Source organism: Cervus elaphus, chromosome 8, assembly GCF_910594005.1.
Source record: "Cervus elaphus chromosome 8, mCerEla1.1, whole genome shotgun sequence".
NCBI classification, from domain to species: Eukaryota; Metazoa; Chordata; class Mammalia; order Artiodactyla; family Cervidae; genus Cervus; species Cervus elaphus.
In genome coordinates this window covers 13985583-14127200 of record NC_057822.1, presented here as the reverse complement: position 1 = coordinate 14127200, position 141618 = coordinate 13985583, and the positions used below count along the sequence as shown (strand labels likewise).

Here is a 141618-nt window from a genome sequence, read left to right as displayed (position 1 = left end):
GAGTTATCAGGCAGTGTGAAAAGTGCTTAATCATAGAGGACTATACCAAGGGCTGCTGGAATGCACAGGAAGAAGTGACTGGCCAACTGCCAACATAAATGAGGGAAGGTGAGATTTGGGTGAAAGTTGCCAGATGAAGTGGGGGCAGGGCATTTTTAATGTTGGGAGTTCAGAGTTGGGTCCTGTGCCTCATATCCCTACTCCATGATCTGTAATTTAGATCTCTAACCCAAACTTCTGTGTTCCAAATCCAGATAGCCAATTGCATCCCTTTTACATCCCCCTATTGATGTCCAGAGACCCATCAAACTCACCATGTCCCCAGTAGAACTCAAACTTGCAGCACTAGCAATGCTGCTTCAGGGCTCAGATGACTTGAGAAACTAACTCCTTCAATTAGACCCAGGCCTCCTCCAACACATGAGAGCATCATGTGCCAGCAACACTTAAGGAGGAATCCACTTCCAGGGCCAGGCTGCTTGTTAGCCTCACTCTAGTCCAGGGGTGCTCTTAGCATTCCTACAGAAGGCACCTTTCCTGGGGGCAGTGGGCAGGGGGTCAGAGTGGGGCTGACATGCCCGATGACTTGGTCCCACCGCTTAGTCTGACTGTCACTTGTGAAAAGTCCCTAGAAGTGTCCCCAAGATACTTGAAGGGAACTTCATAGGGGCAAGAACAGGAACTTGGAATGATTAGTGTTCATATGGCTGGCTTTGTTTGAGTTCACAGGGTTATGAGACCTGTGTAATATTTGGATTATAATAATTTTTTACAGCTGTCCCCCTTATGTGCAGGAACTATTTCTGTGTTTATATATTGACAGAGGCTGGAACAGAACAGGCATTTGATAAATGTGTATTGCTAAACTCTCTTTCTCCCCGTTGCCTTCACCACCAGCCTGCTTCTCCTCCCAAGTTCCCTGTCTTAGGGACTGGCACCCCCAACTCACCACACAGCCAGAAATCTGGGAGTTATCTTTAACTTCTCTCTATTGCCTCACTGCTCTATGCCCACCCTATGCAATCCATGCCTGAACCTTTTTGTTGTTTACTTCATAAATATTGCCTCTCTGTGTTTCTCTGTCTCCACTATCTGTGTCTCCATCTTAGGTGCCATGATGCCTCACCTGAACTTCTGCAGCCTCTGAGCTGGTCCCCAACTTCTCCTTTTGCTCCTACCCCTCTTCTCTATTTCTCTACCCAGAAGCCAGCGTAGTGTTTTCCAAATGCAAATCTGATCATGTCTGTCTGTCTGTCTCACACACATATAAACGTCCTTAGTTAAACCTCTTCAGTGGCTTGCCACTGTCCTTAGAATAAAGACCAGGACCCTTACCCTTACCACATCTGATCCAGCCCTGCCTGGCTTTTCTGCTTCATCTCATGCCATTCTTCTCCTCAGTTCCTGCGCTTGGCAACCCGGCCCTTTTTCAGTTCCTCAAACAAGTCAGACTCAGGCCTCCCCCAGTCTGCACACTTTCTGGTTCCTTCGTCTAAACTCCAAATATGTCTTCCCTCCCCTCACTCAAGTTCCCCTGACTCCGCCTCTTTTCGTTGTTGTTGTTGTTTAGTCACTTAGTCACGTCCAACTCTTTGTGACCCCAAAGGCTGTAGCCCGCCAGGCTCCTCTGTCCATGGGATTTCACAGGCAAGAATACTGGAGTAGGTTGCCATTTCCTTCTCCAGGAGATCTTCCCGACCCAGGGATTAAACCTGCGGCTCCTGCTTGGCAGAAGGATTCTTTACCCCTGAGCCACCAGGGAAGCTAATTCCTATCTGTCCTTCAGAATTATGAAAAATGTCATTTCTTCAGAGAAGCCTTTCCAGATCCCCAGGGTCAATCAGCTTAGCTTTCACTGTTACATGTTCTCAGGGCTTCATTCCTAACTCTTACCACATTTTAAATTTACTTCTTCATGTGATTACTTGAGTAACATCTACCTCTGCCGGTTGAATGTAAGCCCTATGGGGGAAGGAGGTTTGTCTGTGGTGCTTACAGTTATGTCCCCAGCAACTGGCACATAGTGGATTGGCTGAGTTGGCTGATCAACAAAGAGTGGTTGGCTCAGTGACTGAAGAAATAGGAACAGCACATACAGAGATATGAAAGCATTACAAAGCTTGGCATGGGGCCCTGGAATGGCAAGTCACATGGTATGATCTAGACTGGGGTCTGAGGGAGGTGCATGGAAACTGGCAGGAGATGTTTTAGGCCCAAAAATTAGTCCATGTCTTGATGTTCAAGTAAGGAAATAGAATGTCCATGGGGAGCATCAGGGTCAGATCGTCAGAGATGAAGAGCAGAGAAGAAAACCAGTGGTTTACAAGCCATATTTGGCCTGTGCATATATTTTAATTGGCTTGCCTAACTTAAAAATAGCAAATAGGAGGGGGAAAAGTAGAAGCAATGACAAATTTGATTTTCTTGGGCTCGAAAGGCACTGCGGACATGACTGCAGCTATGAGATTAAAAGACACTTGTTCCTTGGAAGGAAAGCTATTACAAACCTAGACAGTGCGTTAAGAAGCAGAGACATCACTTTGTCAGTGAAGGTTTGTATAGTCAAAGCTATGGTTTTTCCAGTAGTCATATACAAATGTGAGAGTTAGATCATAAAGAAGGCTGATAGCCCAAGAATTGATGTTTTCAAATTGTGGTGCTGGAGAAGACTCTTGAGAGTCCCTTGGACTGCAAGCTGATCAAACCAGTCAATTCTAAAAGAAATGAACCCTGAATATTCATTGGAAGGACTGATGCTGGAGCTTCTAATACTTTGGCCACCTGATGCAAAGAGCTAAATCATTGGAAAAGACCCTGGTGCTGGGAATCATTGAAGACAAAAGGAAAAGAGAACAGCAGAGGATGAGATGGTTAGATAGCATCCCTGACTTAATGCACATGAATCTGAGCAAACTCCAGGAGACAGTGGAGGACAGAGAAGCCTGGCTTGCTACAGTGCATGGGAGTCACAAAGAGTTAGATGTGACTTAAAAACTGAATGACAACAACTTAAAAAAATTTCTCAAAACATCAGCTGTTCTAGGAACAATAGGTTTGTACTCCTGCAAGCAATAATTAGTTTCCACCTTCAAAGGGCATTGCCTCTAACTCCCTGGGCCATTTTCTACCAGCCTGACTCTCTAAGCATTTGAGTTGTGACCCAGTTTTAGAGGGATCATTCCAGTAGGGGAATGGAAGAGGAGGTTGGAGAGGGTGGAGAGTGGGTGGGGGAGGGCAATGGCAGTGGGAGGAACCCAGGGAGTGGAGGGAGTTAATGTTCAACTTGGAGACACCAAAGTCAAAGGGGCCCTACATCTGGACTCAGTCAGTTGAACTCAGGCTTAGGATTGGGGAGGGGAATAAGCTTCAGATCCTAGGGCCCTCCTTCCGCCATTAGAAGCTTTGTTTGGATTAAGTGTACATTAGTGTTAGTCACTCTGTCATGATTCTGCAATCCCATGGACAGTATCCCACCAGGCTCCTCTGTCCATGGAATTCTCCAGGCAAGAATACTGGAGTGGGTTGCTACTCCCTTCTCCAGGTAATCTTCCTAACCCAGGGATCAAACCCGGGTCACTGCATTGCAGATTCTTTACCAACTGAACCACCAGCAAAGCCCTTTGTTTAGATTCAGTTCAGTTCAGTTCAGTTCAGTCACTCAGTCATGTCCGACTCTTTGCAACCCCATGGACTGCAGCACATCAGGCTTCCCTGTCCATAACCAACTCCTGGAGCTTACTCAACCTCATGCCCATTGAGCTGGTGATGCCATCCAACCATCTCATCCTCTGTTGTCCCCTTCTCCTCCTGCCTTCAATTATTCCCAGCATCAGGGTCTTTTCAAATGAGTCAGTTCTTCCCATCAGGTGGCCAAAGTATTGGAGTTTCAGCTTCAGCATCAGTCCTTCCAATGAATATTCAGGACTGATTTCCTCTAGGATGGACTAGTTGTATCTCCTTGCTGTCCAAGAGACTCTCAAGGGTCTTCTCCAACACTTCAGTTCAAAAGCATCAATTCTTCAGCGCTCAGCTTTCTTTCTTTCTTTTTTTTTTTCAGCTTTCTTTATAGTCCAACTCTCACATCCATACATGACTACTGGAAAAAACAAAGCTTGAACTAGACAAACCTTTGTTGGCAAATTAATGTCTCTGCTTTTTAATATGCTGTCTAGGTTGGTCATAACTTTTCTTTGAAGGAGCAAGTGTCTTTTAATTTCACAGCTGCAATCACCATCTGCAGTGATTTTGGAGCCCCCAAAAATAAAATCTGTCACTGCTTCCGTTGTTTCCCCATCTATTTGCCATGAAGTGATGGGACCAGATGCCATGATCTTAGTTTTCTGAATGTTGAGTTTTAAGCCAACCTTTTCACTCTCCTCTTTCACTTTCATTAAGAGACTCTTTAGTTCTTCGTTTTCTGCCATAAGGGTGGTGTCATCTGCATATTTGAGGTTATTGGTTTTTCTCCCGGCAATCTTGATTCCAGCTTGTGCTTCATCTAGCCCAGCATTTCTCATGATGTACTCTGCATACAAGTTAAATAAGCAGGGTGACAATACACAGCCTTGACATACTCCTTTTCCTGTTTGGAATCAGTCTGTTGTTCCATGTCCAGTTCTAACTGTTGCTTCTTGATTTGCACACAGGTTTCTCAGGAGACAGATCAGGTGGTCTGGTATTCCCATCTCTTTAAGAATTTCCCACAGTTTGTTGTGGTCCACACAGTCAAAAGCTTTGGATTAAAGAGAAGATAAAAACAAAACAGGAAATCCACTGTGATCCTGGCTGATATGAGAGTAAGTGAATGGATACTGGAGTTTTAACAAGATAAAAACTGCCTTCTTCTGAGCCTGCCTTTGCCCTCTCCGCATCTCAGAGAGATACAAGATAGACAAGACCATGGTCTTTAGTACAGAGGAGATTGACAGTCTTGTTGGGGTGGAAGATATTTAAACAGTTAAATAGTGCTAGGTAATAGAGAAGCATTCATTCATTCAGCAAACATATTGTGAATCCCTATTGTGTGCCAGATACTGCGCTAGGTGTTGGGAATACAGTCTTGAAGAAAACAGACATGGCCTCTGCCCTCATATAGTTTATACCTAGGTGGTGTGGGAGATCAGAGGATGATGGAAAATTAGTTCTGAAGGATGCAACTCTCATATGCAAACATTTGGGCTAGGCCTGGAAGGAATAATAAAATTTTGCTGGGACTTGGATGGAACATGGAAAGTCCATTCTAGTCGGAAAGAAGAACAGGAGGAGCTGGTGAGACTGCGTGAGATTTCTGTGTGAAACAGAAGGGTTAGGTTGGAGTGATTTTTATGAAAGAGAAGAAAGCAAATTGTTTAGACTACAGGTTGTTTTTTAATCTAAATACCACTGGGTTCTTTTCTAGAACCTGAATGCTTTAAAATGGAACTACTTCAAAATAACTAAAACAAGAAACGATTCCAGAGGTGAAAACATCGTTGTTCCATTATATGAGGTTTCACTGTAAAATAATCATTTTAAATCAGCATAACAGTCTAGAAATTACCCATTGAAATCAGAGGCTTTTGATTCCTCTTTTCAAATTGCCTTCAGAGCCTACAGCCCATTCTTCTGACTATTATCAAAGGTGAAAATTTTGTTCTTGTTGTTGCTTATGTATTTACTGTTGACTTTTTGAATTAACACACATTCAATTTATGCAGTAATGTGAATAGCAGTTAACATCGAAGTTGACAAGTTTTTATGCTTGAGGGTGAATTTAATTTTGAGAAACAAATAATTCAGAGCCGAAGTTAGCAAATAAGATAGAAATCAAGTTGGGATAAAGATTTCGAATAAAGAATTCAGTATGACTACAGAGTAGTGAATCTGATTTACTTGTGTAACTTTTAAAGTAATCCTCAAACACTTTTGACAGATGATAACACTGTCAGAAGAAGGGGAGACACACTCATCCAAAGCATCTATTTCAAGAACAGCACTTGATAGACAGGGTCCCTGGTTTTGTGCTTCTTTCTAAATAGGGGAGATGGGTAATCACCAAGTAAACTAACAAGGCTGAAATAAGTTTTAGAAAGACAAGAAAGCAAGATACTGTGATTGAGTGACTGGGATGGGGGTGGAGGGCTGGATATTTTTGGTGGGATTGTCCTGGAAGACCCCTCTGAGGGAGAAGAAGCTAGTCATGGCCAGTGTTGAGGGAAGAACACTCTGGGAAAAAAAAGGACCAGCAAGTGCAGTGCCCCTGAAGCAGTAACTGGTTGAGTGAATTCTAGGAACAGAAAAGGACCAAATGGTTGGAAAGTAAGTGAGCACAGCGGGTAGCTATAAGAGTGAAGTGGATGAGGTAGGAAGGATTAGAATCCAGCACAGCCATGCAAGTTGCAGTAAGGCGTTTTCTCTGGCTTGTATTCTTCTAGCACAGAGACCAATAAAATGGCTATTACAGTCAATATTCAATACATTTTTGATTATTTAGTACAGAAATTAGCTTGTGTTTTATTGTTATTGATTTTTCGTCCAGCTTTATTGAGATAAAACTGACACACGACACTGTATAAGTTTAAGGTGGACAGCATAATGATTTGACTGACAGGTAATGATTGTCACAGTCAGTTTAGTAAACATCGTCTCACAGATATAAAATTAAAGAAATAGAAAAAGGTTTTTCCTTACAATGAGAATTCAGGATTTACTCTTAAGAACTTTCATATATAACATACAGTAGTGTTAATTATACTAATAATGTCGTGCATTATATCCCTAGTACTTTCAGTTCAGTTCAGTTGCTCAGTCATGTCCGACTCTTTGTGACCCTATGGACTGCAGCACACCAGGCTTCCCTGTCCATCACCAGCTCCCAGAGCTTGCTCAAACTCATGTCGATTGAGTTGGTGATGCTGTCCAATCATCTCATCTTCTGTCATCTCCTTCTCCCGCCTTCAGTCTTTCCCAGGATCAGGGTCTTTTCTAATGAGTCAGTTCTTCGCATCAGGTGGCCAAAGTATTGTAGCTTCAGCTTCAACATCAGTCCTTCCAGTGACAATTCAGGACTGATTTCCTTTAGGATGGACCGGTTTGGTCTCCTGCCAGTCCAAGGGACTCTTGAGAGTCTTTTCCAATACCCCAGTTCAAAAGCATCAATTCTTCGGTACTCAGCTTTCTTTATGGTCCAACTCTCACATCCATACATGACTGCTGGAAAAAGCATAGCTTTGACTAGACAGACTTTTGTCAATAAAGTAATGTCTCTGCTTTTTAATATGCTCTCTAGGTTTATCATAGCTTTTCTTCCAAGGAGCAAACATCTTTTAATTTCATGGCTGCAGTCACCACCTGCAGTAATTTTGGAGCCTAAGGAAATAAAGTCTGTTACTGTTTCCATTATTTCCCTATCTATTTGCCATGAAGAGATGGGACCGGATGCCATGATCTTTAATCTTTTGAATGTTGAGTTTTAAGCCAACTTTTTCACTCTCCCCTTTCACCTTCATCGAAAGGCTCTTTCTGTTCACTTTCTGCCATGAGGGTGGTGTCATCTGCATATCTGAGGTTATTGATGTTTTTCTCAGCAATCTTGATTCCAGCTTGTGCTTCTCCAGCCCAGCGTTTCTCATGATGTACTCTGCATATAAGTTAAATAAGCAGGATGACAATATACAGCCTTGACGTACTCCTTTGCCAATTTGGAACCAGTCTGTTGTTCCATGTCCAGTTCTAACTGTTGCTTCTTGACCTGCATATAGATTTCTCAGGAGGCAGGTCAGGTGGTCTGGTATTCCCATCTCTTTAAGAATTTTCCACAGTTTATTGTGATCCACACAGTCAAAGGCTTTAGCATAGTCAATGAAGCAGGTGTTTTTCTGGAATTCTCTTGTTTTTTCTATGATCCAGTGGATGTTGGCAATTTGATCTCTGGTTCCTCTGTCTTTTCTAAATCCAGCTTGAACATCTGGAAGTTTTCACTTCATGTAGTGTTGAAGCCTGGCTTGGAGAATTTTGAGTATTACTTTGCTAGTGTGTGAAATGAGTGCAATTGTGTGGTAGTTTGAAGATTCTTTGGCATTGCCTTTATTTGGGATTGGAATGAAAAGTGACTTTTTCCAGTACCGTGACCACTGCTGAGTTTTCCAAATTTGCTGGCATATCCCTGGTACTTGTTTATCTTATAACTGGAAGTTTGTACCTTTTGACCACCTTCTCCAATTCCCCCTCCCCCAATTCCTTGCCTTTGGTAACCACAAATCTGATCTCTTTTTCTATGAGTTTGTTTTTGAAATATAATTGACCTACAACCCTATGCTAGTTACTGTTATACAACATAGTTATTTGATATTTCTATATATTTAAAAATGGTCATGTAGGTCTAGTTATGATATGTCACCATCCAGAGATACTACAGAGTTATTGACTATATTCCTTACAGTGTACAGTTTATAACTATGACTCATTTATTTTGCAACTGAAAGTTTGTGCCTCTTAATCTTCCTTACTTTTTCTTTCCTCCCTCTATTCCCCCTTCCCCTCTGGCAACCACCTATTCGTACTCTGTATCTCTAACTCATTTCTGTTTTGTTATGTTTCTTTGTTTTTTACATTCCACATCTAAGTGAAATCATACAGTTTTTGTCTTTCTCTGACTTATTTTACTTAGCATAATAATATCCTTTAGGTCAATCCATGTTGTCAAAATGGCAAGATTTCATTTTTTTTTATAGCTGAGTAATATTCCACTGTGGTGCTTCCCAAATAGCGCTAGTGGTAAAGAACCCGCCTGCCAATGCAGAAGACGTAAGGGATGTGGGTTTGGTCCCTGGATGGGGAAGATTCCCTGGAGGAGGGCCTGGAAAACCCACTCTGGTATTCTTGCCTGGAGAATCCCATGAACAGAGAAGCCTGGCAGGTTACAGTCCATAAGGTCACTCAGAGTAGGACACGACTGACTTCAGTCATGTGACTTAGCTGGCACACAATATTCCATTGTATATCTTTACCACATATTCTTTATCCATTCATCTATTGATGGGCACTTAGATTGCTTCCATATCTTGGCTATTGTAAATAATGCTGCAATGAACATAAGGGGTGCATAGTTATTTTCTAATTAATGTTTTTGTATTCTTCAGATAAATACCCAGGAGTGCAATCACTGGATCATATGGTAGTTCTTTTAATTTTTATGAGGAATCTCCATACTGTTTCCATAGTGACTGTACCAATTTATACTTTTTAATGTTGAATTGTATGATTTCTTTGTATATTTTGGCTATTAACCCCTTATCAGATCTGTCATTTGCAATTATCTTTTCCCATTCGGTAGGTGATCTTTTCATTTTGTTGGTCATTTCCTTTACTATGCAGAAGCCTTTTAGTTTGATGTAGTCCCATTTGTTTATTTTTGCTGTAGTTTCCCTTACCTGAGGACACATAGCCAAAAAATTATTGCTGAGAACAGTGTCAAACAACTTACTGCCTATGTTCTGTTCTATAAGTTTTATGGTTTCATGTCTTACATTTAAGTCTTTAATCCATTTTGAATTTATTTTGTGCATGGTGTGAGACAGAAGTCTTCTTTCATTCTTTTTCATATAGGTGTCCAGTTTGCCCAATACCATTGAAGAGGCTTCTTTTCCCCATTGTATATTCTTTCCTCCCTTGTAATAGATTACCTGTTCATATAATTAATGCATGGGTTCACTTCTGGGCTCCCTATTCTGTTCCACTGATATATGTATGTGTATTTGTGCCAGTATCATACTGTTTTTTTTTTATTACTGTAGCTTTATAGTATAGTGAAGTCAGGGTCAATAAATAGTTCTTGGGCATCTCCTATGTGCCAGGAACTGTGCATGTTGCTAGGGACATAATAGTAATAAGATGTGGGTTGCTGTCTTCAGGTTGCCAAAACAGTGGGGGACACGGACAAATAAACTGGCAGTGGCTTATCAGTATAGTATCAGTAAATGCTGGAATGGGGTAAGGTGCAAGGTGCTGTGAGAGTACAGAGGAGAGGCGCTGGTCTGAGGGGTTAAGGAATGCTTCTTAGAAGAGGTGTCATTTAAGCTGAATTTGAAGGGTCTCAAGAATTAGCCATGGGAAGGGTTGGAGAAGAACATCCCAGGGCTTGAGGGAGTGTAGAAGGGAGCAAATTATTGGTGAATTTGAGGAGTTTAGAATGACTGGGTCTTAGAGGTATGCATCTTGTAAAAAAAGAAATCGTCTTTAAGTTTTGTATTTTTTAAAATGTAAATCTTTTGAGTTTGTATAGGAGAGACTTCTTCAGCAGCAGGATGACATGGTTCAGGGGCTGGCCAGCCCTCAACTGCTTCTCTCCCCAGTATCCTCAAATCAGTCTTGATAATAATCTGCTGAGCTGTATTATACTCAGTGTTGAAAAGCACAAAGCATCCTGGTATTATACTCAGTGTTGAAAAACACAGAACACAAAGCACATTGAACACCTCTGCTCTCCCCTAACTAGATAAAGAGGAACAGAGGAGGGAAAAATCATTACTCTCTGAATAATGGAAAAGACCTACCTTCAAAATTGCCTGAGACCACTTAAATCCTACCATCTGTGAGGTCATAGCCCGGGGGTGCAGTGTGGTAGAGACTTAGGGCCTACTTTAAGCTTTTCTATGGAAGCTTGACAAATCCAGCTTACTAAAGAACAGGACCAGTCAGTTGATTCTGTGCTCCAATAAGTTGACTCATTAAATTTGTCCCTAACTTCTAGGGTAGTTGTGCATAAAACAATTCCTTGTTGTCACAGTTGGCTTGCGTTTCTTGGGATAATGGTTCACTGCCTGTGTAATCAGACTTTTTTCTGAGACAAACTCACTAGGGCACTTTTCAGATACCTTTCTGATAGGACATGCTGTTCTTTCCTAGGGCCTAGGAACTTGGAATCACAGAAATAAGAAGGAATAATAGCCAACATCTTCATTTGTTCAGTTTATTTAATTCTCACAATAGTCCTTATGACGCTGGTACTCTTATTCCTATTTTACTGTTGATGGAATAAAAGCACAGGAAGGTTAATCCCTTGCTCACGGTTCCCAGCGTGAACCTGGGTAATCTGACTCAAGAGCCCAAATTCTTTTAAAATTAATTAATTTTTATTGAAGTATAGTTCAACAATATTATATAAGTTACAAGTGTATGATATAGTGATTCACAATTTTTATTACTTATTTATTTATTTTGGCCATGCCACACAGCTTGTGGGATCTTAGTTCTCTGACCAGGAACTGAACCCGTGCCCTTGGCAATGAAAGTGTGGAGTCCTAACCACTGAATCACCAGGGAATTTCCCACAATTTTATTTTTATTTTATTTTTTCTTTTGAGATGTGCTGCACAGCTTGGACAATTTTTAAAGGTTATGCTCCATTTATAGTTATGATAAAATGTCAGCTATATTCCTTGTGTTGTACAATATATTCTTGTAGCTTATTTGTTTTATACAGAGCAGTTCGTACCTCTTAATCCTCTTCCCTTATCTTTTTCCTCCTCCCTTCCCTCTTCCCGCTGGTTTATTCTCTATAAATACCAGTTTATTCTCTGTATCTATGAGTCTGTTTCTGTTTTGTTATATTCATTTGTTTTCTTTTTAAAACCATATATGAGTGAAAACGTACAGTATTTATCTTTCTCTGCCTGACTTATTTTATAAGTATAAAACCCTCAGGTCCATTCATGTAATTTAAAATGGCAAGATTTTGCTTTTTATGGCAGAATAATGTTCCATTTTCTATATATGTCTCACACGTCTTCTTTATTCATTCATCTGTCAATGGACACTTAGATTACTTTCATATCTTACCAACTGTAAATAATGCTGCTATGAAAAGTGGGGTACATGTATCTCTCTGAATTAGTGTTTTTGTTTCTTACAGATATATACCCAGAAGTGGAATTCCTGGGTCATATGGTAGCTCTATTTTTAGTTTTTTGAGAAACTTCCATACTCTTTTCCATTCCCACCAACAGTGCATGAGGGTTCCCTTTTCTCCACATCTTTGTCAACATTTGTTAGTTGTGGTCTCTTTGATGATAGGCCATTCTGACAGGTTTGAGGTGATAGCTCATTATGATTTTAATTTGCATTTCCCTGATGATTGGCCATGTTGAGCATTTTTTCATGTGCCTATTGGCCATCTGCATTTCATCTGTGGAATAGTGTCTGTTCGGGTCTTCTGCCTATTTTCTAGTCAAGTTGTTTGTTTTTTGATGTTGATTTGTGTGAGCTGTCTTTATATTTTGGATATTAATCCTTTATCAGTCATATCATTTACAAATATTTTCTCCCAGGTTGTCTTTTTGTTTTTTCAATGGTTTCCTTTTCTATGCAGAAGCTTTTCAGTTTAATTAGGTCCTATTTGTTTATTTTTGCTTTTATTTCCTTTATTTTTAGGATACAGATTAAAAAAAAAAAGTATTGCTATGATTTATGTCAAAGAGAGTTCTGCCCATGTTTTCCTCCAGGAGTTTTATGATTTCTGGTCTTATATTTAGGTCTTTAATCCATTTTGAGTTTATTTTTGCATATGGTGTTAGAGAATGTTCTAATTTCATTCTTATGTAGCTGTCCAGTTTTCCCAGCATCATTTGTTGAAGAGCCTGTCTTTTCCCCATTGTATATTCTTGCCTCCTTTGTCGTAGATTAATTGACCATAAGTGTATAGGTTTATTTCTGGGCTCTCGATTCTTGTCCTCTGATTGTGTGACTGTTTCTGTGCCCTACCACACTGTTTTCATCACTGTAGACTGTAGTGTCCTCCGAAGTTAGGGAGTAGGATTCCTCCAACTCTGTTCTTTTGAGAGCCCAGAATTCTAAGCACTGCACCATGAATGTGACTGATTTAGGGATTTAAAGACCATGATATAACCATAAACTCCTAAAATTGTGTAAGTTGGTAAATTTTGACCTCTAGTTCCATAAATTGGATGTAATTATAAGCAGAGACATTACTTTCATGGCAAAGGTCCATATAGTCAAAGTTATGGTTTTTCCAGTAGTCATGTATGGATGTAAGAGTTGGACCATAAAGAAAGCTGAGCACCAAAGAATTGATGCTTTTGAACTATGGTGTTGGAGAAGACTCGTGAAAGTCCCTTGAATTGCAAGGAGATCAAACTAGTCAATCCTAAAGGAAATCAGTCCTGAATATACATTGGAAGGATTGATGCTGAAACTGAAACTCCAATACTTGGGCCACCTCATGTGAAGAACTGACTCATTAGAAAAGACTCTGATGGTGGGAAAGATTGAAGGTGGGAGGAGAAGGGGACGACAGAGGAGGAGATGATTGGACGGCCTCACTGACTTGATGGACATGAGTTTGAGCAAGCTCTGGGAGTTGGTGATGGACAGGGAAGCCTTGGCATGCTGCAATTCATGGGGTCACAAAGAGCTGGACACGACTGAGTGACTGAACTGAATACTGAATTTTGTGATTATACAGTGGCATTAATATGATGCCTACCATAAAACATTTCTAAAGCATAAAAGCAGAATTTCTTTGTATCATTAGGTTGGCCTAAATTGAATTAATTTGTTCTCAAAATATATAATGTGTTATTATATAATAACATTCAGTTGCTATGATAAAGTTTATGTTAAGCAATTGTGTTTGCTTTCTTAAAGTTTATCAGGTCTTTAGAGGGGGCAAGAGGAGGGGGAGAAAATGACTCAAGCATCTAAAAATGCAATCTACGGGAAACTTAGAGTGTTTTCCTCCTGGTAAATATTCCTATTACAAATCTCTCTTCTCAAATCTTTCCTTCATCTTAGAGCCCAACACCTATAATGCCTAAGTATGTAAATACTACAAATCACAATTATTAACATTTTTTAAGGACTTAGTATATGCCAGGCTCTGTATAAGCCTTTAAGCCTAGGAGAAAGGACTATAGTTATGCTAACTTTACAGAGAGGAAGAACTGAGGCTCAGAGAGTTTAAGTAATTTGCCCAAATCACAGAAATAGTGAATTAAGTGTGGAGCCTAGGGTTGTCTGAGTCCAAGCTCTTAAACTGTAAATAGTTGTAGAGCTTCGCTCCAAGAAATAGATACCTACTGAAGTACATGAGGATGATTATTATAATGAGGATGCTTCTCCTACAGTTTTGAACAAGTCATACTCTTCTTTCATCCCAAACTGCTCCTTAGTTTAATTTAAATTATCAGATCAAAATATGAGATGAGATGCATTTGGGGCCATTATCTTTTTTCTTGACTTCAATACAGGGCCTACTTGACACTTTTTGATGTATTATAGAGCATATCGCATTTTATGATGCCACGTAATTATGAGGTTGTCATCAGCAATGATTCTTAATAGGAGATCTAAAACATCCCTGTGAAATTGCTGCTGTAGGCTTAGTGGACATGTTCTCCACTAGATGGGGTGAGGCAATGGGAGATGAGATATGAGTGATGATCAGGCATCAAAGAGCATGGCAAAAGCCAGTATCTTAGGTAGGGTCTACCTGTGTAACCTAAAAAGATCATTATGGAACAAGAGTGTTTTTATTTTCTTGGTTATTTTTTTTGTTTGGGTGATAAAAATACAAGGTGTTCTCAAATTACCAAAATACCCCTTTCATAGAAAGATGGTAAAGGACTTCCCTGGCAGTCCAGTGGTTAAGACTCCCTCACTTCCACTGCAGGGGCATGGGTTTGATCCCTGGTCGGGAAACTAAGATCTGCATGCCATGTGGTATGGCCAAAAAAAGAAAAGAAAGATGGTAAAAACACCAACAAAAAAATCTAATTCGAATGTCACACCTTACATATTAATAGATGTATACCAGTAAACTACAGGCAGGTGATTTCTGGGAATGCTATCTAGGAGGCAGCAACCTACAAAGTTGGGATAATGTCAAAGGATATGGTACATGCCCTAAGCAAGCAAGCAAGCAATATATAGTGCCATCTCCATGGCTGGAATACAAAGGTCCAGGGTGAAAGTGGGAGTGATCCTTCTAACATTTATACTTAATAATTCACTCTTAGAAAGTTTGCTTTTTGTCCCTGCAACTCTGGGTTCAGTGGGTTTTGAGGTTCTGTTTCTCAAGGAATGCTTTCTTCAGATAACTCAGGAATTATTAATAAATTGGTTCTGTTAAATTGGAAGGTGACATTTCCTCCTGGTCATCTTGTGTGAAAGTGTGAAAGTCACTCAGTCGTGTCCTACTCTTTGTGACCCCATGGACTATACAGTCCATGGAATTCTCCAGGCCAGAATACTGGAGTGGGTAGCCTTTCCCTTCTCCAGGGGATCTTCCTAACCCAGGGATCAAACCTAGGTCTCCTGCATTGCAGGCAGATTCTTTACCAGCTGAGCCACAAGAGAAGCCCAAGAATACTGGAGTGGGTAGCCTATCCCTTCTCCAGCGGATCTTCCTGACCCAGGAATCGAACTGGGATCTCCTGGATTGCAGGCAGATTCTTTCCAACTGATCTATCAGGGAAGTGGTCATCTTGGGCTCCTCATACCTTGGTAGGATGACCCAAGCGTTCATTTCCACAGGATTCATGCCCTTTGTGTTTCTGCCTTTATTGCTTTGCTGTGGCTTTACATTGATGGCTATTGGCTATGGGGATGTTAAGAGGTAACCTGGTTAAGCCACTGGGAGCAGACAGAATTCTCCTTACTGCTATTAGTATCAGCAACCTAATTTCCACTTGATAATCAGAATCAGTCACCCTATCCAATGTTGTAAGCCCCTTTTCTGGCATTGACTCAAGAGTATGCAGTCATGGGCTCCTGCAGCTAGGCATGCAGGAAGAGAGTTCTGGGGGTTTCCTCTTGCTCTATGCCACATTTTCTTATTTTCTGGGAGTGGCTACTTCTTTCCAAGATATCAGCTCCTGTCAGCAACCCCTCTTCTATGGCTCAGGGTCTCACCAGTCATGGGCTCCTCATACTATTGGGTCAATGGCAGAAAAGGGGCTTACAACATTAGACAGGGCAACTGATTCTGATTATCTAGTGGAAATTAGGTTGCTGATACTAATAGCAGTAAGGAGAATTCTGTCTGCTCCCAGTGGCTTCACCAGGTTACCTGTTAATATTCCCATAGCCAATAGCCATCAATGTAAAACCATAGCAAAACAATAAAGGCAGAACCACAAAGGGCATGAATCCTGTGGAAATGAAGGTTTGGGTCATCCTACCAAACAAAGAATCCCCTCCAGCCAAGGTGCTGGCAGAAGGTAAAGGGAACATGGAATAGATGGTGGAAGAAGGCAGCTATGAGTACCAGCTTACCCTCCTGGCTGTCTATTGAAGAAAGGTCTTTAACTACTGTATCTTATATCTTGATTATTTCTCCTTCTGCACTTTCCTACTGTCTGGCATGAAAAACACTAGTGGCTAACTTTGCAGTTTAGGCTCCAGATGGAAGAATAACTGAGCTGACATCACTTGGCAACAATGCAGTTGGTAACTGGTGGACCGCGTGCCTCTCTGTGTTACCCACCCCCATCCATTCCTTGCTCTGTTTGCCCTGTGCCCCAGGAAGCTAAGCTCCAAGGACTGTATCATGCAGGCTCATTGCTCACTTGAGAGTTCCATCAGTGGAAGGCACTGGTAAGAGTGTGGCGTGCAGGAGTAGAGAGCTCTGGGGGGTTTCCCCTGCTCTGTGCCACATTTTCTTATTTTCTGGGAGTGGCTGCGTCCTTCCAAGATATCAGCTCCTATCAGCAATCCCTCTTCTATGGCTCAGGGTCTCACCAGTCTCAGGAAACTCCATTTCCTTCCCCTTGCCTTTTCAAGCAAGCATGGTAATAATTTCCTGCTATTGATGGCCTCTGGCTACCTCAACCTCCCTTTTTGGTGCTCACACTTTTTGAATAGTCCCTTCATTAAAGTTTCTTGAAAAATTTGAATTAGTTCAGTTTCCTACTGAGGCTCTGACTGATAGCTGAACCATTTAAAGGTGAGATGCAGAATTCTCAAAGTAAATCTGTTTATTATTAAAAAATAAATCAACCCATAAATTGTTTTTAAAAGGGTGGGAGATGAAAGTCGTTCTTTTTTAAAACATAATTTATTTTTAATTTTAATATTGGTTTCTTTCTTTTTTAAAAAACATTTATTTGTTTGGCTGCACCAGATCTTAGTTGTGGCCTGTGGGATCTAGTTCCCTGACGAGGGATAGAACCGAGGCTGCCTGCACTGGGAGCACGGAGTCTCAGCCATTGGACCATCAGGGAAGTCCCTGTTTTCTCTTTTATAATTGTATTCATTTATTTATTTTTATTTTTGGCTGTGCTGGGTCTTTGTTGCTGCTTGGGCTTTTCTCTAGTTGCGGGAAGTGGGGGCTACTCTCTGGTCGCCTATGCAGGCGTCTCATTGTGCTGGCTTCTCTTGTGGAGCACAGGCTCTACGGCACACAGGTTTAGTAGTTGTGGCGCATGAGCTTAGTTGCTTTGAGGTATGTGGGATCTTCCTGAATCAGGGATCAAACCAGTGTCTCCTGCATTGGCAGGTGGATTCTTTACTACTGAGCCACCAGGGAAGCCGCTAAAGATAATTTATTATTAAATGAAGAAGTCATGAAGCAAAATGAAGTGGTATAGATGTCAAAGATAAATTTAAAAAGGCATTTTCGTCAAATACTCTCCCTAAGGTTAGAAACGGGAAGCGTATCAAATGAGAAGGTACTTATTCTTTTTCAAAGGCCTGTAATTTCAAAAGAAAACTTCTCTCTGAAAATACAAATCATCCTTATTACATAAAAGATATAATTTAAGAGTCTGAGAAAAGAGACTTCTTAACTCACAAGCAAGCGGTATTTCCCAGTCACTTTTAGGAATGTTTGTCTTTAATCAGTGGGTTTAAAAAGCATCTCTTCCACCTTCCAAACCAACATGAATCCACCACTGATCTATGACATTTGATCCACATCTTCACATGCTTCCTTTTCTGCAATTTCAGAAAATCAGATTTGGAGAAAAAGGAAGGATTTAAGAGAACTACAGGTGGGTCCCTAGTAAATAACCTAACAAAACAGAATCTGTTTTTCCATTCACATGACACATCTACAGTTGCTCACTTCTACTTACCTCGATTATGTATTTCGTATTAAAAAAAATCTCATATGTGCATCTCAACACAGGGCCATATGCAAGAACCCTATTCTCTCCCCGACGTCTCTCCAGCCATACTGCCCATGACATTGTCCTGAGCTCATCAAGGGTCTCAATTGGGTCAGAGAAAAACCTTGGGAATTCTCTTACCATGGTTTAAAAATTACATTTACCACTTGTTTTAAATGACAAGATTAAGAAGTCAGAGGGAAAACCACCATTTTTATCAATAAATGCTGTGTAATTTACTCTTGCAAATGCAGAAGGCATTTGCTGCTCTGCATGATGACAGGAAACTATGGGGTCCTGGAGTGCCCCCTTGAGCAGTCCCCCTGCTAAGCTTCACACTGGCAAACTTGCAATCATGGAGCCGATCACAGGCTCCACAGAAGGGATGCTTTCAATCAGGTGCATGATGAGCTAAACACTATCAAATCTGAGGAAGACAGCAGACCATTTAGCCCTCCAGGCTTCTGATGGCTTTAAATGACACTGATTATCATCACACCTGCCCTCCTTGTAACAAAAGTCCGTGCTGTGGCTCCAGGGTACCCACAGAGCTCTCCATTCAACTTTTAGGACAGATGGAAGCTATCAGTTGAAATCCAGTGATCTAGCGGGAGTCCGAGCTTCCAGGACTCTGCAAGCCCCAAGCACCTGACATCATTTGGATGCCTTCAAAGGAAATACCCACAGTTTTGTTCTCTCTGATATCAGAATAGCAGAAGCCATCTGCCACTTTCTTTACTCAAAATCCACAGGGGTGTATATGTATGACTGAGTCCCTTTTCTATTCACCTGAAACTACCACAGCATTGTTAGTTGGCTTCAATACAAAACAAAAAGTTTAAAGTTTGAAAAATAAATCCACAAGGATTGGCAGGAGGAAGAAGTAAGGGTTGGCTGAGGCAGGGTTGGCTGAGGCAGGGTGGGATGGAGTGTGAAGCAGGACAGGCAAGTGGCTGAAGGCCAGAGGCAGCCTGGCTTCTGTGGCCTCCTGGCCTGGCCCAGCCTGTATCCCTGCTTCTGTGGCCCCATCACCTGAATTCACAAAGTTTCTTCTGTTCACACCCAATGCCATGACTGTTGCACTAAAATGAACGCATAAATGCATATGCACGGTCATCACAGTACCCAGGCTTTGGTGTTTGACTTGTGACATCAAGGGGTGAAAATTTTGTTTTTTTTTTTTTTTTGCTTAGACCTCAGGCACCAGCATAATTCCTCTGCATTGTTGACCAAAGGTCACCGGAAAGGACATTCACCCTGGTGAACTAGATTATCAGAAACATCTGTGTCCACCTCCTCCCAGGAGGCATCAAGTCCTAGGTGTGGCTGACAGCTCCCACTGTGAGTGAAACCCTCCTCATGGACTCCCCAGAAAGTGTTTTCCCTAAGGATTTTTTCAAAATGCTGTTTTTCTCCAAAGGGGGTCTCTGGTATGTTTTGCCTTATGAGAAAATTAGGGAAGTATTTGGAAGCCCCAAAATATGTATCAGGAGAGTTACACAAGCCTGTGGAGACATTACCAGATGCCAGGAGTTCAAGGTATGACACCAGAGCCTGAGCTTGGAACCCACCTGTGGAAGGAGCCGAAACCAAACTGTTGCCCCCAAACTCAGCCACCAGCTGACCTGACCCCACTGTGAACAGGGTGAACAAGATTTAGAGGATTCCAGGGGTTTTGGTTAACAGGAAATACAAATGGAAATTAAAAAAAAAAACAAACCTGAATGGAACTCAGCTCTCCACAGACGGAATCCACATGGGTGTCCCAGCTCACTGAATTAGCACCACTTTTGTAGAAGCAAAGACACCAGAGGCTGAAATTTCTTCAAGTTCATTTTTTCCATCTCATAATTTTTCTGCTCTTTCTCTGACAAACTGACCAATGGAAAAAGAGCTCTCCCCTTCTCCCTATTTCGAAGTGTGGCCATTTTCCTTTTGCTCTAGCTATTTTTGTATTTTTCGTCATGAGGCTTAGGGCTTCCCTGATAGCTCAAACAATAAAGCATACGCCTGCAATGCAGGAGACCCAGGTTCAAACACTGGGTTGGGAAGATCCCCTGAAGAAGGGAACAGCTACCCACTCCAGTATTCTGACCTAGAGAATTCCATGGACTGTATAGTCCATGGCGTAGCAAAGAGTCGCACATGACTAAGTGACTAACACACCTTGGGGGAAGCTATGTTAATAGCAAACTAGGAGATACATTCCTTTTAAAAATAATTGGAAAAATTATAAAAACCAAATTCCCTCAATAATTAGAAGTTATTGTGACATTTGTTTTTATTCCTCAGGCTGGGCTTAGAGGTGAGAAGGGAACGGCAACCCACTCCAGTATTCTTGCCTGGAGACTCCCCATGGACAGAGGAGCCTGGTGGGCTACAGTCCATGGGGTCGCAAAGAGTTGGACACGATTGAGCGACTAACACACACTTTCTGGGTTAGACTCTTCCAGGGCTGGAGTGATACCCGAGGGCAGCCTCGCCCAACCCTACTTGGACCAGGAGGCTGGCCGGCCTCTCAGCGAGCTTGAGTCAGCTCTCCTCCAACAGGTAAACACCGCCCAGGAACTCCCTGACTTCGAGCTCCACGCTGGACAGGTGCCACTTCAGGGTGTTGCGGCAGTTGTCATCGAGGGTGGTGGTGTAGACCACCTTGGTACTTGAGATAGAGGATGGTGGTGCTGAGGCAGCAGGCAGGCTCGAAGTTCACCTCCGCCTTGTAGATGTGCCACGTGCAACTGGGAGTTCAGGAGATGGTCTGGCTGCAGGAGGCCACCGCCAAGCCCAGGGACAGGCAGATGTCGTCGATGAAGTGCCAGTCTGAGTCGTACTTGATGGAGGATGTGTACCTTACTTCTGCTGGTGGTAAGGGGTCAAACACCACTCCTTCGCCAAAGGCCAGGGGGCATAACCTTGGCGAACAGCAGGAGACCAGGGGGTTGGAGAGAGAGAAGCTGGATTCAGGGCCATGGGGGGATCCTGCATTGGGCCAGAGCCCCGCGGGCTGGTTCACGCTCCTCACTGCCCCGGGCCCTGAGAGAGACCAGTGACTGGGGCTGGGGAGAAGCCTAGAGTCTGGACTGTCCAGGATGCTGTTGCCTTTCTCTGTGTCCTTGTGCTCTGGCGCATCCTGCAGGCCACGCTGGCCCTCAGGGTGGTGCCTGTGGCTGGGCCCTCCGCCCCCTCACCCCAGTTAAGTCATTCTTCACTAAACATGTATTGGATCCTTACTATGTGCAAAATAGGTGTTGGGAGTATAAAAATGGATGTCAGTTACTGCTCTGGTATAAATCTAGCTGGGAGGCAGAGGTGTATACAAACTGTACAGTGTGATAGGCACTGTCAAATTGCCCTGGAACAAATTTGAATTTTACTCATTTATTTCATGACTTGAATTTATTTTAATCCCTTTCCCCCATGGCCTAGAAAATGGTCATTTTGGGGGGCATGTAAAATCTCAGAGAAATACAATCATTTTTAAAAGTTTAATTTTTATCCTGTCTTAGTAGAGGATATGGAGAAGGCAGTGGCAACCCGCTCCAGTACTCTTGCCTGGAAAATCCCATGGGCAGAGGAGCCTGGTGGGCTGCAGTCCATGGGGTAGCGAAGAGTCGGACACAACTGAGCGACTTCACTTTCACTTTTCACTTTCATGCATTGGAGACGGAAATGGCAGCCCACTCCAGTATTCTTGCCTGGAGAATCCCAGGGATGGGGAAGCCTGGTGGGCTGCCGTCTAAGGGGTTGCATAGCGTCGGACATGACTGAAGCGACTTAGCAGCAGCAGCAGCAGTAGAGGATATTAATTTCTAATGCAACAGAAAAAGATCTGGAGGGATACCCACCAGAGTGTTCCTAGTTGTTATCTCTGAGAAATAAAACTAAGAGGAAAAAATTTCATCATCACTTTATACCTGTATCATTTTCAGGTTCTTTCTTTGTGTGTGGGATGCCCCCCTTCATGTGTGTTACATGCCCCCCAAAATGACCCATCCACAGATAGAACCCACCACGGCAGTGAAAGCCCCAAGTCCTAACCACTGGACCATCAAGGAACTCCAATTTTTTTTAGTTTTTACTTTAAAAAATGGTTAAAACTTCATGCAATTAAATAAGTAGTTTAAATGAAAGAAAGAAAGGAGATAATATTTATGGAAGATATCAGCAAGGAGACCTTAACAGCAAGAAGAATATTGACTTGGGCCTTAATGAGTAGGAGGAATTCATGGAGTGGAGAAGCGGTGTTGGATAAAACATAATCACAGAATATCTGATCGGTGTTTCAGATTGGTGTAGTATCTCCTTCACACCTGTCCCTGTAAATTAATTTGTTGATAGAATCTTTTCAGAAAGCAAATATGTATTGAGTTCCTGCTCTATGCCAGTGTAATAGATACCAAGGCAGTATAAGTCAGAGTTCTTGCTCTTAAAGCATTTACAGTTTCAACAGGGAGTTAAGACATTCTCAGAACAGTTAGAGACAGCCCATGGTTAAGTGCCAAGGAGTTTGGCCCATGAAAGAGCAGAAAAAGCTGAGTACACTGCCAAGGTTTCAGCCTGGGAGCCTTGGAACAGTGGTGCCATTTATAAAAATGGAAAGTTGGGAAAGGAGAGCTGTTTTGAAAGCAGAAATACCTATAGTAAAATATCACAGTCTATGTAAATTACTATTTGGCTATGCAAATGAGTAGAAATGCATAAGTAATGCTTAGACTGAAAGGTGCCAGAAACTATAATAATCTCTACCTTTTATTGAATGTAGCCTGGGTGCCAGGCACTGTGCAGAGTTATTTGCATACATTATCATTTAATCTTCACAACAAATCTATGAGGCCATCATGACGGCCATTTTTCAAATGAGGAAGTCTGGGAGAGGTTGGTCTTGCAACCAGTGGGAAAGTGACGTGTCAGGATGAGGACATGTCTGTCCAACTCCAAATTGCTATGACACTATGCTGTGTCATCCAGGTGGGTGTACAAGATACCAACTCTGCCCTGCAGTGTGAGTTGAAGGCACAGGCAGGTGTCCCAGTAGGCGTCAACCAACTCCTCAAACAGGCAGAGCTCTATCGCAAGGACCACCACCAACATCATCAGAGAAACTCAGAGAAGGTGATAACTACACCTTGGAGTGGGCAGAGAAGGCCTCTGGGAGGAGTGGAGGTTTGAGCTAGGCCTTAAATAATGGATCGAATTTTAATAGGGCAGGAAATGGCAGTCCAGACCAAGGAGGCTGGAGATGCAAAGGAGAGAAAATAGACACGGAGAAGGCATGCATGTGGTGGAGAATCTGGGTTGGGGCCTGAAGGAAAGTCAAATGTAGAAAATCAGATGTGAAAGCCCTTGAGTGTCTTTGGAGGAAGGAAACAGCCTTAATAGAATTTTGAGTGGAGATGAAAGAGTGGTGAAAAGAGACTATCTGGTATGATTAAAGTGATCTTTTCTGGTCAGCTGTAATACTCAGGATAGATTGGAATTAGCCACTTAAACTAGATAAGATCTGGGTTGGTATTAGTCTTTGAATGGCAAGAGGAAAGATGGAAAAGAAGGAGGTACATGTGAGAAATGTTTTAAGGGAAAAATAGAGATGCTTGGCAACTGAGTGGATTCAGAAAGACAGGAAAGGAAACAGAAAAGAATCTAGGATTTGACTTGTGGTTGCTGGAAGAATAATGATACCTTTGAGATCAGGATCAAGGATAGACTGAGCTTGCTTTGGTGACTGTGTTGTGGCCTTTCTCGGGGAAGAGAAGGTAGAATGTGGAAAGCAAAGGACAGACGAGTAAGGAGGGTGAAGAGCCTGGGAAGAAAGAGAGAGAGAGAAGTATCAGGGGGTCAGAGTCAAGAAAACTAAGAGGGCAGGCAGGAAGTCTCAAAAACTTCAGAAGTGACCACCAGGGTCAAACAGTATAGATATGTCTAGAAGAATCAACAGGAAAAAGACCACTGGCTTCGATAAAATCCATATGCAGGCTTCCCTTGTAGCTCAGTTGGGAAAGAATCTGCCTGCAATGCAGGAAACCTGGGTTTGATTCCTGGATCAGGAAGATCCCTTGGAGAAGAAAATGGCAACCAACTCCAGTATTCCTGCCTGGGGAATCCCATGGACAGAGAAGCCTGGAAGGCTACAGTCCATAGCGTCGCAAGAGTCGGACACAACTTAGTGATTAAACTACCATATGCAGGTTTTTGTCTTTCAGTAAAAACTACCAAACAAGCTAGACAGAGGATGCTGGAAAGAGGGTGATGATCCTGTACCCACGCAGGTAACGTTTCTTGAGCACCTATGTGCTCAGTCTCAGGTGATGGCTGAGCTCTATCCATCCCATTGACAAGGCTGTATTATTCATGCTTTCTTACAGAGAGAGACTGAAGCTCAAAGAAGTGAATTAATTCTCCCAAGGCCTTGAAAGTGAAAGTGAAAGTCACTCGGTTGTGTCAACCCAATGGACTGTAGCCCACCAGGCTCTTCTGTCCATGGAATTTTCCAGGCAAAAATACTGGAGTGGGTTGCCATTCCCTTCTCTAGGGGATCTTCTTGACCCAGGGATCAAATTTAGGTCTCCTACATTGCAGGCAGATTCTTTACCATCTGAGCCACCTATGGAGGGAGACTGAAGCTCAAGGAAGTGAATTAACTCTCCCAAGGCCTTACATTGGAAGTAATGGAACTAGATCTCCAACCAGGTCTGTGTGTTTCTAAAGGACCTTCCCGCTTTCCACCTCAGCAGTGTGTGTGCTGGAATGTGTGATGATGGTACCATAATAATAATATGAACATCTACCATTTAGTGAGCACTTTCTGGCACTATCATGTATATTAATTTTATTTTGTGACACCCTTTAAGGGAGGTGTTATTAACCCTATTTTATAGCTGGGGAGATTGAAGCTCAAAGGGGTTAAGCAGCATGACCAGAGTCACACAGCTAGAAAGTGGTTGAAGTGGCCTATGTGTGGAGCAGTGGTCTTCTATTGCCTCTCAGAAATTTCTTTCTTTTGGCTACATCACCTGGCATGTGGGATCTTAGTTCCCCAACCAGGGATTGAACCCTGCAATGGAGGCGAGGAGTCTTAACCACTGGACCACCAGGGAAGTCCCTTGAGAATTTCTTAAAGGAGGACTTCCCTGGTGGTCCAATGGTTAAGAACCTGCCTTCTTTTGCAGGGGACACGGGTTCAATCCTTGGTCTGGGAAGATTCCACATGCTGTGGAGCAACTAAGCCTGTGTGCCACAACTACTGAAACCTGCGCTCTAGAGCTTGTGCTCTGCAACAAGAGAAGCCTCCGAAATGAGAAGCCCATGCACCACAACGAAGAGTAGCCCCTGCTCACTGCAACTAGAGAAAGCCCAAGCAAAGCAATGAAGACCCAAAGTGAAAGTGAAAGTCGCTCAGTCGTGTCCGACTCTTTGCGACCCCATAGACTATACAGTCCATGGAATTCTCCAGGCTAGAATACTGGAGTGGGTAGCCTTTCCCTTCTCCAGGGGATCTTCCCAACCCAGGGTTCGAACCCAGGTCTCCCACATTGCAGGCAGATTCTTTACCAGCTGAGCCACCAGGGAAAGCCCAAGAATACTGGAGTGGGTAGCCTATCCCTTCTCCACGGAATCTTTCTGACCCAGGAATTGAACTGGGGTCTCCTGCATTGCAGGCAGATTCTTTACCAGCTGAGCTATCAGGGAAGCCCAAAGAAGACCCAGCAAAGCCATAAATAAATAAATAAAACTTAAAAAAAGGAATTTCCTAAAGGAAACTTCTACTTGGGCCCCAGTAGGTGACTAGCTAGTGCTCCTAGATTTTATGTTGTTCATTGTATCATATGCAGTTATCACATACGTCCTGGGTGATTTTCAGTGATTCAAATGCTGAGCTTCTGGTGGCAGACTCCCTGCATAGCATCACCTCAAGACTGCTGTCCTGAACCACAGCGCTTTCTCTTTATCACATTCCTTGCTTCACTGCAGGTGTTGAGAGCACTGTGTGGCTTTTGAATTTGCTTTTCCTCAGGGATGGAGGAAGCCTTGAGAGTTCATCCTTTGCCTTAATTGTTAGGAGTGTCTGGGCAGAATCGGCACCCATGGCTGGCCAGTGCCGCTCCCTGGCAGTCCCAGTGGCCGGCATCACTTTTCCTGTCTGAACTTGGTGGGTAAAGCCTGGCTAGATTGATAGGGGTGTCCACCTGGCCATTGGAGCCTGTGAGACAGCTCTAATTCTCTCCCAGAACTTTGGCTCTGGCCTGGGCAAAACCCAGCAAAAGCACCATCTTAGTGACAGCAGCCTTGGTGGGGAGGAGGCAGACTCAGAAATTTCCCTGCAGGGTTCTGGGCAGAAAGAAAGTCAGAGATGGGCTGACACTGTGATTGGTGGCCCTGAGCAAGGAGGAGGGCAGTAGGCCAAGGATGTCTCTTCCCCTTAGTCGTTAGCGAGGGCCTCAGGGAAAATGTCAGCCTTCCTGATCTGGTATCATCTGGAGCCCCTGCTGTATAATGGAGTCATTCTCTCCGCACATGGTCAGCAGCAGACTTTTCTCAAGGTGAAAGCAATTAGGCCTTGGTCTCCTCCTCCCCTGCTGCCAGAAAGAAAAGGAAGATGGAAAGGGAAGCCGTCCCTGCTCCTGCTGAGGTCAGCCAGGCTGCCCTGGCCAGTTCCGGTAATTGGCTCCCTCACCTGCTCACACTTCTCACAGTTTGCCCTGGTCTCGGACGTTTCAGCGTCACTCAAGGCTGAGGCTCTGAAGAGGGCAGGAGCTGCTGCCTTTCCAGTTATCTCTAGAACAAAGAAAGAGGGCATCTCACCCTGCTCGGGGCAGAGAATTAGCTGGAATACCATGAGCGGAGCCTGAGCAGCATACACAGGTGGGGCTGGGCTGTGTGTGCTTCCTCTCTCTGGAAGATCCAAAGCCAGGTTGGAGAAAAGCTCTTTGGGAGGTGGAAGAATTTATTCATTCGGTTAACAGCTATGCCAAGCAGTCTGCTAGGAGTTTCTGGTGCCTGTCAGTTTGGAGCTGGGCAGAGTACAGTGGGTGCAGAAGGCAGAGGAGTGGGAGAGGTAAGGAGCAGGAACTATAAAGATCTGAATGTCACAACAGAGGAGGGCAGGACACCTTGGGGACCTGATGGACTATAGCAGTCAGGGAAGGCTGCTTGGAGGAAGAGGATTTTGAAAAAGGGATAAAATCTCTTGATAAAATGCTTGAAGGTAAAAAGGGTAAAAATTGAAAATAAAAGTTTCTGAATATTCCCTACCACTATCCCTAGTAGTAACAGCTGTTAATACATTGTTATGTAGTTTTGTAGGAATTTTCCATGTGTAGCCAGTTGTAAATATGTCTTTGGAACTCCTTTTTAAAAATGAGACTCTACTAAGCGTCTGTTCTGCTGGTTACTTTTTCTTATTTCACAATATATCCTGTGCCTTTTCCCACATCTATAGAGATTTGCCTCATTCCTTTTGAAGGCTGCGTGTGGTATGAGGAAGTAATTTTTGAAAGATAAAAGCTGAAGAATGTATGAGGTTAGGAAGGCAAAGGGGTGGTATCCTAAGGAACGGAATCTGGGAAAACAAAAACAACATAGATCTCCCTAACTATACTTCCTAACGTCTCCCTTCCTCCTGTTTTCAGACCTCCCTCCCTTGCCCGGCTGCCACGTTTTCCCCACTCTAATTTGCAAAGCAGTTCAGCTCCTTTGTCTTGCCTAGCCCCGGGGAGTTTCATTCTTCATGCCAAAGCAACTTATTAAGTATTTTCTAAACAAAGATCCTGTATACCCAGAGAAAAATTATGCCACTCCCCTAACAGACAAAAGTAGCTGCAGGCAGTTGTGGTTTTAAATAGCAATTAAGGGGGGGGAGCGTGAAATCTGTTACATAAAGCACCTGGCAGTTCATAAATGGTGGTTGTTTGTTACTATTATTATTTTACGTGTGCTGATGGATAAGTTGGCGGCAGCAAGAACCCTTCATCCTGGAGCACTCATCTCTTGGTTGGCAGTTTTTAAGCGTGCAGGGATGGTGTTTTATTCATCTTCAAACTCCCATCTCTCAGCACAGGGCCTGGCACAGAGCAGACATGCCAGAAATAAGTGTTGAGCTGAGCACTCAGGGGCTGGAGTGTGCTGCTCTGAGCAGACGCCGAGTCCTGGATGCTGTGGGCCTGATACAGATGCTTTGGAACACTAGAGCTCAGAATCAAAGACTTCTGGCCCTGGGGGATCTCATCATCAAGCTGGGTCTTAGGAAACATCATCTCATATCACGAACTGTAAAATATTGATAGACTCCCGATCAGTGCTATCTTCATTTCTTTTGTGTTTTGGAGGGGGGGCTAAGCTTCCCTCCTGGTTTTTTAGGCCTGAAATAGAAACAGTAATGTGCACAAATCTCTTTTTAAAAAACTTTTCATGGTGTATGGCAGAAACCAACACACTATTGTAATTATCCTTCAATTAAAAATAAATAAAAAACTTTATTTATTTTTAATTGAAGTATAATTTTTTATTTTTTGGCCACACCACACAGCATGTGGGATCTTAATTCCACCACCAGGGATCAAACCTGTACCTCCCTGCATTGGAGGCACAGAGTCTTAACCTCTGAACCACCAGGGAAGTCCCTGAAGCATAGTTGTGGTGTGATATTATTATAAATTACAGGTGTATAATATAGTGATTCACAATTGTAAAGGTTATACTCCATTTAGAGTTATTATAAAATATTAGCTATGTTTTCCATGTTGTAGAAATGTGCAGATCTTAAAAATCTTAAATGAACAGCTGGATAAATGTTTATACTGTAAATACCTTTATAATCACCATCCAGATCAAAATACAAACCATTTTCAGCACCCCAGAAAGCCTCCTATGGCCCCCTTTCAGGTGCATGCCCTTCCCCAATAGAAGCTACTCTTTATGACCTCCATCACCATCAACTAGTTATGTCTGTTTTTGAGCTTTTTATAAATAAAATCACAGAGTCTGGCTTCTTTCACTCAACGTAACTGTTAAGCTTCATCTGTGTCAGTACTAAGTTCTTGCTTTACGTGTGGTGTAGCATTGCATTCAATGAACATATAACAAAGGACATTTGGTTTGTTCTTCCGAATAAAGCTGTTACAAATGTTCTCTTACAAATGTTTGGATGGCCTTAAGCACTTATTTCTCTTGGCTATATATATGTGAGTAGAATTGGTAGGTCAAAGCAGATACATATGTTTTGCTTTAATAAATTACTGCCAGTTTTCCAAAATGGTTGTGCCAGTTTGCACTCCCATTGGCAGTTCTGTTAGTTCGGCGTTCTTGCTGATACTTTCAGTCCCTTTAATTTCATCCATTTTGGTAGGTATGTAATGATATCTCATTTTTTTCATGTGTTTTCTCTAATAAGTAATAATATTGTTTTCATATGCTGATTTCATGTACTTATTGGCCATTTGGATGTCCTTTTCTTTCTTTTTTTATTTTTGGCTACACTTTTAAAATTTAAAAAAATTATTATTTTTGACTGCGCTGGGTCTTCATTGCAATGTGTGGGCTTTCTTTAGTTGTGGTGAGTGGGGGCTATGCTAATTGCAGTTCTTGGGTTTCTCTTGTTGGGGAGCACAGGCTTAGTTGCTCCTCGGCATGTGGAATCTTAGTTTCTGGACCAGGGATTGAACCTATGTCCTATGCATTGGCAGGCAGAGTCTTAACCACTTGGCCACCAGGGAAGTCTGTTGTCTGTTTCAATGAGTCTGTTCAACCTTGATTTTCTCAGCCAGAAGTGTCTCACCCACACTTCAGTGACCATCCTGGAGCTGCCTCCAGAGATTCTGCTCCTAAACCCTACATCACATGTCCAACCGACTCTTTGATATCTCTAACAGGATGACCCTCATGCCCCTCAAAAACAACATCCCAAACTGAAATCTTCATCTCCTCTTAGGCCCAAATCAGTTTACCTTCCTTTCTGCTCCAGCCAAGTTCATGATCCAGGCAATCATCTTCACTTGCACTGTCCCTCTTAATGCTCAGACCGCAGTTTCACATGGGCTTCCCAAGTGGCGCTAGCAGTAAAGAACCTGCCTGCCAACGCAGGAGATGTAAGAGACGCAGGTTTAGTACCTGGGTCCAAAAGATCTGCTGGAGGACAGCATTACAATCCACTCCAGTATTCTTGCCTGGAGAATCCCATGGACAGAGGAGCCTGGCGGGGTACACCGTCCATAGGGTCACAAAGAGTCGAACACGACTGAAGTGACTTTAACAAACAACACACAGTTTCACATATCTCAAGAAACCTTCACAACCCGTTTCCTTCTTACCCCTTCCATGCCCCTCCTTGTCCTGAGACCTCCTCAGGTGTCAGCTTACAGTTACTTCCTCTGGGTTAGGTGTTTCCTATGTGCTCCTCCAGCCACTTCCTTCCACATGTCATTTATCACACGCTGTTGTAATCACCAGGATCATTGCCTGAATCCCTGGATCAGCCGTCTGTTGTTCTTGCCTACTCAGCATCCATCCCCCGCTTCTTAGTACTCCAGTCTTCCCTGGGACCATCCCTCCGTCCTCAGTCTGTGTGGTCTGGGTAGGGCTGCACGGAAGGGTGTGCCTGTCCCTCAGGCCTGGCTAGTTGTCATATTCCATCCTTAAGCTCCATAACTGGGTCAGTGTTAGGCATGGAATCAAGGTAGTTGATCAGAGCCAATCTTAGGGTTTTCTCTGGAACAAATGGGAAAGATTCTTTTCCGGGGACGGGGGTTAGAGGAGGGATGGCACTGACAGGCTAAGAAGAAAAGCTGGAGCCAGGGACAGCCATCACACCACCAGAAGGAGAAAAGCTTCCTGAGAATGGAGGAAACTCAGAGGAGAGCAGGATCAAGGTAGGAAGAGATTGACTCCCACTGACACTTTTTTAATTAAAAAATATTTACTGTTTTTGGCTGTGCGGGGTCTTCGTTGCTGCACGGGCTTTTCTGAAGTTGCAGCAAGTAGGGGCTACTCTTTAGTTGTGTTGTGTGGACTTCTTATCCTGGTGGCTTCTCCTGTTGCAAAGCACGGGCTCTAGGATGCAAGGGCTTCAGTACTTGCAGGACGCCGGTTCAGTAGTTGCAGGTCTTAGGCTCTAGAGCACAGGCTCAATACTTGTGGCCCACAGGCTTATTTGCTCCATACCACATGCGGTCTTCCCGGATCAGGGATTGAATCCGTGTCTCCTGCATTGGCAGGCGGACTCTTTACTACTGAGTCACCAGGGAAGCCTCCACTGACATTTTGCAGCCCATGGATCAACCAGCCTGAGGCCCACCCTTCCAATCAACTTTTCAGTAAAGTGAGCCAACAAATTCCCCTTTGCTTAAGCCAGGGTGAGTTGGTTTCTGTCACTTGCAACCGAAAATGTACTAGTACACTCTCCCATTAGATTGCAAACTCTGTGAAGGCAGCAGTGCCTGGCATAGAATAGGAATTTAGCAAACAGGGGTTTAAGGAAGGAAAAGAAGGGCTCCTCCTTCTCAGTTTGCTAGTCCTTCCTTCCAATTTCTCCCACCTGATGATGCTCCAGCACCATCCTCAAGTTTCCCCTTGTCGGTCCAGGGATCGCTCACCCTCCACCATGGATGTCTATTCCCTGATTGCTCTCTCAGCTTACCTGCTGTCCCATAGACACTCTGATGGCTGCTCCTCAGCTCTCTGTTCTCCACATTACCTTTGCTGATCAATCCAACCAGCCACACATTCTAAGTGGACGATTTCTCCTCTGTATTACTGGAGCACATAGATTCTACAATCCTTCATAGCATGTTTTTCATTTTTAGTGCTTTGATGGATTTTCTCATAATCTTCATTTAGCTTTAATGTCAAACTACAGAGTAGCAGTTGTTAAATGCCTAAGTTCAGAAGGCTGACTCAGCGAGTCAAACCCCAGCATTATCACTTGCCCGCTGTGTGACTTTGAGGAAGTGACTTAACCTCTCTGAGCCTCAGATGCCCCGTCTATAAAATGGAGATGATAACATGACTTACTTTATAGTGTTTTTGTGAGAAGTTAATGAATTGATTACTCTGAAAAGACTTATTTACACTCTGGGAAAATTACCACATGAGACATTTCACAAAGGAAGTGAAAGCAAGGCCAATTTTCCAAGTGGCTAAAGATGTTTTGTTGGCAGTGGGAAATGGGGCAGGCTAATAGCGTGAGCAACTTACCAGTAACTCCTAGTGGGTTCGTTTGTTTTCTGTATTCCATCTGTAATGTGTTCTGACATCACTAATGAAATTATCTTCAAGTGTTTGGCGCCTCATTAGGGTTTGAGAGCTGGAGTGGTGACCAAATGGATTTAACCACAAAGGGGCGCTGGTGGTGTTTGCTGCAAAAACATGGGGAATAGTGTTGCTTCCACTATATGTACATAAGAAGTTAGGTTCACCAACTGTGATTCCAGCACATGTACATACATGTTAGAGAGAAGATTCAGAACTCCTCCAGCCACTACCTAACTCTGAGATTGCACACAGCTGGGCTGCAGGAAAGCATTTCAGTTTGAAGAGCTTGGGCTTTGCAACTGGTCATCCCTGGGTTTAGGTATCATCTCTGCCTGTTGCTTACTTGTGTGAACTTAAACTAGTAATTTAATCCTCTCTGAGTCTCAGTTTTCTCCTCTGTAGAAATGGATAAAGTAATTGCTTCTAAGGTGCCAATCTGAGGGGTGCCAGCTCAAAATATATTCTATATTATCAATAGCACCTATTTGACAAGGTGTCGTGAGGATTAAGTGAAATGGTTTCCACAGGCAATTAGTTCAGTGGTGTGCACATAGAAAACACTTGGTAAATAAGAGTTGCTATTATTAGTTATTGTACCTGCAGAAGTCCTTCTGTTATCATCGTCGTAATAGCGGGAGAGTGTAGAGTCAGGAGAGTTAATGAGGAAGCCTTTCTGAAGAGACTCTAAGGCTTAAACCGGATTTGAAAGGTAGGGAGGAAACTATTTTGGCTGAAAAGATCAGGGTGAGTTGTTTTGTAAAGGAAGAAGAGGGAACAGGTGTCTGTGTGGCCAAAACGAGATACTTGGATGCAGCTCAGCCCTGTCCTCAGGGCCCTCTTGGGCCCCGGCCAGTCGTGGGGAATCCCAGAAGCTTCTCTGGCTTGGCTGCAGAAGGAAACAGACATCTCCTATGGAGAGAAAGGGAAATCACCGAGCTGCTGCCTTGTGGTGCCTGAGATTGGGGCCAAACCGGCTGGCAGACAGATTTCCATGGGGTCAAGGGAGCTGGCGGGGTGAGGGCCTGAGGGTCAGTCCAGGGCTCTGGCCACGTGGCCCACTGGCCTGGGGGCTTCTTTTCTCTGCAAGGTTAGCATCTTCTTCCCAGATGCTCAGAATTCCTATCTTCTGTGTGCCAACCCGGGGGTCTTCTCCAGGGAAGGGAGGTGAGCACTGTACAGGGAATGTTGAGAGTACTAAAACTCTGAGCTTCCAAAGTTCTTCATGGGACTTTATGCGAAAAACAGCCAGACCAGGCTTTTGGGCTATCTCCTGTCTGCCTCTCTGGATCCATCTCTCATCCTGCTCTGGGTCTGCCTGGTTTTGCTACACCTACAGGCTCTTTTGCCTTCTGGCTTCTTGCTAGGCCTATTCAATGAGGAGTCTGTGGATGACCGGCAAGAGGAGAGAAAGGTATTTACACCCCCAGCTCCCTCCACAAGCTAGCAGTACTCTGTGATGGACAGCCACTGCTCTTCTACCAAAGGCCCTCTCCTGGGTCCGGGACTGTTTTCTCCTCTGTTCCTTCAGGCCTAGAGGTGGTGACAACTCCTCAGTTGTTACTAGCTGCAGGTCACCATGCTTCCCACTGAGGTTTTCTTACACTGGGCTTCCCTGGTAGCTCAAATGGTAAAGAATCTGTGTGCAATGCAGGAGACCCAGGTTCAATCCCTGGGTCGGGAAGATCCCTGGAGAAGGGAATGGCTACCCACTCCAGTATTCTTGCTTGGAGAATTCCATGGACAGAGGAGACTGGCGGGTTATAGTCCATGGGGTCGCAAAGAGTCGGACACAACCAAGTGACTAACACTTTCATTTTCACTATACGCTGTCTATACCATAGTAAATAAACCCTCTTCAAATGATTCTAATTTGAGGGTGCCATCTGCTTTCAGTTGAGACCCTGACTAATGCATTTGCCAAGTAAGGATTTTTTCATTGTCCTAAGGCAGAGAGAGAGAGAGAGAATGTGAATTCTTGTCTCATTATTGCTTCATGTACCTGAAGCTTGAGGTACAGACTTTAGACGTGTCTGCTCAAGTGTTTAGGCAAGAGCTCAAGAGTTTGCAGGTTTCAGTCTCTTTCCATCCTTCAGCTCTGTTTCCTTTGGATTTGCATGGCACTCAGGCATTCTCTTTACTTGGCAACCCCCAGCAAATCCAAGCTTATAGCCTCCCAATGTCAAGTCCAAAGCCAGGTTCATATCTTTCCCGATGGATTCAACAAAGGTCCAGTATACTTGTTGGCTCTGCATGGGTCACAAGATCACTCTTTTTAATATATATATATATATATATAAATTTATTTGGTGGTGCCAGGTCTTGGTTTTGGCACACGGGATCTTCTGTCTTTGATGTGGCATTGGGATTTTTTTTTTTTTTAGTTGTGTTATTCGAACTCTTAGTTGTGGCATGTGGGATCTAGTTCCCTGACCAGGAATTGAACCCAGGCCCCCTGCATTGGGAGTGTGGAATCTTAGCCACTGGACCACCAGGGAAGTGCCACAAGTTCACTCCTGAACCAATTGCTGTGACCAGGAAGATGGGATAAGCAAATGGCCAGATCTGAGTCACACATTCTCACTGAGAGCTTGAAATAGAGGTGTCAACTCCACCCAAATCACAAGGCCTAAGGGTGGGGGAAGGTGGTTCTCCAAAGAGTGAAGGTACTCTAACATAAAGAGGAGGTATGGATGTTGAGCAAGACAAAACCGCAAGAATCTATTCTACTTGGCTGTTTGAATTTGGGTGAGTAACCTAACCTCTGGAACTTTTATGTCCTCTCCTCCAAGAGTACTAAGAATATCTAGTGATTCTTGAGCAGTTACTGTGTGTCAGGCCCTACACTAAGGGTTTTAGATGAATCTTTGTTTAGTAAGGACCATTATTTCCTCCTCTTTACAGAAAGATAAAACAACTTTCCCAGGATTCCAAAAGCCTAGATGTGGCAGAGATGGAACTTGAGCCCAGATTTGTCTGACCCAAGAGCATGTACTATTATACCCTGGTAACTCAGTCGGTAAAGAATCTGCCTGCAATGCAGGAGACCTGGGTTTGATCCCTGAGTTGGGAAGATCCCCTGGAGGAGGGCGTGGCAACCTTCTCCAGTATTCTTGCCTGGAGATGCCCCACGGACAGAGGAGCCTGGCGGGCTGTAGTCCATAGGGTCGCAAAGAGTCTGACATGACTGAGTGACTAAGCACAGCATAGCCTCTTATTTTATTTTTATTTTTGGCTGCACTGGATCTTCATTATGACATATGAGATCTTCACTGCAGCGCATGTGGGCTCAGTAGTTGCGGCGTGAGGGTTTAGTTGCCCCATGGCGTGTGGGATCTTAGCTCCCTGACCAGTGATCGAACCCGCATCCCTTGCATTGGAAGGCAAATTCTTAAGCACTGGATTGCCTGGGAAGTCCCTGCCTCTTAGTTTAGAGCCCAGCTTGTAAAGTTGTGAGGACTAAGCTTGCAAGGTTGTTGTGAGGATTAAAATAGATGCAATAAAAATGATACAGCCAACGTTTATTATGCTCTTACTATGTGCCAGGCCCTGGCCCAATGTTCTAATAATGTGAGTTCATATTTAATCCTTGCAACAACTTTCTCAGCCATGAGAAGACTTAGCATAACCCCTGCCCGGTATGAATTCAGTGATACCTTCTCTTCCCTTATGCTCCTGACTTTCCTCTTCGTTTTGGTTCAAGCACCTCTGCTGTGTGCCAGGGTCTTCAATGTCATTCAGAGTCTCTGAGCTATTTACCCTGCTGCCTAGAAGCTGAGAAAAACCAGGTTCGGGGCTCACAGGAGATTGGAGAAGTCTTCATGGGGAGACAGGGCTTGATCAGAGGAAAGGGAAAATAGGCCTGAGGGAAGTGATGTGATTAGTGTTATAGCATCTGTGTTTTTCCCCTGAGCATCTTTGGTCACTTTTAAACATCTCAGGGGAACTGGGGTTTACCCTTTGGGGAAGTGAGAGAGATTGAGAGTTGATGAGTCCAAAGCTTCACAGCAAGCTAATGTGAGGACCACATATAAATTCTGGTTTTCCCTCTAGTTCTCCGGGTTGTTTCATCCTGGTGTTAGTTGTCAATTATCTTTGCTTTTTAAAAAATTTTTAAACATTTGTTTCAGTTCAGTTTAGTCACTCAGTCGTGTTAGACTCTTTGCGACCCCATGAACCTCAGCACGCCAGGCCTCCCTGTCCATCACCAAATCCTGGAGTTCACCCAAACCCACGTCCATTGAGTCAGTGATGCCATCCAACCATCTCATCCTCTGTCATCCCCTTCTCCTCCTGCCCTAAACCTTTCCCAGCATCAGGGTCTTTTCAAATGAGTCATCTCTTCTCATCAGGTGGCCAAAGTATTGGAATTTCCACTTCAACATCAGTCCTTCCAATGAACACCCAGGACTGATCTCCTTTAGGACGGACTGGTTGGATCTCCTTGCAGTCCAAGGGACTCTCAAGAGTCTTCTCCAACACCACAGTTCAAAAGCATCAATTCTTCGGCGCTCAGTTTTCTTTATAGTCCAACTCTCACATCCCTACATGACCACTGGAAAAACCATAGCCTTGGCTAGATGGGCCTTTGTTGACAAAGTAATGTCCCTGCTTTTTAATATGCTGTCTAGGTTGGTCATAACTTTCCTTCCAAGGAGTAAGCGTCTTTTCATTTCATGGCTGCAGTCACCATCTGCAGTGATTTTGGAGCCCAGAGAAAGAAAATCAGCCACTGTTTCCACTGTTTTCCCATCTATTTGCCATGAAGTGATGGGACCAGAGTTTGTTTATTTATTTATTTGGCTGTACCAGGTCTTAGGTGCAGCCTGAGGGATCTTTGATCTTGGTTGTGACATGCAGGATCTTTTTAGTTGTGGCATGTTGGGATCTAGTTCTCTGACCAAGAATCAAACCCAGGCCCCCTGCATTGCGAGCACGGAGTCTTAGACACTGGACAATCAGGGAAGTCCCTAGTTGTCCATCATCTTTGACTCTTCCTTTCTTCTCTTTCTTCTGTTAGGTGCCAGGACCCAATGTTTCTCCCAAATTATTATTGTTACCTTAAAGACTGTTGAAAACTTTGACCAAGTTTTCTCCATTGGGATTGAGGGCAGGGACTGTATCTTTCATTGTTTGTGTTTCCAGCAACTAAATGCATGTTTAATTGAACTTAATAATAGCGATAATTTAGTCAAAGCCTCCTGTGAACCAGTTATTTCACAGATCATCACATTTGATTCTCACAACAACCTTGTGTTAGAGCCACTGTTTTTATCTTTATTTTACAGAAGAGGAGCATGTAGCTCTAAGATAAATGACTTGTCTAAGGTCACGAGGCTAGCAAGTGGCTAAATGATAAGCCAATGAGTAGCTTGGACGTCTCTTTTGAACTCCAGACTTGTGTATCCAACTGTGTATTTAACATATCCTCTTGAATGTCCAATGGGCATCTGAAATTTAACATGCCCAGGATTGAGTTCCTGGTCCATTCCCCTAAGCCCTGATCAATTAATTGCAACGGCATCTTTTAGTTGTTCAGGACATCAACCTTGAATTATCCTTAATTTCTCTCTCTCATACACCCTAACTCCAGGCTATCAACACACTTGGTCAGCTCTACCTTCAAAATACCTGCAGAGTTGACCCTTTTCTCACTCTCTCCACTGCTCCTTTTCTGGTCCAAGCCATCATCATCATTACTGTAACAGCCTCCTAGCTGATTTTCTTGCTTTTGCCTTTGCCCTCTGTAATCTATTCTCAACAGATTCAAATGTCACCTCTCTGCTCGAAAACCTTCAGCGGTTAAAGTCATGAGTAAAAGCCAGTCTGTACTCTGAGCCACAAGGTGTTATCTGAGCTGGCTTCCTGAGACTTCTCAGACCTCATGTTCCAGTCTCCTCCTCCCCATTACTTCAGAGTCTTTGCATATCTGTTTGCTCTGCCTGGAAAATCTCTTCCCCCAAATATACACATGACTAGCTTCTGGATCTCCTTCAGGTCTTTGTTCCAATGCCATCTGCTTGTGAGGCTTTTCCTGGACATTCTCCCTAAAATTTCACACCCTCTCCTGATATTTCCTATTCATCTTTCCAATGTTATTTTTTTCTTCTTAGGACTTATCACCATCTAAGATAATATATTAATATGCTCTGGTTTATTATCAGTCTTCTCACTAAAATGTATGCTCCTTTATAGCAGGAGTTAGGTTACTATTCTTCAAAACTGACTCTCTAGCTCCTTTAGCAGTGCCTGGCACATATGAGGGGCTTGCTAATTATTTGTTGAATAAATGTGTGAATGAAGGAAAAATGAGGTCTGTTGACTCATCCCATTGTTCCACACTACCTCTCCAAACTCAGTGTCTTTGTGATATACAAATCATTTTTCTTTTTTTTTTTTTTTTGGCTGTGCTACACAGAATGTGGGATCTTAGTTCCCTGGCCAGGGATTGAGCCCACACCTCCTATGTTGAAAGCGTGGAGTCTCAATCACTGAACTGCCAGGAAAGTCCTCACAAGTAGTTATTTGATGATATTCACACCAGGGCCCCAGTGCCGCGGGGGTTCTTGGGGATTAATAAATAGCACCCACCTTGCCTAAAAACATTCTGAACCATTTGATAAATAAGATAAAGAAATAAGAAATACAGAGACTAAGGTAGTTTTATTATTGATAAAACTGCTGTTGGATATAGTGGCTTATGTCTGTAGATAGGTTTGCTTCCTAATCTAACCCCAGAATTAGTCCAAATTAATCACCCATTCAGTGGCAGTGCCTGATGCTATAGAGACATAGATATAGAGAAGCATGCAGAATGCCTCCTGGAAATCCAGGAGGAAAGGAGTGTGCAGAACTACACGTAACAGTTCTTTATCCCGAACTCAGATCTATTGAGTCATTTCTCTGCTTTAGGGGAAGAATGAGTTGGAGGCAGAGAGAAAACAGGATTATTGTATCAGTGAATGCCTTGCCCATAGAAGGAAAACATCAGGAGGAAATTATGAGTGTTTCCCATTTAATAATCATGAAGTCCTTTTTTTAAAAACAATAGCTTTATTGCCATATATTAGGTGGGTGCAAAACTAATTGTGGTTTTGCACTGTTGAACTTTACCATTTGATATTGGAATATGTTCTTAAATATGGTTATGTTATATATCATTTTAATGCTCATTTCTCACTTTATATTTTTTAAAAATATTTATTTATTTATATATTATTAGCTGAGTCAAGTCATTGTTAAGGAGCACATGCTTAGTTGCACCATGGCATATGGGATCTGACCAGGGATTGTGTCCCTGACCAGGGATCAAACCTGCGCCCTCTGCACTGAAGGCATGGAATCTTAACCACTAGACCACCAGGGAAGTCCATCACTTCATGTTTTTTTTGCTAATGAGTTATGTGGGCTTCCCTGGGGGCTCAGACGGTAAAAGCATCTGCCTGCAGTGTGGGAGACCCAGGTTCGATCCCTGAGTCAGGAAGATCCCCTGGAGAAGGAAATGGCAACCCACTCCAGTACTCTTGCCTGGAAAATTCCATGGATGGAGGAACCTGGTGGACTACAGTCCATGGGGTCGCAAAGAGTCGGACATGACAGAGTGATTTCCCTTATTATGTGTATTTTATATTTATTTTACACTATGGAAATGATGTTAGACAAAAAGTAAATTTGAGTGATTTTCTTATTTGAGTTCAAAAAGGGTCATAAAGTAGCAGAGACAACTCACAACATCAGCAACACTTTTGGCCCAGGAACTGCTAATGAACGTATAGTGCAGTGGTGGTTCAAGAAGTTTTGCAAAGGAGACAAGAGCCTTGGAGATGAGGAGTGTAGTGGCAAGCCATCAGAATTGGACAAGGACCAATTGAGAGCAATCATAGACGCTGACCCTCTTACAACTACAGGAGAAGCTGCTGAGGAACTCAACATTGACCATTCTCTGGTCATTTGGCATTTGAAGCAAATTGGAAAAGTGAAAAAAACTGATAAATGGGTGCCTCATGAGCTGACTGCAAATCAAATAAATCGTCGTTTTGAAGTGTCATCTTCTCTTATCCTTTGCAACAACAGCGAATCATTTTTTGATTGGATTGTGATGTTCAACAAAAAGTGAATTTTACAAGATAACCAGCAATGACCAGCTAGTGGCTGGACAGAGAAGAAGCTCCAAAACACTTTCCAAAGCCAAACTTGCACCAAAAAAAGGTCATGGTCACTGGTGGTCTGCTCCTGGTCTTATCCACTACAGTCTTCTGAATCCCTGTGGAACCATTACATCTAAGAAGTATGCTCAACATATTGATGGGATGTGCTGAAAACTGCAGTGCCTGCAGCCAGCACTGGTCAATAGAATGGGCCCAATTCTTCTCCATGACTCTGCCTGACCACACGTTGCAAAACCAATGCTTCAAAGGTTGAAAGAATTGGGCTACAAAATATTGCCCCATCTGCCATATTCACCTGACCTCTCACCAACAGACTACCACTTCTTCAAGCAACTTTTTGCAGGGAAAATGCTTCCACAACCAGCAGGAGGCAGAAAATGCTTTCCAAGAGTTTGTTGAATCCCGAAGCACAGATTTTTACGCTACAGGAATAAACAAACTTATTTCTTGTTGGCAAAAGTGTGCTGATTGCAATGGTTCTTATTTTGATTAATAAAGATGTTTGAGCCTAGTTATAATGATTTAAAATTCACAGTCCGAAACCACAATTATGTTTGCACCTTTCTCATAATTCACATACAACAAAGTCAACTTTTAAGTATAAAGCTCAGTGATTTTTAGTATATTCACACAATTGTGCTATCATCACCACACTCTAGTTCCAGAAGATTTTCATTGCTCCATTATCCTTTGAAGCAAAAGATTTTCAATATTTACAAAGCCCTGTTTATCTGTTTTTTTTCTTTTGCTGCTTGTCCTTTTGGTGTCATATCTAGGAAACTATTGCCTAATACAATGTTACAAAGATTTGCTGCTCTATCTTCTTCTAAGAGTTTTGTGGTTTTAGCTTTAACATTTAGGTCTATAATATATTTTGAATTAAATTGTTTATATGGTATGAGTAGGGATCCAGCTTTGTCCTTTTGCCTGTGGATATCCAATTGTTTCCTTTGCACTCTTGTCTAAAATTAATTGAACATAAATGTAGAGATTTATTTTGAGACTCTCATTTCTATTTCATTCCCTGACACTGGGAAAGACTGAACAGGAGAAGGGGACGACAGAGGATAAGATGGTCGGATGGCATCACCAACTCGATGGACATGAGTTTGAACAAGCTCCAGGAGTTGGTGATGGGCAGGGAAGCCTGGAGTGCTGCAGTCCATGGGGTCACAAGGAGTCGGACATGACTGAGTGACTGAACTAAACTGAATCTTATTTTTTTTAAATATTTATTTATTTGGCTGCACTGGGTCTTAGTTGCAGTGCTCGAGATCTTTTATCTTTGTTTCAGTGTCTTTAACTGTGGTATGTGGGATCTAGTTCCCTGGATCAAACCTGGGTCCCTGCATTGAGAGTGCAGAGTCTTAGCCACTGGACTACCAGGGAAGTCTCATCTTATTTTTTATTCTTATGCCAGTATCACACATTGATTATTTTAGCTATGTTAAGAAGCTTGAAATATTCCCCCTAAGATTGTTTTGACTATTCTGTGTCATTTGCATTTCCATATAAATTTTAGCATCAGCTTGTCAATTTTTGCAAAAAAGCCAGCTGAGATTTTGATAGGCATTGCACTGAAACTGTAGATTAGTTTGGGGACCATTATCATCTTACTCCCCAGAATCCCATCTGTTCATTCCAATCCATGAACAGACTTCTTCCCATTTAAGTCCTAGGTATCTTTTGGGTCTTCCTTTAATCTCTTCTTTTTCCAACAATCTTTTGTAGTTTTCAGTGTATGAATCTTGTATTCCTTTTGTTAAATTTATTCCTAAGTATATTATTCTTCTTGATGCCATTGTAAATAAATTTACTTTTTCAATTTCATTTTCAGATAGTTCATTGCTAGTTATTATGGGCTGAATATTTGTGTCCCCACAAAGTTCATTCATTGAAGTTCTAATCCCAAATGTGACAATGGCCTTTGGGAGATGCTATGATCATGAGGGTGAACCCAATGAATGGGATTAGAGGACTTATTATAAAAGGGGCCCCAGAGAAGACAGCTGTCTGCAACCCAGAAGAGGATCCTCAGCAGAACATGACCATGCTGACACCCTGGTCTCAGACTTCCAGCTTCCAGAACTGTTAAAAATAAATTTCTGTTTTTTTTTTTTTTTTAATTTCTGTTGTTTTTAAGGCACCCAATCTATGGTATTCTATGATAGCAGCCTGAATGGACTAAGACATAGTGTATAGAAATTCAACTGATTTTTGTGTATATCCTAGCCAAACTCACTTACTAGTTCTAATAGTTTTGTGTGTGTGTGTGGATTCCTTATATGCAAAGTATATCATGAGAAATACCAGGCTGGATGAAGGACAAGCTGGAATCAAGGTTGCCGAGGGAAATATCAATAACCTCAGATACACAGATGACACCATCTTTATGGCAGAAAGCAAAGAAGAACTAAAGAGCCTCTTGATGAAAGTGAAAGAGAAGACTGAAAATGTTGGTTTAAAACTCAACATTCAAAAAAAAAACCCAAAACTCAACATTCAGAAAACTAAGATCATGGCATCCGGTCCCAACACTTCATGGCAAATAGGTGGGGAAACAATGGAAACAGTGAGAGATTTATTTTCTTGGGTTCCAAAATCACAGCAGATGGTGACTGCAGCCACGAAAACTAAAAGATGCTTGTTCCTTGGGAAAAAAGCTATGACCAACCTAGACAGTAATGAAAAAGCAGGGGCATTTCTTTGTCGACAAAGGTCCGTCTAGTCAAGGCTATGATTTTTCCAGTAATGTATGGATGTGAGAGTTGGACTATAAAGAAAGCTGAGCACTGAAGAACTGATGCTTTTGAACTATGGTGTAGGAGAAGACTCTTGAGAGTCCCTTGGACTGCAAGGAGATCCAACCAGTCCATCCTAAAGGAGATCAGCCCTGGGTGTTCATTGGAAGGACTGATGCTGAAGCTGAAACTTCAATACTTCGGCCACCTGATGCAAAGAGCTGACTCATTTGAAAAGACCCTGATGCTGGGAAAGATTGAAGACGGGAGGAGAAGGGGTTGACAGAAGATGAGATGGTTGGATGGCATCACTGACTCAATGGACATGGGTTTGAGTAAACTCCAGGAGTTGGTGATGGACAGGGAGGCCTGGCATGCTGCAGTCCATGGGGTCGCAAAGAGTCCGACATGACTGAGCAGCTGAACTGAACTGAACTGAGATTAGTTCTCTTTCTTTTTGCCATCTCCAGAGATAGTCATTATTATTATTAATTTCTAGTGTTCCTTCCAATGTATTCTATACATATCTAAATAGAAATGTGTACTGTTATACAGATCCTTATTTAAGACACAACACATTTATAGTTATTGACAGTTATATATCATGCTTGTTTTTTTTTTTTTTTTTTAACTTAACAGTGAATCTTGGAGATCATTTCACAGTGGCACATATAGATCTACCTCATTCTTTTTAACAGCTGCATATTATTCCATTTTGTCCAAATGCGAGCGCTATTTAGATTGTTTGCAGTTTTGTGCTGTTGCCAACAATGCTGCAACAAACATCCTTGTATGAAGTTATTTGTATATATCAAGCTGCTTTGACAAAAACTTGAAAAGTAATTAGAACTATATAAGAACAAGAGCTTTATTTATTTATTTTGGCCACACCACATGGCATGTGAGATCTTAGTTCCCCAGCCAGGGATGGAACCTTCACCCCCTGCCGTGGAAGTTCAGAGTCTTAACCCCTGGACCCCCAGGGAAGTCCCAAGAGCTTTTATAATTGGGATGATTGCATTTATCTTCTTTCAACCCTGCCTTCTACTTTCTCGAACCTAAACTCCAGACCATCACTGCTCTTTAGTGGGCAGGAAAGTTCTTCATCATTTGCTCATCACTCAAACAGGCCATGACCTGGGCTAAGGGAGGCTGAGTGTAATGACTGCAAACCCATCAGGACAGTGCTGTCCACGCCAAGCCAGGGGTTCCCAGGAGATGTTCTGTTCCAACTGCTAGAGCAAGTGGTGATGTGCAGCACAATGATGACTGCAAGGGTAGCCCAAAGTCGCGATTTTGGGATGACCTTGGCCAATCGCGATGTGACCGGTGTGCTGTTTAGCTAGATCAGAACTTCCCTGTTCTGACCAGGAGAGGGCAGTAGTGAGCTGCCTAGCGTTTCTGCCAGGCTCATGGAAGGTTCCCCTCCCCGAACAAGGAGCTTGTCTGGAGCAGCTCCACAGAACCGGGCAGCCAGGTACGTCACCCTGTGCATGAAGAAGGAAGGCATATTAGAGGTAATCTGGTAGAATATGTGTTGAGGACAATAGAGGAGAAAATAAAATCAAGGTAACTCCCTTCCCTTATGAAAATAGCTTCATTTTTTCTCATAAATATCAACATAATGTACACACATTATGTACATATCAAACAATATATGACAATACAAAGAAGAAAAAAAACCCTGAAATCCCATGGCCTGGGATAATCATTGTTCACATTGTCAGCAATATTTTTGTAACCTGCTTTTTTTTAAGCTCAGAAAATGATGTGAACATCCATCTTTGTCAATACCTCAAATGTTAGAGGCCTCAGGACTTGAACTTACATAAATGCTTCTTCAGTTTTCCCACCCAAGTTACCCCAAAGGCAGAGAAGATGAATGCATTGCTGGGCGAGTGGTGTGTGAGACAGTGAGTGTGATGCTGGGATGAGCAGGAGAAACTTCTTTGAAATATTGTGCTTTTACCTTAAACGTTCGCATTTTGCATTTTACATTAGAATATTTGGCAAACTACTCCATGTTTATTTTAATTTAAAAAGATTGTGTCTTTTGTTCTTCTAGTCTTTATAATATTCTGTTGTATATGTGTACTACCATCTATTAAACAAAACACAGTGTTGAACATGTCAGTCATTTCCAATTTTTTTTCCAATATAAACACTACTGCAATGAGTATTCTTATGCAAATGTATTTTTTGTCTGAATTATATCATTGGAATAGAGTTCCAGAATAGGCATTTATATACCCTTTAAAAAAAAAAAATTAATTCCACTCTGTCAGGCCTTAGTTGCAGCACGCAGGATCTTCCGTTGCAGCACTTGGACTCTCTAGTTGTGGCGTGCTCGGTACTTATGACGTGTGGGCTGAGGTGCTCCTCAGCACGTGGGATCCTAGTTCCCCGATCAGGGATTAAACTCAAGTCCCCTGCATTGCAAGGCAGATCCTTAACCACTGGACCACCAAGGAAGTCCTCAGAGCTGGCATTTAAAAAATAAAGAAACTCTTTGCCTCCTCAATGCTTTTGAAAATTGGGTACACATGATGAAAAGGGTGCTGATGGGAAGGAGGTTTGTTCCCTTAAACTTCCTCGTGTAGTCCTTGTTGTCGTTGTTGAGTCGCTAAGTCGTGTCTGACCCTTTGTGACCCCATGGACTGCAGCATGCCCCTGTCTTTCACTATCTCATGTGCACTGAGCCGGGGATGCTATCTAACCATCTCACCCTCTGCTGCCCCCCTCTCCTTTTGCCTTCAATCTTTCCCAGCATCAGGGTCTTTTCCAGTGAGTTGGCTCTTCGCATCAGGTGGCCAAAGTTCTGGAGCTTCAGCATCAGTCCTTCCAACACATACTCAGCATTGATTTCCTTTCGGATTGACTGGTTTGATCTCCTCGCAGTCCAAGAGTCTTCTCCAAAAAAAAAAAAAAAAACAGTCTTCTCCAGCTGGCACCTTTTAGTGGCCTGGTTCTAGGCTTGGACCCAACCCCTCTAGCATTTGGCACAAAATGATTACATGGCTTCTTGGTGCCCAGCACTGTGCTAAGCAAAATCTTCTTTCCACCTTATCTCCTTCAGTCTAAACTACCTGGTAGGGTAGGCATTATTATTCCTATTTTACAGAGGAGGAAGCCAGTTCAGTGAATCCCTGTGTTCTGGCCAAGGTTACACAGCTGATAATTGAATGTGTAGGTGTCTTGATTAGGAAGCCTAGTGAAGGGACTTTATCAGTCTAGCAAACAGGACACCTTGACTTCAGACTTGTTCCTAAGATGGTTGCCTAAAAAACATTTTAGGTATAAGGAAAAACAATGCCCCCCCCCCCACAAACCACTAAAGCTATTTTAAGTTTTAGAAAAAGCAGGGAGGGTAATGGTGGAAGAGAGAATTATATGAACACAGAGAAATCTCTTGGAACCTAAAAGGAGAAGTAATTAGTCTCATGAGAGAAGAGGAAGCAACTCTTCTGTCTCTTCTGTTCTCTCTCTATTTCTCAGAGAGGTCACGGCCTCTCTTCCCATGTGAGTCAACCTCATTCTTCTTGAGTAGATCAGTTTCTCTGCTCCCCCATGAATGTGACTTTCTCCCAGCTCCCAACTTTATATCCCCTCAGTTTAAGCATGTAGTTCAGACAGAATTAGGATCTCTTCACTCCTAAACCCAAATCCCCAGGAGAGAGAATCTGATCTGATTATGCTGCAATACACATCTACTTCTGGTCCAACCAGTTGTATAGTTGGAGGGCAGGGTTCAGTACTAACATGGCTGTTAGTCTAGTTTGTGGGTAGGCGCCAGTTCTTACAGAAAGGTCATTGTGGCTGGGCAGATTCCTATAAAGATATACATTTATGTCTGCTATGACTCCCTATCTATAGAATCCAAATGTTAATCTGCTCTCCTTTGGATGTGTGACCAGAACTCAACTCAAGGTGACTTAAACAAAAAAAAGAGAATTTATTGTCTCTAAGAGAACAGTCAAGGGCTTGGATTTAGGCACAAATAGATACACTTGCTCAAAAGATACCATTAGGAACCGATCTCTTTCTGTTTCTCAGGCCTTTTTCTGTGTTTGCTTCCTTTCTAGGCAAGCTTTCTCTTTTTGGTGGTAATGCGGCCACTAGCAGCTCTAGGCTTGTACTCTCATGACTTAGCTATTTTTCCTTCCCAATCCTTTCAGCTCTGATTGGCTTTGATTGACTTACAAGCCCATCTTGAACCAATCACTGTGGCCAAGGGTAGTTGCCTCTGATTGGCTAGTCCTGGGCCACATGACTGTTCCTAGAGTTCAGATGGGGAAGCCACCTTGAGTGGGGAAAGGACAGTTTCCCAAAGGAAAAATGGGGAGCTCTTAACGGAGATTCCAGAACCTACTATTTTAAAACAGCAGATTGGATTTGCACCAATTACCTCCTAAGTAAGTATGTTAAAGAATCCTGGTAGAGGGGGAAGAGATGCCTTTCATTCTTTTATTCAATATATGTTTATTGACGGTTCCATATGTGCTCAACGTATGTATAAAAAACTAGGCTCAGGGAATCCACTAGTTAATGAGATGGGCAAGGTCCTTGCTGTCATGGAGCTTAAATTCCAGCAGTGTACCAACAAATAAATGTATCTTGAGCACCCATTATGTACAAAATAGTTTCAACTACTTTCTTTCCCCTCCCTTCCATATAAAGAGAGAGAAAACGGGGCCTTTCCCTCTAAGAGGAGTTTACAACATACCAAGGCAGATGAAATAGTGATAAATAATAAGAACAAATGGTAAGTGCCCAGAGAGTTACACAAACAAGAAAGGGCTCTGAGACAGGGCTGTGCTGAGGAGGAATACTACTACAATGGCAATAAAAATAATAACACTAATGGGTAACACTCATTCAGTGTGTACTGGATGCCAGGCACTGTGCCAAGGGCTTTCTGAGCACTATCTCCTTTAACCCCCATAACAACCTATGAAGAAAGTACCCCGTCTTACAAAGGAAGGAATTGGGTCTCAGAGAGGTGAAGTCAATTTCCCATGAGCACGCAGCCAGAGGTCACAGAGTCAGCACTTGAACCCATGTCTCTCTGACTTCAGAGCCCATCACTTTACCTATAGCATAGTTCTGGGCCTAGAAAGAAGGACAGGTGGCTTTGGGCCAGGAAATGTGGGTCTGTAGTGTTCCTGGGGTGGGGTTGGAGGCAGAGGGCAAGGAGCCCGCAGGATCAGGCTTTGTTTTTCTGGCTACACTGAGGGCTTCTCTGAGTCTCCATACATGGCAGAAAATGGCCGTCCCCAGCTTTGGGGCCGGTGTCTGACTCCCTGGTGCTGATTACAAACTGGCAGCCCTGTAGGTCAAATATGATGCACAAGATATTCTTAGTCGGTGGCATTAAACAATGAATTAGTGCCCGATATTTGAAAATTGGGAAATTTCACATGAAAGTATGGAAAATCACAATATCTGACAAGTCTGGACCTATATTCCCATGGCAACCATCTGCTAGAGCGGAGTAACAGCTGCTGTCATAGACAAGGCCCACAGTCTCCATGTGCCACCATCGCCCATTCCCTGTTGTCTCTCCTTGTGCTGTTCCACTCATTGTCATTACTGATGTGACCCTGGGGTGGTGTTTCGACTACGGTCACTATGCCCCAGTTTCAGAGTCCCAGAAGACAGAATACAGCTCAGCTTGGGTCAAATGTACACCTCTGATTCAAGCTCTGTGAGGATTGCAGGGCAGGCTTTGGTGAGATCGTGAGTCTAAGGGCACCTCTCCGTGAGGTCTGTGGGCAACAGTGGTCCTCAAGAAAAGAACTGCAGCTGGACAGACACTCCCAGACAAATCTAGTACAAAGGGGGAAGAAATTAAGACTAATTAAGACTGAGAGCCTACTTGTGAGACATGTAATAATCTAGGCTGCAGGTCATGATGAAGACCTGAAGTGGAGCAGAAACAATGGGAATGGAGGAGAAAGGAGGCGATCGATGAGATGCTAAGGGTATGGTGATTTGTGGGCAGGGCAGGAAGATGGCAAAGACAACGTTTGAGCCTCTGGCTTGGGTAACAGGGTAAAAGGTGGTGTCATTTGTCAAGATGGGGAACCCAGGAGGAGAAGCAGGTTAGGGGGGAAGTAAAGAGTTGGGTTTAGGGTGTGTTGAGCCTGCTATGCCTGGGGTCATGCAAATAGAGCTGCTTGGTGGCAGTTGGTGGAAGATCTGGGCTGGAGATATGATCTGGGAAAAGTGGTAGTCACTCAGTCGTGTCCAACTCTTTGGGACCCCGCAGACTGTAGCCTGCCAGGCTCCTCTGACCATGGACTTTTCCAGGCAAGAATACGGGAGTGGGTTGCCATTTCCTCCTCTAGAGTATCTTCCCAACCCAGGGATTGAACCCTGGTCTTCCGCATTGCAGGCAGATTCTTTACCGGCTGAGCCACCAGGGAAGTGACCAGTAAAGAGGTGAAAGTTAAAGACCTGGGAACAGATTAAACCTGGGAAGGAGCTTGAAGATAGGAAGGGAAGACAGCTAAGAGCAGAGTCACAAGGAGCAAAGATGAACGAGGAGAGCAGCCAGTACCCAGAGTGCTGGTCTCAGGGGGAGGAGGAGAACCAGGGGGCTGTGGTCTGACAGAAGCCTCAGGAGGGAGAGTTTAAAGAAGTGGGTCGTCAAAGTGCCAAGTGGTCAGAATGTCTGCAGAGGGCAAGAAGGGATGGCCTGGAGATGGTGTTCGGGATTTGGCAACTAAGAAGCCATTGATGACTGTGACGGCAGTGGAGTGGTTGGGCCGAAGGCAGGGTGCAGGGGCTGAGAAATGATCGGGCAGGGAGGATGGGTGGTGGGTGTCAACTCTCCCTGGGACTGGGGCGTGGGAACAAGGAGAGAGCTCGTCCCAGGGCAAAGAGTGTGTGTCAAACAAGATTCCACGGGAAGGCCTGGCGGCGGGCTAGAGACCCAGGTGTAGCTCAGGTCTTCTTCTGGGTGCAGAAGGGTCTGGGAAGGACTCAGATGCCCTGTGCTGTCTTGTTTGTGGAGTCTGAATGAAAGCCCCTCCTAGGGGCCAGCGGAGGGAAGTTGCCCCGAGAGGAGGCCCTGGTTTTGAGGTTGGGTTTTGCTGGGTTTCCCCCACTCTGCATCTAGTTTCCTTGATCCACCGATTATCTCAGGCCGGTTTTGCTGAATGACTCAGGAGTTTAAGCAAGCTTTGCTTACTCGGTTTCACAGCTCTGGGGGAGGGGCGATCGGATGCTTTCCTGATAACTGGGAAACAGTCATTAGATACTGAAAGGAGGACAATTAGGCCTCAGCTTCAGGGGTACAGAGAGAGGGAGGGAGAGAGAGATGGGGGTAGGGGGGGAGAAAAAGGAAAAAAAAGGGAAGGCTCTCTAAGCAGGAAAGAATTTCAGCGCCTGGACCTGGAAGCAAACAGTTGATTTTGGGCTCCATAGTCTCTCTGCCTCCTGCTGTGTCTTAATGCAAATAACAATATGCAACAGGTAGCGAGTGCTTTCGCCCTCACCAGACGCTGTTCTAAGGGCCTAGGGGCTTTCTCTCTGAAGTCTATTACTCTGATGATTCTGTTTGACACGAGGAAGTTGAGAGTTAGGGAGGTGAGGTCACTTGCCTGGGGCACCCAGCCAGTAACTGGAAGTTCTGCGACGTGACTGCCAAAAACCTGTGTTCTCTACCCCGTGCGACTCTGCACTTCTGAGGCTGTGACTAGGTGACCCACAAGGCGGTGGGATTGGCCAGGGGCCTCCGCAATGAAGCTCTCAGCAAATGCCTGGAAAACAAGCTTCTCTCCGGCTCGGGTTTCTGCTGCGAAGGAAGGGACAGGATCCTCTCAGCTTGTTCTGAGGCTCCTTGTCACCTGAGACACCCTTCCAGAGCTCCCTCCCCCGAGCGTCTAAGCTCAGGGATAAAGGGCCTATTCACCGGGCCTCCCATAGCTGGTCTGGAAGTGGCCGGGCAGCAGCCGGCGGTTAGTCCCCCTCCTCCAGCCTTGCCCCTCCCTCTGGACTCGACACCTGGTATCTCTTTCTCGTGTCCCTGAGCCCAGGGCGCCTGAGGCCCACACGCGGTATCGCTTTCTGTCTGAACTGTCCCCCAAGCAGGCACACTTTTGTGTGCTGCCTGTCCCCCGCCAGTGCTCTGTTCCAAGGGTTCCTGTGGAATCCAGGCTCCGGTAAACACCCAAAGAGGAGGAAGCGGGCCAAGCCATGAGCCTGCGATTGCATCAGGACTGACGCACTCCCTGCCTTTTCCCCCACCTCGGTCTCCAGGGGAGCCCTTGGGGCCCGGCCCAGGCCCTTTCCACCTTCATTCAGCCCAGGAGAGAGGCTCAGGCCAAGGTGAAGAAGGGGTTGCTGGGGAGGGAACGCAGATTAAACTGCTCTCTCCTTAGCTTGGGAGAGAAACAGCCCACACATGTGAAAGATAGAGGCGATGCAAAGGTGGAGTGGTCAGAGGGGAGGGTCCCAAGAGGCTGGGAAAGTAATGTTTATGGAGTTTCTACTGAGTGCCACATAATAATGACAACAGTAACATCTGACTTAGGGAAACATCAGGCACTAGATCAGGTGATCCTGTAATAAGAAGTAACTAGCACATTTGGTCTGGGGGTGCTATATGGTTCACCTGTCTCATCCCATCTAATTCTCACATCACTGTGTGTTGCATGATTATAATGATTCTCTTTTTTTTCTTTTAAATCGGAGGATGATTGCTTTACAATGTTGTGTTGGTTTCTGCTATACAACAACATGAATCAGCTAGAAGTATACATATGTCGCCTCCCTCAAACCCACCCCCATCCCATCCCTCTAGGTCATCACAAAGCACCAAGCTAAGCTCCCTGCATTATACAGCAGCTTCCCACTAATTAGCTGTTTTACACATGGTAGTGTACATATGTGTCTGTGCTACTCTCTCAATTCGCCCCACGCCCCCACTGTGTTCACAGGTCCGTTCTCTATGTTCTCTATGCCCGTGTCTCTGTTCCTGCCCTGCAAATAAGTTCATCGGCACCATTTCTCTAGATTTTATATATATGTGTTAATATACAATATTTTTCTCTTTTTGACTTATTTCACTCTATTTCAGAGTCTAGATTCATAGGATGATTCTTTTACACGTGAGGAAAGTGAGACTCAGAGGGTTTAAAGTCCAGAATTATGTCACAGTTGGGCATTGGAGCAACAGGCTTTGGATCAGGTTCTGTGTGTTCTTTGATTCATCATTCTATAGTAATTGATGTAATTTTTCTCAACAGGAGTAGGGCAGTTATTACTAGCTTTGGTTTATAGATGGTGAAACTGAGCCTCAGATAAGTGAGTTGACATGTCTGAGATCCACAGTGCAAATCTCAACTCTTGTCACCCTTAATTTCAGCCGAATTCATGCTGCATTCTTTGGGCCCAAGAAGAAGGAACTCTTGCTAGAGTGTTTCTGAGAGTCCTTGTCAATGCAGTGTGAGCTTCTTTCTCCCCTCCCTACAAGGTCACCTCTCTGGGCAGTGATAGAATCGACACCTGCCTTGGTGAAGTCACTTGTCACGCTAGCTAGTGGTCATCTGCTGACCCAACTTTCCCTCTAGACTGCCAACTTTCTGAGGGCCAATTCTGGCTATTCACTCATCTCTCTGAACCGCTAGTGCCTGGCCCAGAGGAGGGTTTGTTGGGATGAATAAATGGATTCAATTGAGGAGCTGAGATTTGAACCTAGGTCTTTTGGGCTCCGGCAGAGCCATTCCCACGCTCTCACCCCGCTGCAGGTCCCCCTCAGCAGTGAGGCCTAGTTACACAAGCCGAAAAGCAAACAGCCAAGGCAGGAGGTGAGCTGATTTAGAATCCTTTCCCTCTCCTCCCCTTTCCTTTTCCAGAAGTCAAGGAGAAACATGAAAAACTCCAATGTGCCCTGAACCAGTCTCAACCCCCCAAGTCAAGGAATGCAAAGGTGAGGAGTTGCCATGGTAACAGCAGAGCCAGGTGTGCTGGTGAATACTCAGTTCCTGCAGGGAAGTCATGCCTGGTGCTTGTCTGAGGATTTTATGATTTCTGGTTATAGGGGAGCCGCATTTCATTTGTTTCTCTTAATGGGACCTTACAGGAGACTTTTGCTTTTCATTGCTTCCATTTGCTTCTAAGTGGAAAGGGAGAGGAAAAAAAAAAAAATACCCTCCCCACCTGCTCAGAGAAATGCCAAAAAGCACCAGCATTCCCATTAGAGGCTCTGCCACTGCTGGTCATGAAACCCCATCATCACTTAAATCGCTCTATTTTAAAGGTTTGTGAAAACTGCACCAAATTGATTTTTCCCATATCACTTCTATCTGTTATTTCTGTGGTTTCTCTTCTTCAGTGCTGCATTTCCTGGGAGCAAGAGAGCAAGTCTACATGGAAACTTGAGGTACTCTGATGTGGTTTGGGAACCAAAAAATAATTGCTTAAGAGGTTACCAAATTGTTTTTTTCCCCCCTTTTACTTACTGACATACTTATTTATTTTATTTTTTTTAACCTTGGGTCTGTTGAAAGGGCTCTGGCTCACAGAGTGCAAACTTAACTTAGCTTCAGGTCATGATCACTGCTGAGCAGAGATCTTATAAACACAAGGATGGAAAGAGCCTTAGAAGTCACCTGGCTCAGAGGTCCCCGAAGTTTAAAAAGTGGGGAAGGGGATCCAGATATGGTTGCTAGCTTTTAGTTTGGCCAAACAAAAACATTAAAGAAAAACAACTATCATTTACTACAACCACTACTTCATGAAAGGAAGGATATTTTAATAGGGAAAAAGGTAGGAAGAGTATACTGTCAGAATGAAAGCTTGTTCCTTAAACTGAATAAATTTAGCATCTGAAATTTACCTTTTTTGTTTTTGAAATTTACCTTTTTATCCTTAATTTTCTGCTGTCTCCATCCACAAGCACTAGTCTTAGCATAGACATTTGAGAAACCACCGGTTTGGTTTACTGTTTGCACCAGTAGTTCTTGGAGATGGTGTCTTGGGCTCTGCTTCCTTACTTCTAGTGGCTAGAATGTTCATTACCTTCCCTTTTTGGATAACTGAACCTGTTTCTTCTTTTTCCTCTCCTCTCTCTTGCCTGCCCTTCTTCAGGTTGGTTATTGTCCCCCTTATATTCTCCCTTATCTCCCCTGCAGTTACAAATGCTTTTGTAGCATTTATCCTACACTGTTGTACTCGCTGGGTGATACATCCATGGACAACTAGACTGTCAGTTTCTTGGGGGCAGGGTCTACATCAGTTTGCTATTGGATCCTCTGGTTCATCACTGGTAGACGCTCATTACTAATTGTTGACTGAAGAAATGAACTTCTATCCACCAGACTAATGATATCATGAAATAATTGTAATAATAATCATGAAAATAACACAGTAATTGGGACTTCCCTAATGGTCCAGGGGTTAAGACTCTGCTCCCAATGCAGGGGGGCCAGTTTGATCCTGGTCAAGGAACTAGATTCCACATGCAAGAGTTTGCATGATGCAACTAAAGACCCAGTGCAGCCAAATAAATAAATGGTGGGTATGTGTTTGCATGCTCATCTGTGTCTGACTCTGTGACCACATGGATTGTAGCCCACCAGGCTCCTCTGTCCATGGAATTTTCCAGGCAAGAACACTGGAGTGGGTTGCCATTTCCTATTCCAGGAAATAAATATTTTAAATAACTATTTTTTAAAAGTGTACTATAGCCTAAGCACTTTGTGTGATTTAAATCAGGGTCAGGCTTTTATGTTAGGGCATTTGGAATAAGATGAAAATGATAATCTATGCAGCATGGTGCTTTAAAAGGAACAGTTTCTCTGGGAATTTATCCTACAGAATTCCACTAAAAGGAATCCAAGATGTATGTGCAGAAATATCCATTCCAGTACTGCTTGTGTTAGCAAAAAAATGGAAACAATCCAAGTATCTATCATTAAGGAACCTGTTAAATTATAGTTTAGCCATACTACATAGGCAGCCTTTAAAAGAATAATGTAGATCTAAATGCAACTGACATGGGAAACTATCCAAGGCGTATTGCTAAGAGAAACAATCCCATTTCTATTAAACATGCACACATGTGTTCATATAGGAATACACCAAAAAATATGAATGTACAGAGAAAGATAGGGAGGACCAATATAATACAAATTGTTAATGGTTTTCTTTCTTTAGGTATGATTATGGGGGACTTTTACTTTATTAAGCATTCATCTCTATAATTTAAAATTTTTTTATAAGAAGCATGTATTATTTTTTAACAGCCTTATTATTATCATTGACCACACCACTAAGCTTTTAGGATCTTAGTTCCCAGATCAGAGACTGAACCGGGCCCTGGCCATGAAAGCACCGCCTCCTAAACACTGGACTGCCAGGCAGTTCCCCTGGCAGCCTTAAAGTAGAATTTACATATTATAAAAGGTGCATATAATTTTTAAGGCTGGGGCAGGGAGTTAGAACAAAGCTAGAAGGAATGGCTTCTGACACCGAGGCTAATCTAATCTTTAGTTCTTTTGTTCGTCCTGTTCCCATCACCACAATGGGTCCTCCACCCTCCTCAGGCCCTCTGGTGGCTCAGTGGTAAAGAATCTGCCGACAATGCAGGAGACTTGGGTTCAATCCCAAGCCCTGGGTTGGGAAGATTCCCTGGCAACCCACTCCAGTATTCTTGCCTGGGAAATTTCATGGATAGAGGAGCCCAATGGGTTCTAGACCATGGGGTAACAAAGAGTCGAACACAACCTACCGACTAAACAACAACCCTCCTCAGGCCCTCAATATCTTTAAGTGGCCTGGGAAACTCGTTTTCTTTATCTGGGCCTATGAGAGGCTATACTAGATGACTTATGAAGTTTTTTCCAACATTAACTCTGGTTAGTTTGCAGCCCTTCTGTTCTTTCTGTCCTACCAAAATTGATTTTTAGGGAGGGGCTGATAATCCCATTCTCATTATTTAATCCATGCAAATGGCTGGTAAGACCCAGTTTTCCCCTCTTGTGATATTTGCATTGTAATAAAAGATAAGCTACAATTTTGGCTTTCAGCCAAGAAGAAACCTTCAATTGTGTAGTTTATATGTACACAAGCTGAGGACAGAGTAGGTGATATGTTGATGCAGGCAGGGCAGAAAGCCACTGTGAGGGCAAAAAGTCAAGATTCCGGCCATGGCACCTGATAGAACTAAGACAACTGTGCACCACTGGGGAAGGAATCCTCTCAGTTTCACAGTGCGACTTTGGTGGTGGTGGCGGTTTAGTCACTAAGTCGTGTTCGACTCTTGCGACCCCACGGACTGTAGCCCGCCAGGCTCCTCTGCCCATGGGATACTCCAGGCAAGAATACTGGAGTGGGTTGCCATTTCCTTCTCCAAATGTGACCTTGATTGGCCCATTTAACCTGGTACTTTGAAGTCTCAGTGTGTAGAAACATTATCATGGTCAGAGAGCATATATTAAACATTTATAGACAGGCTTCCCTCATAGCTCAGTTGGTAAAGAATCCACCTGCAGTGCAGGAGACCCTGGTTCAATTCCTGGGTCGGGAAGATTCCCTGGAGAAACGATAGGCTACCCACTTCAGTATTCTTGGGCTTCCTTTGTGGCTCAGCTGGTAAAGAATCCGCCTCCAATGTGGGAGACCTGGATTCAATCCCCGGGTTGGGAAGATCCTCTGGAGAAGGGAAAGGCTACCCACTCCAGTATTCTGGCCTGGAGAATTCCATGGACTGTATAGCCCATGACCTTCACTTTCACAGACAATCTAAGTCATTTCAAAAGAAGTTGCCGTAATGAAGAGTTTACACCGTTAAACCAACATCCCTCATGGAGGTAGATCATAACCACATTTGATCTCATTTGAGAAGCAGATGGTGTAGAGGTTGAGGGTATGGGGCTCAGGACAGATACTCTTCCTATTCAAATCCTGCCTCTATCACATATTCGCTGGGTGACTTTGGTCAAGTGGCCTCTCTGTTGTTCACCTCAGATAATAATTTCCACCTTCTAGGACTGTTGTGAAATTAAACTCCTTAATACCTATAAGCCTTCCCAGGTGGCTCAGTGGTAAAGAATCCGCCTGCCAATGCAGCTGCCGCAGGAGACCCTGGTTGGACCCCTGGGTAGGGAAGATCCCCTGGAGTAGGCAAACCCACTCCAGTATTCTTGCCGACTCAGGGATCGAACTCAGGTTTTCCGCGTAGCAGGCAGACGCTTTACCATCTGAGCCACCAGGGAAGCCCATACCTATAAAGGGCTTACAACAATGGTGCCTCGCACATAGTAAGTGTTAGCTGTGAGCATCATTACCTCCCAATCACTGCATTCGCTGTGTAGGGAAATTTGCTAGACTACTTCCAACAGCACTTGTTTCACTTCTTGATAAATTCTTTGGTATTTTCCAACTGCCCAGCGGGGAAACTAAGTCTCGAGGTTATCAGGGAACGCTGTGAACTGAACCGAGCAGTAAGGGCAGCGCCAAACTTAAAGTACTGGCTCGGAGTCCTCCCCTGACTCTCAGCACCGCCTTCCCGGGGCCTCAGTTGCCCCATCTTTACTAAGATAAAATAAGGAGGTTGAGCTATGTTTCTCAACTTTTCCCTCTCCCTCGCTGCCAGTTCCTGCAGTCCTTTTCTTTCTGGATTTCTGACTGAAATCCAGTAACACCTGACGGCGGTGGAGAGGGGGATCCTGACATCTGATGGGCAGCGGGGAAGGATCCAAAAGGAGGCTGGGGCCTTGCAGAGCACCCAGGCCCAGCCTTGATTCAGCGGCAGCTTTCCCGCTCCTACCCGCACCGGGGGAGGGAATTTCTGACCCGCGGACCCATCCCGGGAGCCAGCCTGGACGTCTCCCGAAATTCACAGCTCCTCTCCCTCCACACCCGGCTCCCTCTAGCAGCACACGCCAAGGCTCTTCGGTTAGGAGCTGCCGAAGACCGACTGCAGTCCGAGGGCGGACCGCCAGGGTCTGCGCTACTCGCGGAGGCTTCCCGAAGAAGCTGATTGACAAGGGAAGGGGCGGGGTAGTAGGTGCCCGCAGCCCGCGGCAACCCGCGCCCTGCCTCCTCGGCCTCCGCCCCTGTAAAGAGGGCTGTAAAATTCCGGAAGAGAGATTAGAGGCAGGGGATGGGTGGGGCGGTGAATCAGTACATTCTTTCCTCCTCCTGCCTCCCCCTCCCCCGTTATCACTTTGGGGAGGGTTGAGTCCTCTCTTGGCCTTCTCCTGACCGGTGCACTGGCAGGGTCCAGACGCGCTAAGCAGTGCTGGGCAGGGACCTCCCAAGCTCAGCTGAATTTTCTGGAGCCCAGACCGCTCACTTTGCAGCTCATGACCCCGTTTGGTTTCGGGTTGGGGAATTGGTCGTTGCTTCCCATTGGGTCCTTTCCACAGAGTAGTTCACTGGCCTGTCTGTGCATTTGTCAGTAGCCCGCATGTATTTTTAGGCAAGCCCCGGCTCTGTCTTTTCCCCCTAAAACTTCGCAGTATAGGCATACTTTATCTCCTGATAGCTAGGCAGAGAGGTTAGGTAATATGCCCAAAGTCACACAGTGGCAGAGTCAGGAATAATCCCAGCTCTGTTGGTTCTCTAGATTTCCTACCAAACCATGCAGCTTCCTTAACTTGAAGATTTTGAAAGGCAACATCTATTAGGGGATAGGGGATTAACATGTATGGACTATCTCCTACCATGCTGGGTACTTTAAATATGTCTTTAAAGACTGAAAGCCGTTCAATCTGTCGGACTCTTTGCAACCGAACTATACAGTCCATGGAATTCTCCAGGCCAGAAAATTGGAGTGGGTAGCTGTTCCTTCTCCAGGGGATCTCCCCAACCCAGGGATCAAACTCAGGTCTCCCAAATTGGAGGCGTATTCTTTACCAGCTAAACTACCCAGGGAAGCCTTTAAGGATTTATTTTTTCACAGCAACCCCCTGAGATAGATATGATCATCACTGCCCTGTTACACAACAGGCAACTTTAAGGTGTTTTTTTTTTTTTTTTTTGATATGGATAATTTTGAAAGTTTTTATTGGATTTGTTACAATATTGATTCTGTTTTATGTTTTGGGGTTTTGGCCAGGAGGCATGTGAGATCTTAGCTCCCGGACAAGGAACCAAACCTGCACCCCCTGCATTGGAAGGTGGGGTCTTAACCACTGGACCACGAGGAAAGCAACTTTAGAAGTTGGGAATTTGTGGGGCTGAGCTGGGATTCCTGTAGAGTAATAGTGTAAAACCACAGTTAATGTCTGTGTAGTGCTTGGCAGTTTACAGAGCATTTTCAAGATCTTCATTTCAGAGCTATCCCATTTCACAGATGAGGACAGAGGTTCATTCCTGAAGTTAAGTCATCTGTTCAAGATCACAAAACTGCAGAGCCTGCAGTTTTGAAATAAACTCTATAGAGTCAGTAGTAGCGAAGCTCATGCCCTTTACTCATCTCACAGTTCCATATACCACTCTAACGATTGTAATAGTATCTATCGTTTATTGAACACTTTCTATGTGTCCAGTATGGTGCTACCTGAATTATATACACTAGACCTGTAATGCTCAAAACTATGTCATGAGGTAAGTACTGTTTCCTTTTCCATTTTACAAATGGAGAAATCGAGACTAGATGAAGTAACTTCCCAAAGTTACAAAGCAATAAAATGCCAATGCAAGGATGCCTGCTGAAACAGTCTAGGGTCTCACAGTGGGAACCAGGCACCTGCGTTGTGCCCCCACTTCTATGTAAAACCACTTCCCTAAGGGTCTCGGTTTCTTCGCCACACTACCGTTATTTCTTTCTCCAACCCCTGTGTGTGGCAGGCCCACACAGCTCCTGCTCTCAAGGAGCTAATGCTTCATAAAATCATTTGAGAAGACCGCCAAATTTGCCTCACAGGGGCACTGGAAGGATTAATAAGCTAATGGCACTTGGAATGCTTCAGCAAAGGCGCTGGATAGACTCAGAGCACTTATTATGTGTAAAACTCACTGCCAAGGGTGGTTCACACTGTAATAAGGGGCCTGCAGCCCAGTTCCTGATCTGTTTGAGGTGTGCAGCTTTCCTTGGGAAACCATTTGCATAAGGTCATTCATGTTCGAGCATTTCCCTACTGTCCTGGGAGTGTGGGGAGTTGGTGATGCCATGGTCTCAGGCCTTTTTCTCCCAGAGGAGGGTGTTGCCAACATCTTAGAAGGGATTCCAGCTTAATTTGACACACACCAGTTATTGACGAGAGTCGGAGGCTAACCTCATGCTTATGTAGGCTTCAGAAGCAGACACGGGCTGAATCCTGCTTCTGTCACTTTGTCTCTCTAAGCCTCCAATCTCTTTTTATTATTTGGCTGCGCCATGCACCTTGCAGGATCTTTGTTCCCTGCCCAGGAATTGAAGCCCTTGGTAGTGAAAGCGTGGAGTCCTAACCACTGGACTGCCAGGGAATTCCGTCCAATTCCTTTGAAAACGAGGATGACAACCACTTCCTCACAGGGTTATTTTGAAGAGTAAACTTGATAATATATTTTAAAACACCTTGTGCAGGCTTAGAATAGAGTAGATGCTTAATAAATAGTACCTGTTATGATGGCTATTAATATTTTTATGTTGTTATTACATTATTAACTGACATTTTAGGGCTGGACTGAGAGCTGGACAGGGGGAAGATTCGTTTGTTTACTCAACAGTCTGCTACACTGCCTCAAGTAACACAGTCTAAATATGGGAGAACATGAAAATAGGCATTTATAATACATGTGATACAGGCTATGATAGGGGATTGCATAAGGTGTTTTGGGACTTCAACAGAAGAATCAATAACCAGGAGACTCAACAAAAGTTTTGCAGAGCAGGTAGTTCTCTGTTTCAAACATGTGCTTTGAGGAAGTAGAAAATGCTGTCTGCTGGAGCCAGGTAGAATGTGAGAGCTGAGCCTGTGTTCTTCACCCAAAGGGCCTGGATTCTGATCTGCAACCCCTCTTGCTTCAAGGCCTCTCAACTCCCACACAGCCCACCAGCCAGCTTTGCCCCGGAATATCTATCTCCTCCTTCCCTGGTGGCTCAGATGGTAAAGCGTCTGCCTACAATGCAGGAGACCTGGGTTCGATACCTGGATTGGGAAGATCCCCTGGAGAAGGAAATGGCAACCCACTCCAATATTCTTGTCTGGAAAATCCCATGGACAGAGGAGCCTGGTAGGCTACAGTCCGTGGGGTCGGGTCGCAAAGAGTCGGACATGACTGAGTGACTTCACTTTCACTTTTTCTGGGCCACCTACTGGTGGTGAACATCCTGGGATCTGTGCTGTGGTGTGAGGTGGCTGAGTCATAAAACCTTTCCTTTTACTGCTAAACTGTAATGGATGCCTTCTTGTCAAGAGCAAAGTCCCAGGTCGACCTTGTGGGGAAGGTGTACTTCTTCTGCTTCTCCCCACAGGGCCAAGTGAATATGTGTGTTGGGGTGAAGAGGTTGGGGAGAGGCAGCCCAAGGGGCAGGAGTACCTTCTAGATAGGTGCCTGACTGACTCACAAGCTGGAATCAAGATTGCCAGGAGAAATATGGGCTTCCCTGGTTGCTCAGTGGTAAAGAGTCTGCCTGCAGTGTGGGAGACATGGGTTCAATCCCTGGGTCAGAAATAGCAACCCACTCCAGTATTCTTGCCTGGGAAATCCTATGGACAGAGGAGCCTGGTGGGCTACAGATCATGGGATCACAAAGAGTTGGACACAACTGAGTGACTAACACTTGCTTGTTATGAGAGAAATATCAACAACTTCAGATATGCAGATGATACCACTCTAATGGCAGAAAGCAAAGAGGAACTAAAGAGCCTCTTGATGAAGGTGAAAGAGGACAGTGGAAAAGCTGGCTTAAAACTCAACATTCCAAAAACTAAGATTATGGCATCTGGTCCCATCACTTCGTGGCAAATAGATGGGGAAAAAAGTGAAAAACAATAACATTTTCTTGGGCTCCAAAGTCACTGAGGACGGTGACTGCAGCCATGAAATTAAGACGCTTGCTCTTTAGAAGAAAAGCCATGACAGACGGGCACAGCATTTAAAAAAGCAGAGAGACATCACTTTGCCAACAAAGGTCTGTATAGTCAATGCTATCGTTTTTCCAGTACAGATGTGAGAATTGGACCATAAAGAAGGCTGAGCACCAAAGAATGCTTTCAAACTATGGTGCTGGAGAAGAGTCTTGAGAGTCCCTTTGACAGCAAGGTGATCAAACCAGCCAATCCTAAAGGAAATCAACACTGAATATTCATTGGAAGGACAGGTGGTGAAGCTGAAGCTCCAATACTTTGGCCACCTGATGTGAAGAGGGGACTCATTGGAAAAGACCTGATGCTAGGACTGAAGACAAAAGGAGAAGGGGACCACAGAGGATGAGACGGTTGGAGGGCATCACTGACTCAATGGACACGAGTTTGAGCAAACTCAGGGAGATGTTGAAGGACGGAGAAGCCTGGCGTATTGCAGTTCATGGGGTTGCAAAGAGTAGGCCACTTCTTAGCGTCTGAATGGCAATTCTGAGAAGATGAGGCTTCCCCGGGTGAAGGAGGAGGACAGAGCTCCTTGCCCCTTTCCCCCAGCTCTCAAGGGTAAGCCTCCAGTGCTTCTTTCCTGCTGCCATCCGGCAGTGGCCCAGACCAATCTCCCAAGTCACTGGTGACCACATCTTCCAAACCAAAACTCCTAATTCATGGTCCGACAAAGAATTTCTGCCCACCTTCTAAATGCAAGAGAGAATACTGAGAGCTCTAGAATAATCCCTGTCTTTAAATTCAGGGTCTTCTCTTTATCACGCATTTTTCATATATAATGAAAAGAGCCCCATGAGGTAGCTGATAATCATTTTCATTTAATAGTTGAAAATACGCAGAGAGGAAATAACTTGTCCAAGATGCTATCTCCCGGAAGTTTGAATTTCGATCTCCTACTCGGATTCCTAGGTCTGCGCGCGCGCGGGCGCGCGCGTGTGTATGTGTCGCGGGCGGGGAGTGAGGGTAGGGGCACGCAGAAATATCCTGAGCAATTGCAGACGCACACGCCATTTATTTGGGGCCTCGAGAAAGGGCAGCCAAGAACTGAGCTGCCCGGGTTCTCACTTCTGGGTTGGAAATCCCCGAGTAAAGGGCTCGTCCCATCAGGGGCTGGCCTCAGGCCTCACGGCCGGGTCGCGGGAAAACACCCTTCGACCTTGAGGGTCACCCCGCGGCCTCCGGCCCTTGCTCAGCCCAGGTGCGGATGGGCGGGCCACGGCGTGGGCGAATGACTCCCCCGGTCTGGTTCTGCCCAGCCCCCCTCCCTTCCCTGTCACATGGACGCGCCTTCCGCAGCCAGAAGTGCTGAACGGAACGAACCACGATGGAGGAGCGGGGGAGGCGCCCAGGGCAGTGGGTCAGCGCCCCGCGGGGCAGGTGGGCGGGCCCCACCGCCTCGAGCCGGCCCGCCAGCCAGTCAGCAGGCGCGGGGGGCGGGCCGGCGGGCGCGCGCGCGCGCGCCGCGCCCCGCAGCGCCCCCTGAGGGGCGGCGGCGGGAGCTGGTTCCGGCTGCGCGCGCAGCGGTGGTGGTGGCGGCGGCGCGATCGGCCGGGGCTGTAACCGTCGTCCGTCCGGTAGCGGCTGGAGCGGCAGCGGCGGCCGGTCACGGCGCGAGGCGACGCCACAGGGCAGCGGCGGCAGCGGGGACAGCGGCAGCAGCCGGAGACGCAGCGGCGGTCGTAGCAGCAGCAGCAGCAGCAAGACGGACTCGTGGACACGCGCCGCCGCCGCCGCCGGGCCGGGCCGGGTGTCGCGCGCCGAGGCTGGGGGGGAGTCGTCGCCGCCACCGCTACCGCCGCCGCCGCCGCCGCCGAGGTGACTGAGGAGAGAGGCGCCTCCTCGCTCCCGCCGCCGCCAGACTTCAATGCCCAGTCCCCAGCTCGCCAGCGTGAGTTGCGCGGCTCCCGGGCGGCCCCCCGCGCCGCCTCCCGGGGCCTCGGGGCAGGGGAGGGCGGGAGGCGGCGCAGCCATTAGAGCAGGCCCGAGACACGTCCCCGGAAGGAGGGCCGGGCCGGGGCCGGGGGCGGGGGAGCGCGGCCGGGAAGCGTGGAGAGCGAGGGTGGGTGAGGGGGGGGATCGCGCGTGTGGGAGGGGAGAGGAGCGAATGCTGTGTGCAAGAATGTGGAGTGGGGGGGATGTGCGTGCGTGAAGGCGAGAGTGTGAGTTGGGGAACAGGGCTGAGTGTGCATGTGGGGAGAGCGTGGCGAGGGAGAAAGTGCAGATGGGGGAGTTGGGGGGCTGTGTGTGTGCTTGCAGAGGAGAGTGAGGGGGAGTGTGAGTGGGGGGCGGTAGGGGGTACAGTGTCAGGAGGGTGGGAGGTGAGTGTAGGGGAGAGGGAGCGGGGAGCGTGTGGGAACGAGTGAGTCGGGGGAGAATGCTTGTGCGTGGGAGAGTGGGGTAAATGGGGAGAGTGAGTACGTCGGGGAGGGAGAGTTTGCGTGCTCGGGGTAGAGTGATGGGCGGGAGAACGTGAGGGCTGCGTGAGAGAGAGCTCGGGGAGAAGGTGAAGGGCAGGCGGATGAGGTAGCGTGGAAGTGTCTGCCTGCGATTGTCCAGTCTGTGAGCAGACATGCTTGGGGGCCCTCCTTGATCGTTTTCTAGGGCCGTAGGGAACCTGGGTGTCCTGGGTTAGGGAGTTCTTTCCAGGAGCATCTTGTTCCTGGGTCCTTGGGTTCAAGTATGAGCAAAGGGTACAGAAGTCTATTCCAGTGGCAGTATCATTTTCTGGCCCTGTGCCTCCCCCCGCGGCCCCCCCACCCAATATTTCAGGACATGGACATCAATTTCCAAATTTGTCGAGCACATGATTGGTTGGCATCCCACCCTAGTCTGTGTTCTGAAAGCTAACTAAAACAAGTTTGTGTATTGCCTGGGATCCTAGACTCTTGCCTTTTGAGTATTCAGATAGACTCTTGTAAAGTACTGTTAGTTTTTCAGGTGAGAGGTGTTTTATTGTTAGGTAGATACAAGAAATTGTTTTAGGTTTTAGCTCTTTGCTACACTTCTGGAGAGAAGCTTTTAAGAAATAATAGTAATAATAATGGTGTAGCATGTTGATGATGAAGATCAATCATAGGGTAGTTTATTATTTTCTAGAATTTTTCAAGAAATATATAAAATACCGGTGCTAGCATCATTGTATGCATTCAGCAAATGCTTTTCTGTGTGGAGTCACCAAGTTGTAGCTACTGCTGGATTAAATCTGGTAGTGACTGGCTGCCTTGCTCTGTGTTACAGAGTCGTTTCAGACAGGAAGTTAGTGAAGTTACGCCTTATTCCACATGCAAAAGGAAATTAAGGCTTCTTCATCACTTGCCAGCATAATCACTGTGTTGGTGAAGATGGTGAAAAGTTGCTTACTGGTATTCATTTTAAAAGTAGTTTCATGTTGTATAGTGAATGGGCTAATCATTGCCATGGACTTTCCCAGATTCTTGTGTTGTAGAAGGAAGTAGGGGTTCTTGATGAAGAGTGCCTTGATACGGATTTTATACTGAAATGATGAGAAGTCTCTTAGAAGTTGGAAGTCTTTTCAGTATATGCAAAGAGTAGTGTGGTCCTTTTGGTATTAAATGTGGTAGAACTACAAGCAAAAGCATTGGTGTGTAATTAGAAGTCAGAAATTATATTTTTCTTATGGTGTCCTTTTCTTGATCGTTAGCATGCTCTCTACTTTGAGAAACAGTGACTAGTATTGTTATCATTCGGTGGGTGACTGAATTAGTTAGTATTAAGTGCCTACTGTGTACCAGGTGCTTTTTATACTCTTGTTCAGTTCTCACAGCTACTATTAAAAGGTGGTAGGTGTTCTCCTTTGCATTTATTTGACACATATGGTTTCTATTCGTTAGACTAGGGATACAGTGATGAGCCCTCAATTGACTTACAGTGATGAAATGAGGCAGTAGGGAGACTCAAAGAGGTTAATTAACTTGTCCCAGGTCAGAACTTAATAAGAATGGGAGCTAGATTAAAAACCCAGGTCAGTCTGACTCCAAAGTCTTTGACTTTTCCACTATACCATTAACTTCCCTCACGCTAGATTGTCTCTCTTTGAAGTTTCTCCTCCACACAGTGACCTAGCAGCTTGTACAGGTAAGAGGTGTTGAGGTTAATGCAGAAGACAGAATGGCTGGAGGCAAGTAGATCCTTAAGGAGATGCTGACTTGACGCTCTTTGGGGCCTAAGTTAGGATAGGCTTTTATGTGGGCGGAGATTCTGCCTTGGAACTCACTTGGGGCCTTAGGGTGTGTGCTTTGAGACAGAGTTTTTATGAGGCACCTGGGATATGTCTGGGAGAGAAAAGTCTGATTAAAGAAACCAATAGACTTTTACTATGTTTTTTATTTTGGGGGAAAGAAGAAGAGTGTATCAATTGGGTCCAGGAGTCACAGAAGTTGTCTTTTGTAAAAATCTTTCTCTTCAACTTTGTGATATATGTACTTCAGGAGACTGTGAGATTGTGAAGAAAATATATATGAAAGTACTTCGTTATTTATAAATTGGACTATGATTCAAAGTGTTATTATCACTAAGACTTTACTACTGAGGTAACAGTTTGTTATATTTAGTAGCTGGAAAAGGCTGCTAGCATTTTAGACCACCTTACAAATGAAAAATTGTTTAGAGCTGCTGAACCGGGTATATTCTGACTCAGAACAGCAAAAGTCAAACCACTCCCTCTATGAGTCAGGCAAGTAATATTTAATTTGAGCGAACCAAATTTATAGACAGAAACCATTTACAACATCATTGAACTTTGGTGGCACTAGGGAAGAGTAAATGTTTGAATGCTTTTGCACATACTTTTTAAAAAATCTGAAAGCTCCATATTTATGTTTTACTTGAAAAGACCCTTGTATGAACAAGGAAAAACATTTTTTTTATTCATTTTGTCTTTAAAGACAGTATTTCTATATGAAGTAGTTGCAGAACACTTTATAGTTTTGAGACACGAAGTTGAAATTTAATGGAGACTTATCTTAGAGGGTTTGACTGTATTTTGTTGTCGGAATATGAGATTGGTAACTAGTGAAGCCTCTGGGAAAAGCATTTACAAATAAGATGCAGAGGAGCGATACAAACATTTTTAGCTGTTGCTCTTGAGTGAAACTTAAGTTAGAGGGAAGCCCAAGTTAGGCTGATTTTTTCAAGTGCTGTCCCATCAGCTCTGCTTCTTATAGACGTTAGTGATCTTTAAAAATTTCAAGCAAGTGGAAATCAGGACCCCTAGTTCTAACATACCAGACAGTTATGTTTATTGAATTAGGATGGTGGTTTGAGATTTTGAGGTCTTGGAATACTTGTGAAGTCCAGCATGCTTTAGGTTTCAACATAATCGTCTCAAGAATCTTCTTTGTGCTGAATCACAAATCATATCATTTTAAATTCATAATAACTCTGGGAGTAAGTAATGGCATCCTTCCAATTTTGTAGATGAGAAAATTGGTTTAGAGATCAATTGTTGAATCCTAGTTAAAGAGTATCAGTAAATAGATGGCAGTGGATTAAAAAAAATCTCCCCTTGGGGCTTAAAGTACTTAAGTCTCTTTCTAACTCTCCCCCTACCCTCTTCAGTTAACTCTAGTCATTTACATGAGTTGTGTAGGAATTAGTAGACTTTAAGGAAATTACCTTTATCTTTGCTTGAAAGTTAGTATTTCTTTCTTTCTTTGTTTTTTTTTTTTTAAGGATACTTCAGTTACTTTTTTTGCTCTTTGGGGCATGTTGTTGCTTTGAGATTTTTCTCAAGATACTAGTTGGGTTATGTAGAAACTAATGATTATTCTGTAAGTTTATAAAGCAAGAGTCCTTGATGTTACAGTTCAGGTAATTTTGTATCTTGGGTTTGTTAAATAAACAGATGCCACCAACTAAAATTACTTGGGAAATGGTGATTTGAATCTGTTGCTTTGGAATATTATCCATTTTCAGTTTCAGAACTAGTGTATATATAGAGGTGTCTGGTTGCTTTCTCTGGTTAGCCTTCATTTTATTGACTGAAGCACATTCTCTGGCTCCTTTGACTTCGACTTGAAGCCTTACAGGATTGCTTGATACAGAGCTCACGTGGATATTGTATCAGAAATCTCTCCCTCCTTGGAGTTGTAGAGATTCAGGCTAAACCAGAAACTGTCTCTACTTTGATACCTTCATGGGAGAAACTGCACAGCCCGGCAGGCTCTGTCCATTTTCAGTAGTTACCCTGCGGAGTTCCTAGAACCTGTATGAGAATATAACCTATCTCCTGCACATATTGAGGTGGTTTTTCCTGCCCTATTTGTTTAGTCAGTGTAGATTTACAGTGCATAAACTCTTTGCCAAAAAAATGGCTGAGGGGTTGACAGATTATAGCAACAGCTTTATGTGACTTGAATACAAATTGTTTTGCTTGCCTGCGCTGATTTTTTACCCGTAGATTCTGTAACACAGCATCCTCTCCATTTTAAGTGGCGTAGAAACTAAATTTCAGCATTTAAATATAAATTTACGTTGCACAACATTCATTTTTAAACTGTAGAGAATTTTAAGATTAAGCTTTTCTGTGACCCTTTCCTTGCTAGTTGAGCCTGTTTTGAAAAAATATTTTGACGGTTAGAACAGTCTTTACCTTTTAGAAAATTGGTGTATTTAATTTTCCTCATAGTATTTTTGGGTTGAAATTTCATTCTTCTCAGAAAATGTTAATTCTTTTGGCATAAAATGCACACATGATATATTTGCTTTAGCAGATTAGATAAATTACTTTATATTTTTATTTCTGCAGTGGTCAAAAATGTTGGCTCTTAACTAATGTATTGTTTGACAAGAATTCAAATTCACAATCAAGTCTGCTTTCTTCTAGTTGTCTTTTAGTTTTGAGATTTGAGCATAACTTTTTTTTGCAGTCTTTCACTGAAAACATTCACCATGTTGTACCCCCATAGTCTTTGTAGATTGGATTTATATACACATATTGATATTTACTGTTTTTAATAGTAAAACAAATTGGTGAGTTTCCTTCTTTCCATTATCAGTGAAAGCCTGTCATGAGGGAACAGAGTGACTGGTTGGTTAGTACAGAAGGATATGAGTCATCAGCAGGATTTGTCAGCAAATTGAGAAGGATATGATGGGAAAACAATAGATTCTAGTGACATTCTTCATTCCACACATGTGGTTACAAACAGGTTTCCTCTTGGTGATTGGTTTAAATCATTTGGGTAATTTAGATCTTCTGGATGAAGAGCACATCAAATTTAAGCCATAGCCTTAACTCTGAACTGTTTTTCTAGTGAGATGAGATATTCATTTAGAGATTATCAACAAGTAGAATTTAGTTAAATTTGTATCTGTTTACTAGGAAAAGAATTCAACTGTCAGGTAGATTTTAGTAAGCTGAGAGGCTATTTTTGAGAAGCTTGCTGGTAATTATGGAGCTGCTTAGTAGATCAGGAGATGCCCAGTAATATGGCAATATTTGTTTTCTCTCAGTGGGCAAAGAGTTACTACTACTCTACTTTTAAAATCCCTAAGAGCTTTTATTGCGTTAGAATTGGTGTGAAATTCTCAGCATGGTCAAGGCCTCCTGAGAGTTATTTAACCCAAGACTTAGTTCCTTTCTCAAGTCATGCTACCATGGCCTGTCACTATTTCTGTCAGTCTTGTCATAAAAGTTTTATCTTTCCTCATAAGTCTTAATTAATCCCACTCCATTCTACTCATGCTTATTTTGTGTCTTCAAAGTATGTAGTATTAATAACGAAATTCTAATACCCACCATCAAATATTTTTCACCCACATTTATTCTTCTAGGATCCTGATTAATATGGTATGCACACAGAGCCCCACAAATGCTTTTGTTGTAAGATTAGATGACTGTGTTTTAGTATCATTCAGGACTGGTGTAGTCTCTCACTTCAGTAAGCATTTGGAGGAAGAGGACATGAAAGATGAAATTTTGCATTCTTTAAGTGAGAAGAGAGGGAAGGTGAATCCATGTTGAACTAAGCTGGTGAGCAAAGAATAATAACCCCTTGGCATTATAGAGATATTTCACCCTTTTTACTTCACATTTACATGTAATGTGAAACAGCTGCCTTCACTGTATGGTTTCTGAAGATTTTTGAATGTTGCATTTTATGAAAATAAACATCAAGTCATTATTGGGCAATTAGTGGATAGACAGTATGTTTTAAAAGGCCACCAGCAGATCCAAATTGAATGATTTGGGTTCTTGTCTGTTTATCTTGTACTATACTCAGTGCACAGAGAGATGGCTGAGAAGTATAATGTGATTTATAAGAAGAAAGTTTAGGAGAGGAAGTGAAGTGTAACTTACTTAGGGGAAACTTGGACCAAAATGCCCTAACAGCAGAAAAATTTCTGGGGCTCAAACAAAACTTATGCTGACAAGATGTAATTTGGAATGTTTTTATTCCGTATCCTGTACATAGAGAGCTTCCTTCCCCCCTTTTGGTGGTGGATACTTGAAGAGGACCTTTAAATATGCTCAATAGGTTAGACAGAATGGGGAAATGAAAGAGTTAAGCTGACCCATAAACTGCTAAGTCTGAAACATATATTTTAAATAATGCTAACAATAGCCTGGAAGTTTTTGCTTTGCATGCTGCTCCTGTGCTGTAGGTTATTTTGAAAGGTGATTCAAATAACCTTTTCCCAAGTATCCATTTTGCAACCTCAGGGAACTTGCAGCTGTTATAGTCGTTCTAACTGTCCTGATATAGCTCAGAAAACATTTCAGAGTAGTGTTGACAGGGTGAATTCAGGTGCCCTTTTGGATTTTTACTTCTAAGTTTGCTTTATTACAATTGAATTTCAGACTCTCAAATACCTTTCTTTATTAATGAAATAATTCAGTGGTTCTTGGGTTAATGTGTGTATAGTGATAAACTAAAGTAAAATGATTAAGACTTAAATTGTTCTCCAGGAAAATTATTTAGCCTTTTGAGATTAAAGAAATAAAGATGGAAGGAAAGAAGAAAACAAATCCTAATGTTTAATTTTATGGGAATGCAGCTGAATTTGAAATAGTTGTCTATTCCACATAGGGGGGTACTACAGTTTTTTAGAAAAAGAAGGTGCTTAAATTTTGTAATAAAGAGGCTTGGGAGTCTTGTACATAAACTGAAGTCTTTAAACATAAAGCCCATGGATACCTTTGCCTGGAAATGGAAGAGAATGAATAGAATCAATTTAATAGAGCTATTTAACTTAATCTTTAAGAGTCACTGAAAAAAAAGAAGCTAATGTCCAACACTAGAATGATGTTTTAGGATGTTAATGTTTTTGCTGGTATTCAAATAATTTTTAGAAAAAGTGAAAATTGGCCATAGTGTTGTTATCTCCATTTAAATTTTATTTCTGAAAGGAAAAATATTTAACCTATTTGGACAAGGAGATTCAGCTAGAGAATTGCTAATCTTTAGAGGAACAATGAAGTACAAAGTTGAAAAGTAAATATTTTCAAGTGTGGCATGAAAATAATTTAATGCAAGTTTTGTATTACAGTTATTTGTAGAGGTAGGAATTACCAGAAAAGGACAACTGCTTCTAATCACCAGAGAACATACAAATTTAAAAACCACTCCCTTTTCATTTGAGTGGAAACAGAGCCCACAGGACTCAAGAAAATAACTGTCACTGTTCTCAGAAGCGGGTGTGATTGTTGGTTAATTGCTTTCCTTTCCTTTCTGAGTGGCAGGCCATGTAGTCCTGCTGGTTCTGAAATGTTAAGATATTTTCCCACCAACAAGGTCATAATTTCTTTTTATAGAACTGATTATTGATTTGTGTACTGGAACTTGATTCTCAAGTTCCCTCCTTAAATGAGGAAGTAGAAAAGTGGGAATAACCAAGGGAGTAACTACAAAACTTTTTTTTTATCAGTAAGAAGCATGTTGCTATTTTTAACTTGTTTACAGATATTTTGAATCCTAATTTGTGTAGAATTTAATGATACCTGTTTATCAATTCCCCAGGACTGTAGTCAGTAGGGGAAGAGAACTGACATTAATTTGAATCGCCTTAAGTTTAGGTCGCCAAATGGCATCTGCTTTTAGTTTGATAAATGCAACAATAGAGGGGTGAACAAATATAAGTAGTACAGAGAGTAGAACTTTGTTTCTACAGGGCTCTGATGAGTTTGGTGGGTTATGGAAGATGAGTAAAAATTTCCAATTTGAGACCTGTTTACCCAGAAGATGAGGTTTTGTTGTTGTTTTTTTTTTTTTTTTTCTTTCCTACTTGATGTTTAGTTGGTACAGTATGTTAGTTTCAGGTGTATAATGTAGTGATTATACATTTAAATACACTATGAAATGATCACCTCTGTAAGTCTAGTAACCATCTGTCACCATAAAAAGTTATTATAGTATTATCGACTATATTCCTTATGCTGTATATTATATCCCCATGACTGACTTAATTTATAACTGTAAGTTTGTGCCTCTAAATTCCCTTCACCTGCTTCTCCCAGGCCCCTGCCCAGAAAATGAGAGTTTAATTAGCAGAGTTGAGTCTTCTTTAGTTGACAAGTGTTACTTTTTATCTCAAATGGTCAAAATGCAGTAGATACAGTAATTCTTTACAGAGGCATTTCTCTGCTTTTCTTACTTGATGGTTGCAAAGATTTTATGGTCTGTTGTCTGAATAGTCAGCTATCTGAGAGTTCTTAAGTTGCTCAGGGCCTTGACTTTCCCCCAAGATCCCATGTCCAATCTGTGGACAAGTCTTTTGGAGCTCCGCCTCAAGGTATATCTTGAAACTGATTCATATTCTCTCTCCTGCTGCTGTTTTGGCCCATGCTACCATTATCTAGCTCCTGGATTGTAGCGTCAAGTTCCTACCGGATCGCACTGCTTTTCACCCTACTGCTCTTATATTCTGCCTCCAGGTAGCATCTAGAATGATCCTTTTAAATATAAGTTGTCACTCTTGCTTGAAACCTCTTATTTTTTTCTGAATAAAAGTCAAATACTTTTGTTGGCCTTTAAGGCCCACTTTTTATTTCTCTGACCCTCTTCGTTCCCCTGCCTTGCCTGTTCCAATAGCGCTAGTCCCCTTGCTGTTCCTCGAACACTCCAAGCGTGGCTCCACCTCATAACCTTTGCAAGAGCTAATCCCTCTGCCTAGAGTGCTCCCTCAAGTGTCTTTTTGGCTCACAGGTCTAGGATAAAATGTCACTTTTCTCATTGAGGCGTTTTCTGCTAGCCTTATTTAAAAGTGGAATCCCCTCTCCCTTCTGACATTGCAGGCTCACTTGCTTTGTATTTTTCTCCATAGCAAGGGCATGTTTTATTTGTCTTTTTCTGCCTACTAAAATATAAGGTCCATCTTGACAGGAATTTTTGTTTTGCATACTGCTCTTGCTATACCTATAAGAATATATGATACACATTGTGTCCAATAAATACTTGAATTTATGAATTCTTAACTAGCTAAATTGCAGGAAAAATGTCTGATCTTTAATGAGAATGAATTACTGTTGACAAATTATTCATAGTTATTTTAAGACCAATGCAGATGTCTTCAATGAAGTGAAATGAATTTGTTTCAGGAAAAAATTGTTGCAAGGTTTTAGTATTATATGGGGCTTCCCTGGTTGCTCAGACAGTAGAGAATCTGCCCGCAATGCAGGAGACCTGGGTTTGATCCCTAGGTTGGAAAGATCCCCTGGAGGAGGGAATGCTACCTGCTTCAGTGTTCTTGCCTGGAGAAGTATATACCATAAAACTTACCTGGAGTCTTACATACTGTGTTATGCTTTCATGTTGTCTGCTGTAGAAACAAGCTGACTCAAATTTGCCTGACTTCCTGTAGAATTTCTGGTAAGAAAAGTAAACAGTAAATGTATACTTGTTCTTTAGACCTTTGTTTTTAGATTTTATTTTCTAAGATCTAGAGTTCTTTATTGTATATTTACTTAAAACAAGCAGTTTTAATTTGGTGAACACTGGCATAACTTATCAAATGGTTATTGTATCATTTACTTTAGTTTAAAAATAGAGGTGATTTCTCAGTGGAAAGCTTGGTGTGAGTGGTTTGACAGGATTTTTAAAAGGTAAATGCCCAGTAAGTTTGTTGTTTTTTCCACTGAATCATGTCCGACTCTTCTGTGACCCGATGGACTGTAGCCTTCCAGGCTTCTCTGTCCATGGGATTTTCCAGGCAAGAATACTGTTGTGGGTTGCCATTTCCTTCTCTAGGGGATCTTCCTGACCCAGGGATTGAACCTGCGTCTCTTGCACTGGCAGGTGGGTTCTTTACCACTGAGCCACCAAGGAAGCCCCTCAGTAAGTTTGGGTTACATCAAATGGGGCTGATTTTGTAAAGTTTCTCATGCACTTGAATTCTCTGTATTTGAACTTAGAATTAACAGTTGCCAAAGCAGGATCTGAATTTTACTCAATAGTATCTTTGACAAAGAAGAAAGCTATCTTTCTGGAAATGTGTGGGTACAGACTTGTTGCGGACAGAAGGACTAGCCCCCTTTGAGGCTCTTTGTAATCCGATGATCATGGCAGTTAAGGATATAGTGGAATTGTAAATCACTGTAGAGTTCTTTATCACCCTAGAATTAAAAATTAAAGGGACTTCCCTGGAGGTCCAGTGGTTAAGATTCCGAACTTCGAATGCAAGGGGCGCAGGTTTGATCCTTGATTCACATGCCCCACATGGCGCAGCTAACAAAAGAAAAGAAAAAAAGCTAAAATGGTAAAATTTAAAAATTAAGGTAAGAACCCAGAAACTGTTCAGAAGCCATATATTGTAAATCATGTTCCTTCAGCTTCAGTCGCCTCCACCCTGAGGTATTCCTCTCTTTGTTACTTTCCAGATAGTCTGTAGGAATGAAACACATTCAGTACTCACAAATATTTCTTTATATACTGTTTATATTGTAAGCACCTTACCCTTTTCACTTGTTAATGTCTCTTAGCCATCTTTCCACATCGGTTTACCTTGATTTTTTTTTTTTTTAACCTCTCTGTGGTTTTTTATTTTAACATTGTGCCATGATTAAATGATAACTTGTATTATTTCATGCATTTTGGCTTTTGGGTCTCATCTGGGTAGATGTTAGCAGTAGAGTATTGACACTGGATATTTAAACTTGTGACATACGCTCTTCAGAGTTTTAAGTGGTCTCTGTTGTGTTACTGGTTTAGTCTTACTGCTACTGCTTCTGCTAAGTCACTTCAGTCGTGTCAGACTCTGTGCGACCCCATCCCTGGGATTCTCCAGGCAAGAACACTGGAGTGGGTTGCCATTTCCTTCTCCAGTGCATAAAAGTGAAAAGTGAAAGTGAAGTCGCTTAGTCATGTCTGACTCTCTGCCACCCCATGGACTGCAGCCCACCAGGCTCCTCCATCCGTGGGATTCTCCAGGCAAGAGTACTGGAGTGGGGGCCATTGCCTTCTCTGCTGGCAGTGCACTATTCTGACTTCGTGGGCCTCTGCTTACTTGGCCTTCTAGCCCCCTCTTTTTACATTCTTTTTTCTCTTTTCCCCTTCTCTCACTCTATAATTTAAATGGGTTTCTCTGTCACAGACCATCCTTTCTAGTTCTTCAGTGAAGTTACATTCTTTTGTTCAAAATGGAAATACCGACTGGGAAATGGGAATATCCCAAATTCAACATTTTAAAAGTTAGAGTCAATAAAAGATAAAGGGTGGAGGGACTATTTGGATGTGTATTTGAATATGATCACTATCAAGTAAACAAGCCTCTTCTATCATTTGGTAAATTAAAACAAAAAATCAGTTTTTACTTAAGTTGGTAGAGCAGAATCGATGTTAGAAAACTTCAGAAAGTTTTCCAGTAAAGTCTGCAGGTGCTGAGTTTATGCTAAAATTTACAGCTTTGTAACTTCTGAGTACTTTCCAGCTGTGGTGGGTTGTGTATGATTTTTTTTTAACAGACTGTTTGCTTTGCATTCTTATGGGTGTCACAGAAACTAACATTAGTTTATCTGAATTGACAGGTGCAAGAACTTTGAACAGTTAATGTGTAGTTGAACTGGTGGGGGAGGGGAAGCAACAGAAACTTGCTTTTATCATGTATCTGTTAACTTTGATAGACCATACTATTTCATTTGGCAGAAATTCCTTTGCTGGGGATCTCAGTATGGTATTAAGAATTGAAAATCTGGGAATTCCCTGGTGGTCCGGTGGTTAGGACTCAGCGCTTTCACTGCTAAAGTCTGGGTTTGATTCCTGGTTAGGTTACTGAGACTAAACTTGTGTGGCCAAAAAAGAGAAAAAAAGAATCGAAACTGTAATAATAAATTATCCTTATCCCTGGAAGTGGTCCTTTCCAAATGAGCTTGGAGGAGTAAGATGGGATAATGGTTCTGTTTGCTGAGCAGACAAACACCATGATTCGGTAGAAAACTTCATGCTAGAGCTGTAACCTTTTAAGCCTGGCCATCACTACAGTGCTGGTCTTTAAGCGCCTTTCTCAGCTGAAACACGCATTAGCTATGATAACATTAAACGAAGGCATTCAAACAGGTTAGAATTTCCCTGTGTTTTGCTCTGAGCTGCACACAAACCATTGTTCTTTGAGTAGTTAATAATCTTTTCTCCCCTTATTAAAAGGTCAAAGAATTGCAAATGAACATCCAAGTATATATTTGAAGAACAGTTACATTGTCATGAATAAGACTATGACTTAAAAAATAAGTGGGTACCTCCATTAGTCAAAATTGAAGGAGAAATAAGACTTGGCTTCTTGTCCTTGATCTGCTACTAATTAACAGTATGGTCTTACTTAAATCTTTAATTTCTCTGAGTCCCAAACAGCATCTTTTTTTTTTTTTTCTTTTAAAGGTCAGTGTATTTGATCTCTTAAGTTTTGCTAGCTTTAAAATTCCTTGATTGTGCAAGGAATCCTCTGTGAAATGTATAATCTAAAGTGGCTGTGTTTTAGGGTTACAGATAGAATTATGAATGAGAGTGATGGTGTGTATTATGTTTTTCTTAGTTTGAAAGTAGAAGTTTTGTTTTCACTGTAGTGGATAACTCAGTTTGCTGAGGTGTTGAAGTTTTTAAGATTCCTTTTTGAGTATCTTGTATCTCTTTCATATTTTAGGAATGTTTTAGTTTCGTGCTTGTGTCTATGGTAATGTGGTCAGAAGTATGTAATTTACAAAATAAAATGTTATAGAATATTATAAAAAGGCGACTTGAAGATAGAAGGTTAGGCTTGAAAGTTTGAGGCTTAGGTTCATTCTTATCTGTTTAAATTTCTCCCTTCAAGTGCCTCTGTAATCATCTTTTGTCTGGTCACAGTGATCTTTTTTAGAGTTATGAGTAAGCATTTATTGGTGGCTTAGTGAAGAGGCAGGTGAAAGAACTTAGACCTTGTTCCTATTTCCAGAGGAATTTATGATTATGTTGATACACTGACTGAGCCAGTTATACAGATCACTGTTGTTTTGAAAACTCTGCCACTTCTCTTCTTGCCTTGTTTTTATTAGAAATTAATATTTGGACAGAAGACTGTGTCAATCAACCTTTAGATGCCTTTGTACTCTTGAGGTAGTGATATGTGAAATAGTAAAAAGATAAATAGAACTAGAAATGAGAGAACAGGAGTTGTACATTGGTTGAGTCAGCTGGCATTGTGGTACCTTTGAAAAAATATAGGACTTAACAGAAGACTTGAGTTTGAATTTGGGCTCAACAAATTCATTCACCTTAGGCAAGTCAATTCACTTTTCTGAACCTCATGTCATTCTTCATGGGTAGTGAAAAACTACCCAGAGTTGTGAGGAAAAGAAGATAATTTCTTGAAAGTACTTTTTGAACTGATATCATATTGGGGCCAGTGCATATATTTTGTGTAGAAAGAATTAAATCCTCGTGGAATTTTGGTAAATATCCTTCATCCACTTACAGATATAGTTTTAATCAGAAATAGTTAACATCACAGCAGAAAAACAAGATCCTTGTGAACTTTTTAATGAAAGAGGTTTCATGAAAGAGAGGTTTTAAGTATCTTTTAATCATTTAGAAATGATTTTTTTAAAAACACAATCATTTTAAAATGACTTGAGTTAGAAATCTTATTAGTACAGAACTTTATTGAACCTCATTTTGTAAAAAGAAAAGCATGCTTTCGTGTGTGTGTGTACCACATGACAAGCATGATCCTAGTTCTCTGACCAGGAATTGAACCTGTGTCCCCTGCAGTGAAAGGGGAGTGAAAGTGTGGAGTCTTAACCATTGGACCACCAGGGAAGTCCTTGGGCATACTTAACTTTTTGAATCTCTGATTTTTAAAAAAGTCTTGGTATGTACACTTTTATCCTTTTATTGATGGATGGCAGTAGTTCAGAAGCGGCACCATTTCAGATGTCCTGGGCTCATAAAAAATGTATTCTTGACTTTGGGCATTGTGTTTACTATGCTGTCAACCTCCAGTTCATTTTACTTATGCTTTTCTCCTCCAGGTTTTTCGTTGGAATATACGTTGCACATTTATGGCGATTCTGAGCGTGAGGGCAGACTTCTGCCAGGCTCAGCACAGCGTTTCCGCTGACAAGTGAGCTTGGAGGTTCTATGTGCCATAATTAACATTGCCTTGAAGACTCTGGACACCGAGATTGGCCTCAGAAATAGTTGGCTTCTTTTTTTTTTTTTTTTTTTTTTATTGCAAGCATATTTCTTTTAATGACTCCAGTAAAATTAAGCATCAAGTAAACAAAAGTGGAAAGCGACCTATACTTTTAACTTGTCTCACTAGTGCCTAAATGTAGTAAAGGCTGCTTAAGTTTTGTATGTAGTTGGATTTTTTTTGTAGTCTGAAGGTATCCATCAGCAGACATTGAGGCCCAAGTTGAATTTGGATTCTAGTGGATTCTAAATACTTCTGCTTATCTTGAAGAGAGAAGTTTTTGAAAGAATAAACAAGTTGAATAGAGAAAACACTGATTTAGGCATTTTAGTGGTCTTTTTAATGTTTTCTGCTGTGAAACATTTCAAGATTTATTGATTTTTTTTTTCATTTTCCCCATCACACTCACACACGCACGCTCACACTTTTTATTTGCCATAATGAACCGTCCAGCCCCTGTGGAGATCTCCTATGAGAACATGCGTTTTCTGATAACCCACAACCCTACCAATGCTACCCTCAACAAGTTCACAGAGGTAAGATTGTAGCATGGTCTATCTTTTGGGTTGATTTATAGGTAAAGTCATGTTAAAAGTTAACACCATTGTAAAGAAATCTTTTACCACAAAGCCATTTATTTCTGTGGTTGAAGTATGGATGGTCTTTTTTTGAATTGAGCTGAATTAGTTAAAACAGATTTTTAGAAGAACATTTATGGAATTTGGAAATATCTTAGAGGTATCTAGTACTGTGTTTTTTTTTTTTACTGTATCCTTTCAGCATTGTTAACAGTTCTTTTGTTACACATTCAATAATAAAGATAATTAACATTTATTGAATACTTAATATGTACCCAGCACTACAATAAGCAGTTCTATGCATTGTATCATTTACTCCTCACAATAACCCTATGAGGTTTAGGTACCATTGTTTCCCTCTTATAGATGAGGAAACTGAGGTTCAGAGTGATTTAGTAATTTAGCGATTTGCCTGAATGCACCCAAGTATGTGGTGGAATTATCTCTGACACTAAAACCCATTTCTGCCTCAAATGTTCTGACCACTTTTGATGGAAAGCTACTTTCAAACAACTTAGGAATAGTAGCCATCATATACATGTGTCCAGAAATTTGGGGGAAGGCAAGGTATCATAGGCAGCATTTTTATGTCAGATCCTGCATTTTTTCTTTTGGTAGTAGTACAGAAACTTTTTGTACTTTAGTCAACAGACATTTGGATGTAAGCTTTTAGAGCTTTCTCAGATTGTTCAATCCCAGTGTGATTTCTGTTGATATATTTATAAAGTAGACTTGGAGAGCTAGACGAATGCCTAAGGATCCTAAATCTACCTCTGTCACTTTACAGATGGCAAAACTGAGTTCAGAAGAGATCTTTTGACTTGCTGAAGGTCACAAATATTTACCATAAAAAATTTGTACTGGAACCTTTCAATGAACAGCTACTGTAGAGTTCATTTTAATGGGATTTTATTTGTGTTTTGAAATTTTTAAAAATTCCTGACTCAATACATAACACAAAGAGGCCTTTCTGTGAAAAATAAAGTCTTTTAGCAATTAAAATGACTTTTCTCTTTAGATAACCAGACGATTGACACCAGATGATTGACAGTAGGATATCACTGTTCCTGCTTATTTATATTAATGCTCTCGGCTTCTTAACCTTGTGTACCCAGTGTCCAAGTTGATGCCAAGCCTGTGTGCCCTCAGGTTGTACAGTCACCTTTAAGCCTGGCTGAATTACATGATACTATTTTCAGCCTGTGGATTCCTTGGTCATAGACTCCTGCAACTATAAAAAGATACTGGTGGCATTACTATAGGGAAACTTTTACATTGTTTTTTGGCCACACTGTGCAACATGTGGGATCTTAGTTCTCCAACAAGGGATCAAACCTGTGTCCCCTGCATTGGAAGGAGGAGTCTTAATCGCTGGACCACCAGGGAAGGCCCTATAGGAAAACTGTTAAAGAAGCAAGACTTCTGGCTATAATTATTTCTGTGTTACTTGACGTTGTAATATAAACTACTTTCTAAACTTAATTTCAAAATTACTGTTTCTTTAAATTGCAAAAAGCACTTACTACATAAAAAACAGAAGAACAAATAAGCAAAAGACAATTTAAAAATACTTAACTGTTAGTGCCTGCTGTCTAGACATTTTTCTCTGTATTTATGTGTATATTTATAAATATACATATAGATAGGATCACACTGTGTATTTAAAACAAATATTCCCCCAACCTCCTAAGTATAGCTGTCACAGTGTTCTGTATGAATGTGCTACACTTTCTTTAACTGTTCGCCTGTTTTTGGACTATTAACGTTTCTAGCTTTTTACTGTCTCAGACAACCTGTGCTGAACATGCTTGTACCTAAATCTTTGTGTATATCTTTAATTATTTCATTAGTATAAATTTCGAGAAGTAAAATTTCTAGGCCAAAGTGTATGTGTGTTTTTTTAAAGTTTTTGTGTTATGCTACCAAATTGCCCTTTACAAAAGTGAATCTTATTGATGTTTCCACTGTGAATACAAGAGTCTCCATTGTATATGTTGTTACGAGAAGAATGATTTTGACCTTTGTTTAAGAATGAAGTCTCATTTCAACTTATACACATGTGTTTTTAAAGCTTTCATTGCAGATTCTAAAAACAGATTCCCTTATATTTGTTTTTCTTTAAAGGAACTTAAGAAGTATGGAGTGACAACTTTGGTTCGAGTTTGTGATGCTACATATGATAAAGCACCAGTTGAAAAAGAAGGAATCCACGTTCTAGTGAGTGTGTAATGTTTTAATTTTTCACTGCAAACAAGTTGTACCTTTCAAACAGATATTTTTAAAACTTGGCGCTCATAGTTTGTTTTTTAAACTTACAGGAGATACAACAATCATAGCAATCTAGTAAAATTCCTTTGGGTTGGCAGTTTTGTTCATTTGTGCCCTTAAAATCTACAGATACAGAGTATTTTCAACAAATAAAAGGCAAAATTTAGCATACACTTATTTTAAGAAAATCAGAAATTTCATTTTTCTCTGGGCAATTAGCATGATATCTAGCTTTTGTTTCTAGGCTACTGGTTTGAATCTAACTCTTCCATTAGACATTCTTAAATCATATGGAAATATTCTGTCTCACCTTGCAAGTACAGATTGGTTACTTAATATTTTATATTGTAGGAGTCCAATTTACATTGGACATAGGATAACTTGTAGGAGTCAAAAAAGTGGGAGAAAGGAAAAGAAGGGAAAGGGAGAAGCCATCTTGCTTTAGAGTAATTGACATACTCTGATATTTTTTGGTAGGTTTCTAACAAGCTTTTGTATGATTTGATTTCTTTCATAGTTCAGTTTGAATATAGTGATTGGAATTATTTTAAATTAAGTTTCTCCTTGCCCCTTAAATATTCTATTTCATTAGTGGAAATAGGAACCTCAGATTAGGTAAAATTTTATACTTTATTCTCTTAAAAAGTTGTCTGTATTAGAGTAGCACATATTTGATTGATCCTGTAGTCTTGGTGTCTTAGAGCTGTTTGACATGGTTGTGGGAAGGCATTGTAGTGCAAAGACAACTAGAGATTTTTTAAATGATTGGGTAGGAAGAAAGTACTAAGCAAGGTAATGATACAAGGTTATGTTCCTATTTTTTATTGCATTGGTTACTAGTTGAGTAAGGCAGTTGATGCAAAGAAAATCAATGTCCTATTGGTAAGACAGTTGTCTCATACTTGATCCATAAAGTTTCCTCACCTCCGCTTTGGTGAAAACACAAAAACTAAAAAACCAAACATTATGGTTTTTTTTTTATAAAATGTATTTTAATAGTATGACATGATAATAATACTTTGCTTGCACTCCTATTTCCAAATGACTTTAAGGTCCTCTGGCTGGATCACTGGGGATAAGTATAAACATGGGTCAATGTAGCCCTATATTTAAAATAAAAAAAACAGAATTTTAACTTCTGAAATTCAACCAAAATACTAGTTCTTTTCCTGTATTGTAAGTATGTTCTTTAGTGGGTAGATGAGAAATCAGTTTGTTTTGACAGTTGGCAGGGTGAGAAAATGAGCTGCAGAGTGACCGTAGTCTGTCTGAATCAGTAATGTTGGTAAACACCCTTATGGAATAGAAAGAACTAAAGAACTTGAAGTAGTTTGTAGAAGATAATGGTAGATCTGAGATTTATTCCAAACCTTTAAATCTAGGCTTTTGTTTCGAAGAGATGTGATCAGGTAAAATTAAAGGTCTAACTAAAGCTTGGGAAAAAAAGGGACATTTAGAATTAAGCTTGGAATTTCTTTTTTTTCCTAGGCAGAAATTTTAATTTTAGTGTAATCACTAATTTATTTTTGCTAGGTGAAGAGGGTTTGTAACACTTTACATGAGGATACCCAACATGAGACCTTTCAACACTTTGACCAGTGTTCTTGTAAATCAGAGGTCTATTAGAAAAGACTGCTGTAATGGTGGTGTCAGCCATGTCGGTTTGAAGTTCAGATGCTTCTGAATGACTGCTTTAGTGATTTTTTGATAGAAACTGCTTGTATGAGTCAGTAAAGGCATGTTTCACATTACTGTTTCTTAACCAGATGCATTTCAGAGTTTTAGAGGAAGTAAGCTCTTGACTAAGATACTAGTTTTACTGGTATTTACAGTTAAAACTCTAGCGACATTTATGATAACAACACTGACAGCTCTTTAATTATGGGGTATAGTTGACAAATCAAACATAATGTGCTATTGTGGCTAATGGGCTACATGAAGTGTTTTAGTGGTGCCAATAATAAGTGCAGAATCAATTTAGTGTTCTGTCACTTTTCTCTTTTTCCTTCTCTAGTATCTTAAAGTGTCCTTATCCAGTCTCATTAGAACAGTATTAAAAAAAAATTTCCAGTGTCTTTGCATTTCTGTCCTTGAAGCTAGATGGGAGAGAGGGTATGTACCATGTGAATCTCCCTTCACTCTTTTCTTCAAAGGTTACTTATGTTGATTTCTCAGAACCTTGTGTTTCGGTAACAAGGAAGATCAACTCTCATGCCTGTATTGTGAATGCACATGGGGTTGGTCTTAATTGAAAAACAACTGAAATCAATGAATATTAAAGGAGAAAGGAATACTTGAGAAAATGGTCTTTTCTTCTTGGTATTGTATCATGTGGCACTGTGCTTATAAAATGGGATATGTATAATTCAGGCAGAGCTTTAAAAATATTTGTTGCTTGACTTTTACCAAATACATATGTAAGCACAAAGATGGTAGTCCGTTTCTGTTATGGTCTGCTGTTGGGAATTACTTACCAGAGACTTTTGCTGTAAAGAAAAGATACTTGTAACTTAGAGCTACTTATAAATAATTTTGAAGATTATCTTCTATTTGTAGAGACCAGTGAGATACCAGTTGGTACACTTCTTTGCCAGAGTCGACTTCTAAATCTTACTGACAGGTGTTGTGTCCTCTCTTACTTTGTCTCAGTTTTAATTTTCTCTGTTATGTCTAATTACCGCTCTATTCACCCACCCCAGTGTTCTTGCCTGGAGAATCCCAGGGATGATGGAGCCTGGTGGGCTGCCGTCTATGGGGTCGCACAGAGTCGGACACAACTGAAGTGACTTAGCAGCAGCAACTGCTCTGTTCAGATAAGATGTTTGAAGAATGCTAGCCTCTTGTCACTATGATAAGAGTTATTTCCAGAGATAAAGTTTGATGCTTTTGATGCTGGATTTGCTTCATTGAGAAGGCTGAGTTGTCTGGCATGCTTGAATTTTGATCTTGATCATTTTTCAGAAGTGATCAGAATTGTGTGATTAAGAATAGGTACATGTTAGTACAGTTAGTGTAGTTAGGCCTCTCTTGTGTACTGTGTAGCTGTGGTGCATTAGGATGTTCATCCTGGAGAAAATATCAATTTAATTTCAAAGATCTTTTCCTCCTAGGATTGGCCTTTTGACGATGGAGCGCCACCCCCTAATCAGATAGTAGATGATTGGCTAAACCTACTAAAAACCAAATTTCGTGAAGAACCAGGTTGCTGTGTTGCAGTGCATTGTGTTGCAGGATTGGGAAGGTAAGCTCTTCTGCTTTTGTCTGTGAATTCATTATCAAAACTTTCACTTTGGTAGAAATTTGTATTTGTTACACTAAGTATTAAATTGCCTGAAAGGAAATGAGAGTGAAAGCTGGTGTCCTGATTTCCCAGAGTAACTCACACGTGTCATTGTTTGAGTCTGATACCATACTAGATTTAGTGGGTGATGGTTCTAAAGTTGTTTTGAAACTGTTTTAATGTAATTCTCTTATCTTTGAGCCAAAAATACAGCTTTAATTCAATATGTTAGTTTTTTCTTCTCATTTCTAGTAATCCAAGGTTTAGGTCTTTTAAATTGACAACAAAGATAAAGTATCTTTAGATTTGAAGAATTTGTACATGGTTCATTTTGGTTTGAGATGAACGGGAAATTTATAGATGAAGAGCAGATGGTTGAACCTTAAATTCTTCTAAGGAAATGTATGGAGAATGAAAATTGACTTTGATTTTTAAAAACTTTTCCCTTGAGCATTTCATGAAATGGTGTTGCAACACTCATCAGCAGTAGATTAAATGTCAATTTATGATCTGCACTTGGACTCAAAACATTAATGAAGGCTGCTGTTGCCTCAGGGTGGTGGTGACTCAGGCTGTTACCTCTGTTCAACCCTTTTATTTGCTGTTCTCCTTTTTGCAGTTTAGTACAGTTTCTTCAGTGTCAAGAAGTTTCAGTCCTTTTCCTGACTTGGGGCAATTTTTTAAACTAATAGCTGTCTTACTTAGGTAGCCAGTCCAAAGTTAGTGCTCTGTAATGGACTTTTTAGAAACATCGTTTCATTTGTTATATTAAAAAAATATATTTATATATATGTATATATGCTTATACAGAAAGCAGATTGCAATTACCAGTTCTCTGACAGTCCCCTGGCTCATAGAAAGGATTTTGTTGAGGAAATCTAGCACTGTTTTTGTATTTGGTGAAGAAATGATAATAAAATTGATTTGTAACAAAAATTCTGAGACACTCAGGATAATACATCTGGTCATTTATTATGATAATGCTTAAAGATCAATGGATTTTTGGTGATATAAAATGATGGAAAATTTAAGATACAATGTGATGATATTTTAAAGAGTAAAGATCTCTAAATAAAGGTTTACATTTTTGTGCTTTTTACTAAAAATAGAAAATAACCTAGAATCTATAGTTTAGATATTTTTACTATGTAGGAAAATACCTGATACTTTAGTATATAGGAATAAGGAAAGCTCAAGCTTTAAATAATTTTGATAATATGTAACCCTGTGTTTTAAAAAATCCTTTAATTCCAAAGACCTGTGGTTAATTTACAAATGAGTTTTTCTCTGCAGGGCACCTGTACTAGTTGCACTTGCTTTGATTGAATGTGGAATGAAGTATGAAGATGCAGTTCAGTTTATAAGACAGTGAGTATGAAGTTTTATTTTCAGAAATACATAAAGCAAAATCATACAAGAGGGAGCAATTATAAAAAGTACTCAATTATAGTACAGAGTAATTTGCTGTCTTTGGCTTAGACTGTTGTTTGAAGATAACCAAAAATAGCAAGTGATAAAAAGACTCACAGTAACACTCTGGCTCCCAGATTTAAATATTTTCTCATTTAGATGACAAATTGGACATTGTAGAATATGTCCAGTATATGACTTGAATATCTAGAAATCTTTAAAACCAATAGCTAGGTAATGGAGTTTCAGTGATCTAGTGCCTCTTTTAATAGATGTCCAAAATGCCTTCCAGATGTAACTGTGACAAAGAGGAAAGGAAGAAACCATAGAGGGAGTAGTTAATCACCTAGGACTCTCAAGTGACCTGTTCAGTCACAGAATCAGGATGGTGTGCCCGAACAGAATCTTGACATCAGTCTGGAATAACAGGCTATTTTGTTGTTTCTTTGGCAATTATTGTCTTGCCCTTTCTCTTTTTAGCCTTTTCTTACCAAAAAAAAAAGACACTTTGTGACAAAGGGCATGAAATGTATGGTAGCAGCCCTTGGAAGGTAACATATTTCAAGGAATGTTATCTGTGTCTGCTTCTTTATATAAATATTTGCTCATTTATCCTAAATACTTGCTGCCAGTTCTAATATGAAGAGTATATTAATTGGGAAGAATATAGTCAGATGTCTTTGGATAAACCATTCTGATATTTATTAACAATTAATAGACTCTAATGAGAGCAAAGAAAATTTGTCTATTTTTCATTTAGAAAGGCACAGAAATTTCATTGTCCAGTTCAGCCCTTTCACGTAGAAAGTGATATATGGGAAATGTGCTGGTTTTCAGCTATGTAGAGTTAGAAAGGCCATGGGCCATAAATATGCATGTCAGGCAGCTCTTTTTTTACATGATAAAGTTTGCCATTCTTTTATTTTCAGAAAAAGAAGGGGAGCATTCAATTCCAAACAGCTGCTTTACCTGGAGAAATACCGACCTAAGATGCGATTACGCTTCAGAGATACCAACGGGCATTGCTGTGTTCAGTAAAAGAAATGTATACGAAGGCTGACTTGATTGTAGCATTTAGAGGGAACTCTTGGTACCTGGAAATGTGAATCTGGAATCTTAACTGTGTCATCAAAGTAGTGATGGATTCAGTACTCCTCAACCACTCTCCTAATGATTGGAAAAAAAGCAAACACAAATCCCTCTATAAAGTGAATAAAATGTTTAAGAAAAGAAAAAGAGAAAGAAAATAGGGATTAATTTAGTGAAGGATGATTTTGCTTCTAGTGTTGGAGTTTGAATTTCTGCCAGGATTGAATTTATTTCAAAATCTCCTGTCTTTTTTAACTTTCTCAAAATAGGTCTCTAAGGAAAACCAGCAGAACATGAGCCTCTGCAGAACCATCTGTTTGGGGAGCACACTCTTCCATTATGCTTGGCACATAGATATCCCTGTTGTGGGATTTCTTTCTTTCTTGGGGGAGGGGGGTGGGGGAGATTGGTATATTTTTCCCTTCTTCTCACTTTCTCCTATCCCTGTTTTTTCCCCTGATACAAGTTGTAGGTGGAATAGGAGAAGCCCATGTTGCTGTAGATGTGTGTGCAGTCTGGCAGCCTTAAGCCCACCTGGGCACTTTTAGGAAAAAACAAACGGAAAAAAAAAACACCAAAAAAAAGGGGGGGGGAGTGACATATATATTGTATGATCCAGGTGGTTCTTAGTCTTTACTGATGATGGGGTATTCATGTTAGTTTCTTTTCTTGAAAACCCTATTCAGCATTAGGCAAAGTAGCCAGGAGCCTTTTGTTTTGATAAATTTGTAGGGAAATGGCATTTTAAGATGAGTCTCTCTTTTCAAAGAACTTAGCTGAGAGTCGAATTCATCTCTTTTCCAACCAATGAAGCTAAGTGGTTGTCCCAGAGATGTTTGTGTCGGAAGGGGAGTACTCCAGGCCATCACTAAAGATGTGTCCGGGCAGAGCCTTAGTACACTTTCTACACCTTGTAGAAGTGTGGGCTGTAGCATTACTCTGATTTTCTGTCTAATGATGTCAGAGGATGCTGGTAGTATAACGTTTTTTATTTTAGGACTTATTTGTACTCTGAATTTTCAGGAACAGTCAAAGGAGTAGCAGCAAAGACACAATATTTTAGACTTGAGAAATGCCTGTAATGGGTATTTTCCAAACTGCTCCCTATATGTACAGTTCAGTTTAACCACTGATTGCCTTGTTATTTTCTTACTAGGTTCTTTATGAGACTTAAAACAATTTTTTTTTTGCTGGTTCAAAACCAACAATGCCTAGTGAGTATGTGTCCACAGGCCATAACAGGGTAGAAGAGAGAGATAGAGCAGCTCCGTGCATAGCAAAGGGACTGTGGCTGGTGCAGCGGTGTAGTGTCATTTCTGCAGATTCTTTGCTGGGTTTAATGTACTGATCTAGAAAAGCTGTTTTTCTGCTCCTTTGCTGTTGTGACCAGGCTGCATTGACAGAGCAAGTTGGAAGGTACCATCAGGGGCTCTTGCACTCTCCATCTGAATATTGCATAATTAATAGTGCTCTGCTTCTAAGGATTTGAATGGAGTCTTAGGGTCATCTTGTCCTGTTGGAATTTGCTATGCAGAGCCTTAAACTTCCCATTTTGTTAGGATCAGCTAGGCCAGTAGGAATGGACCAGGACCTTGTCTCACACTGATGATACCTCAGATGTTGGCTGGCTATGTGAACTGCCTATTTCCTATGCCAAGCTGTTTTTGATTTTTAAATAAATGAAAATCTGTAGATTCTCTCCTCCCCTGTCCCGGAAAACAAAGCAAAATAATGCTTTTTGAAATTGTCTCTAGGATTTTAAAGTGAAAAATGATGGTACTATCCAAAATTCTTTATTTCAGAATCTGACAGTAGATTCCTTTAACATAGGCTCAAGATCAAAACAGCATACCCTCTAAGCTCAGATAGACTGTTGACTCCAAGGGTTTTGATCGATACCATAACAAACCTTTTTCCTTTGACATGCTCTGATTTTTGTTGTTTGGAGGGAGAGAAGAAGGGAGGGGGAGAGGAAGGGGGGAGAGAGAGAGAGAGAGAGTGTGTGTGTGTGTGTGTGTGTGTGTGTGTGAGTGAGTGAGCAAGTGAGTGTGCAGTATCCACCCGTAACAGTGCCTGCCTGAGTTAGGAAAATTACATTCCTGGTTCTGTATGAGGAGAAGGGTATGTAAAATAACATGAAACATTAGCCCTCATATTGTTTTAAATTACAGAATAATGTTAATTGTTCTCAGAACTGGATTTTCTTCAAAATTAAAAAAATTTTTTTTTTCTTTTGGATTTAATGAAGTATTGCTAGCTGAAGCCAGTTTGACATGGTGAGAGAGATGTCAGACTGATGAAAGGTGTGCAGCCTGATTTAAAACCAAACCCTGAGCCCTTTTAAAGAACAATAAAACATATTTTACATGCTCTTTGTCTGTGTATTTGTTCTCTGTCCTCAGGTTGAATTTTATTTATGTCTCCTTAGAAATCTTGGTATTCTCAAGGCCTCTTTTGGGTCCTGCTTACAATTACTGTAAGGAGGTGAAATAATCAGAGGTTGGGAAGCTTGAAGATTTCTTGCCTCCTGGGTGTTTAGTAAGGGCAGACTTAACAGTTTAGTTGGGATATGTGAAGTTCACTTTCTGGTTCAGTTCTTGGAGGTAGCGCTGTAGGAATTCAGCATCTCGTCTCATCTCAAAGCATTGGTTTATTCCATATAGTTTGGATGAAGCACTGAAACGTTTTACTGGAAAGCTTCAAGAACAGTGAGAAAGGAGGAACTTTATGTATCATAGGATTTTGGGGTGGGATGTTCCCTTAAACTATGGGTGAACACCTCTCCATCCATCTGGATAACAAATTCATGGGTGAGGTACTGAGAATGAAAAGATAAGACACTGATCCCACTTTGGACGACCTCTGTCCAGAAAAGGAACCAGATATGTAGACAGTGGTTACAGAGCTTTACAGAGCTATGACTTAACGGTTCACTGATCTTTCACTTCGTGTCCTTCATTATGCAGCTTAGCTTCTGTGGTCCAGTGTTAGAATCACTCTTAGCTACATAGTCAATTGCCTTGCCCCATGTCTTGCTTCATTATACTTGCCTGGCTGAACTCCCATTTTTGGTTAAGGTCAGTATGGCACCTCTGCAGTTATACCTCTGCAGTTATGCAACTGAACTTGCACAGTTTGTGTGGTTTAAAGTCACAATCTCAAGTAGACCTTAGTATCAATCCTATTGCATTTCTCTGTCCCATTTACTCTTTTGATCCCCTTGAAAACTTTTTAACATTTTTCTAACTCTCACTCTCAACTTTGTTTTTTTTTTTTTTTAACTTAGAAAATGGAAACAAATTTCACATCCTACTGTCACATCCTTGTCGGGAGTAGTTTGAGTAGTTTCTTAATAGTAGAGCCTTGCTTGAAGGGATTATACAAATAGCATGTTGAAGTGCTGTGACTACAGCACCGGTGGGAAGAGTGATAACTTACTAGTAAGTATTTGAGCACCTGCCACACACTTATACTATTCTAAACACTTAAGATACGGTGGCAAGTAAACGCCCTTACAGGGTTTAAATTCTAGTGAAGATAGAGAATAAATACAAAGATAAGTAATACACTTTTAGATGTGTGTGTGAGTGTGAAGTCGTTCAGTCGTGTCCAACTCTGTGACCCCATGGACTGTAGCCCACCAGGCTCCTCTGTCCGTGGGATTCTCCAGGTAAGAATACTGGAGTGGGTTGCCATTTCCTTCTCCAACACTTTGAGATAGTGGTTAGTAACTGAAGATATGAAGAAAGTAAAAGGGGTTATCGATGGGGTTATGTATGGAGTTAGATGGGAGGGTCAGGGAACATCTCTGATGAAGGTCAGGGAGACTACTACGTGCAGATGCCGTGTGAAGGCAGTGGAAGTACTTTCCAAGCAGTGTAACTGTGTTTCAACTTAGAACACAACTTGTATGTTCAGGAAATCGTGGGTGGTATGGCCGAAGTCCAGCAAGGAGTAATGGTGAAATTCAGGCAGAGACCAAATTGTGTGGATTTGAGGAGGCTGGAAATTTGAGGAGGAGGGGTCATATTGTAGAGGGTATTGCATATCACAGCAAGAAACTTGAAAGTCTATTTTGTAATCAGGAGGAAACATCAGATTCAACTATATGTTTATTAAAAATGTCCATGTCCAGGCATCACTAAGGTCATTCTGAATCAGTCTTAAGTTGGGAATCTCTGGATAATGAGGAGTCTTTGAAGGTTGGTAAACACAGCAATTACATAGTCAGATCTGTGCTCAAAAAGCTTATTCAAGAAATCTTTATATTAGGATTTCCCTAGTAGCTCAGTGGTAAAGAAGCCACCTGCCAATGCCCGAGACAAGGGTTTGATCCCTAGTCTGGGAAGATCCCATGTACTGTGGAGCAGCTAAGCTTGTGTGCCAAAACTATTGAGCCTACACTCTGGAACCAAAGAGGTGCAACTATTGAGCCCATGTGCCACAACTCCTGAAGCTTGTGCACCTTAGATCCCATGCTCCACAACAAGAGAAGGCACCGAAATGAGAAGCCTGTGCACAGCATGTAGACAGTAAACCCCGCTCACTGCAACTAGAGAAAAACCCACACAGCATCAAAGACCCAGCACAGCCATAAAATTATATAAAAAAAGAAGTCCTTACATTAGAGGCCATACTTCTTAGGAAAGTCAGTTGCTGCAATACTATGCATGCAAAAACAGCTGAATGAATGACGTGTGGAGAGAGTAGAAGCTGAGACCGTTAATGGATGGTAGGCTTTATGCTTCATTGACTACACTAAAGCCTTTGACTGGATCACAACAAACTGGAAAATTCTTAGATGGGAATACCACCTAACCTGCCTGCTGAGAAACCTGTGTGTATGTCGAGAAGCAACAGTTAGAACCGGGCATGGAACAACTGACTGGTTCAAAATTGGAAAAGGAGTATGGCAAGGCTGTACATTGTCACCTTGCTTATTTAACGTACATGCAGAGTATATCATGAGAAATGCTGAGCTGGATGAAACACAAGCTGGAATCAAGATTGCTGGGAGAAATACCAATAACCTCAGATACGCAGATGACACCACCCTTGTGGCAGAAAGCGAAGAGGAACTAAAGAGCCTCTTGAAGAAAGTGAAAGAGGAGAGTGGAAAAGCCGGCTTAAAACTCAACATTCAGAAAACTACGATCATGGCATCCGGCACCATCACTTCATGGCAAATAGATGGGGAAACAATGGAAACAGCGACAGACTATTTTCTTAGGCTCCAAGATCACTGCAGATGGTGACTTCAGCCACAAAATTAAAAGATGCTCCTTGGAAGAAAAGCTATGATAAACCTAGACAGCATATTAAAAAGCAGAGATATTACTTTGCTGACAAAAGTCCATCTAATCAAAGCTATGATTGTCCCAGTAGTTGTGTATGGATGTGAGAGTTGAACCATAAAGAAAGCTGAGCACCGAAGAACTGATGCTTTTGAACTGTGGTGCTGGGGAAGACTCGTGAGAGTCCCTTGGACTGCAAGGAGATCAAACCAAGTCAATCCTAAAGGAAATCAATCGTAAAAGTTGATTAGAACGACCGGTGTTGAAGCTAAAGCTCCAATACTTTGGCTATCTGATGCAAAGAGCTGACTTGTTGGAAGGAATCCTGATCCTGGGAAAGACTGAAGGCAGGAGGAGAAGGGGATGACAGAGGATGAGATTGTTGGGTGGCATCACTGACTCAACAGACACAAGTTTGTGCTAACTCCAGGAGATGGTGAAGGACAAGGGAAACCTGACACGCTGCAGTTTATGGGGTCACAGGGAGTCAGACACGACTGAGTGACTGAACAGCAACGAGGTTGATGATGGCTTATAGTAGGCCAGGAGAGGTGTTTTCAGTGTTGGGGCCTCTGTCTCCTTTGCTGCTTTGGGGTTGAGGCAGTCAGGAAGACAGCAACAAGAGGATGACACTAGCCAGTATCCGCTGAGTATAACTGGCTTCAGAATTTCATAGGCATTATCATTTAACCTTCCTAGGCTTCTGCTTCTTGCTAACTGCTTGATTGTACTGCTGTAGTAGAATGGGATGTTCATGATCGCATTGCTGTGGGTTTTCTCACTTAGTGAACCCCTATTAATTGAGCTGCATTTTTATATTAAGTCTGGGGAGTGAGGCAGAGAGGAGTGCAAGTGTCTGTGTGAACAGCAGTTCTGTCTAGTCAGTGGATTTAACTTGTGCAAATTGTGTGTAATGGGCCCTACCAGTAACAAACCAGGACATTTGAGCAGAGTGGTTTATAATTTATAATTGGCTTCCTATTACTGTTGGCTGGTTCTCCTGCACAGAGAGTATTACTTCAGGATTGGTATTTGATTTAAGAAATTTTCAAATTGATTTTATCTTCAGTGCATTAATGCGTGGCCTAAATTCTTGCAGAAGCATTAGATAACTAGCCTGGACATGCTTTAGCAGTTGTAACTGGATCTGAGCTGGCCATGCTACAGCTTTTATTCAGCATAGATAAATCACTTTTCTGAAAATACTTCTCTACCTAAGCCCTGTGACTTATTTTTTTTAGGACACTGCAAGTTTAGGCCCCTTGAAATGGGAATATATTACCCAAATCGTGCTAAGACACACAAACAGAAATTTGTTAACACAAGTAGATTTAATCTCTATCTTCCTGTTGGAACAGAATACATAAATATACAAGGAATGATGTGGAAATCAGCCTAATTTTCAAGGGTGTGCAATTGCAATGCCTTTTGAAATCCGGAAATATGAAATGTGATTCCAGTAATGAAAATGCTATAAATGTAACCGAGTACATGGAAACCTGGAGGACGTTCTGCAATTTCATGAGGATTAGCATAGGTAAATGTTTTTAGTGAAACATTTTTTTTCACCTGTAGAAGTGCAGAGTAGATCACAGCTGCACAAAAATACCAATTAATCAACTTCTAATGCTTTTATGTAAATGATTATATTTGACTTTCACTTCGAGTTGCCATTAACACCTGGAACCCTAAGATTGATAACAGGTAAACTTTTAATGAATACATAAATTAGAGATTTGAATCATGTTTAGATTAATTTATAACACCTTTATTCATCACTGCAAGTCCTCTTGAAGTCTAAAAATCAAAGGATGAGACAGAAAATAGAGAAGAGGAGATAGCCTTTGAGCTTATCAATTTTTTTAGAGGTGGGAAAGAATGGCTAGGAAATGCTAAACCCTCAAGTGTTTTTTTCTGCCCTTTGCAATAATTTGCCCAGATGCTAGGCCTGTGTGTCCTGCGGAAGACTTACTTTCTCATGCCCTGAGACAACACTGATCGATTTTTCTTTCCTTTTCTTTTTTTTAATGAAGATTTTTCTCATGCACACTCCTTGCTTTAGAAAAAAATTTTTTTTCAGAATCAAAGTCAAAATCATCTTACTGTAGAAACTTTGGGAAATACAGAGGATGTAAAGTTAAAAAAAAACAACGCTAATTGTCCCACCATCCAGGGAGAACCATTATTATGAGGTATTTCATTTCACCTCCTTACCTTCATGTATTAATATAAGTGTATTTATGTAATTGTGTGTCTTCCATTTTTAGTTATATAGCCAAAGTAGTATTTACAGTTTATTGAAAGTTTACCATGTGCCCGGCACTGTGCTCAGTATTTTAAATGTGTTACGTTTTGAGTGGTAGATCACATTACTTTCATTTTACAGAGGAGGACATGGAAGCTTGGAAAGGGTCGGTACCTTGCCCAGTATCACACATTTAGTCAGTGGCAGCACTAGAATTCTAACTTGAAATGTCTAACTCAGAAACCCTGATCATATCACTGTGCTACACTCCCCTTGCTTTCAATAAGTGAAGCTGTTTTTAACTGAAACCAAGTTGTCCCCTGAGGACAACTGTTTTCTCTGCAACCTCAAAAAACAGAAGATACTCATTCTCCCATGACCTGTGTACTACAAAGGTCACTGGGAGAAGAGGGGTCGGCCCTCCACGGCCACATCTAGATTTGTGTTCTGCCCTTGGGTAATACCAGTTGAGACAGTCAGGCTGTTACAACCACTGCCGCTCATTGCTGCTCTCCTCTGTCGCCCTCCCCATCACTCAGCGCAAGGAATTCCTTGGGCCTTGAAAGCCCACCCATCGTCATTCTCTCATCCTTGGCTGATTCAGTGCCTCTTCCAGCCCCTCGGCATCAAAGGCCTTTACTATCTTAAATCCATACCTCATTTCCTTGGTAATGAGACCACTCTGCTTCTGATGTAGTGAGGAGGTTGAACAATATCTGGGGGAAAACAATTGTATGTATATGTGTATGTGTGTACATGTACCCATATATATATCTATATATACATATGCACATATATGTTTACTGTACATTTTGCTGATGAAAAGCATGCATGAAGGGCTTCCCTGGTGGCTCAGCTGGTAAAGAATCCACCTGCAATGTGGGAGACCTGGGTTCAATCCCTGGGTTGGGAAGATCCCCTGGAGAAGGGAACGGCTACCCCTTCCAGTATTGCCTGAAGAATTCCATGGGCTCTATGTGTGTGTGTGTGTATATATATATATATATACATATGCACATATATGTTTACTGTACATTTTACTGATATAAAGGATGTATAACATACAATTTTTTTAAAAAGTTAGATTTGTTCTATCAGGTTCAGAGTATGTTGAGAATTATAGAATCCCTCTTGTACCCTGAATGTCTTATGATCTTTTGTTATGCCTTATTCTGAAAGCCTAGATGGCATATTAAAAAGCAGAGACATTACTTTGCCAGCAAAGGTCCATCTAGTCAAACTATGGTTTTTCCATGCATGTGAGAGTTGGACTGTAAAGAAAGCTGAGCACCGAAGAATTGATGCTTTTTTTTTTTTAATTTTTTTTTTTAATTGATGCTTTTGAACTGTGGTATTGGAGAAGACTCTTGAGAGTCCCTTGGACTGCAAGGAGATCCAACCAGTCCATCTTAAAGGGGATCAGTCCTGAATGTTCATTGGAAGGACTGATGTTGAAGCTGAAACTCCCAACACTTTGACCACCTGATGGGAAGAACTGAGTCATCGGAAAAGACCCTGACACTGGGAAGGATTGAAGGCGGGAGGAGAAGGGGACAAGAGAGGATGAGATGGTTGGATGGCATCACCAACTCAATGGAGATGAGTTTGGATAAACTCCAGGAGTTGGTGATAGACAGGGAGGCTTGGTGTGCTGTAGTCCATGGGGTCGCAAAGAGTTGGACACAACTGAGCAACTGAACTGAACTGATTCTGAAATCATGTCTCAAACTGGAATGCTTTTGAGGACAGATACTTCTGTAGAGGTCCTTTGACCTGAATAGTTCAGTGTTTGAATTAAGTTTTATTTCAGTGTCTATTCTGAATCCTAGCCCGTAAGAGACAATGTGACTTTAATATTGGACTTTGCTGATGTGCTTGAGTGTATGCTAGTTTTTTTTCTTTAAATCATAGCCATATGGTGAATTTTCTACTTTGTTATGATTGCCTTTTATTGGTGGGCATGCAGTAGGTGTTTCTTGGAAATGGCCAATTTTTATTAAGATGTTTCTGGAAGAAAATTAAAAGAAACATGCAATTTTAAAATAATAAAATATACATTAATCTTTACTGTAAATTCCATACAGTCAATTAATTCTCACAGAATGCTTTTGTTGATTTTTCCACAACTCTTATATCCTAGCCAACCTATGGTTGCAACTGACAAACCCAGCATAAATGATGGTCGTTATTTTCCTTTTTGTTAAAGACATGAGAGTAGACAATGAAGACTTATGTTAGAACTTTATTCATTCATCAATGATGTGATTTCTTTATGGAATTGGAAAATAGTTTCTGAATACTGGAGGACTATTTCCTCGATTTTTTTTTTTGATGCTGCTTACAATGTAAAGGCTACAGACAGGATGCACTTTAAAGTTTGATATCCATTACTAACATTTTCTCCATTAATTTCTTAAACGTACACAGTCACAAAAACAAGCCCTGTCTGTAGCATTTTCCAATTTCCATGGTATAAATACTCCTACCATGGCCCATTTCAAGCTACCAGTAGACATCACTGAACATAGATTTTGGAAAAGGTGCAGTGGCACACCATTTTAATATTTCCACCAAACAGACACAATAATAGTAAATAATAATAGTAAAAGAAAGTGAAGAGTTTGAAGAATGTGTAAGCTTTGTTTTTATTATTTATGTTTTTAAAACTAATTTTTAAAAATTTATTTTATTGAGGTATAGTTGGTTTACAATGATGTGTTAATTTCTCATTGACAGTAGACTGGTTTAGTTATACATGTATATTCTTTCTCACCCTATTTTCCATTATGATTTATCATAGGATATTGAATATATTTCCCTGTGCTGTATAGTAGGACAGTGTTGTTAATAACTTAATTTTTAATAATGGCTGTGTTTAACAACCAGCTTGCAAAATTCCTAAAATCTAACAATCACTTGGCACGAATGACTTCAGTGCATCTCTGTGTATAGTTGGCTCTGCACCTACTCGCCAGTCATCATCCATCATGACCATCATGCCCATCCATCATCCATCTTTCTCACCTGCAGCATGTATGCTTACCCTTTGGCTTGTCTTCTGTTCACTCTTCAACCCACTACAACCTGACTTGTTCTTTCCATGACAGACCCTGTTCTAGTAAGTTAAGACTCCTCTTCCTCCACTGGCTCCCTAAATTCCAGTTTTCCCCAAAGCTCTGTCACAGGTAGTCTGCTTTTCTCTTCCTACACATTTTGCTTTGGTGATCTCACCCAAACCCCTGACATGAAGGACACTGAAGGCTCCCAGGTCTATAATTACAACCAACATCTTTCTCTGGAACTCCAGATCTATTTGTCCAACGGACTACAGGACATCCCACTTGCTCATCCCATTGAAGTTCAAACTCAGCATTTCAAGAAATGTATTAATTGTTTCTCCAACTTTCAGCCTGCACCCCTGAATCTGACTTTGCCCCTCTTTTTCCTGCCTCGGTAAATGGCGATGCCTTATTTACTAAGTCTTCCAAGCAAGGTATCTGGGCTTCATCCTTGATTTCTCTCTCTTCTTCATCACTCCCACCTTTCCCCCTGGTAACAAATCTAGATTTACTCAATAATTCATTCATTCATCCTTCCATTGAACTTTCAGTAATTCAGTAAATATGTATTAGAATGGCTGCACAGTATATCAAGTAAGAACAATAGAGCTTGGAGTCTGTCTGCCAAGCACGAAATTCTGGCTCTGCCATTTCCCTAGCTTTGTAGCCTTGAGAAACTTACTTGACTACTCTGTGTTTCACTTTTCTTTTTTTTAAAAAATAATTTTATTTATTTATTTTTGGCTGCACTGGGTCTTTATTATCTCCTGGCCTTTTCTCTAGTTGCAGAGGGCCGGGGGCTACTCTCTGGTTGCAGTGGCTTCTCTTGTTGCAGAGCATGGGCTCTAGAGCACACGAGTTTCGTTATTTGTGGCACATGTGCTCCATAGTTGCAGCTCCCAGGCCCTAGAGCACAGGCTAATAGTTGTGGCCCACCAGCTTAGTTGCTCCACCTCATGTGGGATCTTCCTGGACCAGGGGTCAAACCCGTGTCTCCTGCCTTGGCAGACAGATTCTTACCACCAAGCCACAGAGAAGCCCTGGTTTCAGTTTTCTTAAATATAAAGTGGAAATAATAATAGAATCTTTTTTTCACAGGGAACTGAGAGGTTGAAATGATTGCTCTGAGTGAAGCACTTAAAACCCAACCTGTGACAGAGTAACCACTCTAGAAATGTTAGCTATTACGGACTGGGGCCACGGTCCCTCTGAAATCTGTAGGAGAATCTTTCTTTGCCTTTTCCTAACTTCACGTGGTTTTCTGGCAATCTCTCACACTCCTTGGCTTGCAGCTACCTCACTCCAATCTCTGCCTTTGTCATCACATGGAGTTTTCCCAGTGTGTGTCTGTCTTTACATGACTGTCTTCTAATAAGGACACCAGTCATATTGGACCCATCCTACTATAGTATGACCTCATCTTAACGAATTACATCTGCACTGACCCTGTTTCCAAAGAAGGTCACATTCTGAAGTGTTGGGGATTAAGACTTCAACATATCTATTTTGGGGGGACACAGTCTAATTGATGACAGGCAGGAAGTATGATATAGGGATCATATCTAATCTCTGACCTTCTTTACTCTTCTCCCTAGAGCCTCGTCTTAGTTCTTTCTGTCTTGTAACTCTTCCTGGCTAGACCCCAGTCTGGCCCAACCATCACCAGTTCTCTATGTGGCTGTCAGAGTAAATTTTCCAAAACATGAAGTTTATCATGTTGCCTCCTTCTGAAGCCCTCTGAGGTTTCAGGCAAAGGTTTAGCACGAGTGAGAACGTTCTTGCTCCAGCTCCTTCCTGTTTCTCTACACTGAACCTTTGACAAAAGCACAGACCGAAAAACTCTTTGTAGTTCCCCAATCGTATCATTCTCTTTGCAACTCTGGACATGCACCATTCCTCTGCTTTGCATATGCTCACCCTCATATTTCTTCATTTGTCTGGGGAAGATATCCCCGACACTCTCCCCACGCATCTTCTGAGCTCCTCTCCTATCCTGTGCACACCCTGAACATGGATCTTACTGAATTTATTGTTTCTTTTGTGCTTTTTTGACAGGACAGAATGCCCCTTAAGGGCTGGGACTGTTTTTATATCCCCTATTGTTATAGATTAGTGTCACTTTGAATTTTTTCACCACTGTAAATAATACTGTGATGTTTATGTTTAAATAGTTTTCCCGTTTAAAATTATATCCTCAGGCACAACTCAATAGCAAAAAGACAAACAACCCAGTTTTTAAAAAGGACAAAGACTTTTTCCCGAAGAAGATATAAAGATTGTCGATAAGTATAAGATGTTCAACGTCATAGTCACTAGGAAAATGCAAATCAAAACTCTCACAATGAGATATGACTTCACACCCACTAGGATGGCCATAACAACAACAACAACAAAATTAGCATTAGGAGGGTGGGAAGATGGAGAAATTGGAACATCCCTGGGGGAATGTAAAAATGGTAGTCTCTAGGAAATTGTTTGGTGGTACCTCAGAAAGTTAATCTTAGAATTAGCATATGACCCTTTGGGACTTCCCTGGTGGTCTAGGTTAAGCCTCTGTGCTTCCACTTCAAGGGTCATGGGTTTGATCCCTTCTTAGGGAACTAAGATCCTGCCTAACATGTGGCATGACCAAAAAAAAAAAAAAAATCAGTTTTTAAGAATTACCATATGACCTAGCAATTCCAATTAGGTATATACTTGAAAGAATTGAAAATTGGTGTTCAAACAGATACTTGTACACAAATGCCCATAGCAGCACTATTCACAATAACCAAAATATGGCAATGATCCAAATGTCCATTAATGGGTGAATGGATAAGCAAAATGTAGTCCACCCATACAGTGAAATATTACTCAACCATAGAAAGGTACGAAATACTGATACATACTACAATGTAGGCTAATCTTACAAAACGTCCTGTCTATAAGAGAAGCCAAACACAAAAAGGTTATATATATGAGTCCATTTATATATAATATATATATGATTCATATGTCATATATATACGATCATATGTCATATATGATCTTATATATGATTCCACCTATATAATCTTATATATGATTTCATTTATATAAAATATTCAGAATAGATAGATCCATAGAGAAAGAAAGCAGATTGATGGTTGTCAGGGGAGGAGGAGAGAATGGGAATTAACTGTCTAATGAGGGTGGGTTTAATTTTTAAATGATGAAAATGTTTTGGAATTAGGTAGGGTGGTAGTTGCACAACATTGTGACTGCTCACAATGTCACTGAACTGTACACTTTAAAATGTTTTATTTCATGTTATATGGATTTTACCTAAAAAGTTAAAGCGAAAAAGGAACACAGTACTGATACATGCTACAAAATGGATGAACCTTAAAGACAATATTCTTGTGAAAGAAGTCATACACAGAAGGTCACTCCATTTATGTTAAATATCCAAATAGATAAATTCATAGATACAGAAAGCAGATTAGTGGTTGTCAGAGGCTGGGGCAGAGGGGAATGGGGAGTGACTACTGAATGGTTATGAGGTTATGAGATTTCTTTTTGGTGTAATAAACTGTTCCAGAACTAGACAGCAGTGATGATTGCACAACAATATTGTGAATGTACTAAATGCTACTGAATTACACACTTAAAAATGGTTAAAATGGTAAATTTTATATTATGTGTATTCTACCACTTCCCTTAGAAGAAATGGAGTAACCCTCATAGTCAACAAGAGAGTCTGAAATGCAGTACTTGGGTGCAGTCTGAAAAATGACAGAATGATCTCTGTCCGTTTCCAAGGCAAATCATTCAATATCACAGTAATCCAAGTCTATGCCCCAACCATTAATGCCGAAGGAGCTGAAGTTGAATGGTTCTATGAAGACCTACAAGACCTTCTAGAATTAACACCAAAAAAAGATGTGCTTTTCATTCTAGGGGACTGGAATGCAAAAGTAGGAAGTCAAGAGATACCTGGAATAACAGGCATATTTGGCCTTGGAGTACAAAATGAAGCAGGGCAAAGGCTAACAGAGTTTTGCCAAGAGAGTGCACTGGTCATAGCAAACACTCTCTCATTCAACAACACAAGAGAAGACTCTGCACATGGACATCACCAGATGGTCAATACCAAAATCAGATTGATTATATTCTTTGTAGCCAAAGATGGAGAAGCTCTGCACAGTCAGCAAAAACAAGCTGTGGCTCAGATCATGAACTCCTTATTGCCAAATTCAGACTTAAATTGAAGAAAGTAGGGAAAACCACTAGACCATTCAGGTATGACCTAAATCAAATCACTTACAATTATACAATGGAAGTGGCAGATAGATCCAAGGGATTAGATCTGATAGACAGAGTGCCTGAAGAACAATGGATGGAGGTTCGTGATATTGTACAGAAGTCAGTGATCAAGACCATCCCCAAGAAAAAGAAATGCAAGAAGGTGAAATGGTTGTCCGAGGAGGCCTTACAAATTGCTGAGAAAAGAGAAGAAGCTAAAGGCAAAGGAGGAAAGGAAAGATATACCCATTTGAATGCAAAGTTCCAAAGAATAGCAAGGAGAGATAAGAAAGCCTTCCTCACCGATCAATGCAAAGAAATAGAGGAAAGCCATAGAATGGGAAAGACTAGAGATCTCTTCAAGAAAATTAGAGATACCATGGGAACATTTCATGCAAAGATGGGCACAATAACAGAAATGGTCTGGATCTAACAGAAGCAGAAGATATTAAGAAGAGGTGGCAAGAATACACAGAACTATACAAAAAAGATCTTCATGACCCAGATAACCATGATGGTGTGATCACTTACCTAGAGCCAGACATCCTGGAATGTGAAGTCAAGCAGGCCTTAGGAAGCATCACTACAAGCAAAGCTAGTGGAGGTGATGGAATTCCAGTTGAGCTATTTCAAATCCTAAAAGGTGATGCTGTGAAAGTGCTGCACTCAATATGCCAGCAAATTTGGAAAACTCATCAGTGGCCATTGGACTGGAAAAGGTCAGTTTTCATTCCAATCTCAAGAAGGGCAATGTCAAAGAATGTTCAAACTACCACACAATTGCACTCATCTCACACGCTAGCAAAGTAGTGCCCCAAGTTCCCCAAGCCAGGCTTCAACAGTATGTGAACCGTGAACTTCCAGATGTTCAAGCTGTTTGTAGAAAAGGCAGAGGAACCAGAGATCAAATCGCCAACATCAGCTGGTCATCGAAAAAACAAGAGAATTCCAGAAAAACATCTACTTCTGCTTCATTGACTAGGCCAAAGCGTTTGACTGTGTAGATCACAACAAACTGTGGAAAATTCTTAAAGAGATGGGAATGCCAGACCACCTTACCTGTTTCCTGAGAAACCTGTATGCAGGTCAAGAAGCAACAGTTAAAACTGGACATGGAACAGTAGACTGGTTCCAAATTGGGAAATGAGTATGTCAAGGCTGTATATTGTTATTCTGCTTATTTAAGTTCTACGCAGAGTACATCATGTGAAATGCTGGGCTGGATGAAGCACAAGCTGGAATCAAGACTGCCAGGAGAAATATCAATAACCTCAGATATGCAGATGACACCACCCTTTCAGTTCACAGAAAGTGAAGAGGAACTGAAGAGCCTCTTGAAGAAAGTGAAAGAGGAGAGTGAAAAAGCTGGCTTAAAACTCAACATTTAAAAAACAAAGATCATGGCATTTGGTCCCATCACTTCATGGCGAATAGATGGGGAAACAATGGAAACAGTGAGAGACTTTATTTTTAAGGGCTCTAAAATCACTGCAGATGGTGACTGCAGCCATGAAATTAAAAGACGCTTGCTCCTTGGAAGAAAAGCTATGACCAACCTAGACAGCATATTAAAAAGCAGAGACATTACTTTGCCAACAACGGTCCATCTATGGATGTGAAAGTTGGATTATAAAGAAATCTGAGCACCGAAGAATTGATGCTTTTGAACTGAGGTGTTGGAGAAGACTCTTGAGAATCCCTTGGACTGCAAGGAGATCCAACCAGTCCATCCTAAAGGAAATCAGTCCTGGATATTCACTGGGAGGACTGATGCTGAAGCTGAAACTCCAATATAATGTGAAGAACTGACTAATTGGAAAGGACCCTGATGCTGGGAAAGATTGAAGGCAGGAGGAGAAGGGGACGATAGAGGATGAGATGGTTGAATGGCATCACCGACTCAATGGACATGAGTTTGAGCAAGCTTCAGGCGATGGTGAAGGACAGGGGAAGCCTGCCATACTGCAATCCATGGGGTCACAAAGAGTCAGACAGGACTGAGCAACTGAACAACAACAACAAACCACATTAAAAACATGTTTCCTTAGGAAAGATTTTCTAAATGAAGTCAGAGTCAAAAGATATGATATTTCACTGTTTTTGTTGAGAAGTAGTCACTCACTGCCCTCTCACCAGCAATGTTTGACAGAATCTGTGTTGTGTCCTCACTAGATGTTGTGATTGTTTTCAAAAAGCTAAAAATGTCACTAATTTGACATTACACTTTTCCTCTTCAGGGAAGTTCCTCACACTTCCAAGTATAAGGCTAAACTGAACAGGAAGAGTTGTTTAGGAACATAGCCAGAGTAAATAGATTCTGGAACTGGGAGAGACCCAGGGCATCTAGACCACTGAATCTCATCCTCATCATCATTATTTAGTAACAACCTTACTCAGTCACTCAGTCATGTCCAACTCTATGCAATCTCAGAGTTTGTAGCCCACAAGTCTCCTCAGTCCATGGGATAATTTTTAAAGGCAAGAATACTGGAGTAGGTTTCCATTCCCTTCTCCAGGGTATCTTCCTGACCTAGGGATTGAACCTACATCTCTTGAGGCTCCTGCATTGGCAGGCGGATTCTTTACCACTAGTGTCACCTGGGAAGCCCCTAACAACCTTCCTAGCCGGAAATAAAATTTGTGGGCTATTTTAGGTAGCTTAAAGACTCTAGGTTTTTAGGCCAGAAGTCTATGTGATATAGTGCTAAAGTCTATATGATGTAGTGCTAAAGTCTATATGATGTAGTGCTTCAGACAATATGATTTTTGGAGTAAATGTCCTGGGTTCAAATTCCTGCTCTGCTGCTTATTAGCTGTGTGATCTGGGGTACTCTTTTGTGCCACAATTTTTCATCTATAAAATGGGGCCAATGACAGTATATACCTCATATGATTGCTTAAGAACTAAATTAGTATATTAGTATATATCTTCATATATATATTATAATCCTAATGGCAGAATATATATATATTATATATTAGGATTGCAGTTTCCTACCCATAAGAAAAAAGAAGTAATTTATAATAAAATATATTTTACATTTGTAAATACCTACGTGTGATTACCCTAGAGACTGAAATAGATATTTGCACCTACACATAGAATCACCCTGAAAGCCGTGGCTGTAAATGTCGTCTGGCGGCTTCAGCTGCTGCTACTGCTGGTAAGTCGTTTCAGTCGTCTGTTTGTGACCCCAGGGACTGTAGCCTGCCAGGCTCCTCTGTCCATGGAATTCTCCAGGCAAGAATTCTGGGGTGGGTTGCCATTTCCTTCTCTAAGGTGTCTCCCCGACGCAGGGATCGAACCTGGTCTCCTTTGGCTCCGGTATTGCAGGGGGATTCTTTACTGCTGAGCCACCAGGGAAGCCCTAATGGCTGCGTGTTGAAAATCAAACACTATAAGCATTTCGACTGGTGACAGCTCGTCCAAAAGCAAGTCTCTACATAGATCAAATTTGTTGATTTTCATTTGAGTTGACCTCCTGGGAAGTATTTTTTAAAACCATGCTTGTAACAAACAAACAAAAAAAAACTAAAACAAACAAACAAACAAAAAAAAACCACAATAAAAAAATTTTAAAAAATGAAAAAAAGAAAAAAATAAGAAAAAAAAACCCATGCTTGTATGTAGAATGGATGTAGATCCTAGGCTCAGATAAACTTACAGGTTTTTCATCTTTATGTGCAGTGGGGCACTTGAAAGTGGATCACAGGAACATTCTTTATTGTTGGGATATTTACATTTTCTAGATATCTAGAATCCCTGGCCTCTTTCTTAAAGGTCAGCATTCTGTAATGGGTGTTTCCTCACTGAGAACTACTGAAATTATTCCAACCATCTCATTTTCCGGACCAGGTACTGAGGCTTAGAAAAAATTTCCTTTTTTTTTTTTTTCCGGCACCTGAGCCTTAAGACATAAAACTTAGAAAGTACTGACAGCTGAATGTTCTGCCTTTTGGGCCAAAGAACTGGAAGGGAATCAATCTGTGGGAAGGTTAGAGAGAGGTATATGAAGAGCCAGAGATGAGAAAGAGAGAGAGAGAGGAGAAAGAGAGTATATCTGCAGCAGTGGCAGGTGGGGACCAGATGTTTTTGGGGTCCAGCTGCTAACCTGGGCTCTGCGTGGATGTGCCCATGTATATATCCTGCTTATTAAAAATCAATTTCATTGAGGTATAATTCACGTGCAGCAAAAATAATTGCTTTTCAGTATTTAGATTCAAAGAAATTTGATGAACTTTAATGCTGTAGACAGTCGTGTAATTACCACCACAATCAAAATCTAGAATAGTTCCTTCAATCCTCAAAGCATAACCTGTGGAACTTGAGTTCCACATGATACTCCATGATTCTTCTTGTTGAAAAAAAGCTTTGTTGAGCTTATAGACAATAAAGCTGCATGTATTTAAAGTGTGTAACTGGATATTTTGACATATGTGTATACCCATGAAACCATCACTCTAATCAAGATAGTGAACATCTCTATAACCCCCAAAATTTCTTCCACTTCTTTGTAATCCTTCCCTCCCATCCCTCTTTACCTCAACCAGAGAAACCACTGATCTGCTTTGTGTAACTATAGATTAGCCTGGATTGTCTAGGGATTTTTATAAACGAAATCATGCACTTCTTTTTTGATCTGCTTCTTTTCATTTAGCAATTTATTATTATTTTTTTACATTCATCCATATTGTTTGGTGCAAGTATCAGTAGTTAATTGCTGAGTAGTATTCTGTTGGGTGGATATGCCACAATTTGTTGGACATTTCGGGTTGTTTCCAGCTTGAGATTATTACAAATAAAGTTGCTATGAACATTCATGTACAGGTCTTCATGGGAACATAATAGTTCTTTTTCTCTTGGGAAAATATTTAGGAGTGGAGTGGTAGGATCCTATGTTATCCTTATGTTGTTATTTTTTTTTTTAAAAACTTCGATGTGTTTGCAAAACATCCATTCACAGCATTATCTTATTTCTTTGGCTGCATGGCTTGTAGGATCTTAGCTCCCCAACCAGGGATCAAACCTGGACCCCCAGCAGTGGATGCACAGAGTCCTAACCACTGGACCACCAGGGAATTCCCTCCCTTCTATTATTCTTTTTTTAATTTTTTAAAAATTTATTTATTTATTTATTTGATTTTCGGCTCTGCTGGGATCTTCATTGCTGCCTGGGTTTTCTCTGCTCCCTAGTGGCAGTGCACAGGCTTCTGTTGTCACGGAGCCTGGGCTGTGGAGTGCAGGCTCAGTAGTTGTGGCACATGGGCTTAGCTGCTCTGCGGCACGTGGGATCTCCCCAGACCAGGGATCGAACCTGTGTCTTCTACATTGGCAGGTGGTTTCTTTACCACTGAGCCACCAGGGAAGCCCCACTGTATGTTATTCTTAATAATCTACTTTCCTTTTTGGCTGAACGGGATCAATTTAGGGTTGGTCAAGGCCCCGCAGCCGGAGAGGGACTCAGTTCTTCCCTCTCGAGTGTCTCCGAGCTGCCTCTGGTCCTGTGTGAGCCCCTTGTCTTCCTGAGCACGTCTCAATGGAGAAGCTATGTCGGCTTACATAAGCACACTGACCTCTTGCCTCTTGCCAGAGTCTAAAATCATGAAATCTTTTGCAAGCGTGCTTTCGCTGCCTCTGGACTGGAATGTTAAGTGCCAGTGGAGTTGTCTGGCTTAACAGTCTGATCAAAATGTGCCTGTGGATGGACAAGGTCAGTGATTGACTCTGTGGAAGGAGAGCCTTAGATGAAAAGACGGTTTGAGGAACAGGGAGTCATAGGGATGAGCTGAGAACGAGGCTCATGCATTCAGAACAGCTTCAAGACAGTGGCAGCATGCTTTCACATTTGTTTATTTCTGAAAAAGGAATGCATTCAGATGGCTCAAAAATTCAAGAGGTTGGGTGGGTATACAGCATTGTGAAAAGTCTGTCTCTTACCCACATCCCCACTTCCTCTTCCCGGAGGCAAACCACAACTCCTCCCTCCCCAGTTCTTGTTTATCCTTCCAGAGATTTGCATGTACTAAAATTTGCATACACAAATACATATGTGTATATCTTGTGTGTGTGTAGCAGTTTTACACAAGTGCTAACAGGCCAAGCACGTTGTCGTACATTTTTATTTTTTTCACTTTACTTATCTTAGAACTTGTACATAGTACAGTGAAGAGAGTCTGCTCATTCTTTTTTTTTTTTTTTTAACATTTACATAGAATTCTACTGTGCTGGATTTAACCTGCTGAGGTAGCATTTGACCACCAGTATTGGTAAGACAACAGTTGACAGGGTGAATAATTCTAGTTTGCACAGTAAATCATGTCAGAGTTATAGGTGGATTCTCTAAGCCTGCTGGGCTGTGATGTAATCTCAGGGAAGGCAGACTAAGGGGAAGGTAACATTTCTGAGCACTTGATACGCCGAAGGGTTCATAAAGCAGTGATTCTTCTACTTTGGTGTCTTGGAGAACTACCAGGGGAGCTAATTAAAAGTGAGGCCAAGCAGGCGCCCCCCTCCTTCACAGCCCCAGAAGTTCTGATTCATTGGAGCTGGCAGAGGAGGAGAGCATAGATTTTCATAAAGGTGGTCCTCAGACTCGGCTTTGAGGAAAGCCCGGCTCTGCAGAGGGAAAAGCAGGAGAAGTCACTGAGGAATTCATTAATTCAAATTATTAAAATCATTTCATTCCTATGTTTTTAAACCTGAGAAGAATTCATGAAGGAGAAAATAATTTTTTCAAACAGTTTGGAAGGCTCAGCAGTCTCCCCACCCCTGCCTCCCAGTTCTCTCTCCTTAGAGACAACAAATTCTGCCAGTTGTTATTTTTGTAGAGCCATTCAGTTCCTACTGGGCTTCCCTGGTGGCTCAGTGGTAAAGAATCTGCTTGCCAATGCAAGAGATGCTGGAGACACGGGTTCAATCCCTGGGTCGGGAAGCTCCCCTGGAGGAGGAAATGAAAACCCACTCCAGCATTCTTGCCTGAAAAATTCCATGGACAGAGGAGGCTGCCGGGCTAGAGTCCATGGGGTCACAGAGAGTCAGACAGCAATTTGAGCACACATGCAAAGTTCCTACGGCACTGCAGGGAGCACGTCTGTGACTGAGGAAGTAGGCCTTGTTCCTTGTTAGAGGCACTGAGAAGAGCGCTTTTCTCACTGTTTGAGAAAGGTAACCAACTTGGATTTGGGAGTGCTGGGTCAAATGCCTTAAATATCAGTGATTCCCTGTAGGCCAGGAACCGACCTCAGGATTTTACGTGCATTATTTTCCTTAAGGAGGAGACTCTTGAGAGTCCCTTGGACAGCAAGGAGATCCAACCAGTCAATCCTAAAGGAAATCAACCCTGAAGATTCATTGGAAGGACTGATGCTAAAGCTGAAGCTCTTATACTTTGGCCACTTAATTCGAAGAGCTGACTCATTGGAGAAGACCCTGATGCTGGGAAAGATTGAGGGCAGGAGAAGAAGGGGGCAACAGAGGATGAGATGGTTGGATGGCATCATTGACTCAATGGACATGAGTCTGAACAAACTCTGAGAGATAGTGAAGGACAGGGAAGCCTGGAGTGCTGTAGTTCACGGGGTCGCAGGGAGCTGGACACGACCGAGTGACTGAGTAGCAACAACAGTCTCAGTTAATCTTTCAATGAACCTTTTTACAGAGAGCAAAACCAGGCCGAGAGATTTAGATATTACCTGGGGTGGGGGTGGTGTGGGGCTCACACAGCTAAAGGAATGAAACCAGGGTTTTGAATTCAGGTTTCAAACCCTTGGTCTTAAACACTGTTTGGAGGACCAACCACTCAGTCACTGGGCATTTGGAGAAAAACTCTTCATCACCTGCACTTCTTGGGCCTCCATCACACTTGGTGGAAACCACGCATTCGTTGTCTTTTTCCCCCTTGAGAGCTTTGTGAGGGCATGTCTGCATCTTGTCCTCCGCTGTAGACGGGGCACGTGCCCTTGGGACGGACAGTGGGCACCCAAAAAAGGACTCCTCCATTGGGATTTGGACAGAATCTAGGAAAGGTGAAATCCCATAAATGTTGCAGTTCCTCAGCCCAGTAATTTTTTTAGAATTGTTTTAATTTTTAAAAATTTATTTATGTATTTATTTATGGCTGTGCTGGGTCTTCATTGCTGCAGGGGCTTTTTCTAGTTGGGGTGAGTGGGGGCTACTCTCAAGTGGCAGTGCGTGGGCTTCTTATCATGGGGGCTTCTCTTGGTGGGGAGTGTGGGCTCCAGAGTGTGTGGGCTTCAGTAGTTGCTGTTCATAGGTCTACTTGCCCCACGGCACAGGAAACCCTCCCGGACCAGGGAGGAACCTGTGTCCCATGAACCGGCAGGCAGATGCTCAACCACTGGACTATCAGTGAAGTCCCTAGAATTGTTTTAATTTTTAATAAGTGTTTCCTAATTACAGACGGATGTATGCTCAATACAGTTCAGAAAATAATTTAAAAAAATCTAAATATCCGTAATTGCATCACCAGGAAAAAATCCTTAACCTTTCCCTCATCTTGTCTGCCCATTTTATATACACATATGTATATATACACACACACGTATATATATGTACATATTATATGTTATAAATAACATCATATGAACTTCTCAGGTGGTGCTAGTGGTAAAGAACCTGCCTGCCAATGCAGAAGACATAAGAGATGCGGGTTCGATCCCTGGGTTGGGAAGATCTCCTGGAGGAGGGAATGGCAACCCACTTCAGTATTCTTGCCTGGAGAATCCCATGGACAGAGGAGCCTGGTGGGCTATGGTCCATAGGGTCTCACAGTCAGACACCACTGAAGTGGCTTAGCACACACGCATGCACATTACATCATATATATAAAATGTAGGCAGGCAAGGTCATTATATATATTTATGTATAATAATATATGATGTGTATGTATATATATAATATGTATCTACCTATCTATCTATACATCACTGACCATTGCTCTCCCATTTCCCCCTGTTAAATAGGCTGAATAATCTCCACTTGTAGGGCTCCAAGGAGGTCCCTGGGGGATTTTTGCCAGCATAGTGCTAGACCCACACTGGCTTGCTTCTTCTACATGAAAGGAAAAAGATGGCAGTATTTCAGGGAATTCAGGGATCCTGGCCTGCCTTGTGTTTTAGCACACAGGAGCCTCCAGCCTTATCCATTACTCTGCTGTGCTGACTGAAGGGTCATCAGTGACCGCTGGGTCACAGAAGGATCCTCAGGAGCCCTCACTCTGGAAGAGACACGGTGTTCCCAAGGGACCCACATGTCTGCTCCCTGCGGTCTTTCTAATCTCACAGTAAACAAACATCTTGACCTCCTGTTTCTCTACAGTTTCCCTTGCTTTTGGTTACTGTGGGTCAGTCCTCTGGAGATAGAACACTTCTGGGGCACTCACAGACTTTAGCTTCTACTTTTGCAGAGTGGAGCCAGCCTGAACACCTGCCAGTGTCCCTACAGATTCACTGTCTTCTCTCTGAGCCCCAGGAACATTCACAGCTACAGCGCTGTTACATTTCTGCTTAAACTATTCACTGTCCATCCTGGAGGAGGGTTATGCCACGTCTCTGTTCTGTTGAATTCAGGAGTGGCCACAAGATGTGATTTGGTCAATAAAACGTTGGTGCCAATGGCCATGTCACTTGTAAACAGATGTTTTCAGCCAGCTTGTGGTCTGCTGTCTTTTTCTTTCTTTCTACCAAGAGTCCAGCAACGTCCCCGAGAGGGTTTGCCCCTTCAGCCTGGACTGACAATAACACGGAGTAGGCACAAGCTGACCTAAGGTGACATTTGACATGAGTGAGAAGTCCTTATTTGTCAGAGAAAAAAGAAACTGTCCCTAACATCTTGAGGTCATTTGTTACTACAGCATAATTGAGTCCATCCTGCATATCTGTTACACTGGCCTTGGGCATGTTACTTGATCTCTTTGAACTTGACCATCCCCATCTGTAAAATGGGGAAAATTGTGCTTACTTCATTTACAGGGTTTTTTGAGGCTTTTACAAGCAATGGGTTGAAAGCACCTGGCCTAGATCCTGGAACTCAGTAACTGCTTATTAAATGCTAGGTGAATCTCAACATAATCAGCAACTGGAGAAAGACCAGACACAGACTGGTATCTGGTGGCCTTCCCTTAAAAAGCCAGATAGAACACTGGTTTCACAATAGCACTATTCACAATAGCTAAAAGATAGGACAAGCCAAATACCCATAAATGGATGAATAAGTAAACAAAATGTGATGTAGACATACAATGGCATATTATTCAGCCTAAAAAAGAAGGAAATTTGGACACAGGCTGCAGTGTGTATGAACCTTGAAGACATTATGCTAAATGAGATAAACCAGACACAAAAGACCAAATAATGTAGGAGTCTCCTTATGTGACTACTAGAGTAGTCAATTTATAAGACAGAAAGTAAAGTGGAGGTTACCCAGGGTTGGAAGGAGAGGGTTGGGGAAATTCAATGGGTGTAGAGTATGAGTTTGTGAAGATGAAAAAGTTCTGGACATGGAAGGTGGTGGTGGTTACTCAACAATGTGAATGTACTCAATACCACTGAGTGAATGAGTGAGTGAAAGTTGCTCAGTCGTGTCCCACTCTTTGCGACCCCATGGTATATACAGTCCATGGAATTCTCCAGGCCAGAATACTGGAGTGGGTAGCCTTTCCCTTCTCCAGGGGATCTTCCCAACCCAGGGATCAAACACAGATCTCCTGCATTGCAGGAGGATTCTTTACCAGCTGAGCCACGAGGGAAGCCCTAATACCACTGAACTATACACTTAAAATGGTTAAAATGATAAATTTTATATTACGTGTATTTTATCACAATTTTATTTACTTTTTAAAAATTGAATCATTTGTCATTGTATTATTGAGTTGTAGAGTTCCTTATATACCTGAATATGATATGATATATACCCTTATCAGACATATGATTTGCAGTTACCTTCTACCATCCTGTATATCATCTTTTCCACCTGAACTCTTGTTTAATCAATATTTTTTGTTTTGTTTTTTTAATTTTAATCAGTACTTTTTAATTGAAGTATAATGTTCTTGCCTGGAAAATCCTATGGACAGAGGAACCTGACAGGCTACAGTCCATAGGGTTGCAGAGTCAGACGCAATGGAGACCGAATACCACCTATAGTTGACTTACAATGTTGTGTTAACTTCTGCTGTACTGCAAAATGATTCAGTTATACAAATATATACATTCTCTTTTATTTATTTATTTTTTAATTTTTTTTAAAGGACGGGCGAGAGAGTAGTCTGAATTGGGTTATGAGGCCCCCACGCAGGGTACCTCACCTCAGCCATTGAACTCACTTCGCTGGCCGTCAGTCTGTTCCAAGCTCTGGCTAAGGAGGCATCCGCCAGGCCCCTCCGCAAGGGTGGGGTCCATGGCATCTCCTGCCCAGTCTACCCTTGCACGGAGCCCGTTCTCTGGGAACTCACCTCCCCGAAGCTCAGGGAGGGCCCTGTTAGGGCCGCTCTATGGCCCTAGTCTCAGACCTTCCCAAGGGACATTGGATAGAGTGACTAAGCGCACTCAGTTCGTAGCCCCACTATACATTCTCTTTTAAATATTCTTTTCCATTATGGTTTATCACAGGATATTGAATATAGTCCCAGGTGCTATAGAGTCGGACCTTGTGGTTTTATCCATTCTATATGTGATAGTTTGCATCTGCTAACTTCAGCCTCTTACTCCATCCTTCCCCCAACTCCCTCCTCCTTGACAACCACCAGTCTGTTCTCTATGTCCGTAATTCTGTTTATATTTCATAGATAGGTTCATTTGTTTAATATTTTATTTTCATTTATTTTTAAATTGGAGTATAATTGCTTTACAATATTGTATTAGTTTCTGCTGTATAACAGTGTGAATCAGCTATATGTATTGTGTTGTATTTTAGATTTCCCATATAACTATTTTATCACAATTCTGCAAAGCTGGATAAAGCTTCCTTTTCCTTAAAAAAAAAAAACAAAAGCCCTCATTCTTTTTTTTTAGTCTGCTTTATGTTGGGCAGACCTCATTTGGAGTCTTCTCTTGCTCTGGGCCACAAAATTTTATCTTTTCCTTTATTATTATTTTTATTACACACATCACACATGGTCATCATTAAAAAAATTAAAATGCAGATAAGCAGAAAGAAAAGAAATTTACTCATGAACTCACCCTGCAAGGATAACCACTGTTAACGGTTTGGTGTATCTCATTCCAAACAGTTTTCTAAGCACTTACACATATAATTACACATGCATCTATATGCATTTAGACAAACTTACATTTAAACATAAAATCAGGTCGTATTATATATACTGACATAAAAACCTGCTTTTTAAAATACAAAATAATAAACACATGAACAGTTTTCCACATTAACAAGTGTAGATATGCATTATAATTTTATTTTTACTATTAACTTTTTGCATTGAATTTTATTTTTAAATTTAATTTTATTTTAAAAAATCATTTATTTTGGCTGCAGTGGGTCTTCATTGCTTCACAGGGGCTTTCTCTAGTTGCAGTAAGTGGAGGCTACACTCTAGTTTCACTTTGCAGGCTTCTCTTTGGGGTGGCTTTTCTTGTTGCAGATCACGGGCTCTAAGGCACTTGGGCTTCAGTAGTTGTAGCACGTGGACTCAGTAGCTGTGGTTCGCTGTGCATAGGCTTAGATGCTCTGTGGCATGTGGTGTCTTTCTGGACCAGGGATAGAACTGCTGTCTCCTGCGTTGGCAGGTGGATTCTTTACCACTGAGCCACCAGGGAAACCATGGATGTAACATCTTTATTTAACCAATTCCCCGTTGATCCACATTAGGTTGTCCAGTTGTTTTTGTTAATATAAGCAAGCCTGTGGCAAATGTAATAATAATGGTATAACTTATTATTTCCTATACCAGATTCTATGCTAAACTCTTTACAAGTTATTATTTAATCTTCACAGGAATCCTAGAAAGTAATACATTTATAATCTCTGTTTTATAGGTGAGGAGACTGCAATTCACAAAGGTTAAGTCACTTGTCTATATCATCCAGCAAGTGACTTTCAACACTGAATGGAGCTCTACCTGGTATATTGCAGTCCATCCTCTTTCCTCTAAATTGTGCTGTGTCCCAACTCCTGAAATAGGGCTCCTTAAATTCCCTCTCTTGTGGCCACAGAATGGGAGGTATTTGTGGGTAAGGAGCCTGCAAAGTCCCCCATCTAACTCTTTTGAAACCTAAATGAAGCCAAAAATTTGCACACCCATTTTCCCTTACAAAAGTTTACATACTCGCCAACAAGCATACCATGTCTTCTCTGGGGGCTGTCCAGGAGGTCTTCTTAGATCTAGGTCATCGCTGTCAGGGAGCAGACCCAGAACTGCCTGAGGTCATGTGCTCTTGATCTGCAAGTTTGTCTATTGTCTGCTCAACCCCAAGAGACACACTGGGTGCTCTCCAAGTTTCTCTCTAGCTGAGGCTTAGAGATTGGCCAACCCAACCCAGAGTCTTGTGCTTCCTTGCCAAACAAAGCAGGTGTTCCTGTGGGTCCAGGCCTTTGGGCTCCCTGTGTACAAGTAGCAGCCACTGAGGGTTGATTTTTTGTCAGCTAGCTACTTGGGTAACTGCTCCTCTAGATACAGAGCCTGCTTCCCCTTGTTTGTACAAGGGGAAGTTAAAACGCGCGTGTTAAAAGGCAAGTTAAAATTACAAGTTAAAAAGCATGTTGTTAGGTTAATACAAATTTAGAATTGTTACATCTTCCTGGTAAATTGGATTTTTATCATTATGAAATGACCACATCTCCCTATTATGAAATGTTTTTGACTTCAAAGTAATTTTATTATGATATTCTGTAACTAATGTAGCCATGTCAGCTTTCTTTTGTTTCAGTTCAGTTCAGTTGCTCAGTCATGTCCAACTCTTTGCGACCCCATGGACTGCTGTACGCCAGGCTTCCCTGTCCATCAGCAACTCCTGGAGCTTACTCAAACTCATGTCCATTGAGTCGGTGATGCCATCCAAACATCTCATCCTCTGTTGTCCCCTTCTCCCGCCTTCAATCTTTCCTAGTCTCAGGGTCTTTTCCAGTGAGTCAGTTCTTCACATCAGATGGCCAAAGTATTGGAGTTTCAGCTTTAGCATCAGTCCTTCCAATGAATATTCAGGACTGATTTCCTTTAGGGTGGACTGGTTTGATCTCCTTACAGTCCAAGGGACTCTCAAGAATCTTCTCCAACACTGCAGTTCAAAAGCAGCAATTCTTCGGCACTCAGCTTTCTTTATAGTCCAACTCTCACATCTATACATGACCACAGGAAAAACCATAGCTTTGACTAGATGGACCTTTGTTGGTAAAGTAATGTCTCTGCTTTTTAATATGCTATCTAGAGTCATAGCTTTTCTTCCAAGGAGTAAGTATCTTTTAATTTCATGGATGCAGTCACCATCTGCAGTGATTTTGGAGCCCCCCCCCCAAAATAAAGTCTCTCACTGTTTCCATTGTTTCCCTATCTATTTGCCATGAAGTGATGGGACTGGATGCCATGATCTTAGTTTTCTGAATGTTGAGTATTAAGCCAACTTTTTCACTCTCCTTTTTCACTTTCATTAAGAGGCTCTTTAGTTCTTCCCTTCCTGCCTTAAGGATGGTGTTATCTGCATATCTGAGGTTATTGATGTTTCTTCTGGAAATGTTGATTCCATCTTGTGCTTCATCCAGCCCAGCATTTTGCATGATGTTATAGAAGTTAAATAAGCAAGGTGACAATATACAGCCTTGTATACTGAATATTGTATATTGAAAGGAAATATACTCCTTTCCTGATTTGGAACCAGTCTGTTGTTTCATGTCCAGTTCTAACTGTTTTTTCTTGACCTGCATACAGATTTCTCAGGAGGCAGGTCAGGTGGTCTGCTATTCCCATCTCTTGAAGAATTTTCCACAGTTTGTTGTGATCCACACAGTCAAAGGCTTTAGCGTAGTCAGTAAAGCAGAAGTAGATGTTTTTCTGGAACTCTCTTGCTTTTTCGATGATCCAATGGATGTCAGCAATTTGATCTCTGGTTCCTCTGCCTTTTCTAAACCCAGCTTGTACATCTGGAAGTTCATGGTTCATGTACTGTTGAAGCCTATGTACTGTCAACTGTGTCTCTTACAACTCCTGCATTGGCAGGCAGGTTCTTTACCACTAATGCCACCTGGGAAGCCCATAGGCAATATATAGTCGAATTTTTATTATCCACTCTGGCAATCTTTGCCTTTCAAATGAAATATGTATTTTTAAACCTTAAGATAAGCTTATCACTAGTTACAGCCAGCATTCGTTTGGCTTCATTTGGCTTCCTTGGTAGCTTAGACTGTAAAGAATCTCCCTGAAATGCAGGAGACCAGGGTTCGGTCCGTGGGTCAGGAAGATCCCTTGGAGTAGGGAGTGGCAACCCATTTCAGTATACTTGCCTGGAAATTCCATGGACAGAGGAGCCTTGTGGGCTACAGTCTATGGGGTTGCAAAGAGTCAGGCATGACTGAGTGACTAACACACACAAACACACACACACACGGGATCATTTTTTGTCTGCCTGTAATATATTTAGAATGTCTTCAGTATATTTGATTTACTAGTGACAAATTGTTTCAGTTTTGTTTGTCTGAAAATGTCACCTTTATGGTTGCTTTTCTCCCCAGTGTCTAACATGTTGGAAGAGAACAAATGTCAATTCAAAATTTTACACTTAGCGAAATTATCCTTCAAGAATGAAGATAAAATGAAGACATATCATTCCACTGAACTCTTGGTTCTTTTCATTCTGAACCTGCTCTTCCCTGGCAATCCCAATAATTTGGGCAGGGAGCACAAAAATATTGAGGTTATCTAAGATTCATCTTCTTTTTACTTCATCTCATATCCTGTTTTTTGTTAAGTCTTGTAAACTCTATTACAATCTAACCACTTTTCCTGCTTCCACTTCTACTATGTTTGCTTAAACTACCATAATCTCTCACCCAATTGGTGTCTCTGCTTCCTGTCTTACTACCCACATGATGTCGACACAACATCCTTTTATAATGCAAAGGAGATATTGCTATTTTCCTGCTCAGAACCCTCCAATGTCTTCCTGTCACATTTAGCATAAAATGCATAGTATCCGTGCATGATGTCCATGATGCAGGCTTCCCTGCCTCTCTCACTTCATTTCCACACCCCCCTCACCCTGTACCTCGTTCACTGAGCTCTAGCCACAGCGGACTCCTGTCATTCCTCAATTATGCCCGGTTTGCTTTCATCTCAGCATCCTCCCACATGCTCCTCCTTCTGCCTGGAGTCCTCCCCTAGACTGAGCTTGCTCCCTCCCTCACTTCATTCCCACCTCTGCCCAAATGTTAACTCATCTTCAGTGAGGGCTTCCCTTGAACTCCCTTTCTAAAATAAAGTCCTCTCACTCGCTATCCTCTTCTCTGCTTAGATTTTTGTCATAACAATGATGACTATCTGACCTTACTTCAAAAGGGCTAGAGTGTAAACTTCAGGGGCACAGTAACTTTATTTTATTCACTGTATTCATCCCTAGTGTCTCAAACCATCCCTGGCAGAGAGGAAATTGTCAATAAATACCTGCTGAATAAATGGATCTTCACAGTTGTCTATTTTGTAATGAGAATGCATATTAAAATATTTTAATACAAATGTAGCCCATGTATCTAATCTCATCAGTTTGTTACTACAAAGTTGGGTTTAATTGCCTGATTGCTTTTTCATATTCAACTTATAATGACTTTACATTCCATTCATGTGATGGCAAATCCTGTCTTTCCTCAAAGGGCCCTGCAGTTATCTCTGGGGGTCCCAACAGAAGAGCTACTGGAGTGATCTACTAGAGTTGGCATGTAGAACCTCCCAAGAGCTGATAGTTAAATATTCAAGAATTCTGCGAGCTGGTTGTTACACTGTGGTAGCTTGAAATTGAGTTACAGGGGAAATATTTATACCCTGGAAATCAGAGAATGCTATAAATCAAAAATTTTTTTTAATAATTAAAATATTTATTTATTTGGGTCTTAGTTATAGCACGCAGGATCTTCGTTGCAGTGCACAGACTCTCTAGTTGTGATGCGCAGGCTCAGTAGTTGTGGCTCGGGGTCTTAGTTGCTCCCTGGCATGTGGGGTCTTAGTTCCCTGACCAGGAATCAAACCCATGTCCCCTGCCTTGCAAGGCAGATTCTTAACTACTGGACCACCAGGCAAGTCCCTAGGGTGCTTTTTTAAATTAAATTTTTTCCCCTAGAGCCAGTTTATCAGTCCAGGTTTCCCCAAACTAATTAGTAAATTACTGTCTCCAGGTGGTACCAGCTCCCCTCCTCCTGAGGCCAGGTGGAAAGCTCTTGGAGAACCCTGCCCACTCCCACTGCCCATCTGGAGAAGGCCAATGCCCTTGCCAAGGCTATATCACATACTCTCAGGGAACCAAGGGTAAAACTAAGGACTGCTTATCCAGTAGATACGGAATGAAGGGGCTCTTTGAAGATATAGGATTTCTCCAAAACCTCCCTCAGCTTCTCCTCTTACCAGCTGACTTTGAAAGCTCTTAGACCTTTTTTTTTTTTAGTCAAGTCTCCATAGTGGCAGTGCCAAAGCATGGCTTGATGACTTTATCCCTCCCGTGAAGGACTTGTAGTTGCATTTCCATACCTATTCTTCATTCTTCCTTACTATAGCTGTGATGCCAGAGCAGCAAAATGGCAGAGCAGGAGATAAAACAGGCCACCATGAGGGCACTGGAGACAAAATAAAATCCCTTGACTCGCTTAAGCGATTGTAACTGGCTTACCTGCTGCTTGACCAATTCCTAACTGAAACACTTCTCTATAATATCCATAATGTCCCCCAAACCAGTTAAGTAAAGTGTATTTTCCATGCGAGTGCAGTATCAAAACCAGAGCCCTAAGCATCCTCCCCGCAACCTGATGACTGCCTCCAGGCCACTATGCAGACTCCGGAGCTGTTCTTGCAGGTCCATCCATGTCCCTTCTGGCATGTGCTGCACCATGCCTCCCCAAGCAGAGATGCCCAGAAGCAAGGGGTATCCAGAAGGCATTTCTCCTGAACCTGCTCCCTCCACAGAGCAAGGCCTTTATGTTGAGGAAATAGCCGAGTGTGGGTTTTTAGACTTGTGGTTTCAGCCCTGATACTTAAAAGCATCTGGAGGAAAGTTATTCATTGAAATGTCAGTTTTCTTATCTGTATAATGTGGTCAATACACCCAGGCTCATAGGGTTGATTGCTGTAAAGATTAAATGAGGAAATGCCCAGAGTAAGTTCTCAGTGGGTATTGGCTCTTATAGACAGGGCTGTAATGAACCTTACGGTCCATACTTATCACAACCAATCATTTCCTTAGGATAAATTCCTAGAAGAGGAATTTCTGGGTTACAGTTTCTGCTCATTTAGAATTGTGACAGATACTGAAAATTGTTCTCCAGAAGGGTTTTTCCCATTTCTCCAGAACTTCATTATCTTTGTTGATTTTTTTAAAGGCAAAAATAGTATCTCACCTTTTCCTTATTAATTTTTAAGTCAGAAGTATCTTTAATGACTCATAAGGTCAATCGCTTTCTCACATTTGTTGATCGTTTGAATTTCTTTTGCAAATTTTCTACTTTTACCCTTTGCCTGCTTTTCTGTTGGGTCTTCAGAGGTGAGGGACACGGAAGAGCTGAAGTTGGTTTGGCTGATGCAGTGGCAGAGGAAATGACAATTAATAGATGGATCTGAGAGAAGTTTAAGTGGTTTAAGTTTACATGGTGGTTTTGATGATGGTTTGGATATGGGTAGAACAGAAGAGAAGGCAGTTAAGGATGACATCCAGGTTTCTGGTTTCTTCAGTTGATGGGAGTGGGAGTTTCTTTATTTCTTCTGGTTAGGTGTAAGTGACCTCTTCTGCAATAGGGAAGATTGGGAATGAAGATGATGCTTTTTCTTTTGGACGTTTGAGTTTGAGATGCCCTGTGGAATATCAAAGGCTAGTAAACAGTTGGGTTTGCAGGTCTGGAGCTCTGAAGACAGATGTGAGTTGTAGTTGTTGCTCTGCTCCTGGAGACCATGAAGAAGGAAGACCTAGAGAAATGGGAGACATCCCAATACTAAAAAGATGGAGAGAAAAAGATGACTGGGAAGGAGAGATGGGAAAATAAGTGAAAAACCAGGCGTTGGAGGGGCCATGGAAGCCAAGGGAAGAGAATGAATCAAGAAGGAGAAGGGAGTGAACAATGTCCAATTAAGAATAAGACAAAAGCTGAGACATGTCCGTTCAAGTTTCCACATGAGCAGGAGTAGTTTAATGGTGTGACAGTGGTGGAATCGAGCTATAGGGGGTTGCGGAATGAGGGTGAGGAGGCAGACGTCCAGTGCCAGGTCTCTATGGGTTTGGAACCGCTGAGGAAGCAAGAGTCAAGGACTGGCTGGAGTGGCCTTGCCTCTTTCCCCACACCTTCCACCAGTTCTGGATTTGGCCATTTTTTACTCTTCATCTGCCTGATAGGTTAACATGCCTTCTCATTATTTTTATTTTCACTTATTTAATTGTCAGTGCAGTTGATTGGTTATTTCTTCTTTTTAGAAAAGTCTCCTGTCCCCAGGTTGCTAGACTCAACAAATAAAAATATGCACTCCCCAGTTAATATGAACTCCAGATAAAGAAGAAATTCTTCTCTAGGATGTCCCAAATATTTCATAGGCACTCTTTGTTTTTGCTGACAAATTTCTCCCTGCCCCAAGGTGATAAAAAATATTCACCTGTTCATGTTTCTAGTACATTATCATTTCACTTAGATTTTTTTCTCATTAAATTAAAAAAACATCTTTTAATGGGTCTCAAATTCTGTGACAGCTTTTCGGTCAAGTTTTTTTTTTAAGCCATCTCATGTTTATTTTGTGAGATACAGTTCGAATTTAATTTTTTCCTAAATGGTTGGGAAGTTGTTCCAGCACTACTTATTGAATAATCTAACAATTCATCATGATTTAGAAAACTATCTTTATCACATCAATTTTTTTTTTTTTTGGCCATGCTGTATGGCTTCAGGAACTTAGTTCCCCAATCAGGGATGGAACCCAGGCCCCCTGCAGTGGAAGCACCGAGTCCTAACCACTGGACTGCCAAGGAATTCCCTCATATAAAATTCTTTTACACACTTTGGTCTCATCTTTCTATTCTGTTTCATTGTCATTTGTCTACTGTGTCCTACTAATCATTTAAAAACTTTTTTTCCTGTATTTCAGGATGCTCTGACATCTTGGGGTCTTACTAACCCTGAAGAGACTGCCTCTCCCAGGGCTAGAGAAGCTAACTCCTAGAGATGGTAAACACAAGTTGCCTGCAAGCACACATATGCAAAGGAGAGTGAAAAAGCTGGTTTAAAACACAACATTAAAAAAAATTAAGATCATGGCGTCCGGTCCCATTACTTCATGGCAAATAGAAGGGGACAAAGTGGAGGCAGTGACAGATTTTCTTTTCTTGGGCTCCAAAAACAACGGACCGTGCCTGTAGCCATGAAATTAAAAGATACTTGTTCCTTGGAAGGAAAGCCATGACAAACCTAGATAGCATGTATTAAAGCAGAGACATCACTTTGCTGACAAAGGTCCATCTAGTCAAGGCTATGGTTTTTCCAGTAGTCATGTATGGGTGTGAGAGTTGGACCCTAAAGCAGGCTCAGTGCCAAAGAATTGATGCTTTTGAACTGTGATGTTGGAGAAGACTCTTGAGAGTCCCTTGCACAGCAAGATCAAACCAGTCAATCCTAAAGAAAATCAACCCTGAATATTCATTGAAAGGACGGATGTTGAAGCTGAAACTCCAATACTTTTGCCACCTGATGTGAAGAGCTGACTCACTGGAAAAGACCCTGATGCTGTGAGAGAATGAGGGCAAAAGGAGAGGAGGGTGGCAGAGGGTGAGATGGTTAAATATTGTCACTGACCCAATGGACATGAATTTGAGCAAATTCCAGGATATAGTGAAAGAGAGAGGAACCTGGCATACTCCAGTCCATGAGGTCATGAAGAGTTGGACATGACTCAGCAACTGAACAACAAAAACAACACAAATGCAAAGCGACCAACCCAAAACCCATATCCACAATCACATTCTCTATCTACCTCTCTCACCAGACCAACATTCCTCCTGCCCTAAATTACCCTAGGGTCATGTACCAGACAACTAGGGGACCATTCCCAGAGCAGCTGAAATTTTTCAGACTGACCAATCTTAAACCTGTTTAGTTGTTTCCCTCATGAAAACCACAATAAAGGCCCTGGCCTGTGGTTTCCTCTTCCTCCTTCCTCCTGACCTGCCTGGATTTCTTCTTTACCTGTCCTGGCATGGCCTGGCATGCCCAGTCCTCTAGGGAACTGTAAATAATAAACTCTTCTTTCAAAGGCAGTTAGTTGTGCTTGCATCTATCACCCTGTCATACCTGATTAAAACAAAATCCCAGGCACATTTAAAAACATCTGTTCCAGTACCATACTGTTTTAACTTCTAAAAGGTAATATTTTAATGGATGGGCAAGTCCTTTCTCTTATTTTTCAGACTTTCCCTGAATATTATTACAGTTTTATTCTTCAAATTGTCTTTAGAATTGCTTTGTTAAATTTGAAGAAAAGGTCTTTGGGGATTCTGAGTTGGAATGTGTGAATTTTTTCATTAATTTGAGGAAAATATTTGGATTTTAAATATTGAGTGTTTCTATTTAAGAAGTTTCCAGGTTCTCTTCCATGACCCTCAATAGACTTTTTCCGCCAGAAAGTTTATTTCTAGTTACTTTATGTCTTTACTGATATTATGAATGGAACTCCTTCCCATTGTAATTTCTAATGGCTTTTTATTTGATTCTTATATATTTATTTTGTAAATTGGGCATGTTCTGGGACTCAATTTTTTAAAATTTATTTTATTGAAGTATAGTTTTTAAAAATTTGTATTGCAGTATAGTCGATTTACAATGTTGTGTAAATTTCTACTATACAGCAAAGTGATTAAGTTATACATATACATACATTCTTTTTCATATTCTTTTCCATTATGATTTATCACAAGATATTGGGTTCCTCTGGCGACTCAGACAGTAAATAATCTGCCTGCAATGCTGGAGACCTGGGTTCGATCACTGGGTAGGGAAGATCTACCTGGAGAAGGAAATGGCAACCCACTCCAGTGTTCTTGCCTGGAAAATTCCATGGACAGAAGAGTCCATGGGGTCACAAAGGGTTGAACGTGACTGAGCAACTAACACCTTACTTCACTTCACTGAATATAGGTCCCTGTGCTATACAGTAGGACCTTGCTGCTTATCCCTCCTATATGTAGCAGTTTGAATCTGCTAATCCCAAACTCCCAGTTCTACCCACCACCCCCTGCCGCATCTTGGCAACTAGAAGTATGTTCTCTATATCTGTGAGTCTTTTTTTGTTTCATAGATATATTCATTTGTACAGTATTTTACATTCCACAAGTAAGTGATATCATATGGTATTTGTCTTTCTCTTTCTGAGTTACTTCTCTTAGTATGATAATCTCTAGGCTGGACTCAATATTTTTAATGGATTTTATGGGGATTTCCAGATAAATAATCATATTAACTCTAAATAATGGTTACTTTGCCTCCTCTTTTCTAATATTTACACTCTTTTTCATGTGTTTCCCTAATCAAATTAATGAGTATTTTCAGAACTCCATTAATGAAGAGTCATGATATCATTTCTGATTTTTCTTTATATCTAGAGTTTCATTATAAAGCACAGTGCTTAAGGTTGGTTTGAGACATTTAAAAAAATTAGCCATTTGAAGGTATCATTTCTATTTTACTAAGATTTAAGATACTTAGTTATGGATATAAAATGTATCAAATGTATTTTCATTATTTTAAAATAATATATCATTTTCTTTTTCTACTTATTAATAAGATCAATTATATTCATAGATTTTCTGATATTGATCTATCTCTTTTTATTCCTATAAACAATACCCCCAAAAGCCATGATATATTTTTCTTTTAAACCAGTATTTTAGTCTATTTTTCAGAATAAATTATATTCATAGACATTAATATTGCACTATCCTAACATTCCTATAATAAATACCTCTTGATCATGGCATATTTCTCTCTTAATACACTATTAGTCCTCTTTGTTAATATTGTTAAGAGTATAAACTCAGTGTATAGCTTAATTGCACAAGAAATATCACATTTCTCATTCTGCCACAATTTTCTTCAGCAGTGTTGCATCAGTATGAGTAAGTGAAGTTGTTCTATTCTCTTCCTTTTCTACACTGTCCTTGAGTTTGGAGCACAGGGGTTTTGTAAAGAAAACCAGGAATATTTCCTTCTTTCTCTTTCCCCTGGTACAGTTGTCCCTATTAATTGACGTAACTGCCTGATATGTAGGCGGCATCATTCCCTTGTGATACCTGAGGAGACTGAGATTCAGACTTGCCATCATTAAGCCTGGTGTCAAGGTCTCTGGGAGGCAAACCTCATCAATGAAAAACACTGTAGCATGGTGGAAAAGTCTGGGCTCGAGGGCTAGGCTAACTAGCCAGTGACCTTGGGCATCCTTCCCCCCACCCCGTCATCCCCAGTTTCTTAAGAGAGTTTTAACAAGATGATTGTGAATAGAACTGAGGACAACGCCTGACGTAGAGTAAACACCAAACAGACAACATCTGAAAACCAAACTGGAACAGGACAAAATCCAGAAGACTATTGGATGAACCAGATAGAAGGCCAAGGGAGAACAGTCCTGAAGATGGCTCCTTCGAGCTGAAGAAAAGCCTCAGAAAACATCTCTGCCCACAGCAGGACCCCCGCTCTGGCACCCACGTCTCGTGTGCCTTTCAAATTCTGCATCTTTTGCCAGGAAACAGTTGCAGGGATCATTGCAACAATCATCTTTCTGCCTGGAGACCTCAGATTCTCCTAAACCAGGCCCTACGTGTGGGTCCATTGTGACCTGGGACTGCATTCGAATAAAGGCTGTTCAGCCACCAAAATAAAAGCAATTTCCATTTTTCCTGACGTGTCCTGAGTAATGTCAAAGGGGTTCAAATGAAAAAATCTCATACCTGAAATGGCCTTTCTCGACTTCACTCACACCTCCCAGTTGCCTTGAAGACTCAGCCTTCTCTCAACTTCCACCCTAGCTGGGCAAGCATCCTCTCTCTCCTTCCATCCCTTCCACCCCTGTTCCCTTCCTTCTCCACCCTATGCCCACTCACAGCACTCAGCTCTTGACAGGACCCTCCCTAGCAAGGTATTTTGTCTTGGGCTCTGATCGCTTCTCCCACAAGAAGCAGCTGCCCCTGGGATTTGTTGATGCTGTTCTCTGGTGCCCTTGAGGATGATTTTTGTCTTTAGAGAAGACTATTAAGAAAGTTTAGTTTGGGTTTTAAAAATGGAGTCAGTTTATTAAAATTACAAATTCACAGACTGTGGTTCTTTCTCAGGCTTTATGTTTAGGTTACAAATCTTATTATTCTATTTATAACCCTAACACATTTTAAGAATAATTTTTAAGGAGACTTTGAATAATGTTTGGTCCTGTTTATGAGCTCAGTTAATTAAACACCTTCACCAACGTAAACTGCATTGATAAATTTAAATAGATTTGACTTCTTTTTAAGCATTTAAATTTTCTCACTTAACAAACAAAACCTTCCTAAGTGCAAAATAATTTTTATCAATCTAGAAAATTAAACTAATAAATATGGTGAGCCAAAAACTCACTTTGATGTTCCAGCATTGTGCATTAGTTTAGTAAAATTTCTACTGACAATCATACATCTTAATCAATTACCCCATTACACATTTATGCTAGAGTTACACAGTTAATTTGTCATTCTAATAGACCAAGTGCTCTTAAACATTCCCAACACATAAAATACCAAATATGAGTAGATTTCTTCTTATCACAGCATTATTAATGTTACAGTTCTAGTTCTCTTAGACCTTTCGGCACTTAATTTTAAACAATAATAGATAATATATTGCATTTTCTATGTGCCAAATTCTGTTCTAAGTGCTTTTCATATATTATGTATTAACTCACTTAATTCTCACAAATTCTTGACCACAGACTTCAAGTGGGCTCTGAAGGCTGCCTGGCAATCACACTGTATGGCAATGGACCCTTCACTTTCACATGCTTTTAAATGACTATTTCATGCATTTTGTTTCAACCTCCCAACACCTCCTCCCCGTGTCAGCCTCAGTCAGTGACCTGTCTCACAATGATTCACTGGATTATTTCCATCAGAAACAGGCATATTGTGATTTCTCCCATCTTATAAAGTAAGACAAAAATAAATCTTTTTTAAAAGCCATATTTTCTTTGCTAACTATCAGCCCATTTTGCTTTTTTATTTTTTTGTTCTAAGTATTTGTTTGGCTTGCAATGGGTCTTAGTTGTGGCTTGAGGGCTTAGTAGTTACAGTGAGGGGGACTAGTTGTCCATGTGGGACCTTGGTTGCAGTGCATGTGGGATCTTGGTTCCCTGATCAGGGATCAAACCTGTGTTTCCTCCATTGGAAGGGGGATTCTCAACCCCTGGACCACCAAGGAAGTCTCAGATTAGCCCATTTTAAAAAACCTCACTTTTGCAACCAAATTCCTCTAAAGCGTTGTTGCCCTTGATCTCCACTCCTTTCCTCTCATCTCCTCTAAACCTGCTCCAGACATCCTTCTCTCCCAGTACTCCACTTTTGTTCATCTTTTTGGACCCATCAGCAGCATTTGATACAATTAATCACTCTCTCTTCTTGGAGACACCACTTCCAGGACCTCCTTGCTGCTGGAGTGTCCTCCTTCCTCACCACTCTCCCCAGCTCTGTCTCATTTATGGTTCCTCCTCTTTTCTTTTCTCTCACATCGAATGCCCCAGGCTTGGGCCTTGTTGTTCCTCTCTTCCCTTTGTCCTCTCATTCTCCTGATGCTTCCATCCAGTTATATGGTCTTCAATACATTTATTTACATACCTATGATTCCCAAACTATATTGTTTTCCCAATACTCTCTTTTCAACTACATGCTCACATATCCAGCCACATATTTACTCAATATTTGTACTGGGTGTCTAGCAGACATCTCAAACTGAACACATTCAAAACTGAATTCCTGATCTTTCCCTCATTCCCAAAGACTATTCCACCCAAGTCTCCCCCACCCTACCTCAGTTGATGAGCATCCTTCTAGTTTCTCAGACTGAAAACCCTGGATTCCTCTCTTTCCAACTGGGAAATTCCACTGGTTCTGTCATCAAAATACACCCAGAAAAAAAAAATATATATATGCAGAATTTGGCCATTGTTTCCCACCTCCACTGCCTCACCCTCGTCTGAACCATCGCCTATCACTTGGATTGCTGCAATAGCTTCCTTGTTGATCTCCCTGCTTCTACCTCGCCCACTGACATTCTGTGCTCAACATAGCACTGAAATGGATTAGGACACTGTGATCCCTCCCCACTACCCCCATGTCCTCAGGCTGCCTTTTGTCTGTGGCAAAACTTTAGCCAAAGAATAAGTTTAATCAGAGAAATGAGAACATGTGGAAACAAAGGAAACAGTCAAAGGAGACCAAATAATAATAATGTACTCATTAAACATAGTCAAGGACTTTTAGTTCCTTCTCAAGGGCTATACATAATATTCTGAGCCATATCCTGTGAGCTGTCTTATAGATCCTGAAAACCCCACCAGGTTGGAGAAGTTAACTTCATGATGATCAGACTGTAGCCATGACAGAAGCTGCCACAATTCTGAGAATTAGCCTCAAAGAAATGGAAACAATACAACCCTGGAACTGAAGATTAACTGTATCTAAAACAATCAACATAACACTGATTAGACCACCGATGGCCAATTTCAAGATGATGGCCAGAGCTGACTGTACTGTTTCTGCATGTGACCCCCTTCCTCTGTCTATAAAAGCTCTTACCCACTGACTGTCCATCAGTGGGGAGTCGGCCTTTGGACAGACCTCTGCCCCCTCCATCTAACACCCCTGCTCCAGGTTGCTGGCATGCAAAATAAGGCAAACTTTCCTTTCCACCAACTTGGCCTCTTTATTGGCTTTTGAACAGCGATCAGCCAGACCCCACATTTCAGTAACAGGACTAGAGGGATCCTTTTCTTTTTGGCTGGGCTGGGTCCTTGTTGCCGCGTGAGGGCTTTATTTAGTTGTGGCGAGCAGGGCTACTCTCTGTTTGCCGTGCTCAGGCTCCTCACTGCGGTGGCTTCTCTTGTTTCAGAGCACAGACTCGAGGATGCCTGAGCTCAGTCGTTGCGGCGAGTGCGCTTAGTTGTCAATAAGTAATCTGCCCTCCCAGCCGTCTCTGCGTCTTACCCTGCCCTGCTTTTTGTTCCCACAGCATTTATCAGCTCCAAAAAGACACAAAACCTACTTGCTGACTGTGTTTACTCTTTGCCCAGCTAGAGGCCAAGATCTTTGTTTTGTTCCCCAATGTCTCCTAAATGCCTAGAATGATGCCTGGCATTTGGTGGGCACTCAGGAAATACTTTTTCAATGAACAATTCCATTACAGAAGTACAATTTTAATTTGCTTCTTATAGATGAGGAACCTGGGGCACAAAGAAGAGAAGGAATCTGTCCCAGGTCACCCAGCCAATGAGTGGTGGGGCTGGGATTTGAACTGACAATCCTTGTTCCTAAAAACAACACTGAACTGCATCTTTGAGACTTAATACATGGGAAGGTCTATGTAGACTATTCCCGGGATTCAAGTTCCTTATATTATCTAATTCTTTTTACTCCCCAAAGAATGTACTCCCAGGAATTCCTTGGTGGTTCAGTGGTTAGGACTCCTCGATTTCACTGGTGCAGCCAAAAAAAAAAGTGCACGACCATTCAGGTTGAGGCTGAATTTTGCTTTCTTTTTTCTTCTTAAGATATGTAAACATGATTTTCCATTTACAGTAAAGACCTTTGAACTGGATGGGACTGTTCATTCTGTCATGTTCTTATGGTCACGTAACTCTACAGACGAAACACAAGCTCTATGAAGACGTGTTTTTGGATACTCTGTGTCTTTTATTCCTTACTGATTCCCCAATATCTAAAACAGTGCCTGGAGCAAGGTAAGTGTTCCACAGATGTTTGTCAAATGTTAGATAGATGATATTTGAGATGATAGCCAGTTAAATTTTAGCTATATTATATGGCTTTGTCTGATACAAGGTCACCATTCATCATGCCATTTTCCAGTTTATTGCACATGCTACTTGTTCCTTCCTGTTTGCACTGTCTGAAAGTCCTGGAGCACCTACAGTGGACTGTAGTCCTCCACTGGCTTTTACTTCCTTGCATAACTCCTCCCAACTCCATGTGATCTGGGTAGAGTTACCAAACATGGTGCCCCAGCCATTAAGCCATGGAGAGGTGAAGCATGGCCTGGCCCAGGCCAATTGTGGCTGGTGGACCCTGTGACTGAAGCTGGCCAATCAGCTGGGAGATTTTATTATTGTTGCTATTATTATTATAATTAACAAGATGGATGGTATACTTTCATATGTTTCACAAGGGAATGAGGTGTAGGCTGTCAGTGAGGTTGCCCCTGAGGATGTCAGTGGATCTCTTTCTGGTCACAAAGAGAGTATGTGACCTGAGGGCATGGAAGGAACATAAGAATAAAGGTAGAGAGAGGAGAGGGAGAGAGAGACCTATGCCATGTTTTAATGGCAGTTCTTTAACAGTCTTTAAAATCTTTTGATTATTGGTCAGTTCAGTTTTTCTACTTCTACTAGAGACAATTCTGGTAATTTGTTTTGATAGATTGTGATCTTCCTGTGAATTTGCACATTAGTTGCCATGATGTTATCTTGTTATTTTTAAATTCCCTTAGCTGCTTCTATATTCATATATATATTTGTGTATGTTATAGCTAATTAGACTTGCTAGTGATTTTGTACTTTAAAAAAAAGTTTTTGAAAACCCAACTTTAGTTTTTCCTTTCAACTCCTTTTTATTTCTTTCTTTGCTACTTCATTCATTTTTTATTTTATTTTTATTCATTTTCTTCACCTTTTCTTCATTTTGTTATTTCTCTAGGCCTTAGGTTGCATATTTAGCTTATTTGCATTCAGCAGTTTTTTTTAACAGTAAAATAAGTTGAAGTTATAAATTATCTTCTGAATAAAGATCACTGGTACCCCCCAGGTTTTGCTATAATGGGTTTCTCTTTCCCTTAATTTGATTATTATAATTTCTGTTTTTATTTCCTCTTAACCAGATATTGTCTTCCACCAACTTTTACTGGCTAATCCTTACTTGTTCATCAGATTCAGCTCAGACATTCCTCAGGGAAATCTTCCTGACCCCGCAAATCAGGTTAGGACTTCTTGTTGTAAACTCTTCCAGAACTGATACTTCTTAATACATCATGAATGATTATTTGTGCCGCCGTCTGTTACTTTCTCTTCCTTACCAGACTGAGCTCCTCAGTGCAGGGGCCATGTTTATCTTGTTCAGGGCTTCGATATGTATTTATTGAATGAATGACTGAAAACTGGTTATTAGGGAGAATGTGAAACAGTACAACTCTTTGGGAGGGGAACTTGAAAATACTTTTAAAAAATACCTGATTGCTTTTGCAATCACCCTTTAATCCAGCAATCCCACTTCCAGCATTTTAACCTAAAGAAGACATGCTGGAAAAAAATGCTAAAATGATTTATCGCACAAGGTTATTCATTGTGCATTATTTGAGATACAAAAGGTTGGAACCAATCCAAATGCCCATCATTAGGAGACTGGCTGAATCAGCTGTGGTCCATTCACACAGTGGAATACTCTCTGGCTGTAAAAAGAAATGTGGAAGGTCACTGCAATGGCATGATCTCCAGATGTATTGCTACGTGAAAAAGCACAACTTTGTAGAACTGAATATCTAGGATGCTATTTTCTGTGTAACAATGGGGCAGGAAGAGTTATAAATATGTATACAAACTGTTTATATTTGCAAAAAATAGTAAAAGAATAAACAAACACATAAAACCCCCTGAAAATGATGACTTTTGTGGGAAAGAATAGAGCAGAGGGACAACGATGGAAGGGGAATTTTCTTACACATAGACTGTTGTGTGGTTTTGACTTCAGAATCAGATAAATATTTTACACATTCAAAAATAACATTAAATCAAAAGGAAAGGAGAAAAAAAGCATCTCTAGAATTTGAAAGCAACCTGAAACGAAAGGACCTTGAATGTATATCAAGTTAGTGATATAACCCAGTCAGTAAAAACGATTGTTCCAATGTTCCAATGGGCTTTACGACACAACATAGCTACTATAACTTTAAAAAAAATTAATCTTTTTTAATTGTTATTTTACTTATTTACTTAGCTGTGCTGGATCTCTGTTGCAGCATTCTGGATCTAGTTCCCTGACCAGAGACTGAACCCAGGCCATCTTCACTGGGACTCAGAGTCTTAGCCACTAGACCACCAGGGAAGTCCATAAAGAAACATTTTTGAAGGTCAAAAAGAATTGCAAAGAAATCTTAACATTTCATTTGGAAGTCTTACTGTTAGTAAAAATACCGGCATTATTTTTGAAACTAGTTTATATAAATCACAGGATAATGCAAATAAGTAATGATGATGGACTGGAACCCAAGATCTCAGTGGATCCGAGAAAAGAGATATGAGGATAAGACCAAAGAAGTTAAGTAAAAACCTTGAAATGTTACATTTGAATTGGAAATAATAGCAGAAACCTGCAATCATTTTATTTTTCTGTTCGAAAGTATATATTTTCCAGTTCTGTCCACTGAAAATGTTGGCAGCAATGATAACCCTTTATCAATGAGCATATCTAGAGCCCAGATCGTGTTGTCCAACTACCAAGAATCTCAGCTCCTTGGAGACTGGCTAATCCCAGATCTGTGGCAGAAAATAGACAAGATGAGTCTGGGATATTTTGTTGGGCCAGAAAGCAAGGACATTGTCAAAGAGTAAGGGGATCATGTCCAAAGGATGTATAGGAGCCAAAAAGAAAAGCAGGATAATGATTGAAACACATTGACTATATAAACATTTATATGCCCCTATTGATGCTCAGAGAAAAGAGGGTTCAAATCAACCAAATATCATTAAATACCATTGGAGATAACCAGGGCATAATTCCTCATCCTGAGGATTAGCCATGAAAAGGAAAGAATTAGGCTTTTATCTTGTCATTTTTCTACTATTTCATCTCAACTTAAAGCCCTAGTTTATGAGAGAAAGTTCCCTATTAAAAATTCTAACTAATAAATGTAGAAGGATTGATAGGATTAGAAAATCATCTTTTTTATAGCCCTTAATAAAATAATGGGTTCAGACTATAATCACCAACGGATGAAATTATTATACTAAAAGTTGACAGGGAGTTTTATGATGGAGGGATCAGATTGTCACCACCTGAGCCCACTGGTTAATCTCAGTATCACTGAGTGTGTTTCCTGCTGCAATGTCGTGTGACACGCATAGCCCTGCCTATCAAGTGTCTGCCTTTGCTTGGATTCCCTCAAAAAAACAGACCAAAGGAAAAGGATCTGGGCGTAAGTAGCTTATTTGGGAGGTGATCACAGGAAGTATCTTTATGGGAGTTTGGGGAGGTGAGGCCAGGAAGGTAGAAATACAATACAAAGTGAATTAATGAATGGCATATCACTTAGACAACTGGGTCCCAGTTCCTCTGGGGACCCTCTGAAATGCTATGCAGGCAGTGTTAGAAACCTCCTCTGAGAGGCAAGCAAACTAGAGTGTTGAGCCACCTGCTCCCATCCTGCTTGGTTAAAGATTACTCCTGGGAACCTCCCTGGTTAAGAATCTGCCTGCCAATGCTGGGGACACAGGTTCAATCCCTGGTCCGGGAAGTTCCCATATATCATGGGGCAACTAAGCCTGTGGGCCAAACTACTGAAGCCTGAGCATCCTAGAGCTTGTGCTCTGTGCCGAGAGAAACCCACCCCTTCCCCACAATGAGAAGCCCAAGCACTGCAACTAGAGTAGCTCTTGCTTGCTGCAGCTAGAGATAGCCTGTGCAGCGATGAAGACCCAGTGCAGCCATAAATAAATAATACATACATACATACATAAAATTCTTTTTAAAAGGTCACTTCTATTGTATTAATACCCCCGAGAATGCCCTCAGTGTGCAAGACTCAGCAGGGCATTGGTCCAGCATGTCTGCAAGTGGAGTCTAGGATTGACCAAGAGGATCTAGCTGGGTATCAGCTCCAGTGGCTTTGTGTCTTGCTGGAAGAGTTGACTTCTGGTGACAGGATCTCCACTAGGAAGAGCGAGATGAATGATACATAGAAGCAGGCAGACAACTCCAGAATGGAGGACAGATGACTTCTTCAACATGCTGTTCTCTGAGCTAGTTACCCTTGTGAGCAATGGGCCCAATCCCACTGGGGCCCCTCTGAGGACCCACGAGGAGCAGGCCTTGGAGTTGTGCCTCTTAAGACCAGAGAGCTGAGGCGTTTATCAAGCACTCCACGGTGGAAGGTTACTCTCAGGCATCAGCTTTCTGCATTTCCAAACTGTGCCTGCTGGTAGGCTGAGTGGCTTTCCCCAGCAGAGCAGAAAGCCCAGGGAAGCCGCAGAGCACACTTGAAGCAGGGTGGTGGGGCGAGGTGCACAAAACCGGCTCCCCAGCTGCCAGGAGCCTGCGGGCCAAGGGGTTGTGGGGAGGGACACCATCATTGTCTGTAAGCATCTTGGCAAATTCTCACGTGTTCTCAAAAACAAATGCCTTTTGCTACCCCTGCTACTAGATACCTCCAGCAGATACCTCCGGTCCTCACCAGGTACCAGAATTTCCCCTGTGAAAGCAGGCTGTGATGTGTGATGTGTGTGTGTGTGTATGTGTGGCGGAGCGGGGAGTGTGAAGGCACTTGTAATACCAGGTGGTGCTCGGAGTTTCTGTGCTGGGTGCAGCTCATTTCCTCCTCACAGACATGGGCTCTGTGAACGTTCAAGTTCAGACATGTCACTTCCCTGTTTAAGATCAGCCCAGCAGCCCTGCCCCTGTTCTGGTCACCAACTCTCATCTCTCAGACTCTCTCAGCCTCACTCTTCCCCAGCCCTCCACCTGTCTCTGTCTCTTCCTTGCTCTCCCACCCCGACACCTGGTTCCCATTTCTGCCTCTGTCAGGCCTTGGGCCTCCACCTGGAACTCTCCATGGCTCTGTGTCCTTCCTCCTCCTTCAGGATAGTTTTCTGCTTTCCAAACAGGAGCCAGTTTAGAAAAAAAAAAAAAACTCTTATAAAATTTTGCATTGTAAACATACCATAAAGAGATATTAAAAGTTAGAAAGAGGAAAAAATTAACAATCCCTTCATTCTGACTCAGCAGCTGTGGTCAGTTTTGGTTATTTCCTTTCAGCCTTTTAAAAATGAGTTTTTAAGCATATCATCCTATTTTGTTGTTGTTGGTTAGTCACTTAGTTGTGTCTGACTCCCTTGTGACCCCACAGACTGTAGCCCACCAGGCTCCTCTGTCCATGGGATTTTCCAGGCAAGAATATTGGAGTGGGTTGCCATTTCCTTCTCCAGGGGATCTTCCCAATCCAGGAATCAACCCACATCTCCTGCATTGGCAGGTGGATTCTTTAACCACTGAACCACCACGGAAGCCCCATATCATCTTATACTTTTAATTTAATATGTTGCTTTTTTATCTTAATAATAAATCCCTCCAGTGGTTTCCAATGTCAGAGCAAAACCCAAAATGCCTTTAAGATGGCCTATGAGGGGAACCCTGATGGCCCCCACCTTCTGGACACTGTCACTCTTCTCCAATCACAATGACAGTCTTGCTTTCCTGAATGTGCTAGGTGTGCTCCGGCCTCGGATCTTCACACTGGTTAATCCCACTGCCTGAAATGTCTTTTTCCCCAAAGTCTGCGTGGATCAGTTCTCACCTGCTTTAAGGGTTTACTCAAGGGTCACTTGCTTGGCCAAACCTGCTGTGACCGACCCATCTAAACAGTGATAGCTGCCCTCCGAATTTGCTACCCAATTTTTCACTCTAACAATGATGTTGCAGAACAACTCTACTGCACACACTTTATCAATGCTTTTCTCAACCATCCTCTAGAGGAACATTTTGATTGAAGTGGAATTCCTGGATTTAAAGGTATAAACATTTAAAATTTCTATGGAATTGCCAGATCACCCTTCACTAAACTTCACCAGTGAATACCTCCATCAAGGGCACATGACTGTGCTCTGTCCCCTTATCTGACTTTTAAATTTTTGCCAGTTTGCTAAGGAAAATGTATGTTAGTGCTGTTTTAATTTGCATTTCCCTAATTAGAACTGACACTGAACATCTTTTCATGTATCAATACTTATTGGATGTTTGTGAACATCCATAAGGTTTCTCTGTGAACCTTATTTTTCATATCCTTTGCCTATTCTTCTATTGGGTTACTGTCTATTTTTTATTGGTTTATAGGAGATTTTTGTATGTTGTGGATCTATTTAGCCAGGGTAGGTTTTACCATTATTTGGTTCTAGTCACATGTAGGTTGTAGGGAGTCTTCATTTCCCTATTACCACCTCTTCTATATGAATAGCAAGGAGAGATAAGAAAGGCTTCCTCAGTGATCAATGCAAAGAAATAGAGGGAAACAATAGAATGGGAAAGACTAGAGAGCTCTTCAAGAAAATTAGAGCTGCCAAGGGAATATTTCATGCAAAGATGGGCACATTAAAGGACAGAAGTGATATGGACCTAACGGAAGCAGAAGATATTAAGAAGAGGTGGCAAGAATACACAGAATAACCATACAAAAAAGATCTTCATGACCCAGATAATCATGATGGTGTGATCACTCACCTAGAGCCAGACATCCTGGAATGTGAAGTCAAGTGGGCCTTAGGAAGCATCACTACGAACAAAGCTAATGGAGGTGATGGAATTCCAGTTGAGTTATTTCAAATCCTAAAAGATGATGCTGTGAAAGTGCTGCACTCAATATGCCAGCAAATTTGGAAAACTCATCAATGGCCATAAGACTGGAAAAGGTCAGTTTTCATTCCAATCCCAAAGAAAGGCAATGCCAAAGAATGTTCAAACTACCACACAATTGCACTCATCTCACACGCTAGTAAAGTAATGCTCAAAATTCTCCAAGCCATGGAGAAGGAAATGGCAACCCACTCCAGTATTCTTGCCTGGAAAATCCCAAGGATGGAGGACCCTGGTAGGCTACAGTCATGGGGTCACAAAGAGTCGAACACGACTGAGTGACTTCACTTTCACTTTCTTTAAATGTATAGTTAAAAAAAAAAAAAATTCTCCAAGCCAGGCTTCAACAGTATGTGAACTGTGAACTTCCAGATGCTCAAGCTGGATTTAGAATAGGCAGAGGAACCAGAGATCAAATTGCCAACATCCATTGGATCATTGAAAAAGCAAGAGAATTCCAGAAAAACATCTACTTCCGCTTTATTGACTATGCCAAAGCCTTTGTCTGTGTGGATCACAACAAACTGTGGAAAATTCTTCAAGAGATGGGAACACCAGACCACCTGACCTGCCTCTTGAGAAATCTGTATGCAGGTCAGGAACCAACAGTTAAAACTGGACATAGAACAACGGACTGATTCCAAATAGGGAAAGGTTGTATATTGTCACCCTGCTTATTTAACTTATATGCAGAGTACATCAGGTGAAATGCTGGACTGGATGAAGCACAAGCTGGAATCAAGATTGCTGGGAGAAATATCAATAACCTCAGATATGCAGATGACACTACCCTTATGGCAGAAAGCGAAGAACTAAAGAGCGTCTTGAAGAAAGTGAAAGAGGAGTGTGAAAAAGTTGGCTTAAAACTCAATATTCAGAAGGCTAAGATCATGGCATCTGGTCCCATCATTTCATGGCAAATAGATGGGGAAACAATGGGAAACAATAAAGTGACTTTATCTTGAGGGGCTCCAAAATCACTGCAGATGGTGACTGCAGCCGTGAAATTAAGAGAGGCTTGCTCCTTGGAAGAAAAGCTATGTATGACCAACCTAGATAGCATATTAAAAAGCGGAGACATTATTTTGCCAACAAAAGTCCATCTAGTCAAAGCTATGGTTTTCCCAGTAGTCATGTATGGATGTGAGAGTTGGACCATAAAATAGGCTAAGTGCTGAAAAAATTGATGCTTTTGAACTGTGGTGTTGGAGAAGACTCTTAAGAGTCCCATAGACTGCAAGGAGATCCAATCAGTCCATCCTAAAGGAAATCAATCCTGAATGTTCATTGGAAAGACTGATGGTAAAGCTGAAACTCCAATACTTTGGCCACCTGATGTGAAGAACTGACTCATCTGAAAAGACCCTGATGCTGGGAAAGATTGAAGGTGGGAGGAGAAGGGGATGACAGCAGATGAGATGGTTGGATGGCATCACTGACTCGATGGACCTGAGTTTGAGTAAACTCTGGGAGTTGGTGATAGACAGGGAAGCCTAGCATGCTGCAGTCCATGGGGTCGCAAAGAGTTGGACAAGACTAGTGAACTGAATTGATTGACCTTTTCTATGGGAGCTGAAGATCCCATCCCCTGGTTTGGGAGCCTGGTGAATGTCCTGAACTGTTTGAAAAAGGAATGCATTAATAAGGGGAAGTGTAGACGGGGCTGCTCAGCAAAGTTGAGCAGGACAAGGGTGCTACTCAGCATAAGGGTAGCCATCACTCCCACTGAGCACTCCACATAGCTGCCAACGAAGGCCCAGGTTGGTCACTGAAGAGCCAATGGCTAATGTGGCTCTTCAGCCAAGGTGGCCTCTGGTGCCCACTTAAGTGGCCCCAGAAGATCTGCTGGTGATGGTCCAGTGCCCAGAAAGCCCCCTGGTAGTGGTGATGGAGAGGCATTAGCAGTCTCTGGGCACTGACTCCCTTCCCCTCCTGCGGTCCCACATATCAAGTTTCCTCATCCCAGGCCCCCTACCCACTGACCTCTTCCAAGGTCATGCCTCCTCCCACTCCTTTCCCCTCTCCCAGCTCAGTGACCCCATTTACTTCCCTAGGTGGCACGTGATCTGAGTTGTCTCTGTTCTCTTTTCCATCTATAGTTAACACATAAACTCTGCCTCCAGCTTCCTTCAGGACCTTCCCTTTCGATTTTCAAGAACATTTTCTTCTCTCGGCAAAAGCAGTCTCTTGCAAATCAAAGGCTCTGCCTTTCAAACGTGTGGTTTCTGATGTGAGCTTCAGCAGACTATCTGGGAAGTTAAAAAACAATGACATCTGAACGTTGGCTGTTTCCTTCTCTTTATATTCCTGCTATGAAAGCACTCATTCTCCTGGAGGTAAAGTGGGACCTCTGATTGACGTGAGGAAGTGGGGAAAATAAAAGAATAGTTATTTTGAGATGTGCTTGTGTTGCCTTCCTGCATGTCAATGACAGGTTTGTTTTCCAGGCTGTTACATGTCTTTTAACTTTGCTCCCATAGTCTTCTGTCATTCAGAAGTGAAATGTTTCTGTGTAGTCAAATCTATCCACCTTTTCCACTTTTCCTCTAATGGTTTATGAGGTTTTGTGTTTTACATTTAGTTCTTTAAATCAAAGGTACTTTGTACGTGTGCCTGGTGTGAGGTGGAGTTCAAATTTTATGTTTTTCAAATTGGACAGTCATTTGTCCTCATGCCATTGATTAAATAATCTGAATTTCCCCCATGGATTTGAAATGTTATACTTGTGATAGATAGATATTAGACTTTCTCTTGTTTTATAAGTATTTTTGTTTCTGGATTGGCAGTTGTCCCTTAGTTTTATTCATTAATTTTTTTTTTTTTTTTTTGTGGGAGAATGGAAGAGATGGGGAGTTATTGCTTAAGAGGTACAGCGTCTCAATTTGGGATGATAAAATAATTCCAGAGATGGATGGTGGTGATGGCTGTATAGCAATGTGACTTTACTTAACGCCACTAAAGTATACGCTTAAAAATGATTAAGATGGTAAGTTTTATGTTATGTGTATTTTACCACAGTAAAAATTCTAAAATTATTTTTTATTTGTGTGTATTTTCTATATATCTTTTCTTCCAATTTAACCTGAGAGTCAGCTTGTCAAATTCCATTAAAAAAAACCTTCAATATTTTCATTGAAATGACATGAAATTTATAGGTGACTTAGGGGAGAAGTGACATCTTTATAATACCGAGTCTTTCCATTCAGGGACATGATGTGTCTCTCCACTTATTCAGATCTCCTTTTATGTCCTTCAGTAAAGTTTTTATAATTTTACTCACATCAGCTTAGTCCTAGATATATAGTGGCTTTAGTTCCCATTGTGAATGGAATCATGAGTGTAGCACAGGCTGTCACTCAAGTCTATCCCCAGCCTAGACCCTCACATGAATGATGGGGCCCAAAAGACACATGAGGCAGGAAGTAAAAATTACACGATTCATTTCACCAAAAGGCTCTGCAATAGGCAACGGGCGAATCCAAGCGAGCTGAGCTGAAGAGATGGCAAGAGGATGGTCGACCTTCAGGATCAGAGAGACCCGAGTTTGTCATCAAAAGGCCAGGAAGAGGGAGAAACACAGATGCTGGAGGTCGGCACTGATGCTCATCATTAATGCTGATATAGCGAAAATGCCTCTTTCACTTTGCAGAGCAGACTGTGACTCTGAAACCAGGAGACCCGAGTTTGAACCCTGACTCTGTCACTCACTAACTGAGTGGCCTTGGGCCGGTTGCTTAGCTTCTCAGAAGCCTAGTGTCCTCACGAGCAAAATAAGTGTAAATGCTTCCCTGATGGCTTAGGTGGTAAAAAGTCCACTTGCGATGCAGGAGACCCAGGTTTGATCCCTGTGTCGGGAGGATCCCCTGGAGAAAGGAATGGCTATCCACTCCAGTATTCTTGCCTGGAGAATCCCATGGACAGAGGAGCCTGGCGGGCTGTTGTCCACAGGGTCACAAAGAGTCGGACATGACTGAGTGACTAGCACTTTCACTTCACTAATTATACATTCAGCTGTTTAATTATTTGTCTGTCTCCCACTGGACTGTAACTCCACATGGGCAGGCTCCAACTCGAACTGCACATTCATAAATGTGTAGGGTTGCTGCTAGCCCATCCAGTGCTCTCCAGGGAATTTGAAAAAGGCATCTTTTTGAACAGACACAGCTCTGTGAGCCCCTATCTTCGTGGTT

At 41.8% G+C, this 141618-nt stretch overlaps 1 protein-coding gene, 1 long non-coding RNA gene and 1 pseudogene across 2 annotated transcripts; 1 reads left to right on the top strand and 2 right to left on the bottom strand.

Annotated features, from left to right (window-relative positions):
- Positions 1-20633: 20633 nt before the first annotated feature.
- Positions 20634-58609, bottom strand: LOC122698181 (annotated as a pseudogene).
- Positions 58610-64020: 5411 nt separating this feature from the next.
- On the top strand, positions 64021-89890 carry PTP4A2 (protein tyrosine phosphatase 4A2). Its single transcript, XM_043909582.1, has 6 exons — positions 64021-64164; positions 78730-79429; positions 81596-81688; positions 84850-84980; positions 86313-86387; positions 87359-89890. Exons 2-6 carry the CDS (start codon positions 79334-79336, stop codon positions 87465-87467), a joined length of 504 nt encoding a protein of 167 aa, XP_043765517.1. The 5' UTR covers positions 64021-64164; positions 78730-79333; the 3' UTR covers positions 87468-89890.
- A 23754-nt stretch (positions 89891-113644) lies between these two features.
- LOC122698918 lies at positions 113645-131791 on the bottom strand. Its single transcript, XR_006342454.1, has 4 exons — positions 131780-131791; positions 123817-123820; positions 120351-120357; positions 113645-113960 (listed from the first exon to the last, which is right to left on the bottom strand). It is a non-coding gene; the product is annotated as an uncharacterized LOC122698918 (long non-coding RNA).
- Positions 131792-141618: the final 9827 nt, after the last annotated feature.

Excerpts from the sequence above, each read along its gene's own strand:
- PTP4A2 (XM_043909582.1), top strand. The coding sequence starts at position 79,334 with ATGAACCGTCCAGCCCCTGTGGAGATCTCCTATGAGAACATGCGTTTT. Across the intron at positions 84,981-86,312 it reads TGTGTTGCAGGATTGGGAAG|GGCACCTGTACTAGTTGCAC; the intron begins GTAAGCTCTTCT and ends TTTTCTCTGCAG. Across the intron at positions 86,388-87,358 it reads GCAGTTCAGTTTATAAGACA|AAAAAGAAGGGGAGCATTCA; the intron begins GTGAGTATGAAG and ends TTTTATTTTCAG.